At 43.8% G+C, this 144,179-nt stretch overlaps 1 protein-coding gene across 1 annotated transcript; it reads left to right on the top strand.

Annotated features, from left to right (window-relative positions):
• The first annotated feature begins 32,014 nt into the window (after nucleotides 1-32,014).
• On the top strand, nucleotides 32,015-140,740 carry LOC126263281 (forkhead box protein G1-like). The gene is made up of 2 exons (XM_049960367.1): nucleotides 32,015-32,375; nucleotides 140,340-140,740. The coding sequence occupies exons 1-2, from the start codon at nucleotides 32,015-32,017 to the stop codon at nucleotides 140,738-140,740; spliced, it is 762 nt and encodes a 253-aa protein (XP_049816324.1).
• The last annotated feature ends 3,439 nt before the right edge of the window (nucleotides 140,741-144,179 follow it).

The following is a 144,179-nucleotide window of genomic DNA, read 5'->3' as shown; positions in this document are numbered from 1 at the left end:
CAGAGATGGCAGCACCGTACGGCAGATGGAATTTTACCGCCAGCGGCGAGCTTGAGAACTGTTTTAAATACTTAAAATAGTGATGTTTTCCTTACTTGAACAGCGTGCAATCATTCGTTTTCTGAATTTGCGTGGTGTGAAACGAATTGAAATTCATCGACAGTTGAAGGAGACATGTGGTGATGGAGTTATGGATGTGTCGAAAGTGCGTTCGTGGGTGCGACAGTTTAATGAAGGCAGAACATCGTGCGACAACAAACCGAAACAACCTCGGGCTCGCACAAGCCGGTCTGACGACATGATCGAGAAAGTGGAGAGAATGACTGTTGAACAGATCTCCTCCAGAGTTGGCATTTCTGTGGGTTCTGTGCACACAATCCTGCATGACGACCTGAAAATGCGAAAAGTGTCATTCAGGTGGGTGCCACGAATGCTGACGGACGACCACATGGCTGCCCGTGTGGCATGTTGCCAAGCAATGTTGACGCGCAACGGCAGCATGAAGGGGACTTTCTTTTCGTCGGTTGTGACAATGGATGAGACGTGGATGCCATTTTTCGATCCAGAAACAAAGCGCCAGTCATCTCAATGGAAGCACACAGATTCACCGCCACCAAAAAAATTTCGGGTAACCGCCAGTGCTGAAAAAATGATGGTGTCCATGTTCTGGGACAGCGAGGGCGTAATCCTTATCCATTGCGTTCCAAAGGGCACTAAGGTAACAGGTGCATCCTACGAAAATGTTTTGAAGAACAAATTCCTTCCTGCACTGCAACAAAAACGTCCGGGAAGGGCTGCACGTGTGCTGTTTCACCAAGATAACGCACCCACACATCGAGCTAACGTTACGCAACAGTTTCTTCGTGATAACAACTTTGAAGTGATTCCTCATGCTCCCTACTCACCTGACCTGGCTCCTAGTGACTTTTGGCTTTTTCCAACAATGAAAGACACTCTCCGTGGCCGCACATTCACCAGCCGTGCTGCTATTGCCTCAGCGATTTTCCAGTGGTCAAAACAGACTCCTAAAAAAGCCTTCGCCGCTGCCATGGAATCATGGCGTCAGCGTTGTGAAAAATGTGTACGTCTGCAGGGCGATTACGTCGAGAAGTAACGCCAGTTTCATCGATTTCGGGTGAGTAGTTGATTAGAAAAAAAATCGGAGGCCTTAGAACTTGAATGCACCTCGTACTTCAAAACACTGGGGCCGGATGGGGTTTGCGGCACGGCTCATGGCCGAAGCGCATAGAACAGCCAAAGCCGCAACAGTGTGTGGAGAATAGTGAAGTAGCATTTTGAAACTGAAAGCATTTGCGTGCTATAGAGAAACTCACACGATGCACGTTTAGCCAGGCCTAGTGCCGTTCTGCCTGCGTCTTCAACCTGAGAGAATGACGGGTTTTTGAGTGCTGGCTGCCTGCCCGCTCATTAACTCGTCTAACTCCGGCACGAGGTGTGCCACACTTGTGGCGTGGCGGATACTGAACTTGGGAAACTTCACTGATGTGGGGAGCTGGTGTGCTGCCAGCCTCCGCACGCTGAGAGACGGCCGACGGATTGCAAGCTGTCTACAATCCGACTGGGATAGGCGCGCCCTTGCTGCCCCTAGCCACCTAGCTGTCACGTGCCATCCATCGTCCTCGGCCACGCCTGGTTGGTGACTGGATGCACAGGGGTGCGTAGTTGGCATAACTCCGGACGACACGAGCGGGTCACGCTCGGTCTTCGCTGGTTGCCCACACGACACCGCGGAAGCTCCCTTCCGAGACCCAGGGCAATGGACGTCATAGGCGCCTTCGGGGCGCGACCGCTTTCCGCGATTGGCTGCGTTCGTACGCACCTTGATGGACACGAAGACGGCCGACGCCCTGTACAAGGAAATATAAACATCTGCCAACGCTAACACAATTTCACTGTACACTCTGGCGTGAATCCGCCTTCTGTGTCGCCATTTCTTCGCTGGTTGCCCACACGACACCGCGGAAGCTCCCTTCCGAGACCCAGGGCAATGGACGTCATAGGCGCCTTCGGGGCGCGACCGCTTTCCGCGATTGGCTGCGTTCGTACGCACCTTGATGGACACGAAGACGGCCGACGCCCTGTACAAGGAAATATAAACATCTGCCAACGCTAACACAATTTCACTGTACACTCTAGCGTGAATCCGCCTTCTGTGTCGCCATTTCTCTTCCCATCCTCACGCCTAGCGGCCTGAAATAAGCCGGGTCGTGCAGTATTAAGAACCATGTTCCTCCTTTTTGTGACGGTTCGGTCCCGGCGCCAGCGACCGTCTCTTCGAAATGCCGCCGAGTGGCGCCTCAGGCGCGGCCGCAGTGACAGATGGCGCTCCGGGATCGGTCGCGCGCGTGCTGCTGGCAGTGTGCGGGCAGAGCCTTCCGCAGGTGGACGACGTAAGCATCGCGCTGGGACGAAGTGGGTTGATGAATAGTGGCTGAAGTCTCTGCCATGGTGTGAGAAGCAGCCCGCTGGGACTTTTACCACGTATCAGAACACTCTTGTCTAAACAGACCCTGATTTACAAGGTGCAACGAATTGATATTGTGGTGAACGGCATATTCCGACTGCGAGAATAGAACTTTCCGTGCTACGAACGCATCTCCGTGTCTTACTGAACCAAATATTTTGTTTTAGACACTTCTTGTGAAGGAAATGGAGAGATCGGACGTGTGAGAGGAGGAGAGAGATTGTATTATTGTGAGACGCCATTATGGTATATATTAAATATTCAAATAGTTTTCTGCACAAAATAAACTACAATCACCAACATCAAGTATTCAAGATGTGTATATCTCCATACCGAAATCAGTTTATTGTATCACGGTACAGATATTCCGAGACGTAGATAGCTTGGAAGTGAAGTCTGGAACGATAGTGCGAACCTGCATTTTCGACGGTCAGAATTCATCGAGAGATTATCTCCGAATTAATAATCCTTGACTTGCTTAATTGTTGGACGTACCATACCGTCTCATCAAACAACATGGCATACACTTCTGCCGAACGATCTGCACAGCGTGTAAAGGTTTCAGAGATTTCTGGTAGAGCAGATAACGACGAGGAATTTCCGCGAGATCGCCAGTGCGGAATACATCTCTTGCTCTCCTGTGGTATTTAAAACGATATATTTATGTTTTCCAGGTCTTCAGGAGAGTAAAGATAAAAGAAAATAAGGAACTAAGCTAAACCAACTAAAACCAAGAACTAAATCAATAATTAAAATAAAAGCACACATAAAGAATATTTATTAATAATAAGAAACAAATAAAAATACTTTTAATTAACTAAATAATAATTATATATTAAAAACTGTACCACAACTAAACATATCTAGTTTTATTTCATTACAATGTATACGGTAATTTTGTTTTACAATATTTCGCTACTACAATATTTCCTGCCTCTTAGCAAGCCACTAGAAGGGACCAGTACCCGTCCCCAACCACGTGGAAGTAGGCCTGTTTTATTACGTAGCACTAACTACATAACACATAATTCTTAGCAGCCAATAACAAAAACATTAACAATTGTATATTAGTCTACAGGTGCTCACTTGAACTAACCCCCCACTAAGAGTACTCCCAAACACTGACTCTAGTTAGGTTAAATATGAAGATTAAGAAGAGGCAAACGATCAGCTAAAATCCGTTCCTATAGACTGCACCCTGTCCATAGATTTCACTAGGTGGTTAAGTCTCCCACGATTTACATCCCTGACTCTGTGATCTTCCTAGTGAATCCGGTGATTATGTCCATTCCGAGGAGGAGCGGCCTGGCCAAAGACCAGCTAGAACTGCAGCATAAAGCCATTCGCCGAACTGTGGACTGTGAGCCAAGTTGAACAGCGACGTAAAAGAAGGTGATATTGGTTGAGAAGGCCGTTTGCAGCTGTTTAGTTAATGTGGATTCGAGTGGCCGTTATAGCTTGTAAAGGCGCATTCAGTGCTCAAACGATTGAGTAACTTGGTTGTAATGAAGTACGTCATCGGTGCGCATCGTAGATCTTGTATTGAATATACGTGGTTTTGGATGGGCGTGCTTGCCTTGACAAGAATCATATTTATTACATTATTGCTATTCAGTTGAGTACTGTGTATCCAGTTAGTCATTTGACTATCGCCGAAGAAAGTGGCGTTCACGTCTTGGAAGGAGGACTGTACATGGGTAATGTTAACGTCTGAGCTATCAGTTCAATGTAGCATTGGATTTATCTGTCGTGTAAGGATTACATGTGGTCATTTTAATATTATTTGTACTGAAACTCAGTGCTTAATATTAAATCCTTTCTTGCTAATTTCTAGTGAGATTTGTGCGATTTCTGTATTCCCTGTTAGTTAACGGGACTTGTTTATGTAAAGATTATCTGTGGGCGTTTTAAAGTTGCTTACTCTAAATGCAGGAAGGTGAACCCAGTACATAATTTAAAAGTTTTTTGGTTGATTCCAAGTACGCTTATGTTATGCTTATTCATTAGTTGCTGCCTTAATAGTAGTTCTTTCTTCAAGGTGAAAGGGGAATTTAAATTGAAATTTTCCCTGTTTATTCATCTTAAAACTTGTATTAAATAAAATATTGCGTGATTAAATGTTGGCCGGCCGAAGTGGCCGTGCGGTTAAAGGCGCTGCAGTCTGGAACCGCAAGACCGCAACGGTCGCAGGTTCGAATCCTGCCTCGGGCATGGATGTTTGTGATGTCCTTAGGTTAGTTAGATTTAACTAGTTCTAAGTTCTAGGGGACTAATGACCTCAGCAGTTGAGTCCCATAGTGCTCAGAGCCATTTGAACCATTTTTTTGATTAAATGTTCTTAATCGATTCTCTTGTAAGGCTAACTGAGGGTTCACCTCTTGAACGAATTTTCTGTTTCAATATTTGTGTTTAATAAAAGCATGAAACTTGTTCGTGGGTATGTCATTACGTACGCCTGTAAACTCCAGCACCACCACTCCACTGCTACGTCACATTTCTGTAATGTCCAGGGGATCATCACGAAGCACTGTTTTTGAATAAAACTGTCATTTCTCTTCAACGCATTCGTATTTCTTTGAGTTACTCTCTGTACTATACTGTAGTTGTTCTTTCTATGTATGGTTCAAGTTTTATCGAGCTATATTATGTGGCAGGGACGCATCATGTTAAAGTTACATTTGTCTTTAGGTTTTACACATCGTTGTAGTACCTGTGACAATGGGCTCAGTCACTTAAGTGATGACCCTTGTCGATTGACCCTGACCGTTCATCAGAAATGCATCACATCTCAACTCTCGCATGTGGCTTCTTGCAGCTATAGTAACCTCAAATAGCGACGTCAGTAGTGAGGTAAGCTAGGGCGCCACGATGTAGGCTATAGACGTGTAGCCCTGTAAGGTCGTTCCAGTAACACAGCTTGACTATCGCTCAGTAGTAGTCTCAGACTTGCATCTAAGCCCTCGGGAAGGCCGTTTGTTGTCTGGTATCAGTTGTGAGATCTGAATGGAGCTTTGTTAAGAAGTGCCTGCTCCTCAGCCATCGGTTTGTTGTAGTCGACGCACTTTCCTTCTCAGTCCGGAACCGCGCGACTGCTACGGTCGCAGGTTCGAATCCTGCCTCGGGCATGGATGTGTGTGATGTCCTTAGGTTAGTTAGGTTTAAGTAGTTCTAAGTTCTAGGGGACTGATGACCTCAGATGTTAAGTCCCATAGTGCTCAGAGCCATTTGAACCATTTTGAACTTTCCTTCTGTTCGTGTGTTCGTTCTCATCTTGCTATCTCTCATCTTCCTCTTACGTACAAAACGTAAGAAACCAAACAAAATAAGCAATATACCAAGTATCTGAGCAATCTAGTCATATTAATATTTACACTAAAATCGAATGTACTAAACGAAACAAATAAATAACACCAAAATCTGAACCTTTTCTCAGTGGCAGTCAAACCAGTATTATGTTCAAATTTGAAACGTATCTGCTGCTATTAAAATGTGCAAATGGAGGATAGATTAAAGCAGTTATTTCAATTTCGTGAGAGTGTCCTTCCATTAAGATTCGACTATAGGATCACTAACTGTTTGCGTCTGATAATCATTTAAAAGGAAAGCGCAACGGATAACTATCTTTTACATTTAACATTTTAACCAAGGAGACAGAGTAGAACTTCTAATTTATTAATGAGGTTCTCAGTTCTTTCTTCCACGAACAAAAAAAATGGCTCTGAGCACTATGGGACTTAACATCTGAGGTCATCAGTCCCCCAGAACTTAGAACTAATTAAACCTAACTAACCTAAGAACACCACCCACATCCATGTCCGAGGCAGGTTTCGAACCTGCGACCGTAGCAGCAGCGCGGTTCCGAACTGAAGCGCCTAGAACCGCTCGGCCACTCCGACTGGCGCACCAACACACCGAAATAAACATCGCATCGTTAGTACGAAAATTCCCAAAAAACACAATGACTTCTCAGCAGCTAGAGACGTGAGACAGAACGTAGGCTGATAATCACGTAGTCGCACATGGCACAACACATACAAAGAAAGGCCCCGGTTATAGCTACGAAGAAATGTACAGAAATACAGTAAAGCGTACAAACGATACACGAATGCGCCGGCCGAGGTGGCCGAGCGGTGCTAGGCGCTACAGTCTGGAACCGCGTGACCGCTACGGTCGCAGGTTCAAATCCTGCCTCGGGCATGGATGTGTATGATGTCGTTAGGTTAGTTAGGTTTAATTAGTTCTAAGTTCTTGGAGACTGATGACCTCAGAAGTTAAGGCCCATAGTGCTCAGAGCCATTTGAACCATTTTATACACGAATGCTGAAGGTGTGAGCAGTTGTTGGAAAACTAATAAAAGTCGAATTAAACGCGATCGAGTTCCACAAACAATTAAATTACTCTGAAGTGCTCAATTCTTGAATCACAAAATAACTCGGCTAAGCAAATACATATTCGACACTACACATTGAAATAAATCTACTGATTAACTGTAAAGATGCAAAACACTTTACTCTTATCATACGTGGTTGAGAAACCCAAATTCCCACAATGAGAAGCATCGGTTTACAATAGAAAAATTAAGTAGAAATTGCGAATGCATTTCATACAGTACTCACGCACTGAAAATGCACGCATTTACTGTAGGTTAACACAGAAAGGGCTTAGACTGCACAAAGCCACCGACTTTCAGTTTCCAAAAAACTCATTTATGATCTAAAATTCAATCTGGCGCCTCTTGTAATTTCGTTTAGTGAATATATCCTATACACTGAGAATGAATCCACTAACTACCGGTCTGTGATGCCAGAGCCTTTTTTTTCTGCCCTACAAATCGAGCCTAGCTCACTTACACACTGTATTCTTAATGAAAAACTCAAGAATGATATTAAACCTTCACATGAAATTAATCCCACGGTTAGAGCTAACTGCCAAAGGAACCGAAATAAAAATGACTGAAATTAACACACTAAATAATTAAAATACCTACATCTGTGGGCCGCCCACATATCAATCCGTACTCACCAGGCTCGAACAGAACAGTAACCTTTCCAGCCTCCAATCTGCAGTCTGCCGCTTCCGCTAATCCTGCGGTGGGAGGGATTGGAGGAGGGCCACACCAGAGATCCAGACGCTGTCTTACCTACCAACCTAACTCTTTTGTGTGCCTTTGCACTAGCTCTTATGACCCAGCTAAACCTCTCTGCCAGTCTACTTCCCCTAAAGCTGTCGGAAAAACTGGAGGAGTAGACGAAACTATATTAGCAGATAACTACTGGCTACTATCACGAAAACTCACATTCACTCGTTCCAATCACACACCACAGGTTAAATGGGGGAACAACACGTGGGGGTGATTCTGGTGCCCACCTGTTGATAACATAAAAAAGAAAAGAAAACATATATTCATACAAACGGCATACGTCCTTCTGAGAGACTAGTGGTTCACTAGCAACAGATGGGCATAAAAATCTCTCTCTCTCTCTCTCTCTCTGCGTCCATATCACGGACAGAAAAGCTGTCACACAGTTGATTGTCACGATTTGTTTCCTTTGTATACAAAGATCGATTAAAAGGTAGTAACACCTTAACTCTATGGGACTGGCACTACATTCTCACCCTTTCCAAATATACTGACAACTCATTACTTCAACAACACACATAAAACAGTCCAACTAACTGCGGGGCATTGCCCACAGCTATCTGAGATAATTAAACATACTCAGACTAATTAGTTGTGGACCACAAATATCTATATATCTACGCAGCAACAGTTCAGTTGCTTTGTTGGCTCTTTCACCACACATTGTCAAACATCATATTCAGAATCATAATAAGTGATAAGTAATACACTTGTATGTAACAAAGCGTAGTAATACAAATAATCTAATCACTCCTTAACCTGTCGGGAAGAAAACAGTCGTTGAGTACAGGTCATACATAAAGAAGTCTCACCACTTACTCAGGACTCATTGTCCTAATCAGCAACTGTCAGGCAGTAGCGGAGAAAGACTTTAAGTCGTAGTATGTACCTACAAAATCAGTCATTAGCAACAAAGTAATCTGTACCGCAACACCTCACACAGCTGACACGTGTATCCTCTATGGCTTGATATACATAAAAATCATACAGCTCCACTAAATAGAAAATAAATTATTAGTTAAGCATAATCATACAAAATTTTAACATTATCATTTAAATACATCCACTTCTCAGTCAGTTGGAAACGTGAAGGATCACAATACGACATATGAGGCTGCTAGTTCGGCCACTCTTCACGATAATCCACTACATTACTGTGAAGAAAACTACCAACAAAGTAATCAACATAAGGCAAAATCTCTGTTATCAGCTTTCACTTTAAAATACTAACTGAATATTCAAAATTTCGGTATTCCGTCTCATATTCAACCAGGAAGCAAACTTAGTCCAACCAATGTAACACAACACAATGCTCATCAAAACTTTACACAGCTTCGCTCGTTTTTTCCTCTCTCCATGTCGTTGTCCCTTATCAATGGTAATTCACAGTGATCACTTACCTAACTCAGGGTGGAGGAAACCTTTATACCATTTCTGAGTGCTCCAGCTTCAGTCATTCTCTGATCTTCAAACAAATCCCTAATCACCAATATCTTCCGTTGACATCGCTTCATTTTAGCTAATGCACCTACTTTAAACCTTCAAAGGAATCTTTAATCACAGTAAGGTTCCTGAAATACTGTACGCAAAACATTGACTACTATTGTGCCGTGATGGAAGCGGCACCGTTCCGCTGTGTAGCAGCAACAACTCGCAAACACTATGCCTCTTGGGGCTGAACTTAGACGGTAAGTCCGCAGCTCGTGGTCGTGCGGTAGCGTTTTCGCTTCACACGCCCGGGTCCCCGGGTTCGATTCCCGGCGGGGTCAGGGATTTTCTCTGCCTCATGATGACTGGGTGTTGTGTGCTGTCCTAAGGTTTAGGTTTAAAAAGTTCTAAGTTCTAGGGGACTGGTGACTATAGATGTTAAGTCCCATAGTGCTCAGAGCCATTTGAACCATTTTTTTGATCTTAGACGGTAAACATTCGATACATGACTAGCCTGGTGAATGCTGACGGAGGGAGCAGTGCCCACACCTATGGGTCACATTTGGAAGTCTTGGCGAGTGTGGCGGGGCGACTTCTGCACGGTCGCCACAATAGGAGTCCGGGTACAACTGCCAAGCTACTCATGAACAACTTTAAGAAAAAGTTTTCTATACACGGCTACTGAGCGCATCTCTGCGCTCGTGTCAGGGCAAGTAAGCTATTCCCTCATTTTTGTGTTGGAAATTAACAGTGACTTTACTACATAGTTTCTATTTTTGGCCGTTTTCCGCCGTGGTATAACCGGTTAAATTGCCGTAATTGGCGATAACGCCACCTGTGCTGTTTTTTTATTTATTATTATTTTCTATTTTTGTTGTAGCACCTAGTGACCTTGGTGTGTTTTTTTTTTAACTGTGCCAACTGGAGGCACAGCTTGTGCTGATTGCATGAAAAGTATTTTTAAATGGGAGCATTTTAGGTTAGGCTTCACCGTGACTGTTACTGACATTAAATGAAATATCAAGGTTACTGTTACCAATCACTGTTTATTTATCTCCACGGCGCATTTCAAAGGTTTAAACTTCCAACATCAGGTGGATTTACATTTGTTTGTATGACGTGTGTGTGTGTGACGATTTTTGGAGGAACTTGTGGCACCGTCTAGTGGAGAAACAAAACACTATTTCAGAACATGGTTTTGTGTTTCTTTTGACAAAAATTAGATATGCGTTTAGTTTTAGCCAGAAGAAACCGAAAATCAGGTTCTGAAATAGTGTTTTGTTTCTCCACTAGACAGTGCAACAAGTTCCTTCAAAAATCATTACACAACACACACACACTCACACACACACACACACACACACACACGCACACACACACACACACATACGTCATACTAACAAACGTAAATTCACCTGATGACGGAGGTTTAAATCTTTGAAACGGTCGTGGAAATAAATAGTGACTGGTAACAGTCAACTTGTTGTTTCTTTTAATGAAAATTATTACTAAGTATTGTCAACTATTTTGTTTTAATAGAAGTTCTTAACCATAACACACTTTTTCAACCGTCCCATTTACTTTCCTGTCGCTCTATTACAATTATCTTTCCATCAATACTGGTTTACCTAACATAGAAAAAATTGTAAGTATCGTCGCTGTAGTTTCGCAATAACACCAAAAATTACAAGAATCCGATTATGGTCAATATCAAAACCGGTCTTTTTATCTTTACTAGGCTATCAATTTTTTCTTATATTCCTAACAAGTAAATTTGTTGTCTGCTCTCTTTCGAGAGTAGGTCACAATATGTCGTCTAATGCCATGGTGTTTTTCTATCAGCAACTGGCAAGACTCAGTAACCTCGTACAAAGCCATTAATCAACACGGTGTTCCCTAGCATTCAACGATCACTTGCTAACCATAATAAATTTCAGAATGTCCGCAGCTCGTGGTCTTGCGGTAGCGTTCTCGCTTCCGGCGCACGGGGTCCCGGTTTCGATTCCCGGCGGGGTCAGGGATTTTCTCTGCCTCGTGATGACTGGGTGTTCTGTGTTCTTCATCATCACTTCGTCACCACTGACTCGCAAGTCCCCGAAGTGGCGTCAACTAAAAAGAACTTGCTATACGGCGGCCGAACTTCCCCGCAGAGCGCCTCCCGGCCAACAATGCCCTACGATCATTTCATTTCAATTCCAGAATAAGTTTAAACATTGGTTAAAATTTATTTCACAACTTCGCTCGATACAACACAACAAGGAACTAACTCTATAGCCATCTCCACGTGCAGGGAGCCTAAAAACCACATCTCTGCTTGGAGCGTACACTCATAATGACCTAACCTAAAAACTTGATGGGAAACCACAAACCATATCGCGCGTTCTGTCACAAATATTTCTCCCACGATGCTCATCAATACGGACAACCAACTACGACGTTTTACGTGTGGCTTCACCTGTTCCTCTCTTTAATTTTTTTATTTCTTTAGCCATCAGTCTTCTGACTGGCTCAATGGGGCCCGCCACAGATTCCTGTCATGCGCCGCTAACCTCTCCATCTCGAAGTACGTACCTTACGTTCCTGTTGGATGCATTTCAATTTTTTTCTTTCTCTACAGATTTTACCCTTTACAGCTCCTTCCAATACCATTGTTACCTTATTAGTCTATTTAATTTTTCACATTCTTCTGTAACACTCCAAGTCTTCTGCTTAGGTTTCCCCGCAGTCCAGACTCACGGCTGTGCTCCAAAAGTACATTCTCAAAAATTTGTTCCTCAGATCGAGGTCTACGTTTGATATCAGTAGACTTCTCTTGGTTAGGAATGCACTCTTTGCCTTCTCTAGCTGTTTTTTATGTTCTCCTTGTTTCTACCGTCCTGAGTATTTTGCTTCCAAGGTAACTGAATTCCATAACTTTGTCTACTTCGTGATCGTCGATTTAGTTCTACCTGCACTAACAGTGTCTTCAAGTATCTTTAACTTTTACTGTCATTTGAGGTTAAAAGGCCCAGGTGCATGTTGCATTTATTGAGTTATGTAAGCTCTATTCTCTTACGGTACTTGTAAGTCGAAAGGACTCTGGTGTCTGCCCTCTATTCCTCTGAAGCGTTTAGACCCTTGTGTTATTTGCCGCTTATAATTTAGGTAAATTCACCGTATTTTTCTGTGTGTATGTTTCAGAATCTGTACTGAACCGTTTAGGGTGTAGGGCTGAGTTCAATCCAGCTGCCATACGTTGGTACCCGTAATTTTCGATTTTTTCTTGCTTGCTCTTGTGAATAATTATACTTGTTGATTTAAAAAAGTTCATTATCTTATTTTAAAGTCAGTAAAGAAACACCTGTTATATTGTATATTCTGTTACCTTAACAGTTTCTTGTATGGTTAAAGCGTGTTTGCATTGTGGTCTTTGTAACACCGGTTTTTAAGGGGAAAAAAAAGGAAGGAAAATAAACTGTGTACCAGTAAGTGCCTCAGAGGTGATTTTCTAATTCAACGAACACTGATTTTCAAAATTCTTGTATTATTATAGAAATTGCACTTTTAAATTTGTTCTCTGTTAAATAAATGTATCTAAAGCGGATTTTCTTCGTGCTCAGCACCTACCACTCCCATATCCTAGCTCCCTAGCATTTAATCTGCCTCCTCGAAAATTATGCGCATCAAAGAGCTCGCTGTAGAAGACGTGTTTCACAGAATCCAAGGAGAAGAAGCGTTCGTAGCTCTTAAGGTATGTATTTTAGAACGTATGCTTACTAAACATGGTTTTTCTTCGTCTGGTCCATGTATCACCTATGTAAATTTGTCGGTGAAGTTCTTGTTCGTCCTCTATATCAGTCAGTCTACCTTTCTTATTCTCGTAATTCTCGTTCCATTAAGCAGCATCCCAAGCCAAGATCAGTGTAGCTTTCTTCTGCAAGACACATATTAACCACCCATTGTGGAAACAATGATTTGATTATTTTAAGTTTCATCTTTTAGAGTGGCGCCAAGACGTTTTCCCATTCAAATTCTGCTTTTTAATACACGACATAATAATTTACAAACTAATTTGATCAGCGACGTCTCACATATCTGTTTCGACATAGCCACATATACTTGTTGCAAGACTCACGAAGAAAAGATATTTTTATATAATTTTATGTATTTGAGCCGTGCCTGCTCGGTTGGATATGTCCGAACTCCTATGGGAATGAATAGTTTGTGAGTATAGGTTAATGGACAAGGAACGCACCATTGCTGCATGCTCAGGTTTGAAATTTGGGCCGGTTACGAACCGTGTCCGGATGGCCGAAGCAGTTAAAGCAACCGCTCACGAGAAGCAGTAAATCCGGTTCGAGGCCTGGTGCAGCACAAGTTTTCCACTTCCGCCACTGCATTACCACAATCTCTGCCCTTTGCGACTAGAAGTCGCGTATTCCCACCCATCCCTTCTCTTTATTCCTCATTTTCTATTTCACACAAAAAATTCATAGCATTTGGCTAGCTAGAAGAAGTGTTCTACAAAGTAGAGTGATGTAAGTTGTAAATTGTTTGAAATTTCGAGAAAAATGGTGAAAATAGGTGTAAAAAGTAGTGAAAAGCGGATAATATACAATACCCGTCAGAACCAACAGGGAACACTAAGAATGGAAAATCAAGAGAAGAAAAAGAATCTATACAAGGGAAAGGAATGATGGGAATAAAAGAATCTATACAAGGGAAAGGAATGATGGGAATAAAAGACAGGTTCAAGAGTGAGATCAGAATACAAGGTGAAAGAATAGCAGTGATAATACTCGCTGATGGGAATGGTACCCTAAGGAAAGTGAAGAGGAGAAAAAGGACCTGCTAAATGGAATAAACAGTCTCATGATCACCAAATATGGGTGGAAAGTAAACCGAAGAACGATGGAAGTAATGAGGAGTAGCACAATTGAGATTAGCGATAAACTTAACATCTAAATTGGTGACCAAGGACTAGACGAAGTTAAGGAATTCCAGTACCACGAAAATAAAATGACACATGAGGGACGAATCATGGGGTACATGAAAAGTAGACTAGAAAAAAAAGAGGACATTCGTCCCAAAAAGAAGTCTACTAGTATCAAACATAAGCCTTGACGAAAAAATTTCCAAAATTGTATCGAAGTGAATTGAGAAGTGAGGGAAAACCGTAACAGAAGAAAATCGAAGCGTTTGAATTGTGTTGCTGTAGCAGGAAGTCGAAAATGAAATAGGCTGATAAGATAGGAAATGTGGTTCCCTGGAGGATCAGCGAGGAAAGTAATGTTCCGAACACACTAGCACGGAGAAGCGTCAGGATGACAGAACATGAGTTAAGACGACAGGGAATAATTTCCATGGTACAAAGGTAGCTGTAACGGTAAAGAGACAGAGACTGGAATATTGCCAACAGATAATTGAGGGTGATGCGTGTAAATTCTACTTTGAGATAAAGAGGGTGGCACAAGAGATGAAATCGTGGAGGGCAGCATCAAACCAATCAGATGAATGATGACTAAAAAATGTATGAAAATCTGAAGAAAATTGGTAATATGTGTTCCTGCAGAATAATCATAGCAGTTCCGCTTGTGAGAACAAATATGGTTCAGACTAATTTGAAATCCAGTAGGGGTGGCGACGAGCGTTCTTTTGACGCTCTATATTCAACGTCATCGTCATCATGGTTACTGTAACAGTGGAGAATAATGTGAAGTACCTACCACCACATACCTTAAGGTAGCTCACGGACTATAGATGTAAAGGTAGCACTCAATGGAAACTTCCCTGTGCAGATTCGGTTGTTACATTTACATGTGTTCTCCGTAAACAACCAGAAAGTTTGTGACATGGGGTACTTGGCATAGTACCACAAACCAGGGCTGCTGCCCTTCTACTTTCGTATGGACTGCGGGACAAATGATTGTCTAAGCACCACTGTGGGCGCTGCGGCTATTATAATCTTATCTTCGCGGACCTTAGTGACACGTAGGGGATTTTAGTATATGCTTAACTTAAGTCTGATTCGTGATGAAAAGAGTAAGCTACGGGTCCCACTCAATATTGCAATATTCCAGGAAGGGTTGCGCGTGTATGCTGTAAACAATTTCCAATTTATACTGATTCCATTTCCTTCTTATCCTACCAGTGAACCTCTCTACCACCTTTCTCGCATATTCCTACAAGTAGGTATTTGCATTAGCTAACCTATTCCAAATGTTCTTTTTTGTTTTGTGAACTGTACAACTTTATGTTTCAGAACATTTAAAGTAAGTTGCTAACCTTTGCACCACTTTGAAAAATGCCGCGAAAGTATTCAGATCTTGATAATAATTAAGATAGTCCTTCATTTCTCCTAACTTTTTTATTCTTTTTTACATGTGTTAATATGTATAGGAAAACGTCCTTCCATATACTACAAATTTGATGTTTCTTCAGTACGTTTGCAAAGTTTCGAACATTTTAGACATATGGCAGAGACGTAATGAGCCACCAAATTGGCGTCTATCCAAGACAATAGTTACAAGTAGCGTGTTGTAATTCAGTTCTTGGTTGCGGAAAACAAACCATGGTGAACATATATTAATTTATGTGTGCAGTATATGCTAATGATGAAGTTGATAGTACTCTTGAACGATCGGTAAAGAGATTTAAAGAGTGAGGAAGTGCAGAAACTGACCTCCATGATCGACAATGTTCGGGTCGCCCTGCCACAGACACTAATCCAGATATAGTGAACCGCCATCGATGCTATTATTCATGCAGACAGCCGCCTCACACCTCGGCTATTGGCTCCACAGCTATCAGTGAGCACTGCAAATGCATGTGCAATGACTGAGACTTGTATAATTACAGATGTAATCCAGATGGGCTCCACGAATGCTCACAACAGATCGCAACAATCAAAGAGAAATCATTCCATTTGAACGTATAGAGCAGTTTGAGGCCAACGGAGAGGCCTTTCTCTCACGGACCGTTAGAGGTGGCGAAATCTGGGTCCATCAGTCTGAGATATAAAGAAAAACACATTCACTGGAGTGGCACCACCCGCAGTCACCAAAGAAGAAGCTCAAGGCAGCTTTCTCTCCTCTGGGAAAGTTACCATGATAGGAATAGTTTCCTTTTTATTTTATCTTATGGACTCAAAAAACCATGAATTCAGGGTCCTACATGAAATGTTCTTTTTTTAATGTATTATTAGTCACCTAACAGTCCAGCTGTCTTCAGATCATAATAATTTCTTGATTTAGTGTTGGTGACATTGACAACATCCATCCATTACGTAGTTAAAAACAGCTTTTCGTCGTTCGTGGCCAGTGTATTTGAACAATTGTCATACAACAAAGGCCTTCGTGTCCCCATTTCGCTACAGTACCGGCCACACATGTGTATATCACACATCTACCGAATGTTGCGTTTCACGAGCTTTATAATTAATGGGCTTCAGATACCATACCATTCAGACATACCACGCTACAGCAACATATGTATGTCTCTGTTATGAGATGATATAATACTGATTGCGTCAGTTACCATGATTTAATGGCATAGCGCCTTTGTTTTATGACCATCTTTCGATTACATTGGCCACGAACGAGAAAAGCTGTTTTTAACTGTGGGGGGCATGTATGTTGTCATTTTAAGAAAAATGTTAACGACGTTTGGAGCCGTAATGGCACCAACAGTATTTTATGATCTGAAGATGGCTAAATTGTTAGCCGAAACTAGTAATTCATCGAAATAGATATCGTGTGCGATATTGACTTCATGGGTTTTCAGTCCTTAACATAAATAAAAAATTTACAACAGATCGTGTGTCTCCTGGTTGACAAATTTAACAAACTTGATTTTGGAATAGAGACAGTGTCTTTCTCATGTGTGTTGCCGAAAGGGTCAACCATTAATTTGGAGGCATGTATGAAGACCCAGAACAAATACAAGAACCGTTTCGACGTGTTCGGTCCGACAAGAATCTAAAAGAAATCGTGCTTCTACATGAATAGGCAAGTGTCTCAGACTCCGGAACACACTGCCGAACTATGCTGGACATCATTGCGTCACCTACTCTACAGTCCAGGCCTGATGCCCTCGCCCCTCCATCTGTTTGGGCCATTTCAGCATTCCCTACGTGGGACACACTTTGAAAATGGGCTGAGCGTTATCAATGCAGTGAAAACATGGCTACCGGCACAGGTCGAGTGCTTTTACCAAAACGGAATACGTACTATTACATGACGCAAAGGTAAGACCATAGTACGTGATGGAGACTATGTAGAAAAAGGAATGTTAATTGATGTTACCAAGTCCTAACTCTTAAGGATAAATATGTTTTGAGAAGGAAAACCGTGGGAGCATTGTTTATTGAACGACCCTTGTTAATAACAGCTTCATATGCGAAAATATTTTTTGCGAGGTCATTACTACATAATACTAACAACAAATGTACCAACACACTTTCCTGGCAGACATCTGTTGTTCATATACGAAATAATATAAACTGCAACAATTTGATTTGATCCATTATAAATGGTTTCTGAAAGCCTGCGACTGTAGATACAATAGGTTTGTTTATAAATAAATAAATCTTCTGCTACCAGTCACGATTTTTCTTTATTTTACTATTCGCACGACGCGTTTTGAGAAATAATTCCCATTTTCGATTATTTATTTATAAACAAACCTATTAAACTGCAACAGTCACTTGTTGCTAATATTTTGTTAGCATGACAAGTTTCGATAGCGTGTTGCCATCATCATGTGCAGTTATACTTATTGTAAAGTACCTGATGATGGCAGCACGTTGCCGAAACGCGTCGCCCTAATAACATATTAGTGAAGTAACTGTTGCAGTATACCAGGTGTACCGGTATGAAATGAGCGTTAAGATACAAATATGTCGATAGGAAACATTTGTTGCGAACAAGCCTTAATTTTTTTTTGTTTGGTTGGCATGACATCTGTCAAAGATATTTAGTACACATCAAGTCATGGAACAAACAACATCATATGTTTCCATGATGTTAAAAATGTCGAATTTTGTACCAGAAAGTGATGATTTGCGGAAAGCTTTAATTTTTTTGTTTTCATTTGAAAAAGAAAGTGCTGCAGAGTCGCATCGAATGCTTGTCGAGGCATATGGTGATCATGCTCTATCAGACGCAACATGCAAAAGATGGTTTCAACGGTTCAGAAACAATGATTTTGATGTAAGAAATGAAGAACGTGTAAGACCACCAAAAATGTTCGAAGACGCCGAATTGCAAGCAATACTGGATGAACATGATACTTTGAGTCAGAAGCAAATGGCAGCAATGCTAAATGTTGCACAACAAACAATTTCTGACCGTTTGAAAGCTATGGGAAAGATCCAAAAGTGTGTAAAATGGGTGCCACATTAATTGAATGAAAGACAGATGGAAAACCGAATAACCATTTGTCAAATTTTGCTTCAAAGACATTAAGGAAAATCAATTTTGCATCGAACTGCTACTGGCGATGAAAAAATGGTTTATTTTAAGAATCGTAAACGGGAAAAATCATGGGTTAATCCGGGACAACCATCAACATCGACTGCAAAACCAGATCGATTCGGCAAGAAGACAATGCTCTATGTTTGGTGGGATCAGAAAGGTGTGGTGTATCATGAGCTTCTAAAACCCGGTGAAACTGTGAATACTAATCGCTACAGACAACAAATGATCAATTTGAACTATGCATTGATCGAAATAAGACCAGAATGGGCCAGAAGACATGGCAAAGTAATTTTTTACACGACAATGCACCTGCACACGAAGCAAAAATGGTTCAGGATTCAATCAAAACACTTGGCTGGGAGCTTCTACCACACCCACCGTATTCAGCAGACTTGGCCCCTTCCAACTACCATTTCTTTTCATCAATGGGACACGCGTTGGCTGAGGAACACATCGATTCCTACGAAGAAGTCGAAAATTGGGTGTCTGATTGGTTTGCTTCAAAAGACGAACATTTCTATTGGAGTGTGTCCACAAATTACCAGAAAGGTGGTCAAAATGTATAGAAAGCAATGGTCAGTACTTTGAATAAAATGTTTTTACTTTTCAATTAAAAATTAGTGTTTCATTTTCACAAAAAAATGCTCATTTCATACCGGTACCCTGGTATATTATTTCGTGAAATAGTATACAACACAATCGCAGCCCTCAAACAACATATATATACAGGGTGTTACAAAAAGGTACGGTCAAACTTTCAGGAAACATTCGTCACACACAAATAAAGAAAAGATGTTATGTGGACATGTGTCCGGAAACGCTTAATTTCCATGTTAGAGCTCATTTTAGTTTCGCCAGTATGTACTGTACTGTACTTCCTCGATTCACCGCCAGTTGGCCCAATTGAAGGAAGGTAATGTTGACTTCGGTGCTTGTGTTGACATGCGACTCATTGCTCTACAGTACTAGCATCAAGCACATCAGTGCGTAGCATCAACAGGTTAGTGTTCATAACGAACGTGGTTTTGCAGTCAGTGCAATGTTTACACATGCGGAGTTGGCAGATGCCCATTTGATGTATGGATTAGCACGGGGCAATAGCCGTGGCGCGGTACGTTTGTATCGAGACAGATTTCCAGAACGAAGGTGTCCCGACAGGAAGACGTTCGAAGCAATTGATCGGCGTCTTAGGGAGCACGGAACATTCCTGCCTATGACTCGCGACTGGGGAAGACCTAGAACGACGAGGACACCTGAAATGGACGAGGCAATTCTTCGTGCAGATGACGATAACCCTAATGTCAGCGTCAGAGAAGTTGCTGCTGTTCAAAGTAACGTTGACCACGTCAATGTATGGAGAGTGCTACGGGAGAACCAGTTGTTTCCGTACCATGTACAGCGTGTGCAGGTACTATCAGCAGCTGATTGGCCTCCACGGGAACACTTCTGCGAATGGTTCATCCAACAATGTGTCAATCCTCATTTCAGTGAAAATGTTCTCTTTACGGATGAGGCTTCATTCCAACGTGATCAAAATGTAAATTTTCACAATCAACATGTGTGTGCTGACGAGAATCCGCACGCAATTGTGCAATCACGTCATCGACACAGATTTTCTCTGAACGTTTGGGCAGGCATTGTTGGTGATGTCTTGATTGGCCCTATGTTCTTCCACCTACGTTCAATGGAGCACGTTATCATGATTTCATACGGGATACTCTACCTGTGGTGCTAGAACATGTGCCTTTACAAGTACGACACAACATGTGGTTCATGCATGATGGAGCTCCTGCACATTTCAGTCGAAGTGTTCGTACGCTTCTCAACAACAGATTCGGTGACCGATGGATTGGTACAGGCGGACCAATTCCATGGCCTCCACGCTCTCTTGACCTCAACCCTCTTGACTTTCATTTATGGGGGCATTTGAAAGCTCTTGTCTACGCAACCCCGGTACCAAATGTAGAGACTCTTCGTGCTCGTATTGTGGACGGCTGTGATACAATACATTGTTCTCCAGGGCTGCATCAGCGCATCAGGGATTCCATGCGACGGAGGGTGGATGCATGTATCCTAGCTAACGGAGGACATTTTGAACATTTCCTGTAACAAAGTGTTTGAAGTCACGCTGGTACGTTCTGTTGTGTGTTTCCATTCCATGATTAATGTGATTTGGAGAGAAGTAATAAAATGAGCTCTAACATGGAAAGTAAGCGTTTCCGGACACATTTCCACATAACATCTTTTCTTTATTTGTGTGTGAGGAATGTTTCCTGAAAGTTTGGCAGTACCTTTTTGTAACATCCTGTATAGAATGGATACATTTGCGTGTATTGCTCTTTTCCCCTCAAACATAGTTTCGGTCAACAGGAGAGCGGATCAGTGTTATGGTTACGTCTGTGAATGGCAGGTTGCACCGCTGGGGGTAGACGCGGCGTCTCGCGGCTGCCCGCCACTGGGGCGGGCGGTGGGGCGTTGCCATGGCGACGCTGGCGCCGCTGGCGGGCGCTCCATCAGTCTCGAGCGCTGGGCTGGCGTGCCGCGGAGACTCCATACCCGGAGTGAATTCGCCGGCGGCTGCTGCCAGCACGGAGGCCGTTAACTGCCGCGCTGTTTTTACTGCGCCCAGACCTTGCTCTGCCGACAAATGAAATGGACGCAATCGTATAGCATGCGTGGCACACCAGCGCATTTCCGCTAAACTACTCACCAACTCTGTTTTCCCAAGCCGGCGGTCGAATATAACTTTTCCTTTCTAATGGCGCATAAACGGGATGGAACAGTTGCAGTAAACTAACACTTCTCATGATTCTCTCCTCCTTACAGCAAAGTAAAATTTGCGGCATCTCTCTTTTAACGTGCGTAAAAAAGAATACGTCAGTATCTCATTACACCTTTGATGATAAACTAACTGTAGTCTGTCCAATTGATTAATATGAAAGGGTAGCCGGCCGAAGTGGCCGTGCGGTTCTAGGCGCTACAGTCTGGAACCGAGCGACCACTACGGTCGCAGGTTCGAATCCTGCCTCGGGCATGGATGTGTGTGATGGTTAAAAAAAAATTGTTCAAATGGCTCTGAGCACTATGGGACTTAACATCTGCGGTCATCAGTCTCCTAGAACTTAGAACTACTTAAACCTAACTAACCTAAGGACATCACACACATCCATGCCCGAAACAGGATTCGAACCTGCGACCGTAGCGGTCGCGCGGCTCCAGACTGTAGCGCCTAGAACCGCTCGGCCACCCAGGCCGGCTGTGTGTGATGTCCTTAGGTTAGTTAGGTTTAATTAGTTCTACGTTTTAGGCGACTGATGACCTCAGAAGTTAAGTCGCATAGTGCTCAGAGCCACTAAAGTGTATGGGAAAGTGGAAGAACAAAGTGTGCGTAAACAAAAATTACTTTTTGACGAACCTAAACCAACTGTATATAAGTCTGCTGTAGTTTCTCTGCTACTAAATTAATTTACATTTAAGAAACAGGGCAACCAGGTTTAACCGTAAACACCACAAAATAATGTTTCAAATGGCTGTGAGCACTATGGAGCTTAACATCTGTCCCTAGAACTTAAAACTACTTAAACCTAACTAACCTAAGGACCTCACAAACATCCATGCCCGAGGCTGGACTCGAACCTGCGACTGTAGCGGTCGCGCGGTTCCAGACTGAAGCGCCTAGAACCTCTCGGCCACAACGGCCGGCGTAAGCACCACAAATACGCGACTACACATACGATTCCTCACCCCACAGGGTAACTATCCGTAGTGGTTGGGCAACTGTGCGCTTGAGAAGGGAAGCTTAAACTTACATGAGTCAAATTAATCCCCAGTTAAATTATTTGGCAGTTTCTTTTAGGAAATTACATTAGTGAAATGTATTTAAAGAGTAACATGGAATCGGTAATCACATTCATTTTCAAATTTCAGCAAGTTTTAGAACGTTAATTTCTTAGATAAACTTGTATCACAAATATAGTTTTCGGGTGTTTCTCTAGTTCATGCGGCATGGTTACAAGTAGAGCACGAAAAACCGCTGTACCTTAGTCCCTGTCTTAGCCTACTTCTCCAGTCCGCCACCGGTAGCTGAGTGGTAAGCGCGACAGAATGTCAATCCTAAGGGCTCGGGCTCGATTCCCGCCTGGGTCGGAGATTTTCTCCGGACAGGAACTGGATGTTGCGTTGTCCAAATCATCATCATCACTTCATCTTCATCGACGCCCAAGTCGCCGTAGTGGCGTCAAATCGAAAGATTTGCATCCTGCGAACGGCCTACCCGACGGAGGCCCTAGTCACACGGCATTTACCTACTTCTCCACAAATGCAACATAACTCACTAGGTTCTTCACTATGCGTACGATTAATGATTTCAGTGCATCAGTAAACTGGTTAACGTAATTATCGCCAACATCACAAATGCTCGAAACACTGCCTGTCAAAAACCGTTAAGCATCCAGAAGACAAGGTCGGATACAGTGTCACTTCGTACACGTCCACAATCACAGGTGGGTATGTAAATTTTTAGTATTGCAGTTCTCTTTGACAAGTAAATAGAATCACAGTACATCAATGTCGTTCGTGTTTGGTGTTATTAACAAGTCTGGTAGGATGTGCAAGGGACTTGAGTAACGTCAGATGTTATCACCGTGAAAGACACCAAGTGCCGGAATCGCGTGAGACAGCGTTATCAGCCCCTGAAAGAGTTCTAAAGGAGCCTCGTTGTGGGTCTCCGGTCGATCATGCAACATCCAGATACGTGGGGCATTCGAAAGTGATAGTGACCCGATGTTGTACAGCATTAAGAACGTGTCTGCAGACATAATCTCGTCGAGGTTTCTTCGACCACGTCTGACCATCACAAGGAACGATCGCCTTATTAGGCACAAAGTACACTGTAACCCCTTCACATTTGCGTCTACCATCCGGAAACAAATAATGGACTCACTGCAACATAATGAGTCATCCCGCACTATTTCTCAGGCACCAGCAGCCGGACCACTGAATTACCGTCCCATGAGTAAGCTGCAGTCAACACCCCGGTTGCCTTTGTAATGGTACCGTGCTAGTAAGTGTGGACTGGTTATGAATGACGTCGAATTGTGTTCAGCAGTCAATCACGGTTCTGGATCATTTCGGATGATGCTCGTCAGCGAGTATGGTGGCTTCCTGGAGAGAGCTCCCACTCTTCTAATGATTTGGAGAGGCGTTCCTCTTGGCGCCATGTTGCGGAGAGCCATCTGGTATGACTGGTAGTGACTGAGGGAGCTCAGACTGCACAGCGGTACATCACGGACATCCTGCGTCCCCTCTCGTACGACAGTATCGTGGTGTCACTTTTCAACAGGACAATGCTCGTCCGCACTTGCCACGAGACTCTATTAACTGTCTGGACGATTTTGAGGTACTTTCTTGGCCAGCACGATTCCCATGTCCCACTAGTTGCGACACGGTCGCAAACAGAACAGTGATCCATAAAATGTAAATTTCTCTATTTTCGGCCATGATTACTAAATTGTTAGGTCCTCAGAGTACCGGCTTCGGTCAGCAATGGCCATCTTCTGCTTTAAAACATGTCTTAATACACTGAAGCGCCAAAGAAACTCGTACATCTGCCTAATATCATGTAGGGCCCCAGCGAACACGCAGAAGCGCCGCAGCATGACGTGGTATGGACTCGAATAATGGCTGAAGTAGTGCTGGAGGGAAGTGACACAATGAATCCTGCAGGGCTGTCCATAAGCCCGTAAGAGTACAAAGGCGTGGAAATCTCTTGAGAATAGCAAGTTGCAAGGCATCCGAGATATGTTCAATAACGTTCATGTCTGGGGAGTTTGGTGACCAGCAGAAGTGTTTAAACTCGGAAGAGTGTTCCTGGCGCCAATCTGTAGCAAGTTTCGACGTTTGCGCTGTCTCATTGTCCTGCTGGAATTGCGCAAATCCGTCCGAATGAAATAGACATGAATGGATGCAGGTGATCAGACTGGATGCTTACGTATGTGTCACCTGTCAGAGTATCACGGGTTCCATATCACTCCAACTGCACACGCCCCTCACCATTATAGAGCTTCCACCAGCTTGAACAGTCCGATGCTGACATGCAGGGTCCATGGATTCATGAAGTTGTCTCCATACCCGTAGAAGTACATCCGCTCGATACAATTTGAAACGAGTCTCATCGTACCAGGCAACATGTTTCCAGTCATCAACAGTCCAATGTCAGAGTTGACGAGCCCAGGCGAGGCGTAAAGCTTTGTGTCGTGCAGTCATCAAGGGTAGACGAGTGGGCCTTCGGCTCCGAAATCCCATATCGAAGATGTTTCGTTGAATGGTTCGCATGCTGACACTTGTTGATGGCCCAGCATTGAAATCTGGAGCAGTTTCCGGAAAGGTTGCACTTCTGTCTCTCTGGTCCCGTTCTTTCAGGATCTTTTTCCGGCCGCAGCGATGTCGGAAATTTAATGTTTTACCGGATACCTGATATTCACGGTACACTCGTGAATTGGTCGTACGGGAGAATCCCCATTCCATCGCTACCTCGGAAATACTGTGTCCCATTGCTCGGGTTCCGACTATAATATCACGTCCAAACAAACGTTAATCCTGATAATCTGTCATTGTAGCTGCAGTAACCGATCTAACAACTGCGCCAGACACTTGTTGTCTTAAATGGGAGTTGCAGATCGCAGCGTTTTATTCTGCCTGTTTACATATCTCGGTATCTGAATACGCATACCTATACCAGTTTCTTTGATCCTTCAGTGTACAATGAAACCATAGCGGCATCTTCATAGACGGAAGGAAAGAAATCTGTCTGGCCCCGTATCTGTCCACTGTAGAACATTTGTGGGAACGTCTAGGATGTAAACTCCGTCCAGTTGCCAATATCCAGGATACAAGGGCAAGTAACAACACTTGTGTACCTGTTTACCCCAGGAAAGGATACAACGGTTTTGTAACGCCCTTCCAAACCGAATCAGTAGAAGCAGCCTGGCCAGTGGGGGTGCTGTGTCACGCCGATAGGTAGGCTCATTCTGCCAAGTTCTTTGTAAATTTGACTCAATACTGCAGTCACTGATATAACATCACATACCTTCTCAATCCGCGAAGTTTGATTTCGTTTACTTCTCTCCTTCTGGTTGATTTACTTTTCTTAATCAGGCAATGTATATAACGCAAGCCACTGCCCTGTGGACGACGCAGGATACCGCGTACAACTATTAGAGTTTTTCCTTTCTACTACATTCGCATGCTGAGTGAAGAAAAGATTACCGACTATGAGTATATACCTCTGGTGCCACGCCTATGATTCTTACGATGGTGATAGCAAACACATCGCGCAGTTTTTCCACTCCTCTGTCGTATGTTACATCACTGCTCTCCAAAAAAACGGTGTCATAGCATTATTTGTGAATTACGACAAATCCACTACGTTTTTTACCATTGCGTGACTAGAGGAATAGTTCACCTGTAGCTTAAGTGCAGTCATTTGATGGGTTATGTTGTACAATCACTTGAAAATGACTACGCAGACGTAACTGCACAGTGACAGATCCAAAATAACCACTTGAATACAGTTAACAGTGGAGTAGTAATGAATCAAAATAAATAGTAATGTTTAAGCTACTCAGTAAGAGCCGTGCGTCACCTAGTTGTTATAAAATATAATTTCACTCAGATTTGTACTCTTTATGGAGTATGTAGTATTCCGCAGTTCCTAGTAATATCATTGACCGAGGGGTAGTTTAGATGCCTCATATGTGAAACGCCACTTAATGACAGGCATCCACTGCTATTAGTACATCTTAGACTGTCCTCGCAGCATCATGTAAATACGTCGTATCAGTTGAGTATCATCTAACGTCGCCAACTGCCTTCCCTATTTGAATACACCGCTTCCCTGGCGTGGCCAGTAATTGTATGGGTAAATGGGTAACTACTCCCGTTCGCCAGGCGCTGTCGACAACTTCCGCTCTGCCCTTGTGAAAAGTGACAGTTTACCCAGACCAACAGAAAGTGTGGTGCCCTCCACAGAAGGACCCAAAACATTTATTAATATGAAGATGGCATCTATTCTTTCGGACATGTCCGAAAGAAATATTTCGTTAAATTTCGTTTCGACAACAAATGACACAAAATAAAAAGTTGTCCATTTAATTAAATACAAAGGGTTTTCAGCTACGAAAAACTTAAAAATTGTAGGGAACGAGAACACTTAGTAAATGCAACAAATCCACTGAAAAGTCTGTCAAAACTAACAAGGGGGCTATACGAACTTTCCCTCGCAGATTTGATTCGTAGTGACAGGGTCAGCATGACACGACTAAGACTTCAACATATAATGATCAGCCAGAAAATTATGACCACCGGCCTACTATCGACATAAATCCGTCCAACAGATAGCAGCGTCACCTGGGAAGGAATGACTGCTAGTCAGACGCACGCACGGCTCATTCAGTATCAGTGAGCGAGTCATCTGTGTGTAGAATGCGGAAGGTGCGCGATGTATCTGAGTTTGACCCGGAGCAGAATGTGATGGCGCTGAGGCTCGACACGATCATTTCGGAAACTGGACGACTTGTATGGTGTTCTAGGAGTGCTGTGGTGGGTGTCTTTAACACATGGTGAAACCGAGGTGAAACCATGTACAGATGTCTTGGGGTTGGGTGGCCACCCATCATTATACACTCCTGGAAATTGAAATAAGAACACCGTGAATTCATTGTCCCAGGAAGGGGAAACTTTATTGAGACATTCCTGGGGTCAGATACATCACATGATCACACTGACAGAACCACAGGTACATAGACACAGGCAACAGAGCATGCACAATGTCGGCACTAGTACAGTGTATATCCACCTTTCGCAGCAATGCAGGCTGCTATTCTCCCATGAAGACGATCGTAGAGATGCTGGATGTAGTCCTGTGGAACGGCTTGCCATGCCATTTCCACCTGGCGCCTCAGTTGGAGCAGCGTTCGTGCTGGACGTGCAGACCGCATGAGACGACGCTTCATCCAGTCCCAAACATGCTCAATGGGGGACAGATCCGGAGATCTTGCTGGCCAGGGTAGTTGACTTACACCTTCTAGAGCACGTTGGGTGGCACGGGATACATGCGGACGTGCATTGTCCTGTTGGAACAGCAAGTTCCCTTGCCGGTCTAGGAATGGTAGAACGATGGGTTCGATGACGGTTTGGATGTACCGTGCACTATTCAGTGTCCCCTCGACGATCACCAGTGGTGTACGGCCAGTGTAGGAGATCGCTCCCCACACCATGATGCCGGGTGTTGGCCCTGTGTGCCTCGGTCGTATGCAGTCCTGATTGTGGCGCTCACCTGCACGGCGCCAAACACGCATACGACCATCATTGGCACCAAGGCAGAAGCGACTCTCATCGCTGAAGACGACACGTCTCCATTCGTCCCTCCATTCACGCCTGTCGCGACACCACTGGAGGCGGGCTGCACGATGTTGGGGCGTGAGCGGAAGACGGCCTAACGGTGTGCGGGACCGTAGCCCAGCTTCATGGAGACGGTTGCGAATGGTCCTCGCCGATACCCCAGGAGCAACAGTGTCCCTAATTTGCTGGGAAGTGGCGGTGCGGTCCCCTACGGCACTGCGTAGGATCCTACGGTCTTGGCGTTCATCCGTGCGTCGCTGCGGTCCGGTCCCAGGTCGACGGGCACGTGCACCTTCCGCCGACCACTGGCGACAACATCGATGTACTGTGGAGACCTCACGCCCCACGTGTTGAGCAATTCGGCGGTACGTCCACCCGGCCTCCCGCATGCCCACTATACGCCCTCGCTCAAAGTCCGTCAACTGCACATACGGTTCACGTCCAAGCTCTCGCGGCATGCTACCAGTGTTAAAGACTGCGATGGAGCTCCGTATGCCACGGCAAACTGGCTGACACTGACGGCGGCGGTGCACAAATGCTGCGCAGCTAGCGCCATTCGACGGCCAACACCGCGGTTCCTGGTGTGTCCGCTGTGCCGTGCGTGTGTTCATTGCTTGTACAGCCCTCTCGCAGTGTCCGGAGCAAGTATGGTGGGTCTGACACACCGGTGTCAATGCGTTCTTTTTTCCATTTCCAGGAGTGTAGATGTCGGACGTCGCAGGCTGGATAGACTGGTAAAACAGGACAAGCGGCAAAATGTGCCGGAACTAACGTCAGACTTTAACGCTGGGCAGAGTGCAAGTGTGTCTGAACACACAGTGAACTGAACACTGCTAATGAAGGGCCTCCGCAGCCGATGACCCACGAATGTAGCAATCGGCAACTACGACTGAAACGAGCACGTGACCATCGGCACTGGACGCTGGCGCATTGTCAGACCGTTCTTCATTATGTCAGACTTGAACCTGATCGAACAAATCTGGCATGAGATGGAACTTGGTGTCAGAGCTCATCGCCCCCTTCCCCGGAATTTACGGGAATTACGTGACGTGTTTGCAGATGTGGTGCCAATTCCCTCCAGCGACCTATGAAGGCCTCATTACATCCATGCCACGACGTTTCGCCGCTGTTATCGGCTACCTGCTATTAGAAAGGTGGTCATAATGTTCTGGCTGATCAGTGCATGTAAGTAGGAAGACTCAACTCTCCTGCGCTTTTTGAGAAAATCGAGTTTGAAAATTTTAGGCGTGCTTACGTACGAATTCTGCATCCGAGCGACTAAGCGCTTAGTTTTGCAGGTGAGAGACCGCTGGATCGAATCCCGCTATCTGCACTGCTGTATTTTGTATCTGCAACAGTATTCGGCGATATACTTTGATAACCGTTGTACGCCGAGACGTTTTGTGACTACCGAGAATCGGTTTTGAATGTAAACTACGTTTGTTTTGTCATAGGTATATTGGGAAAACCGTGCACATTGAAAAATTCTGCGTTCATTGCGTTTTCCGTACACCGCAATAATTATGTTTTTCGTGATTTTACGACCATTGTCAACCTGATTCGTGCAGTGCTTTATATTATTTATATTACACTGTCATCAATGGAGAAGCACTAATATAAATAAATTTTGAAAATTCTCGCGTATCCTTTTTTGTTTCCAAGACCCTTAAGGGAAAAAACTCCCTTTTCCGAGATAAAGATGAGGAGAGTAATTAAATATTGATGATTTACACAGTCATAATAAATCTGTTTCTTAAAATTATGTCGAAACAGAAAAAAAGTATCGGTGATGTGTTCGATCTAAAGACCTGTAGCTTATATAAAAAAAAATGGCTCTGAGCACTATGCGACTTAACTTCTGAGGTCATCAGTCGCCTAGAACTTAGAACTAATTAAACCTAACTAACCTAAGGACATCACACACATCCACGCCCGAGGCAGGATTCGAACCTGCGACCGTAGCGGTCGCTCGGCTCCAGACTGTAGCGCCCAGAACCGCACGGCCACTCGGGCCGGCTGTAGCTTATAAAACTTAGCACTTACTAGCTCGGCTGATGACTCCTTGAATATCGGCGACCCTAGAGAGTTGATCAGCACGCCTAAAATTTTCATACCCGATTTTCTCGAAAACGGTTGAGAGTTGCGTCTTCCTGGTTACATACGTTGAAGTCTTAGTCGTGCTCTACCCATCCTGTCAGTATGGGTCAACTCGGTGAGGGGAAGTTCATGCGGTCCTCTTGTAAAACTGTCTGTCCTTTTCCGGAAGTTTACTGCAGTATGCGGTCATTACCAGATGGTACTGACCGTGGACATCGAAAAAGTTCAAAGAGGGTCAGGGATCAATAAGCGAGCAGGGATGACAGTGATTACAACAACAGCATTTTTTGTTGCGGCGAGATATTTGTACAAAATTACAAACACCAACTTTCTTCACCGAATGCCGAAATATTTTCTTGTCTCTCACCTACACAGGGAGAAATGATCATGGTGATAAACCAAATCAGAGCTAGCAGAGAGAGATTTATGTGTTCAATTTTCCAACTTGCTATTTGAGAGTGGAACGGACGACAAATAGTCCCGAAAATAGTTCTATCTGGCCTGTGCCAATCACTTACCTGTAAATCGCAGAGTATTCATGTAGACATGGAGAGCTATTTGTAACTGAAATCGAATAGTGTCAGCAGTGAGTGGAAAGGAGAGAGAACTATTGAAAGTAACGCTTAGGTTGTTAGAACCACACACTGTTACAAGTTGCCCTGGAGAACACTGACGAAACATAGACGCGAAATGTGCACTGAACACAAATATGAAGTTTGAACAGCACTAAAGCCGTAAGTAATGACTCTTCTGCTTAAGCAAGTGACAGTTTGGCGATTCTTGCGTACTTTCAGAGAGAAACAGGCAAGTCGACACTGAAGAAGGAGAGGAGAACAGGTAAAATGTTATGTTCCATTTTTTTCCGTCTCCAATTACCTAGCTAGCCATCGACAGGACGTTCATCGTTAATACTCCTTCCTTTCATTCATTCCTGCAAGTAGTCTGACATATTGAATGCTAAATTAATCTTTTGCGGCAGATTACATAAGAAATCGTCGTGTATGAAGAAATTTACAGCCACAAAGAAGTACGGCCTCCATTTGGGAAAAGATACCGAGGGGAAACAGCGACTCGTTCAGACCTATGTTGAGACACACACTGACGCTGGTGTTGTCGGCAGTGAATGGAAAGGAGAGAGCGACCGACTCAGCTGTTAGGAGCGTACCCTGCGGAAAGTTACTCTAAAAGACGCTCTCAAAATACAAATATCAAGTTTAAACAGCACTAAAAGCCGAAAGTAACTTCTTCCTCAGCTTAAGCTAGTGTCCGTTTGTGGACGCTCACGTAGTTTCTAAGACAGGGAGACAAAAGTAGTCACCAGTGAAGGACACAAAGAATTTTGTCGTGCAGATGTGGAAATGGGGGCGGGGAGGGTGGAGGGTGAAGGTTGGGGATGGGAGCGAACGCGTCGACGCCGGGCGCCGAGACGCCGCGTCGGGATTGGCGGGCTGCGAGTAGCGGCGCGCAGGCGCCGCCGTGACGTCACACACCACGTGACGCAATCTCGCTGCTAATCAAGACTGATGGTCAATAATGGCGGAAGAGGGCTGGGTGGCCATGGCGGGGTGGGGAGGGAGGGGAGGGGTAGAGTGAGAGTGAGGGAGGGGGGAGAGCGGAAAGAGAAGAGAGAGAGGGAGAGGGAGAGGGAGAGGGGGGAAGGTAGCGGAGAGAGGAGAGGAGAGGAGAGGAGAGAGCGTCGCGCGGCGTCGCGTAGCGTCGTGGCGGAGCGTAGCGGAGCGCGTGCGAGCCGGCAGCGCGCCGGCAGGAGCAGCCGTCCTCCGGCCGGTCTCTTTTTATTGTCCGCGCGCCCGAATCACGGATGCACTTACGGAAATTGGAGCGCGGGCCGGCGCGCGCCACGAGCGGCCGCCCCCAGTAGCGCCGTCCGCAGCCGTGCCGGTGCGGCCGCGATGCGCAGCCGGTGAGCGCCCGCCGCCTCCGCCGCCTCCGCCGTCGCCTCCGCCAGCCGCCGCCACGTTGTCCCCGGCGGGCATCCTGCTCGACCTCTCCATGTCGGCGGCGGTGGGCCTGCAGCAGCAGCAGCAGCAGCCGCCGCAGCCGCCGCCTCCGCAGCCGCCGCCGCCGCTGCACCACCATCACCACCACCACCTGCACCACCACCACCAGCACCCGCACCAGCACCACCACCCGCCGGTCGTGCCCGTGGCCGTGCCCGTGGCGCGCGCGCCGGGCGTGCCGCCCCCGACGCCGCCTCCGCCGCCGCCGCCCCCGGGCCTGGCGCTGCCGACGCTGCCCCCGGGCCCGCCTCCGGCGCTGCACCCACCGCCTCCCGATATGGCGCCCGTCGCCGTGCCGCCACCCGGACCGGACGTCCTGCTCGCGCTTCTGGCCCGAAACAAGGCGCTAGAAGGTACCGTGCTGCCCTGCTCGCCCGTCGAAGCTCTCTCTTCCTGCCTTCTTGTTCAGCTCTTCGAACCGACTCTACTCTACCCCATAGGGATGGTCGCTCAATGGTGACAACAGCAACAGCGTAAAGGACAACTAATTTTATTAGTAATTTCCAACGACCTCTGATATATACCACTTTACTGGTACGCATGAATCTTGAAATGGAGACATCGTCACTGGAGTGTAGCGATCGCAGTGCCTTGCATCCTCAGGATTTCCTTTCATATGAAGTTCTGAAATATTTTCGGGTATTCAGCTGGGCTACGGCGTCCACGCGCCAAGATATTTCGGCAAGCTGACATGTTACCATCTTCAGTTGATTATGATCCTCTCTTCCGCTAGGTGTAGTCCTATGCACCCCCCTCCCTTCCCCCTCCTCTTCTTCCCCTCCCCCCTCCCCCTTCATTCACTCGATAGTGCTTCCGTGACACCTCCACGCGTCTCCAGCAGAAAACAGTATTAGGACCGTCTGAAGATGACAAGTCTCCTCACCGAAATATCCCTTCCAGTTCGACGACGCCACCTGGTCAAATACCTAAGAGCAATTCGTGACTGAAATTCTGTTAATAACATAATTTTTTTCTGTCTCGATCTCAATGTCTCTTTATTAACATATGTCGGCTTTCAGTGCCTCGAGCACCGTCATCGGATATAAAATGCTTTGCTAGAAATAACATGTCAGTGCTATCACTGCTGATTTGTAGCATTTAAAGCAGTCTCTCAGACAATAAAAAATTATCTTTTACGTTATAACCGGTTTAGATCTGTACGGTCATCATTATCTATGTGCTGCCTTGTTAAACTAACAACAAAAAAACTTAAAAATCTTGCAACAATGATAGCTAGCGTCAGAAGTTGTAAAACTATTTGGTAAAGACAAGTGCCCCGTAGCGTAGGATTACCGTGAGCATACTCTATGCTGATGACCCTACACTATGGCCCACTACCCTTTATCATATAGTCTTATGATGTTTTACAACTTTTGACTGTAGCTATCATGTGTACTGGTTTTTCAAATTTCTTTATTACTAGTTTAGCACAGGTAAAGAGCTTAGACATCGAAACCAGTTATAAAGGAAAAGGTTACTTTTTGTTATATGAAAGACTATTTTACATGCTACAAATCAGCAGCAGTCATAGTCTGTTGCTTAAGACAATCTCTTTACATTGACCTTCTACGCCTAGCCAAGCATTTTATGTCCGATTATGGTGCTTAAGGCGTTGAAACCGAACATCTTTTAATAGACTTTGCGATCGAGACAGAAAAAATTATATTACTTAAGGTTAAATCTTTATTCATTGGGTGTGTGAAACTTTATTTGTGCTTGGTGTGGATGTTTCTCGTGTAGGTATCCGTCGGTTTAGGAGAAGCTTGATTGTGACAGTTACGAACAGCAACTGAAGCTACAAACTGTTGTAACTTGTCACTTTTCACTACGCCTGTCGGATAATTAAACCCGTTTCGTGAGACGGATTTATGTCAGTTAAAGTGTATTGAGAGTACACTAAAAGACTCAACCCATCTGCTGATTGCGCTGTAGTCCTCTGAAAACTGTTACGGAAATTTTTAATGACTGAGACTGTTCATATTAACTCGTGGCTTCAACTAATAATTAGCCGTCTTTTTCAACTGACATTTTTACTACCCGAACTTGTGTTTCGTGCCTATAATAGAAGTCCATAGTGAGTTTTTCCTCCTCGGATGCGTCTTTGGAAAATTCCAGCTTCATGCAACTAGATATTCTCCATGAGCTCAGCGCCCATGAACAGAGGCAACAGTTAAATCATTCAGAAATTACGGGCCTAACATCCGTGGGTGAAAAAAAAACATATATTAGATGCAGAGGTCTACTTAAAGTAAAAAAAAAGAAAGGAAACGTCAGGGAAAGATGAGCATATGCAGGAAGAACCCAAACTTCACTGACAAATTTCAGGGTATTTCCTGAATATTTTGATATAAATATCCACGGTCTCTTGTAACTGGCAACGTAGTAATAATATAAAAACGATTTATTTTGTTTGTTACCCTGTTACCTTTTTCTTGTGAAAATACCTTACAGCTCACCGTAGCGTCTTCCATTGCGTTCAGTGAACCCACAAACAAGGTAAATGTCGGCCAATTCTTCGCAAATAAACCTATCCATTTTCCTGCATATCACTGATAGCGTACAACTAACACTGCCGAAAAAAAAGATACAGAACCGGATAGCTCTACATGCAAGTTTGTGGACGAATAATGAAATGAGCAGTGAGGTTGAAAATAATAAATATCTTGAGTATGTGGAAAAAGTTTGTTTCCGGACAAAACACACAGCGCTTTCCGCCGCCAAGACAAGAAACTAAATGAAATTTAATTGCTCTTTAACGAGATAGTGGGTAACGTGGGCCCTTTGCAGCAAACTACTTTTAAAATATACCTGAACAGCTTCCGAAATATTGTCGGTGCAACTTAGATGTGATTGATTTTTTCCTCCTATTGGCTGACAATGGTTATCTGTGCTTGATACGGAAGTTTATTAGATACTTATCCACCTTTCTCAGCTGAAACTGTTTGTTTTTGTTACTTAAACTTGTATGCCCACACTAAATTAGGACTCTTTAGTGAGTCGTTTCTTCCTCGGTTGCTTCTATGGAAGATCAAAGCTCCACTTGATATTCTACACGAACGTTGCGTCCGTGAATGAAAACAGCCACTGAGTTGTTCAAGAAAGGGCAAGAGATTCGTCATGAGATCAGGTGTAAAATTTCTGAGTATTCACACAACAAATACCATGAGGAATGAGAAAGACACGTAATCATTAAAAAGTAACCACAGCAGGGAGAAGTGAACATATAGAAGGCCGGGAGCAGTCTCGGCCGTTGTCACAATAAATAAAACCTGGGTTATGCAGCTACTCATTCCTCGTTTTGACCAGTCAGTTTCTCTGTCCTACTGATGGTATCATCCTTGCAACACATTCATCTTCAAATAGCATTCAGCCATTTGAACAACACTCATTGATGGAGAAGATCCCAGCAGTAGTGCGGTTGTGAAGAAAAAAAAATGGAATAAATGAGATGACCTAAGAGCTCAGAGGTTTCGCCTAAATGACATGCCTAAATTAAATACAGTTCATAGGGCAGACTTTTTATTACCTGCCACTTTGTTTGATTCATGTGTCACTATATTACTAATTTGGGTCATATGCTAACTATTATGCTCGGATGCCAATGTCTTTAACTAGGAGCCTTTGGAGGATTAATTCTGTGATTGGAGTACGGTACTACATGTGGGCTGCTACAACAGTAAAATGTAATCCCACATATAAAGAACCGGTCATTGCTTTATTTGTTTCATTTGTGCTATTGAAACAACTACTATGTCATAGTATTTTACATTCAGTGAGTGGCTAACATCTGTTGTTGGTCGCTAAAAATGTCCCGACAACCTTCGGGCACTTTTCTAAAATATTTATTGTGGCACATGTATGAAGCTAGTCAAATGTTTCACGTCTCAGGCTCCACGATCAACTCTACGCACTCTCTTTCTTGAATTGTTTACAGTTCATTCGCCACTAACTTGAACATCTATGTAGGAGCATTTGATTTTGATAAAGCAGTTACATAACACGCTTAGACATACATAGACTCTGGCCGTGAGAATCGGGCCACTGTAATTCTAATATTGAAGTGAAACATAAGTGACGAGAATACGGCAAAAATGACGAAAGATACAGCATTACGTTATTGTACGACAGATAACTACACACCCTGAACACTGATAAAAGCTATCCTGATAGCTCACGGTACCGACTATCAACGGAAACGGAAAACTCTGTGTACATAAAGAAAGCCCTTAAAGAGCGTGATATTATGTTGCTGTCACTTCGTATTCGTATTCCCAGATTTCTCGTTCTGTTTCCTTTATCGCACGTATTTAACAGTTAGTGACTGTTAACAAAGATCACGGCTGTAGAATGTCTCTAGTGTATTATGACAATAAAAGAACCCACGGCTATCATCATAGACATGCGAGAAATAAGCTTTCGCAACTTCCTACAAAATCAAGGACGTAAGCAAGAAACTCTTTTTAGATTACGGCGAATATTTGTTAAAACTGTTTGCTATTTACAGCTTGTCATCCAGATACTTAAAACACGTCATGTGCTCCATATAAAAAGGGAATTTATGATTATTAATATATTTAGATGAAACTTTAAGTATATTATTAAATAAGAAAAGGATAATTGAAATATTTAGAAAAGAATAGTAACCGAGAGACAGAGCATGTGAGAAGAACGAAAATTACTTGCTAAGAAAAGAAATCTGCCTACTGCAATGGTCAAATACCATGCATATAATTCTATTGCAACAAGAAAAACATTTACATTTTTCAAAGCAGAATTTATTCACTACCATTCAGGAAGCAACACGTATACATCCTATGATCGCACTGACATAAACATACTAACGGTAAAGTCAATCTCGAAAGTACTCAAGTTGCAGCTAGACACGCGAAAAATAGGAAAAAAACTTACTTTCTTTAACAGTTAATGATGCTGTAAGTTGGAGAATTCGTAAAACTAAGATTGAAATTGATTTCTATATTAAATTATTACTCCGCACTATTGTTATACAGCAACCAGCTTCATAATACGTATCTCTCTCGTACACAAGCGCTTCTGCTTCCTAAGTAACGGGGAAGCAGATTATGACACGTCAATCAGACTTTAGCTATTCAACGTTTGTCAGTTTTATATATACCATATGGAAGCAGACGCTCAGCTGATAACAATAAAACAGAAACAATGTAGTTTCTCCGCACCGCGCAGCTTTGGCGCCATACACATTTCACAGTGAGAAGCTTTAACTCAATTACGTCATCCTATGCTAAAATATATGATGAAACCATTTCATTAAAAACATTTTTTCGCATTAACAGCTGTAATGAACATATTGCCAAAAGTAACCGATAATGTGCTCCTACTAGAACTAGCTGCAGGATTAAATTCACTATATCAGATCAAATCAGTCCTTTCTGATTTTTTTTATTGTTAGAAATAATTTCAGTCTTTTTATGAAAGACGATTTCTATACCGACACTGCCCTTCTGACAACCGCACAGAGTAATGCACAAAATAATAACAAAATGATTTCTGTACGAAAACGTTAACCAATCGTGTGGTGAAAGGAAAACAGCATTCCAAATAACTACACTCAAGTGTAGTAAAAAATGCTGCAGTAATATTTTCGTTGTCAGTTGAATGAATTAAATGATATTCTTTGTGGCTGGCACCAAGCCATATTTTTTGACGAGCAGTCGAATATAATCAAATATGTTACATCAATATTTTCTGTCAGTTAACACAAATCAAATGATTTTCGTTTGTGTTCGAAATCACACTAAATTTCTTGAGGAGCAGTCGAGTATTGTCCAAAATATTACAATTAGTATTTTCAGGGTCAGATGAAATGAATGAAATAATATTCGTTTTTGTTTTATACCACAGCATTTTTGTTGACGATTTATGTATGTCAAAATGTATGGTCGTAATAACTGAAAGCAAAGGTCGTACCCAATATTTCAACGTTTCTATTAAATTTATGCTTTAACCCGCCATAGATAAAGAAACAACCATGGACATACCGCGAAAAATTACATACGAAGGTTATAAGGCAAATACCGCCACCAGTAGTTTACCCTGCAGATTACTGGTTCCACAGTTGTAATCTCCGATGCCTTTCACTGTATTGCGATCACAACATTAGGATGAAAAATTTCGGTATTTAAGCATGAAACGCTCTTATGATGTCACAAAGTGCCTATGCCATCCCAATCTACTTCGCATGACTGATCCAGACTTATGAAAACAAAACGTCCGAAGCGCTCTGTTAAAATTCTTAGAAAATATATCAGGCTTCGAAAGACTTTAGAAATTCATACTTACCGTTATAACTGGCGCATATTTCTTGACAATCGTAGCAGATCCCCTTCTCAACTTAACAACGTATCTTGAGGTAGGTTCATTTTTGTTTCAAAAACCATAACAACTTCAAGCAGGAGTACAAGTTGTGAAAGCTTTCACTGGATTTCGCACATTGAGCAGAGCGGGAGACAGTAAGTATATCTTTAAGATATTGACTGTTAACACGCTAATCATTTAATTCGTAACACAGATGTCTTTGTTGCAAATATAAAACCTATTAGGGATAGAAAGCTTGTCGTCAGGCTTAAGAAAAGAGACTAGTCCTTTGCTGACAAAATACGAGTATTAGTAAGTTTTTTTTGCAATTCAGTTCATATTTTGCTTAGGTAAGATAGTAAACTCAAGGAATATTATAAATGAAGAGGTTCAACAGTGTACGGTATTGATGTCGTTTGATTTTTCAGATCAATTACATAAAAAATTTGTAAATTTCCATTCGTTGGGACGGGGCCTCTCATAGAGGAAAAATATCAATAAATACGTATTTGTAACTTCGCTCTTAACTAATATTAATCGACAATACGCCAAACCAAACATCACAATGAAAATAAATTGTATAACTTTTCCTTTTTAAATATACGGTGCAAGACTCGGTTTGTATATTTTATTTTTAATAAAACTGTCTGATTTACATTTTTACTCGCTGTAGAGAACTGCTGTTCGGTTAACGTATTATATTAAGAGCGTTAAATTAAAAATTAAGGTACGCAGTGACCAATATTAATTATTTCATGCGCACAACTGAAGCCAAAGCTGTTATATCACCGACTATATATCGTTGTGCATACAGCTTAGACACCGTTTATACTAAATGATAAGAGGTTTAAAAAGCTGTGTTAACCTAGATACAGACATCTTGCAGTAAGAAATCAAACTTGAACAAGAAGATGTATGACAAGCAAATATGTAAGCAACTGATTATAATGTAGGTTAATAATAACAACAATGAGCTGCAATTGCGTTGGGAATTTGCTTAAACAGCGATACTGCTGTGTTGTAAACAGTGATAGCTTAGATGTGCTGTTTATGAAAGAAATTTAGGGAAACAAAGTCGTTACGAACATCGACTGGAACTGTCTTTACAGTTTCCTGAAGCTTACTGTCTACGTCGTATTTTATAATTTTATGATTTGCGTTTTGGAACTGGAGAATTCTCTACCTCGCTGACACACTGCAGTACCTACGCTCCTAGAAACACACGTTTCGGTGGTTAGCATCTCGTCTCCTTCCTATTGTGTATCTCGGATTCTCTTTCATCTAACTAAACGCATACGATATTTTTGACTGGGAAACTCCACAAGGGAGCTTCAGCTGCCTAATTGGAAAAGTTCTCTCTACGTTGAAAACTTTCCTTAGTAAAACACGAGTGTTCTGTCGTAAGTGCATGTTTTGAAAGTGGTTGACTGTGTTGAATTCGTGTAACGTTTCTGTGACATGTTTGTTTTATTGATGACAACGACAGAGAAGAGAGAGTCACGTGCACAGCCTAATCGTCTCGAATACGGACGAAATTGCATGGGCATGTATCATCAGTCTATATGCGCCAGCGTTACACTTCGTTATCAGTCCGTAAATAACGTTTCTAGCCAACGCTTCTTGACCATTGTGACATCTGTTACGCTGAATCTCTCTCTTTCAGGCCAAACTTTTGGCACAGAAGTTACGGTTGTACGATTTATGTAGTTACGAACGTTCGAATGAAGCGATGATTACTGGAGCACTTCTCAGGAACTGAGCAATATTGGAATTTACGTAGTAACTAGCTATAGAACAGTAATTATAAACTTCCACGCAATTCTATTATTTCTTCATTCGCTTCGATTGTGATACGTTTTATGAAAATAACACAACGGAATAAAGATCTTGATATTATTCATATGCGGTGTGGTAAATTACGAATACAACCTAATAGGCGCAGAGAAAATGTTACGTATTAAAATATTTATATTTTTGATCACAATTTCACGTTTTTCTTCGATGTGTGGTAAATTTACATATATCATGACTTTCTCAAGATTAAAATATCTATATAGCACAAACATAGAAAGCGACATTAGGGGAATATATTCGACGCTATAAAATCTTAATCTGCTGAAAGTGTTTCACAATTCGTTGAGTGATAAAAATGCAGTACTCGTGTATTCCTCAATTCTAAGCGATGATTAAATGTTTATAGGTTAGTTGCTGGTTTCTCGCAGATAAAAATAGACAAATCTATAATTAATTACACACCTTAATGCGTAGATGGCGTTTAAAATGGTTGCTAAGTCGAACAGATTTGATCAGCTGTTGTTCAGTAGACCACAATAATGATACTGGAATGTTATTATTAATTAAGTGTTTATAACGAACTCTGAAAAACTAGTAAATTCTCGTCTTAATGTACTTAACACTCTACCTATTTTCCATTCTTTTAACTTGATGCACCAGTTAGAAAGTAAATAGAAACCTAATTGATAAAAGAAATGGCATTACAGTTATTTTTGACGTTGTTATATATAATACAAAGTGAATTTAAAATCTCTTCATTTTCATTAACAACTTTCCGTAATTCCAGCTAGTGCAGGAACCTTCCATCAGTATTTCTTTCTCTTGACATTTGTTATGTAAAGGACGGCGAAGAGAAGAAGAGCCCTACTACAACGATATTTAATAAATTCGGTACAATTACCTAGAACGTTTCAACATACTTCATGGCTTCGATGAAGACGGCTTACGGTTGTACTGTGGTACGCCTCTTGGACATCACTGACACATTTATTGCTCACGGTTAACGATCATTTGATTTAGAAAGTGGCGTATCAATACATTCTTTCTGCATACACACTCCATCGGTGAAGCTTCCGACCAGCTGATCGTGTCGATGCACAAACAATTCATAGCTACAGCGCTCAGTCCTTTCTCATTGTGGAGAGCAGCGGTGTCCACAGCCAAAACAATTTTACTGAATGGCAATAATCTGCCACAGCGGCTGTCGTTAAATGGAGAGAGTACAATTTTATTTTCTATTCTTCACTACAGCACAGTTTCCACTGCTTCGTTATTTTTAAGTTCATCTTTAACGCGCTAGTACAAGTCAATAAAAGTTTTGACTGTGATTCAAATATTTCCGTTTGAAGTGTTCTACTATAGACCTGAAAACTGCTACACAGTCAAATCTGTGCAGTGGCAAGCAATACGAAATAAAAGAATGCTATGATCCAAGTAACGATCGCCAGTACAGCAGACTGTGGTTTTCTGTAATGGCTTCCGCTAAGTTACAGAAGCAATTTCAGCCTATTCCGCTGTCTCATGCCTTCTGAAATGCTTTGATTCCTTAATGGAAGGAGTTATCATTAATAGGTGCAGCTCTAAATCTACGCCGTCCTGGAGTGTCGAGTGGGGAAAACAGAAGCCCTCTTTGTGCGCAGTGAAATCCGTCTCCACAATTACCACTATTTACGTGACCACGTGAGACTAACAGATCTTCGATAATCGGTACTAACATGTCGTGAAATTAGTAAACACTTCGATCAATGATGGATGTTTGACACACAAGGCGTGACCAGGGTTACATCTCTCCACGACTTCTCACGGACAAACAGTTGACACAACCAGTAAGCAGCGAATACTTTTCTTCACAGAAGAGCCTCCGTGGTCTAACTGAGGTCATGAATGGGTCCCGTTTGCAATCAATACTCACTCCGATCGTCGAGGAAACGGAGGCGATTGCTGCGTTCAGTGTAACCCGTCGCCGTGTTAGCACTATTGACGTGCCGACACGGAGAACTGGATACGACTGTAACCATTGACCGATGTCTGAGACAGATGGCGTCGTCAGGATTAGGTCTTCCATGGTCATCCACACACCCACAGTTGAGACCACCACACAGCAGCGAACATGTTATTCGTAGAGGAGCCTCTATGATTTGGTCGAAGTCATGATTAGGTTAAGTTTTCAATCCATCCCCACCTGGAGCGTTGAGCGAGACAAATCACAGCATTTGATACGTCCAGTATAACTCGTCACGATTATCAGTATTGACTTGATAACACGCGAGCGAACACTTCTTCAAGAAGCGGTACTAGTACGTCGCGGAACTGGTTGAAACTTTCGACCACTGACTGAGATCTGAGACGGAATATGTGAGATGAATTAAGCCTCCCATGACTATCAGTGGACAGACTACTAATATAACACCACTGCGGCGCAAACGTTCATAGTGGAAGGGCCTCTTTGGGTTGACTGGTCGTGATCAGGTCCATTTTACAGTACATTCCCCGTTGGAACGTTCTGCAAACGGACGCACTTCAGTATGGGGTGCAGCGTGTCATATGGATTAGCATTCGTGCGGTGATCACACCGGAAAGGACACTTCAATAATATGTACTGCGATGTTGCGGTACTAGCTAGAATTGGAAACTGGAGCACTGACCGATGCCGGGAGGCCTGTCTTGTGCTAGATCCAGCCATAACTATCTGCAAACACTAATAGTTGACACAACACTGCCAGGCTGATGATATTCATAGAAGAACTTCCGTGGTATGATTAGGTCCAGTTCTGAATCCATCCCTAGTTGGAGCGGTGGGGAAACGGACGCAGTTACTGCATTCGGTGCAAACTGTCGCCTGGATTAGCATAAGTGACGTGATAACATCGGAACGGACACTTCAGTAATCCGTACTGCACCAGCTGGAATTTGGGAGTTGGAGCAGTGGCCGATGCAGGAATGCGTTTCTTGGACTAGATCCACCCACGACTACCTGCTGACACTGACGGTTGATACAACAGAGAGGTGCAGACGATCTTCGTAGACGAGGCCGTGGTTATGTACAATTCTCAATCCATTCCCACTTGTGTTGGGCAAACTGTCGCACTTACTGTATCCGGTGGAAGCTGTCATCTGGATTAGCACTAGTGACGTAAAACCACCGGATCGAACACTTCCGTAATCGGCACTGCGACGTTGCGGTAGTTAGAACACGGGGCACTGATCTACATCGGAAGGTGTATCTTGAACTAGATTCTCCCACAAGTATTTCCAGACTTCTGATAGGTGATACAGCACCACAGCACCACATCGGAACTTGTGTGGTGTGACTGCGGTCATGGTTAGGTACGGTTTTCAGTCCGTTCCCAACTGAAGGGTTGAGCGGGGCAAACGGGAGCACTTGCTGTATCGTGTGTAACTTGTTGTCGCCATTCGCACTACTGACCTGATACGAGGACGAATGCTTGTTCAGCAATCGGTACTAATGCACTCCGGAACTGGTTGGCACTTCGAGCACTGAACGATGTCTAACACTGGAGGCGTGACGAGGCTCAGGTCCTTACACGACCACCCGCGGACCGCGAGGTTCACGATAGCCCCTTCCGCTTCGGCAACCAGCAGTACGGAGCGCGCCGTCCGCGGCGGCAGCGCGGCGTCTTCTGGACGTGCCCGGCGGCGCGGCCGGCGTCTTTATATAGCGGTACCGAGCAACCGCTGCCACAATCCCGCAGAGTGGCAAACCACAGCCGCCTAATACACTTAGCACGCAGCCGTAGGTTACAGGCTGCTCCGTGTGCCTCCTGGCCATCACTTCTAATAAGCGCGCTGTCGTGGCCGCCGCAGCCGCCGCACACCCATCCAGCCAAAAATTACTGCTCGCTACTCCTGCGCTCCGCCGCCTCTTTTCCGAAGCCGGCAGGCAGCTCCTCTGCTTCCTGTTGTTTTAATCCAATTCCGCGCCGCTGACCGCCGCTCTCGACCACCTGCGCCGTGTATTGTTTCTCACGTGCGGCGCCGCGCGCGCCACCTCTTAGCAGATTGGGCGTCTGCAAGAGGATGCAGTCTGGTGGCCAGCTTCTGCAGCTGTTCTCCGACGTGGCTGCTGTTCGACAAGCGTTGGACTTAAAATTCCGAAGTGGAGGAGGAGGAGATTAGTGTTTAACGTCCCGTCGACAACGAGGTCATTAGAGACGGAGCGCATGCTCGGGCGAGGGAAGGATGGGGAAGGAAATCGGCCGTGCCCTTTCAAAGTAACCATCCCGGCATTTGCCTGAAGCGATTTAGGGAAATCACGGAAGACCTAAATCAGGATGGCCGGAGACGGGATTGAACCGTCGTCCTCCAGAATGCGAGTCCAGTGTGCTAACCACTGCGCCACCGCGCTCGGTATTAAAATTCCGAAGTCTGTGGCTTCTAAGTCCTAATTGAGATTACTGCCACTAATAAGACTTCACAAGTAATCGCTTCGGTCTACATATATGCATCATAGATATTTGAAACTCGAAAAGGTCTCTGGAAGCATACAGTTTCATTTGATTAAAAAAAAACATTTATGCCTTGGTTTGAGGCATGATCTCTCCGTTTCACTCGATGCCGAGGTGCTATTCCAGTACAACTGGAATGCTATTCAAGTTTAAGGGGAGTGTCAAGTGGGCTGAAGCGTGAATGGGAATTTGGATTGAACAGAGAAGCGTGCTGTGGCAGTGTGTCCAGTTGTCCGAAGCCACTGTAAGAGGGTGGTGCAGTAGTTAGTGCATCTGTCTAGTGACTAGGAGACTTGGGTTCAAATCCCTGTCTTTGTACAAATTTCAGTTCTCACTTGAGTCTGCATATATGCATCATAGATATTTGAGACTTGGGAAGGTCTCTGGAAGCATATAGTTTCATTTGATTGAAAAGGATCTATGCCTGGGTTTCAGGCAGGATTCTTCATTTTTTTCGATGCCGAGATGCTTTTTCTAGTACATTTGGAGAGCCTCTGCAATGCTATTCGAGTTTAAGGAGAACATCGAGTGGAATGAGGCGTGAATGAGAATTCTGATTGAGGAAGAGGTGTGCTATGGTAGTCTGTGAGTTGTACAAAGCCACTGTGCCAGGATGGCACGTAAGTGTACCGAATGGTCAGTGTATGAAACTGCAACAGAATGAACTGAACTGGGGCCGGCCGGAGTGGCCGAGCGGTTTTAGGCGCTACAGTCTGGAAACGCGCGACCGTGTCTCGGGCATGGATGTGTGTGATGTCCTTAGGTTAGTTAGGTTTAAGTAGTTCTACGTTCTAGGGGACTGATGACCTCAGAAGTTAAGTCCCATAGTGCTCAGAGCCATTTGAACCATTTTTGAACTGAACTGGCGGTAGAGATCAATATACTAAACTCACAGTCAGTGGCTTCGTGTTTCAAATCGAAATACAGCCATCCGAGTTTAGGATTTCTGTTGTTTACCTAAATTTAATAAGGGAAATTCTTAAAAGATTTCTTGGCAAAAGTCTCGGTAGACTTCTTTCCTCATCCTTGTCATATTCAAACCTATGGCCTTCTTTGAAGTAGGAACTATACCGGAATTTACCTGGCGTAGTTTAGGGAAACCACGGAAAACTTAAATCAAGATGACCAGATGAAAAATGGAGCCTCCTTCCCCTCCCCCCCCCCCCCCCACATTACGATATCAGTCTGCTTAAAAGTAGTGTTACCTCATTTGGTTCATCCTTAGTTTGCAATATTGTTAACAAAGAAGCTGTTTAACAATGTCAGAGGCTAGTGCTTCATTGTTCATTCATTTCTCGCTAAAAGTTATTACACAATCTATACAAACACTGTTTAGTAATCACACAGATATAGACAAAAATTACGTTTACAGTGTATGTCTTAAAATGAAGATATTATAGAGAGAAAGTGCTGGGTAGCAGAAGAACGTGAAGGGTAGTGTATACGTGAGAAATTGTGCAGAAATAATTAAAGTGGCGCAAGAAGAAGAAGATCGAAATTACAAGGGACTAAAAAATTGCATTGTATGTCACTTATTAGTGCGTTATATATGATGACATAGGAAAAGGTTAAGAAGAAGTGTAATTTGGCAACAAACCGATCGAAGTTTTCATTTACAAACTGAACAGTAAATCAGAAACTAAAACTTAAAGAACATTTACCGTCTCGTCTCGTTCATCCTCTAAAGAGGAGTTGAATCTTAATGAATGACACTACATTCTTCGACTGATGAACGTAGCAACCGTATCTGTGTAACGTCTTAGTGTCGTTGTTAATTGTAATTCTTCATGTCAGGTATGGCACATATTGCTTAACTATACTCTCTGGTTTCCCGTCACTACTTCTTGCTGCTCACCCCTCCCCCTCTTCCCCCACTCCAGCGCTCTCGCTCCTACGAACGCTTTACTACACAAACTGGCATACTTACGATTCCCAGGGTTACGGATGGGTCGGGTCGGTGTAGATAAATTGTACGTGTACGCAAGTTTGTGAACGATGCTATTCGAGCGTGAGATTGAATCACAATACCTTTCTACGAATGGATGATTTACGTGAGTTTTGCCTTTAGTTCCCGGAGAAAGATCACAGCTGTTCGATATGGAATTATTTATATGTTTCTCGGGATCTGGCAGCAGGATAGAATATAGCGACCATTCATCACTAATTACTTGTAACTTTGCGACACTCTTCTGCATCAAGACAAACAGCTTACTCGTGATTCGCTAAAAACCTCACCGTCATTCATCAACATGCTGAGGTGAAGATGTATACATGCATGTGCTGCGATAATGATGCTTTTATTCTTTACTTGCACAAGGTCTATACACAAACATAGAAGCGGTCGCTACTTCGAAACCAGGAAATATAATTAAATGGATGCTCGAGAAAAAGTTCTCATAAAACCCCAATGTAAAGGAGTGAAGAATATAATACAACACACACACACACATATACAGACACACACACACACACACACACACACACACACACACATGCACACCTTGTGAAATTTAATATGTCACAGATACATTGGTCACGAAACAAGAATGTCCCACGATTACTCAATTTACCGTTCACACGTGGTACTTTCGCAAAGCAGTCGGCATTATCTATGATTCAACAGTTTCATTCTAACGGGCCTGACGAAGTCTGTCACACTAGTACTTTCACTGATTCTTGTGAGTTAGTAAGTAATCCACAATTCAGATTGTCTTTACCGTCACAGTTTATGTTTTGAGACTGTAATGTAGCCAATTTATCAAAATTATTCGGTAATGATTGTACCTTCTCAAGGTAGAATACGATAATTTAGCCATTTCTGCGTTATATCGTAAATGAAGGACAACAACTAGTGTCTTTTGAGCAATCTGAATGAATGATTCTTTTTCCACTGACCTACTGACGTGCTTCCAGTGTATTCAAAAAATCTGTCGTGAACTGCCTGACACTCCCAGTATGTTAACGGCTGTAACCGTTAGCTACCTGTAGGAACACGTTTTGAAACTCGTTTGATCTTAAGACATCAGACACTTAGAATGCTTAAAGTTGTGTCTTCATTGAGAAATGGTAGAGATCGGTTATGTATCCAAAAATGACGTGATAGAAAGTGAAACGATGCCATGTCCATAAATTATTTATTGCGCTTTGTGGATTTCAGGGAGGAGATGTCTGAAAGCGGCCTTTTGTACAGTAGAGTAATGATTTCAGAGAAATGACTGTCAATTTTCCCAGCTATGTATTGATTATTTAATATATTGTTAAGTAAAAATGGAATAATTGGATGGAACTTATCCAAGAGGCAATGCGAAGCACAGTGCGAGTGTTGTAGTTTAGTCCTAAACATGAATGTCGGGAGTATCGATTGAAATACACAAATGATTGTAGCCAGTTGCATATGTTGAAGTATACATCCAAAATCACCTGGATTTATTTACACATACCACTGCTCAGAAACTTGTGGGCCTTTCTGCCAGGGACATGATACTACTTTAGCACACGGCTCAATGTTTTTGTCAATGCTTTCATTCTATATCTAAATGTGATATAAATATCTTTCTGTGGCTTCAGGTCTCTTGTCAATCCACATTTGCATTAGATACACTTTCTACTAACATAAATAAGCAAGGAAGACATATTAAAGCTTAATGAGTGCAGAGCACATAACATAAAGGCATTGCTACCGCGCGCGCACGCGGGTGCGTGAGTGAGTGTGTAAGTGTGTGTGTGTGTGTGTGTTTTAGATAAAAAGAGAGAATATTTTGCATCCTCTACCCCTCAAAAGTTAATCAGTATTTCTTTCTTCCTCCCATCCCTCATTCGTGACTCATTCTCTCTAGCCGTCTCTCTCCCCTCATTCGTGAATCATGCTGTCCATCAGTGTCTCTCTCTCTCTCTTTCTCTTCTCTCTCTCTCTCTCTCTCTCTCTCTCAACACACACACACACACACACACACACACACACACACACACACAATTGTATCAACATAACAAAAGTAATAAGAATATTTACGAAAGGCACATTTATTCTGATTACCTCGCCAGTCAAAGTATACTCACAAGATTTATCCGGCTTAGGTTGCTCAGAAGAGTCCTAGATTCAAGTCTCCAACGACTTCTTAATTTACATGTACTAATCTCATGATTATACCGAAACACCTTGAGGGAAGATGGATAGAAATGACTGGTTACAGTTCCTTGCGTACTTCAATTACGAACAAATCATATTGCACAGACTCATTGAAACTGTTTAGCATGTTCTCCCACTGTGCATATAGCACCAGATTTTCGACCTTCAGCATCAAAAGTACGGAAGTTTAACACTTTAACCTATAACCCAACAGCTTCGTGAGACTGGAGCGGTTTATCGTGGAGAATGAAGTACTAACTAAGAAATAAATTCCTTCTGTGAAACTGCTACGAGCAAAGGGGCACTCGTAATATCTAGGATGTGTACAAATATAACGAAATCATTAAGAATCACGTCTGCCAATTATTTTACAATGGAAATTTCCACATGCGAAAAACTTAACACGCCTCTGTAACAAATGAGTGATTGTCACTGTGCGACAGGTATGAGTTTGAGTTCCTCAGGAAAGCGACGTTAAGGGGACACAGACGGATAAAAGATCAACATAATTGCATAGCGAGATCTAAAAAAGTGCAGTATAGTTTAGAATTTGGCTAATTTCCAGAGAGCAAATGAAGGATTGGATTTTAGGGTTTAACACCAAGTTGGCGGCGTTGTCATAAAGACGAACAAAATTCTAAGTGATTTAGGAAGGGGAAAGAAATCGACGTGTTCTTTTCAAAGTCAGCGTTCCGGAATTTGTCTTAAGCGATCTGGCTCGGTTAATGTCAACCTCTATCACACGGATACAAAAAGGTTCTGTTGCGCAATATACAGCTGATACAAATAATCTCAGGGGAACTGCGGGACGCGATCAGTAACGTAGCAACTACAGGATTTCATCGTGTAACAATGTCCTTTAAAAAGATCAACCAAAAGATTCCCAGCAAAGGGTGTCCTGATCTTTCCACATTTCATAAGCGCAGATCTATAGGTTCTTTTAAAGTTACGGGAAGGAACGGAAGAGACTTATTTGATAAGGATCAAAAATCTCCCATATCATTTAGTAGTCAGCCAGCCAGGTGGAGAATAATCAAAAATTTTCAACAAAACCTTGTCGAGCAACATTCTTTCACGTTACCTACAGTCTTAAAGGTTAGTAAAACAGGACAGAAGAAACAGATTATAATTTAGACTGGGTAGTATGGTGTTATTTCCGTTACTTTTAAATTGTTTCTTCCCTTACCTTTCGAATGGTTATTTGGGGATTTGATTCAGCTTTAATTGACTATAGGAACTGACAGTTTTGTAGACGTATAACGTCAGTCGTTACACTCAGCAACAAAAAGTATGTAGCACTAACATTTGGGAAACTGTATTATTCTACGTGGAGATGTTCCAAATAGTCTGCCATATGCCTAACCGTTGCTATTCAAAGAGTAACACCAAGTAGAATACACAAATATTGTAAGACAGTTAAATGCTCTTCTTCAAAGTAACTTACACATCGATGAGATTCCTTGGCGTTCAGATCATCTTCCTCTCATTCTGGTTTCGGTTTCTCTGTTGCCACTAAAGAACTTCAGAAGCAATCTGCTATAATACCGTAGTTACCGCCCAGAGCTACTGCTTTATCTGCAAAGAAATAAAACTAATCTGTACTTAAATCTTCAGTCCCTTCTTTGTATTACAACCATGGAAATAACTGCTCTGAAACAGTAAAGTTAAATACAGTATGTTTATCCTACAATGTACGTAAAACTGTTTTCAATAACAGTTTTCCGTTCGCACTGTCAAATAGTCGGTTATGAACCGTTTGTATACAGAAACCAATACCGTTTACATACAGGAACTAACACATTTCATGATTAAAACAACGTCGCCAACAAACGCAATCTATTTAATTACCTACAGATATTTATTAGAGTTGATAACATCACGTTTCCCTTTCCAAAAGTGTAATACTATATTTTAGTAATACCGTTTATATGATAATGATGAGAAATAGGCAGTGTACTGCTTATCCTTAGATTCATAAACCATTATTTGTTCCTTTTCCCATGAAACTGATTTTATAGTTAGCTAATGAAGGGGTAGATGGCTACTTCATTCACGCACGGAGATCAAAAGAATAAATCATTTGCCCCAAAATCTGATATAACATTAAAATAAAAGAAACGAAACACACGTACTTCCCACAAATTCTTAAAGACACTATTGGAGGAATTTTGAAAGGAGGGCGAAAATAGACGATCTGTAACAAATTCGGGTTGAGACTTCGTTTATTTCTTGGAAAAATATCAGCGTCGCTTATAGATTCCAGCACAAGTACATTACTATGCTTATAACTGATGTCAGTGAGAGTGGCTTGGGAACAGTAAGCGTAATATTATATTTGGTAAAAAGGAGAGTGAACATGGAGAAACTACCCCATAGTTGAATTTTGTGTTGGTTTTGGTCATTAGTTTGATAGTATATGATTTAAGCACCCATGTTAAACACGCCCGCATTTAAATTTTGATCGGAAAATTTGAGAATATAACATAAATCCGCTGCAATAAGGTAGAAAGGTATTTTTAGTTCAAATTCAAATGGTTCAAATGGCTCTAAGCACTATGGGACTTAACATCTGAGGTCATCAGTCTCCTAGAACTTAGAACTACTTAAACCTAACTAACCTAAGGACATCACACACTTCCATGCCCGAGGCAGGATTCGAACCTGCGACCGTAGCGATCGCGCGGTTCCAGACTGAAGTGCCTAGAACCGCTCGGCCACTCCGGCCGGCCATTTTTAGTTCCTCTTGAATTGTTGTAACTGCACATATGTGGCAGTAAATTGTAGCTTTCTTTTCTTCCACAGTGATGAAATACAACGTTTGAAAAGTGATCTGCAATTATACTGAATATATGAAGCCGTAGAGTGTAATAAACGGCAACTCGCCTCCTTTTTACTTCGTGAACGGTTCAATAAATTGAAACATTGTCTTCTGCCCCACTCGACGTTGCTTCCATCACAATATCCTATTCTGGCTGCCTTGTCCTTCAATTTTAGTGCATTTCTCGGATATGTTTGTGAAACGTTTCAACAGCAGTATTAACAAACGTTGTCATATTAATCGTGTTTTCAAGTGTTTACGACTGTTGTTAAAAAGTACATCGCTCCAGTTTTTTTAGATTAGTTAAATATCTTAGATTATGCAGTAGTTAATCGTAATACCGGCACAACAAAATTGTGTGTGCCTCTTCCAGATAACATTTCCCGTAAACGTCGATTCGGTGTCTTCAACCGTTCACCAAATAAAAGGCGTGCTACTTTTAGCTGCTTCATACTATGTAAGGAATTCACTAAGGAATAAACATTTTATTGATTTCACCTGTTAATATGGCAAACGTTGTACAGGAGTATTCAGCTGCCGCTATCTGTGGGTTTTATGCAACCCTCAATGGCTTCGGAAACCATCAGCGAGATTTTCAAATTCTCTGGCACGCTCCGCCAAGAGTGTTAGGCCTACAGAAAAATGAACAAGACCATTTTGTAGGAAATATAATGTAGTTACATTTTGTACTGGGATACGTTTTTGCTCGAGGCCACAGTTTTCGAGTAATTCAAGAAAAATGCGTTTGAAGGTCACTTTTGTTCGTTTTTCTGGAATAATTCGAACACTATGGCCTCTAGCGAAAACGTATCCCCGTACAAAACTTAACTACAATGAATTTCCTACAGAACGGCCCTGTTCATTTTTTTGGTACGACTGGCAATTTGAGCATAGCGAATGAGAGAATACGAAAATAAATGTTCCTTTCTTTGTCTCTCGGCATCTTTTTTTCCAGTTGCAGATATACAAGTTTATAGGTTAAGTACCATCGTTTGCAACTATAATGAAAGTCGTGTTAAGACTAGACGGATATCGCTATATTCTGAAGCATCTTCAGTGGTCAAGTTTTTTGATTGTTTACTTCTTTTTTGTTGATCTTACACGTGTGTGTTTTGGGTATCCAGCACACAGCACTTTCACTAGACTAAATGTTTAGGTTTCTGTGTTGAGAAGTACTACTGTCCTCTCGCCATTCAGAAAGGTAAATATTTATTTAAGTGAATGTGCTGTGTGCTGAATACCCAAAAATATACATGGAAGAACAACAAGAAGGAATTAAACAACAAAAATGCCTGATTACTGAAGGCGATTTCGAATAAAGCGAAAAACATCTGGTCTTAATATGACTTCGATTACAATTGTAAAAACCTATAAAACTTAAATAAGAAAATATTGCTCGTGGTATCTGAAGGCACTGCAGGTTGCATAAAAACCATAGATAGAGGCAGCTCAATCGCCCCATATGTTCCGGAAATAATATCTGTAAACGATAAAAAAGAAAGAAAAAAGAAACAGCCATTCAGTTCCATTATTATGAAGTAGTGTGTTGCAAAATTTTCAAAATAGAGAATCGAAGCGAGTATGTTGTCAAACGTTTCTCGACTGGAAATGAGGTCGAGCATGTAGTTCAAGATAGAATGGGCAATGTTAAAAGTCTGAAATTGTTGTCGCCTGCAGTCGTTTAGTAATTTGATTGGCACAGTGCAGAATGTATTCGTAGAATGTTGTAAGGAAGAGAAACGGAATAGGGGTCGTCACAGACTATATAGTCCCGATGCTGCTGCTTGCTTATAATTCCAACTATCTGTAAACAAAGGAGGACGCGGGCCGTAAGTAATGACGCAGGGTGAGGCGATGGCAGGTGACTGGGGGAAACGCCCGAACAGCCGGGCGCGCCCTTGGGCCGCGAGTCGGATCGATAGCGCACCCTCCTAGCGCGACCGCCACTGTCGATTACGCACCAGTCGAGGCGATGCGATGCTAGTCGATGGTGTTGATGACACGTTCCGAATATGAGCGCTGCGTCGCAGAGATCTGGCATCCTTTGTTCTACATCTTACTTCTTTGTGAAATCGAGGATGACCGTATAATACCACAGTTCGTGTAACTTGCATTTAGCCCTGTTATATGATGTTCGGCGGAAGGAAGGAGGAAGGAAACTTGAAGAAATAGGAGGGTTGGCACATCTAATTCTTGTTACATTAAATACAGTAAATTCAAAGTTGAGTCCCGTGCATCAAATGTAAGACGCATTCACTCTACCATTACACTGACTTTAGACAGACTGATGGAATTATTCTTTAACATCCATACTGTTCTCCCTACTTAGCTTATAGACTTATCACGTTCACAACTTAAATTTATTGTTTACAAGGGAGAAAATACATTCATCACGAACCCTAAAGGTTTTATTTAGCTTTGTGTTCTTTGAATAGAAACCATGATCTGTTTTTAGGCGATATATGATTACGATTATACGATGGTGTACTTGTTGTGGCCTTCAGTCCGATGACTGGACTGATACAGCTCTTAATGGTAGTGTATCCTGTGGAAACCTGCTCATTTCTGCCTAACTACAGCAACCTATACTCATTTAACCTTCTATAGGTAATCCTTGGTCTCCCTCCAAAGCTTTTAAACCCCCCCCCCCTCCCATCACCACCACCACCTCTCAGCACCCTTCTTCCATTACCAAGTGACGTATTTCTGATGCCACAAGACGTTTCCAATTAACAGATCCCATGTTTTAGTCTACATGGGCTATCAATTTCTTTTCCTCCCAATGCGATTTAGCACTACCCGATTAGTCATCCGATCTGCTCATCTAACCTCCAGCATTCTCCTTCAGAACCTCATTTCAGCGGGTTCCATTCTCTTTTTGTCTGAACTGCTTGTCATCACGTTACGGTTCAGGACAAGACCAAACTCAAAATCAATATCTTCAGAAAAGTTTTCATAACTCTTACGTTAATATTCGATGTTAACAAGTTTATCTTCTTCGTAAGTGCATTTCTTGCTATTCCCACAGTTCATATTGTAACATCCCTGCTTCGGCCATCGTCAATTGTTTTTCTGCCCAAATAACGAAACTAATCTACTATCTTTACTGTCTCATTTCCTACTCTAATTCCCTCAGAATCATCTGATTTAATTCGACTACCTTCAGTTACCCTTGTTTATTTTTACTGATATTCGTCTTATAACCGCTTTTCAAGTCACTATCCATTCCGTCCCCAACTGGTCTTTCAATTAACTTACTGGCTCAAATACAATTACAATATCACAGATAAGCCTCAAAGAATATTTTTCTTCTCCTTGAAGTTTAATTCCCTTTCCAAATTTTTCCTTGGTTTGTTTCACAGTTGCTCTTTGTACACACTGAATAACAGGGAAAATATTTTAGCCCTGCAACTCCACAGACACACCATCGATGTGGTTGAAACTGCGGTATTTACATCTACATACATACTCCTCAAGTCACGATATGGTGCCTGGCGGAGCGTACCCTGCACCACTACTACTCATTTCCTTTCCTGTTCCACTCGCAAATGGGGCGAGGGAAAAACGACTATGTATATGCTTCCGTATTAGCGCTTAATTCTCTTATCTTCGTGGTTCTTTTGTGAAATGTATGTTGGTGGCAGTAGAATCGTTCTGCAGTCAGCTTCAACTGCCGGTTCTCAAAATTTTTTCAGTAATGCTTCTAAAAAATAACGTCGCCTTTACTCCAGATACTGCCATTTGCGTTCCCGAAACTCCTCCGTAGCACTTCCGTTTGTTCGAACTTACCTGTAGCAAATCTAGCAGCCCGTGCCTCAATTGCTTCAACACCTTCTTTTAATCCTACCTTGCAGCGATCCCAAACACTCGTGCTCCCAATAAACCAAAACGACCATTCGACTTGTTTGTATCGTAAAAGTACGCAATCCATCTCACAGTAGTTAGGTCGTAGTTTCGCAGGAGGATTAAACGATTGGAAATTCTAATTTTCTAACTCATTTTCCCCATGTTACATGCATTTGTTCACGACTAAATAATTTGTCAGTTGTCTATAATGAGGCAGCACCAAAATTTTCATCAGATTTTTGGATAGACATGCTCCTGCATGCAGACCACTAGTACAAATCTGCACATTTTCCCACTAACTCTCAGTATTCAGAAGGACTGTGGAAAATATGCAGACACCAGCACTATCTTTAAAAATTTCCTATTAGCAGTTATTATTATCACACAGCCTAAATCGAACTGGCAAATGTGAATGTAAGACACTTTCGAGCTGAAGGTCTTCTTAGTTGTTTATTTGCGTTATTTTTGATGTATATAGTATTTAAAGAGAAAACGTCTTCGCGTAACATTCAGACTCCTGTGATAGAGCTACAGAAACATACAAAATCAACTCGGAAGTTGCGCTGTCATTTGGCCATCAAAAGCATATTTGGAAATTTATGCTCGCGTTAATGATCCACGTTTAGTTTGAAGGCAAGTCATACGTCTGCATAATTAGTGAACATGATTTTGACTCTTACTGAAAGGTACTGTATGTGACGAAGCAACGAAATAAAGACTTCTACCAATCACATGTAGCTAGGTAATCTTGCCAAAATCAGGTAGTATGACGATAACTACCTATTTTTGTAGTGTAATAAAAATACGCAGCTTGCTGAGATTTCCACGTTAAACTCTTTAATGGAAGACATTCAATGTACCGATCTATTTGGAATTCTTAATCATTTCAGTGTCAGTATTGTTTTGATTCATGGTCACTAGTCGTTTAGCGAACCTCTACAGTACTTTATCCATAGCATTTAGACATAACTAAATAACGTGACTATAGCTAAGCGCAAGAACAAGTTTCAATTTTATCTATGGCAAAATTGCAAATTACACAAATTATAATCTTCTCTCGTATGTATTGGAAAACTAGCAACATTGTACCAAGCGCTCTGAATATGATTTTTCCTTCTTTTGCGAGATACCAGTGCTTTATGCATGTAACTTATTACGTTATTTAATGCGCCCTGTTCTGTCAGTAAAGTTTCGTGGCTACGTTTATAACTAATGAAACTATTACGTTCTTCGACAAGTAGCTCCTGAATTTATAACACATGTTTTCTGTGTCGAACTATCACCTTTAACAGGGTGACTGACACTCTGCGCCATGTTTGACTGAAGAGAATGTATAAGTCCTGGTGACAAAACCAGATTACTACCCAGGTAGCTGAAAACCATTCATTTATTTTATATTCTTTTTCAGTAGTAAATATTTAAACATCTATTGTTGTTGGTGCTTTCGGTAAGTAAGGACATCTCTTTGGAGTACTCCACCAGTCTTTGAAAAAACTTAGTTTTCTCAATGATACGAACAGGAGTCATAGAATATACTTCGTAATTAATATTGATTCGCAATGTTGGAGAATTGTAAACGAAATCTGACAATATGAAATTGGCTGGTTTTCGTTGTTCAACATCTATGTTGTTGTATTTGTGCCGGTTACAGATACAATGAAGATTTCACCACATTGTACTTACTCACATGGCTCATTTACATAAGTAATCCAGAGCACTTAACATTCAGACATGTTTCAGGAATCGAAGGTTACAATTTATTCCGGCGTCATCAAAAGACACCTACGATTGTACTATTAATTCGGCCACTGGCGCATTGCTGCAGTAGCCTGACATTGCGTTATGGTAACAAAACCGTTTTTAAAAAGTTTCCAAATATTTTTCATATTTTCTCTTCCCCTCTGTTGCTATAGCTTTAAAATTAATCGAATTATATTACACCTGATCACTGCATCTCCTGAATAATCTGTTGAAATGGAGGTTTTTCACTGTTCAAAGTCAATACGTATGTAGATTAATCGCACACGGAGAACCTTCAGGCAAATATTTTAGATGTTATATAACTGTTGCGTCGCACAGCGTAGTTTTATACAGGAAGTTACTCAACGTCTGATGAAAATTTAATTCAGCACTGATAAGTGGAAGATGATGCACGGTCAACAACGAGTCTTATGCTGCAATGGACACATTTGCTTGATATTTACTACAACCTGCATATTATTAATAATTTCATAGACATATATATTTACGTCTACTTATTGTGTAACCTAATACACCATAAATTGTTGTTATATTCATATAATTTTCGATCTATGCCTTCTTTTCTGAGAAATCGTCACTACCTTACACCAGAGTGTGATTTTGGAACTGTCCGTAAAGTAACAGATGCCAAATTATTTCAATGACTGATACAGTTTTATCTTTTTATATCCCTGTAATACCTTTCCATGACACATTATTGTTCGATCAATACGTCCGTGACAGCACATCCAGCATTTGCTTAGCAGCCCGTTAGATGAAAATCCGACAGGTGCACTACTTACCTGCACTCAACATGGTATCTTTGTGATATCGAAAAGCACTCTCTTCCCTCCAGTCTGGACGCTGTAAGGCAGTGAAGCTGGAGCTGAGTGAACTAAATGCAAAATTTCGTCAAGCTGTATACTATCGCATATTTGATCCTACGTGTAGACTGCGCGTTGATTTCATACATTTTCAGTGGCATTATAGGAAAACAGCGATATTTATTTTAGCTTATTTCAGTACACACAGTCGTCACGACGGGAAAAGGAATTATTTCGGGTCTGGATTTGATAATTAGGGACGTACCTATGTACAAACCCAACATGTACTTCAGTTATTAAAAAGACTAATCACATTTTGATTAGGTCACGAAAAGTTATTAGAAGTTTTGAATAAAGGAGGCATAGTGATTTTAATAATGTGAAAAGCAAATAGCACGTTCGTTACATGTGTCCAACAGAAGATCTTACACAATGCACTCCACAACCATTAAAGAAGCACATAAAAGTACAACACATAACTAAGACGTGAGGTTTATTCGTGTAGAGCTAGTCAAGAAATTATAGCTTCTCACTACCCTCCTGACGTGCATATTCTGCTTATGGAGCTGGGCCTGGCGGTCTAGGAAGGAAAAAGTGCCACCAAACCACAGAAATTTCTGAGTCTCCCTTTTCCCTACGGTTCAGCTCTCAATGAGGTGAATTTTCAGGATGAACGATAAGTAGTTCGCATTCCACGATAAACTGTAGGGGCTATTTCCTCGGAAGGATTACTGGGACAAGTTAGGGACACGAAAGTTCCCGAAGATGCGTCCGATTGAAAGATTTACACTAGGCTGTTGGCCACACGACATCATTGTTGTAACTTTTTCGTTAAGAGTTTCACAAGGATCATGTGGAAAAAAAATCAGTACTCAATCGTTTTCAACCCATGTGTGTTGACTAAGACAAACGTGTCCGTTTACGTCAACGACTGCAACTCTCAATATTAGTTCAGTCAACAGCACGGTTATGTGATACAGTAGCATGTTACCCTTTTACTTAGAGCAAATACATTGGTCAGCGTCGATGTTAAGTTCAAATGGTTCAAATGGCTCTGAGCACTTTGGGACTTAACATCTGAGGTCATCAATCCCCTAGAACTTAGAAATACTTAAACCTAACTAACCTAAGGACATCACACACATCCATGCCCGAGGCAGGATTCGAACCTGCGACCGTAGCGGTCGAGCGGTTCTAGACTCAAGCGTGTATAGCCGCTCGGCCACAGCGGCCGGCTCGATGTTAAGTGATAGCTTACAACACTAGCACTTACGTACTTACATACATGATCCTACGAACTGTTAATAATCTACAGAAATTAATCTGTAACGATAATAACGAAAGAATAGAGAAGAAATTCGTCACTTGCTATTTGTATACTGTTTAAGACCTTGACAATTACAATTTGAATTTTAATTCATTTCTGTCGGAGGTATCACCTAATTATAAATCAATCAGTTTTTAGGATGGAGTAAAATAGGTGCCATCAGCTACCTCAATCATGATGCTGGCATCTCAGTTCCTCGAACACGAGCTCCTTCGCTTCCCTCTGCGCTCGTTAACGTTTTGTGAATGTTTGCCTCGGGTCGTTACAGTCAGATAAATATAAACGTGTCGTCTTTGTTGAGATTCAACTCTTTACTGTGTCCGCCTCGGTAGCTAGGCGGTCAGCGCTGCAGATTGCTGAACGAAGAGAGGTCCGGGTCCGATTCTCGGACGTATTGGAGAATTTTCCCGCTCGGTAAGTGGGTATTGTGCTGTCCATCTGTTCGTAAACCAACCTAAGGACATCACACACATCCATGCCGGAGGCAGGATTCAAACCTACGACCGCAGCAGCAGCGTGGTTCGGGACTGAAGCGCCTAGAATCGAAAGCCAATAAAAAACTATTCTTCACTGAACTGACAAAGAAGAAAAGTTTGAACTGCAATATCATTTGAGACGGTGTGCTAGCTCAACTGAAAACGTCTGAGAAAGTAAATGGCGGTAGCTTATAATTTAAGCATCTCGACATTCACCTTAAACAGGACAGGACGGGGTAGCTCTACGATTAGGTCTATCCACGTAAACAAAAGTTTTGCATCACGCCGATTGTGTTGCTAGTGTCACCGTTTCTGTACAGATCGGAAGATCACCGCTGACACACGGTCACCAGGAGCTATACCTACGGGCAGGACACCGCACTCGAACGGAATGTGGCATTTCAGTTGAAAGTAAAGCACCAGTAAAGACGCAACAGAGACGTCCGTGGGACAGTAGAGCGAAGTTCCATCATGTCACGAAGGAAATTACTGACCAGTGAACTGGTCCGCATCACCATGTTACGCAAAAAGACTTGTCAGCAAGGGAAGTTCCTTGACATGTGCACCGGACTCAAACTGATGTTGTGTCCACATGGAATCAGTTCCAATTGACAGGTAGTGATCACGAGTTACACCGCGCAAGCCTTCCACGTTCGATAGGTGCACAGGATGCTCGATATTTACGCATTATGGGTCAAATGGCTCTGAGCACTATGGGACTCAACTGCTGTGGTCATAAGTCCCCTAGAACTTAGAACTACTTAAACCTAACTAACCTAAGGACAGCACACAACACCCAGCCATCACGAGGCAGAGAAAATCCCTGACCCCGCCGGGAATCGAACCCGGGAACCCGGGCGTGGGAAGCGAGAACGCTACCGCACGACCGCGAGATGCGGACTACGCATTATGATTCAAAGGAACCGTGGTCTGAGTGCTCCAAAACTGAATTCTGCGTTCGAGGATGCCGCGGAACGTCATTTGTCGCATGAAACTGTTAGGAGACGATTATATGACGCTAATCTCCGACGAGCGAAGTGACCATGACTGTACGATCAGGTCAAGTCATTAACGATGATTCCGGAAACCGTTTATTAATATCATTCATTGAATAAATTTACAATACCACGGACGAAACTCAAATTTGTTTGTACCCTGATAACCACAGGCAACGTATATTGAGACAACGTGGAAGTATCGAACGCCTCCAAGTGTCCCACATGTGCAATAGGGAGGTGGTGATTTGATATTCCGGAATGGCATTATACTGGGCCGCTGTACACCTCTCGTGGTACTTGATGGCACTCTCACTAGTCTACGATACAGGGACGCGGTTCTTCAACAAAAAGTAAGATTTTATCGCCATAATTTTGCTCACAATTTCATCTTGACGTGTGGTAACTCGCGTGCTCATCATGTTACCCTCTTAAGCACGTTTCTTCAGGGTGCTAGGATCACGAGGATGGAGTGTCCTGCTTTTTCCCCGGACATCATCCCGACCGAACATGTTTGGGGTGATTGAAACGATTGTTTATCGATGTCGGCAACAATCACGTATTCTGCGGGGCTTGTACAGAATCGTCGTTGAAGAGAGGAATAATATGGACCAGAGCTGGCTTGACGATGTCATCGTTGATATGCCACGACGGATTCAAGATCGATGGTATGCCACGACGGATTCAAGCTTCCCTCCCAGCGTGGGGACGTTCCACTAGGTGTTGATGTTGCTCAGGACTGCTGTGACATATCCCCTATGGGAATCAGGTGGTTCTATCGGCGCGCAAAACTTTTTTTGTTTTGTTTTTAGTTTTGGTGACTGGGACACATTGTAAATGAATATGTACGCTTCCTTCAGAGCGGATTTTTGTTTTCTGTGCTGCGACTTTGTAAACAAAGAGGTGATGCAAAACTTTTCTTAATATGTGCGCTTTAAGCCGTCTCTCCCGAATGTCGATTACTCAACTACTTTATTAGAGTATCAGAAAGTCAATAATAAATAAATCGAATGAACAACTTTTGGAATTCGTCAGCAACAAGCGCTCTCTCCCTCTGTTTGTCTTTCACTATCTTTACTAGTATTTACACCGTCATATAGCGTCCATTGTTTTTATAATCTAGCAAATTTATTGTATTTTAATTCTTTTTGTCGGATGCCCTTTCCGGTACTGCTGTCGTCAGCTAACTTGACGATAGGTAGTCGTACGTGACAACTCTCTGCGAATCGTGTATACTTTGTTGTATTTGTTTCCGTGTTTCAGCTATTTGTGTTTCGTATTTTCTGAGATGGAACTGGAGGACCAGCCCAGCATTTGTCTGAGCGAGCGTGGAAAACTGCCTGAAAAGCACACACAAGCTGACCGGTGTAGCAGACCAGCGGCAGTTAATCTGTCACATGTGGATTCGATTCGGTTTTGGCTCACTTCACTGCCCCGAAGGCTATCGCACTGCGCGTCGAACTGTACTAGCAGGTCAAGTCATTACCAACTTGATGATTACGGAAAGCATTTACTAATATCTTTTATCGAACATAATTATCCTTCGGAGCTTAAACGTAACATTATCAACGGGGAGTTGTGCTACTCTACTAGTAACATCAAATGGAACTGAAGCAGGCAGCCGGCCGCGGTGGCCGAGCGGTTCTAGACGCTTCAATCCTGAACCGAGCGACTGCAACTGCTGCAGATTCGAATCCTGCCTGGATGTGTGTGATGTCGTTAGGTTAGTTAGATTTAAGTAGTTCTAAGTTCTAGGGGACTGATAACCTCAGATGTTAAGTCCCATAGTGCTCAGAGCCATTTGAACCATTTTGAAGGCGGCAAAGTGTGCAATAGACTATTCAGGTAAATGATGGAGTGAATAGATGTGTGGCATGGTCTCCTTGAAGATAACAGCGATCCAAAGTTACGCAATACGGTAAAACCAAAACAGTCTATGATAGAAACTATTTGTTTTATGCAATAATTATTTAATTTTGATTTTTTGATAATGATTGACAAAAACAAATACTTGTGATCATAGTCTGTTTTGGTTTTTACATTACGCAGTAGAGTATTTAACACATTCTTAAAATGAAGGCAAAGATTCATTTCAAGAGAAAACATCGATAGTACAGTAGTGAGGAGGGCCAAGATGCTGAAAGATTCGTCGAAGTCTCGTTCTAAGGCATTGTTTCCCATAAATCATTCCTTTAGTAATTTTTTAACACGGATACCCACGAGGCTATGATTTGGCGTGCCCCAGAAGAATAATTTCTGAATAAACAGAGAGGCCATGGCAGTCCAAAGGAAGGGTAACGATTCAAGGAAATCAAAAAACTGGAACCGCAAGCTTAAAATAAGATTTGCAGATGGGAATCGATTGAAAATAAACATTATAGTTGGCAATACTGAACAGAACATGCTCCGAATTACTGATATTTAAGCAAGAAATGTCCTCACTATTGGAAATTAAATTTTTAACCGTACGTCAAATTAACTAGGATTCTTTTGTGGGGATCTGTGATCACAGATAATTCCTATCGTGGCTATTAAACATTAATTGGGATTTTTGTCTAGCCAATGAGTAGCTACGACCGTAGGACTCCCTATCCCTTCCAACTCGAAATCCACAAATGTGATGCCATGTGTAACGAATAAATCTCACAAAGAACAGATTGTTACCAGGATAGAAGAGCAGTAGTGTCTAGCGCCCATCCACGCTGCAGTAATGGGAGCTCAAACTGTATCGACACTTAAGTGGACACGTTCCTGTTGGAAAATCTTCCCGGCTTAATGTCAAGCTTATTGATGAAGGCGAGACAAAATGGAGAGAGTGAAATACGTTGCCATCTTCGACAATATTAAGGGGGCCACCTAGAACTAAGCCCCCACCATACAGATGGCTCATTATCAACAGTGTGACATAGGCTCTTGCACCATAAAAACCTGGATTTCGTTTGGACACTGACGCATCCTCTGGTAATCAGAATTTTACGCTTCCTTATATTTGCAACTAGTTGATCAAATACTGTAGATAAAAATTTATTTCACCAGTATTTCTAACAGCTACATCAGAACATGTTACCTGCAGATCTACCACGACCGCACCAGAACTCAGTTATTACCTAGACTGTTCTGCGATTTTGTTAAATCTGATACAGGAAATAACAGTGTGTGTGTGGCAAGGTACAGCAAGAGTGAGAGTCAACAGCTGAAATATGTGGCATACGTTGATATTGTTGCGCTAGTTCGTAGTAGAGCTATATTTTTATTTCCAGGGTCCGATCGGTCTCGAATTAAAACCACAGTGCAGATATCGATCTTGTCACGTCATAGTTTTCAGTGCTGAGCGCACAGTGAGCACATCAAGATGCAGAGAACAACAAAGCCCGCCACCAAGAGTAGTTTGCGTGCTGTCATTAGATTTCTTCGTGCTGAAGGGTTCCGCCTGATTTCATGCAGCCCACATAACGTAACTGCCTGGTATGACAGCAAAAAGTAGCAGTGGTGCAGCAACTTTGAACCATGACATACAGACTTCCATGATTCAGTCGGTCACGGATGGAAATGAGTATCAACAGATGACCTTGTTCAGTGAGTGGAGAAAGTCTTCTACAGAGGGGAATTCAGAACAAGCGAAGAGGAATGTTGCTATTAGACACAGTTTTTCTTCATGAAAATGCTCTGCCACATACTGCAGCTGCAGCAAAGACGCCGTTGCAGTACTTTCGTGGGAAGTGTTTAAACACCCACCACACAGACCTGAATTGGCTCCCTCTAATCTTCATCCCTTTGCTCCACTGAACCTTACCCTACGAGGACAGCATTTTGTCAAAGACAACGAGCTGCAGACCAGTGTAGAGAGTTGGCGGAATGCACAGACGGCTGCCTCCTATGACTAGGGTTTTGGAAAGTTGGTACTACGGCACGACAGATGTCTAAAATCGGTGCGAAGTCTTCGTATAGAAGTAGCTGAAGGGTGTAGCTAAATGTTACAAATAAAACCTTTTTCTGATTTTCACTGTGCTTCCCATTCAGCAACCGATCGGGCTTTTTTTAAAAAAATAGAAATAAATAAATAAATACAAAATAAAAAATGTAGTCTTCGTATTAATGGCATAATACTAAATCATTATTTGAAGGAAAAAGAATAGGATGGAAGCTTAATTTTATCTTCTGCATTTTTGGGTAGAAGGTAACATAAGTTTACAAGAAAAAACTTCAGCCACGCCCTTAAAAGAACACACGGTTCGCTTTGGAGCAGTGGTTATGGAGTTCCAGTGCACGTGACTCTCCACCACTGACGTTAATCATGTTAGGGAACTAGTGTGTATGTGCTATACGGTTGTGTGGAATCACCGCAGTAAGACAGGACGTGACGGGGACGTGACAGAATGGCGGAAAGAAGCTACAGTGTTTGGAGTGCCCATGGCAACGCCCCGAATGAAGCCTGTTTTCTTGATGCGTCATCGCGAACTGACCAATGTGTGCAGAGGGGGTGGTGTACAAGGTGTGGGTATGAAATAGCGAGACTGATACTGTTACAGAGCAAGCACGCGTGCGCCAGAGTTGAACGACCATTAGCTGTGAAGCGTGAACCTTCTCAGTCGATGCAGCATTTCTGGTGCCTTTAAAAAAATCAGTGTGACCGTGGCCTTAGTTTGTGTAAGAGTTGCTTTCTTTTGCCTCAAAACTAATAAGTATAATAACAGGGCAAGGAAATGTTGTGAAGCTCCACATTTGTTATTGACAGAAGTGTATGGCGAAGACTGTTTATCAAGTGCGCGAGTTTTTGGGTGGTTTCTAAGATGGCTGAGGAGACGATGAAGGTTACTCACGCCCGTGACGCACTTTAACATCACTCAGGGATTGACAACGAATACGTAAGAAATTTCTACATAACCTGTTTAACATGAGAGGAGGGTCTGCGAAACTGGTGCCGAAGATTCTCACGATCGAACAAAAAGAAACTTGTGAAAATGTTTGTACTGAAACTTTGAATACCGCTTGAAACGATCCTAATTTCTTGGAAAGGATGGTAACATGTGGCGATTCTCGGTCTTTCACTTATGATCCAGGAACTAAGCGCCAACCCATGTACTGGAGGGGCCCAATTTCGCCAAGACCGAAAAAACTCAAGAACCTTCGGGTTCTTGCCCAACTCCGTCGGAAAATAAGAAAAAGAACGATCCAAACTGTGGAAGAACATGTCAGGGTTAAGCGTCAAGACAACGCACCGGCACAAGGTGAAGTGCAGTACCCTTGTGTTAGACCATCCACCTTACTCGAATGAACCAGCACCATGTTACTTTAATCTATTCTCCACCGTCAAATCTTCATTAAAACGAACCAGATTTCAGTCCGCTGAAACAGTGAAAGAAGTTCATCATCAAGGAGTTGACTGAGTAAGACATCCAACACTGTTGGATGGGATAGAGGATGGGAGTATATTTAGGGTAACAATCACTAAATGTGAGTGTTTCTGAAACACTATGTTTTACAGAAATACTCCCGTTACTTTCTAGCCACAGAATATGTTATTCGCAGTCATGTAACACAGCGTAAGGAAGTCAAAACCGACAGAGACCGAACATCAGTGTCGGGCATTACCAATGCCAATCTGTCCCAAACTCGACAGGAATTGCTACTGTCAATGAATGCAGGTCCAACGCAGCCGTTTTCCGAGCAAATATTGCTTAGGTAACTACATACAGTCGGGTATTCGCAAAAAAGCATTGCCTACTGTGGGACAAAGCTGCATGACTTCCGGGGTCGAACGATATAGATACTGGAGATTAGTTGACTGGTAGTTCGTAATGTGGCCCATCTAATCGCAGTTTCGCCTCTTTACAAATCATGCAACGCGTCGATTGCATCGTCTGCACATTCAGATGCAGTGTGTACGGTTACTGCGTTTTTTTTTTTTGGGGGGGGGGGGGGAGACGTTTTTGATACTACGATCTAGGCTCGCTCATTCACGTTAGAGTGAAGGCCAAACGTTATGTTATTCCACTAGTCTTAATGACCAAATGTGCTCTTTCATCAGCTAGAAGCGTAAAGAAAATACCGAAACGCCAGAAACTCATTACATACGCTTCAGGAAAAGCTTTTACATTCAAAACAGCTTCCAGTCGTCTCGTAATGGATAAACACGCTGAAGCGCCAAATAGGCATGCATATTCAAATATATGTAAACAGGCAGAATACGGCGCTGCGTTTGCCAACGCCTATATAAGACAATAAGTGTCTGGCGGAGTTGCTAGATCGGATACTGTTGCTAGAATGGCAGGTTATCAAGATTGAAGTGAGTTTGAACGTAGTGTTATAGTCGGCACACCAGCGATCGGACACAGCATCTCCAACGTAGCGATGAAGTGGGATTTTCCGGTACGACCATTTCACGAGTGTACCGTGAAGATCAGGCATCCGGTAAAACACCAAATCTCCGGCATCGCTGTGGCTGGAAAAAGATCCTGCAAGAACGGGACCAGCGAGACAGAAGTGTAACCGTTCCAGAAACTGCTCCAGATTACAATGCTGGGCCATCAACAAGTGTCAGCATTGGAACCATTCAACGAAACATCGTTGATATGGGATTTCGGAGCCGAAAGCCCACTCGTGTACCCTTGGTGATGGACTACATAAAGCTTTACGCCTCGCCTTTGCCCGTCAACACCGACATCGGACTGTTGATGACTGGGAACATGTTACCTGTTCGGACGAGTCTCGTTTCAAATTGTATAGAGCGGATGGACGTCTACGAGTATGCAGGCAACCTCACGAATCCAAGGACCCTGCATGTCAGCATGGGATTGATCAAGCTTGTGGAGGCTCTGTAATGGTGTAAAACGTGAGCAGTTGGAGTGATATGGGACCTCTGATACTTCTAGATATTACTCTGGCAGGTGACACGCACGTAAGCATCTTGTCTGACCACCTGCATCCATTGATGTCCACTGCGCACTCCAACGAATTTTGGGAATTCCAGCAGGACAATACGAGACCCCATACGCTCATAATTGCTACAGAGTGGCTCCTGGAACACTCTTCTGAGTTTAAAAACTTCTGATGGCCACCAAACTCCCCAGACATGAACATTATTGAGCATGTCTGGGATGCCTTGCAACGTGCTGTTCAGAAGAGACCTCCACCCAGTCGTATTCTTACGGTTTTGGATTCATGGTGCAGTTCGCTCCATGCCATGTCGTTTGTGGCACATCTGGATGCTCGCGGGGACCCTACACAACACTAGGCAGATGCACCTCTTTCTTTGGCTCTTCAGTGTGAAAGTCGAGAGTATATTTTCAAGAGAATGTTATACCATTTCCCCTGACAGGTGGGTGGCGACCACGTGCCATTTTCACGAAAGTAGATCACAATGGCTATATATTGTTGAGATATGGTGACTGCAGTGGCTCTGAGGAGATCCGACAATTCGAGCTGTGTGAACAGTAACAATGTCGTCATAGAACACAGGATCACCACTGGTAACAAATATTGTACCAGTCATGGGGGATTCGGGCTGTGTGAACAGTAAAAGGCCGGCCGGAGTGGCCGTGCGGTTCTGGGCGCTACAGTCTGGAGCCGAGCGACCGCTGCGGTCGCAGGTTCGAATCCTGCCTCGGGCATGGATGTATGTGATGTCCTTAGGTTAGTTAGGTTTAATTAGTTCTAAGTTCTAGGCGACTGATGACCTCAGAAGTTAAGTCGCATAGTGCTCAGAACCATTTGAACCATTTTTTGAACAGTAAAAATGTCGTCTTAGAACACAGGATCACCATTGGGAACAAATATTGTACCATGGATCAGCCAAATGGACCTGACCTTCCTAAATGGTCACATCAATTTTGGTGGTAATGCGACCTTGCAGAGTAACCATGGAGCCAATGGAGTAACACTACGTGGCTTTCCAATTCATGATAGAATCCCTACCTTGTTTCATATTTGGGCCGTAAACTAGGCCAGTAATTGTTAACTGTGTGAAACAAAACCCCATTGCTCCATAGTACAGATTTTATGCCTTCAACGCCACGTTTTCCTGTTGCAGGCATTTGCAACGCTGATGAGTGGTTTTGGAATTCCAACCTTCCCTGCAATTCTCTGCTTATGGAGGCTACCTTCGTGTTGTTTTGTTGCTGATAGGGTTCGCGAATGCGACATTCAGTTATGCAGTGACTTTCGCAGCTGTCGTCCTTATCCTTCGTCACAATCCTCTTCAAAGACCGTCTGTCACAATCACTTCCTTTTGTGTCGTCGTTGCCTCGGTAGAGTTTATTACCAGGGGAAGCAGGAGAGAGACTGTTGTTTGGTGGCCAGTAACCTCTTTCTATAACACTACAGGACACATGTATTAACAGGGTTCATTATTTACTGTAATAGAAAGCTACTTATCTTTAAGCAAATCCATGTGTTGTGGTGCAAGCTCTTCCGTAATAATCCACGTTAGCCTCACTGCTGGTGGAGTACAAGTCCCATTATAAACACTATACTCTCATAGCTGGTGACGCGAACTGAGAGACAGTCATTGTAATAGTGACTGAGCTAGTAACGGAGCTGACTGCGACTGCAACTGGCTCTGTCTGCGACTGGACTGACTGTCTGTGACTGCCTGAGCCCTCCAGTCTGCGGCGGCGATCTTAATACTGGCGGTCGAGAGGGCGTTGCCAGCGCATTGCTTGCGAGTCTGTCTCTGGCCTCTCTCCTGTTAGGCGCCTATTATCGATCTTCTGGCAACCTTTGCCGACCTGTGTACTGGCGACAGTTTGCGCCACCACACTTCCATCCGCTTTGTGGCTTAGCAGGTGATGTTTCTCCGCTTCTCCTGTAGGTGGTATAAATATTCCATATGGTGCCTCACGAAACGCTAAATACTTCGGCCACCTTGGCTACGGAAGGACCCACCATACAAACGCCACCAATTTCCCCATGTTCGAATTCACTTAGTTCCCACACCATGCACTCATAACTATACAGAACACCGTTCTTACCATGACTGAGACCTGAAACGTTTTGAGGACACTGCAACGGTGCCGTTCGTTGTCAAATACAGCAGCACAACCTACAGGTTTAACTGTCATATGCATTTATGTTCAAGCTAGAATTTCTCGCCGTGTTTCCATATTTTTGTCCAACCCCTGCACATTATCCTGGTCACAGTGTTGTACGCATAGAATGCTGATATAACGAACGCTCAGGCACCTTATCACATCTCGCGTCCCCGTCTAAATCACACGACCTTATTTCAATAGAGTACGTTCAGTAACGTTTGTAACAAGGGGCGAAACGTATCACTCAACGTCCCCATAGTTTGCTAGCTCTACGAGATGTAATCATCAATTAGGGTCTTCAATTGGCTATGACATACTGTGGTGTGGGGGGTAAATAATCAAAATGGTCGTTACTTTTGTTATTAAGCTTGTGAAAAGACACTTAAACTGTATGTGCGCTCTTTACTTTTACCTCTGCCGTTTACAAGACCTCGAAAACAATTTCTGTGGCCATCCAGTAAGCGATGGAGAACATTCTGAACATAAATTCCAGTCTGCAATGTTCCTACTTGCTGTTTACTCAGCACGATCAGGAACTGTGACTATAAATAACAGTTTTGAGTTTTAACTGATTGAAATATTCTGTAGAAGTTCACATGCACAAAATATGATAGTATCCCTAACAAAATTAATAATATCCGTTTCCAAAACAACACTATTAATAGCTCAGAGGCGACCTCTTCGGAAAGCTCCAAGTAAAATGGTCTATCGCCTCGACTTCTAATCACCAAAAATTAATTAGTCGCCTTAAAAGTGGAAAATAATCTCGCCACTGGGCACGCAGTAAGTCAACATTACTGGTCGCACAGAAATAGTTACTTTTGTGAAATCTAAGCGATCCAGAACGGTGTACAGAACTCCGAGTTCGCTTCCTACTTTTACCGAAAACGTCTTCAAGCCTGTTCAGTTCTGACATCATCCGAAGCTCAACGCAGAAGGGCGTTAGACTAACGCGGACTGTTTGATTTCTCGGTACGAAGGGTCTCTTCTCAATACCTCTTTGGCATATATATATATATATATATATATATATATATATATATATATATATATATATCCATGCCCGAGGCAGTATTCGAACCTCCAGACTGTAGCGCCTGGAACCGCTCGGCCACTCCAGCTGGCAGTACATTAGGAGTTTGTTTTTATAAAACAGATGTGGTTATGGTCATTATAGACCGAAATCGGTTATATGTTTACAAAAAGTTTGTGACCATAGACGTAAATTAAAGGAAACGTATTGTATATACGGATCACTGTTTTATTCGGGACAATGTAGCAGCTTGTAAAATTAACTACATTTATATAAAAATTAAGAATATTGTAAATTGTAGAAAGACAGAAATTTTAATTAATACATGTTCTTGAAAGTCAGCTCTGACGTCATCCGAGGCACAACGCACACGAGCGTTAGACTGACGCGGACACTTTGATTTCACGGTACGAAGTGTCTCTTCTCAATCATATATATATATATATATATATATATATATATATATATATATATATATATATATATATATATATATATATATCCATGTGTCTCTTCTCAATCATATATATATATATATATATATATCCATGTATATATATATATATATATATATATATATATATATGATTGAGAAGAGACACTTCGTACCGTGAAATCAAAGTGTCCGCGTCAGTCTAACGCTCGTGTGCGTTGTGCCTCGGATGACGTCAGAGCTGACTTTCAAGAACATGTATTAATTAAAATTTCTGTCTTTCTACAATTTACAATATTCTTAATTTTTATATAAATGTAGTTAATTTTACAAGCTGCTACATTGTCCCGAATAAAACAGTGATCCGTATATACAATACGTTTCCTTTAATTTACGTCTATGGTCACAAACTTTTTGTAAACATATAACCGATTTCGGTCTATAATGACCATAACCACATCTGTTTTATAAAAACAAACTCCTAATGTACTGCCAGCTGGAGTGGCCGAGCGGTTCGAGGCGCTACAGTCTGGAGGTTCGAATACTGCCTCGGGCATGGATGTGTGTGATGTCCTTAGGTTAGTTAGGTTTAAGTAGTTCTTAGTTCTAGGGGACTGATGACCTCAGAAGTTAATTCCCAAAGTGCTCAGAGCCATTTGAACCATTTTGAATCCTAATGTACTGCAGCCATAGTGGCGTCGTCAAATGTTTAATGCTGGTGCTGATTTTGCATTTAACATTTAACGATGCCACTAAGGCTGCAGTACATTAGGACTTTGTTTTTATAAAACGGATATAATTATGATCACTATAGACCGAAACCGGTAATCTGTTAACAAGAAGTTTGTGACCATAGACGTAAATTAAAGGAATCTTATTGGATAGTTCATTTTGCCTTGGTTACTGAAAAAGTTTTTGGCTCGACTGCATTTAAACTTCGCTTCGCTGGCTAGAATTTTGTGAACGGAACCGACAGTAGAAAATGACCTCTGAACTGCCTCTACAAGATTTTTTGTAGTTATTATTATTTACAATAAAGTCTTGAAACCTGGTACAGCTGTATTATTTCCTGATTGTAATTGAGTGCTGTAGTAGAACTTTCTATTACAAATACAAATGATACTTAATCTATTATGAATAAGAGCTTTCTCGTTTCAAATTTGTGTTTTAATAAATGACTCCAAAACTGATAGAAGTAGTTTATCGGTGTCACAGATATAAGGTTTTTATTTTTAACTGATGTTACATAAGAATTTTGATTTTTTTGAGTCTAGTATTTAGCGGCTTCAATTTTTCGCAAAACCTCCGATTTAAACCAAAATTTTGTTCTGAACAGGTTGAGACTTGTACTTTTGATTGCGACAGACATTTGCAAGTTCTGAACAGTTTTTAACTTTGTATTTTAGTGAAACATGGACTGTGGGAAAACCGTAACAGAAGAGAATCGAAGCATTTGAGATGTGGTGCTATAGACGAATGTTGAAAATTAGGTGGACTGATAAGGTAAGGAATGAGGAGGTTCTACGCAGAATCGGAGAGGAAAGGAATATGTGGAAAACACTGATAAGGAGAAGGGACAGGATGATAGGACATCTGCTAAGACATGAGGGAATGACTTCCATGGTACTAGAGGGAGCTGTAGAGGGCAAAAACTGTAGAGGAAGACAGAGATTGGAATACGTCAAGCAAATAATTGAGGACGTAGGTTGCAAGTGCTACTCTGAGATGAAGAGGTTAGCACAGGAAAGGAATTCGTGGCGGGCCGCATCAAACCAGTAAGTAGACTGATGACCAAAAAAAAAAAAAAAAAAAAAAAAAAAAAAAAAAAAAAAAAAAACTCTTTTTATTCAGCGCCACTTACTTTTTTCTGAAAATCGTAATTTTTTGCCTAATATATTCATTCGATCATTATGAGGCCTTACAATGATAACATTAATAAACTGAAGCATACCCTGACGAAGTTTAGAAAAGTTATTTTAATTTTAATTCCACTCTTAGATCATGGTGCAATCCTTTGTATGTTGATCACAGGCACGTTATGATGACATAGAGCTGGTAGTAGTGAACTGAGATAAATACCGGGACACTCGCTCACCTCTGTACCTCTTGCAATGATATAGCGCTTTTTTTGCCTCAGTACCTAAAGAAATTTGTGGTCCTTCCCGCCGAACTGAGGTCGTTAACAAGGTTACAGGCGGTTTCACACGGTATTAGCGTGCTGTTTTCCGGAAATGACTAACTTTTTGGTCTTAAAATGTGTGTGTGAATTCCTAAGGGATCAAACTGCTGACGTCATCGGTTCCTAGACTTACACACTACATAAACTAACTTATGCGAAGAACAACACACACACCCATGCCCGAGGAAGGACTCGAACCTCCGGCGGGAGGGCCCGGGCAATCCGTGAGATGGTGCCTCAAGCCGCGCGGCCACTCTGCGTGGCTTTTTGTATCGTATGCTTGTATTCATACGGGTGCAAACTGAGGTACTGTTATGTATACTATCTCTTGGATAGCATGTCAGCCAGTAGTATGTAAACACAATTCGCCTGGGTTTCTCTTTTGAGTACGCCGGGTTCTTTTGTTCGGTTTACGTATGCAGCGCACATTGCTGACTAATTACATCTCAAACCACTATCGACGACGCCATCCGTCCAGCGTCGAACGCCCGGCGGTCGATAGTCGATTCTCGCACGCGGCGCGAGTGCATGTGCTGAAGTACAACAAATTTCTCCGCCAGTGATGTCTCGACGAGAAATGAGTGTCCGTGAGATACTTGACTCAGTGGTACTAGCTTTCAACCCCAACATATCTCGCGTGTGTCATTAACATCGATGCGACGGAGGTGAGAAGGTCAGACCGTTGTTTCTAAGCACCATTATGGTCTGCTGCAGAGTTCTCTCGCGAACTCGCAGTCGCCAACTAGTCTGTCTGTGACGCAGGAACAATGGCAAAATCGGGTGACAGATGGGAACTGTTGCTTAATTAACTAAAAACGAAGTGTAAATGGCGCAAGGAAAATAGGAAAAAAATAACACAATAAAAAAAACACTAGGTCTTTCTCCCCTCGCTGTTTCTCTCTTTGTTTTTTTTAATAAAAATCTATGCTGGAATTGCACAATGGAGGCGCTTTCGCGAATTACGAATATAGGATGTGACAAATCATTACGCAGATGATAGAACACGCTGATACCAAATTGATACCGGAGCGAGCGTAAAACATGTGTTGATTAAATGGAAGTCTAATTGAAATGGACGCCCGCCGTATTGCTAGCAACAGATAAACGGACGCGGCGCGCACGACTGTGCACACACCGTAAACGAATCATACCCTGTCATCTGCTCAAATATTTATTTCAGCGAAACTTTCCAATTGAGTAGGTGCACCGGGATATGGGCGCGGCGTGAAAAACGATCGCCACGCCCCGCCGATGCGCGCCCAAATGTGGAATTGCACTTTCAGCTCGCGCTGTCGCTAAAACGCGGCGCCGGTCCACTTCCGCGCATTAAAGCCCCGTGACAGGCGCACAGGCGGGCCTTTTGTGCGAGCCAGCCACTGCAGTTCCTCGGCGCGCTCTCGTTATTGTGACGCACACCAAACGTTACTGTCCCATTCTTCTTCGATGATGTTACAACAAAGGCGCCAACGAACCACTGTGTACGCCACGAACATACTTTAAGCTCAATGGAGGCACAGCCGCACAGCATCGTAGAGGCGATTTCAGCTTTTTTTTCGGTTCCAAATTTGTCTATTTAGTTTTAAAAGTTGGTGTGGTACCAACACGTGTCAGTTACGTAACAATACGCACTCAAGAAATCGTAAGCACAATGCTACATCCGAATAATACACTTACCTTTCATCTGCTTCTCGGTATAGGAGGTTTCAGAATAATGGAAACCGTTTCCCCTCGAACACAGCAGTCGTAACACTGAGCTTTCACGAACTGAAATTGTCTTTTATTATCGGTGAAGGTGCTAGTATTCAGTACGCACTGTTTAGTACTAGTCCGTACAGCTACTCGTGAGTTCGTGAAGTAGTAGGCAACCAAGGTGCGACTGGATCCCTTCTGACAATTTTATATTGACTTAAGTCCTGGTGACAGTTGGCTGTTAATATTTTCAAAGTTAGATTGTCAGTTATTAAGACCACTCTGAAGGAACGTCTTAAAATATTACTCGTGAACACTTACTACAAGATAACTCACTCGGCTGAACCAAAAGATCCAGCTAAAATACACCAATAATGACCCGGTCTTTCAAACAATGAAACGAACAGTTTAGTACAACAGGTTGTTCAGATTATAACTAATGACTGAGAAATGCAGCCTGCTGCTTGTAGTCGATGCTGATCCCGGTGACGTACTCCGGTATCTTCGCCCTGCGCAGGCCCTCCTTGCGCTGCTGTTCGCTTCGGCCGCTCGGACCTCGTGACCACCTCTTGTCGCGACGCTACCGCCAATCCCCAAACTTCGTTCCTCTATCTCGGGCCAGCGAACCCCGTATATACAGGGTGAGTCACCTAACATTACCGCTGGATATATTTCGTAAACCACATCAAATACTGACGAATCGATTCCACAGACCGAACGTGAGGAGAGGGGCTAGTGTAATTGGTTAATACAAACCGTAAAAGAATGCACGGAAGTATGTTTTTTAACACAAACCTACGTTTTTTTTAAATGGAACCCCGTTAGTTTTGTTAGCACATCTGAACATATAAACAAATACGTAATCAGTGCCGTTTGTTGCATTGTAAAATGTTAATTACATCCGGTGATATTGTAACCTAAAGTTGACGCTTGAGTACCACTCCTCTGCTGTTCGATCGTGTGTATCGCAGAGCACCGAATTACGTAGGGATCCAAAGGGAACGGTGATGGACCTTAGGTACAGAAGAGACTGGAACAGCACATTACGTCCACATGCTAACACCTTTTTATTGGTCTTTTTCACTGACGCACATGTACATTACGATGAGGGGTGAGGTACACGTACACACGTGGTTTCCGTTTTCAATTACGGAGTGGAATAGAGTGTGTCCCGACATGTCAGGCCAATAGATGTTCAATGTGGTGGCCATCATTTGCTGCACACAATTGCAATCTCTGGCGTAATGAATGTCGTACACGCCGCAGTACATCTGGTGTAAGTCGCCGCAGGCTGCCACAATATGTTGTTTTATATCCTCTGGGGTCGTAGGCACATCACGGTGCACATTCTCCATTAACGTACCCCACAGAAAGAAGTCCAGAGGTGTAAGATCAGGAGAACGGGCTGGCCAATTTATGCGTCCTCCACGTCCTATGAAACGCCCGTCGAACATCCTGTCAAGGGTCAGCCTAGTGTTAATTGCGGAATGTGCAGGTGCACCATCATGCTGATACCACATACGTCGACGCGTTTCCAGTGGGACATTTTCGAGCAACGTTGGCAGATCATTCTGTAGAAACGCGATGTATGTTGCAGCTGTTTGGGCCCGTGCAATGAAGTGAGGACCATTGGGTGGTCGCCAATGATTCCGCACCATACATTTACAGTCCACGGTCGCTGTCGCTCTACCTGTCTGAGCAAGTGAGGATTGTCTAAGGACCAGTAATGCATGTTCCGTAGACTCACTGCCCCGTGGTTTGTGAAACCCGCTTCATCGGTAAACAGGTAGAACTGCAACGCATTCTCTGTTAATGCCCATTGACAGAATTGCACTTGATGATTAAAGTCATCACCATGTAATTGCTGCTATAGCGACACATGAAACGGGTGAAAGTGGTGACGATGCAGTATGCGCATGACACTACATTGACTCAGTCCACCGGCTCTCGCAATGTCCCGTGTACTCATGTGTGGGTTCATGGCAACAGCAGCTAACACACCAACTGCACCTGCTTCTCCTGTGACGGGCCTGTTACGGACCCGTTTGCGTGCTAGGACCATACCTGTTGCATACAGTTGGCGGTAAATGTTTTGCAATGTGCGGCACGTTGGATGCTCTCTGTCCGGGTACCGTTCTGCATACACCCTGCAAGCTTCAGCTGCATTTCGTCGACACTCGCCATAGATGAGTACCACCTCCGCCTTTTCAGAGTTGGAATACACCATGGTCACAGTTCCTACAACACTACACTATCACAGACGTCTGGTAACAGGGTGTACTACAGTTGGTCTGCGTGCGGAGACGAATGCAGAATAACAATAGCAGCAAGCGCTACATGCGGACACTGCGACAGCTAGACCAAACCACAACAGTGCACTACAGCCACACTCGTAAACACGGTCGTCATCGTAAACATGTCCCTGCAGATGCTGCTCTCCGACCGTGGCCCGTGTTTGTTACAACACGCAACTGAACGTCGGAGGTTTCAAGCGTCAACTTTAGGTTACAATATCTCCGGATGTAATTAACATTTTACAATGCAACAAACGGCACTGATAACTTATTTGTTTATATGTTCAGATATGCTAACAAAACTAACGTGGTTCCATTAAAAAAACGTAGGTTTGTGTTAAAAAACATACTTCCGTGCATTTTTGTATGGTTTGTATTAAACAGTTACACTAGCCCGTCTCCTCACATTCGGTCTGTGGAATCGGTTCGTCAGTATTTGATGTGGTTTACGAAATATATCCAGCGGTAACGTTAGGTGACTCACCCTGTATACAGGCAAGCGAAGATCTTCTAAGGGCACAACTCACAGATACCAACTCTTCCTCATAGATATTGGCAATGGGGCCGCAAGAGTGATAGTCTATACTACACCTGAGCCAGTGATGTCAGACAGAGCAGCCTACTAATTCAATGGCGCTCGGCTCAAATATAAAGCAGAATCGTACACAGTTTCAGTTGAGAAAGATCAGTATTAAATGAACTGGACGTCGACGAGAGATATACCAGTAAGTGCAAAAACGCTTCCAGTAAGCGAACATTTGTCCCATAAACGGATAAAACTCTTAGTAAAGTATACAATATGTTAGCACGTTTAGGGGAACTAGTACAATTTGTGAATTATTCACAAAGCATAAGGCACAAAGGCCTCAGACGCACATAAGCGCGAAGTAAAATCCAGCTCACGAACGCAACTACTGGTAAACACGCCGTAACAAGTACGTCAACTGAAGCTCAGAGTACACAAACCCTACAGCACAGTGTAAGATGTTCGCCAAACAAGTCCATATGCTTCTGCCACACCGCTCTGTCTGTGTATGCGCTGGTAACAAAGAACAGGGTAAAACCAATACCATCTTACAGCTCGAGCGCCATGTATCCCAGCCCAGTGAATTAGGCAATCCAGACTTTCGCTGAGATTATGACCCGACACCGGCAGGTGCTTCCAGCTATCCGGTCCCACATTCTGCAAGCAGAAAGTTGCTTAGCGACCAGCAGAGAGGTGTTACATTGCGTTTCCGATTAGGTATCGAAAAAGGGCACGGTTCACATTTCATACTGGTTCTAAAAATATGTAGGCAGGCTTTCACGGGATATTTGATGTGCATCTTCAAGTATCACCTACTTTAGGCTTTTCACCATTCCCTTATGCTCTTTCCTAGGCCGAATAAACCCGAAACCATTCATGTTAACCTTCTATACACAGGATGGTCCATTGATCGTGACCGGGCCAAATATCTCACGAAATACGCATCAAACGAAAAAACTACAAACAACGAAACCAGATGGCGCTATGGTTGGCCCGCTAGATGGCGCTGCCATAGGTCAAACGGATATCAACTGCGTTTTTTTTAAAATAGCAACCCCATTTTTATTACATATTCGTGTAGTACGTAAAGAAATATGAATGTTTTAGTTGGACCACTTTTTACGCTTTGTGATAGATGCCGCTGTAATTGTCACAAACGTGTAAATACATGGCATCACGTAACATACCGCCAATGCGGACGGTATTTGCTTCGTGATACATTATCCGTGTTAAAATGGACCGTTTACCAATTTCGGAAATGGTCGATATCGTGTTGATGTATGGTTATTGTGATCAAAATGCCCAACGGGAGTATGCTATGGATGCTGCTCGGTATCCAAGACGACATCATCCAAGTGTGCGGACCATTCGCCGGATAGTTACGTTATTTAAGGAAACAGGAAGTGTTCAGCCACATGTGAAACGTCAACCATGACTTGCAACAAATGACGATGCCCTAGTAATAGTTTTAGCTGTTGTCGCGGCTAACCTGCAAATCAGTAGCAGACAAATTGCGCGAGAATCGGGAATCTCAAAAACGTCGGTGTTGAGAATACTACATCAACATCGATTGCAAAAATGGTTCAAATGGCTCTGAGCACTATGGGACTTAACATCTGTGGTCATCAGTCCCCTACAACTTAGAACTACTTAAACCTAACTAACCTAAGGACATCACACACATCCATGCCCGAGGCAGGATTCGAACCTGCGGCCGTAGCGGTCGTGCGGCTCCGGACTGAGCGCCTAGAACCGCTAGACCTCCGCGGCCGGCTACATCGATTGCATCCGTACCATATTTCTATGCACCAGGAATTGCATGGCGACAACTTTGAACGTCGTGCACAGTTCTGCCAGTGGGCATAAGAGAAATTACGGGACGATGACAGATTTTTTGCACGCGTTCTATTTAGCGACGAAGCGTTATTCACCAACAGCGGTAACGTAAACCGGCATAATAAGCACAATTGAGCAACGGAAAATCCACGATGGCTGCGACAAGTGGAACATCAACGACCTTGGCGGGTTAATGTATGGTGCGGCGTTATTGGAGGAAGGATAATTGTCCCCCATTTCATCGATGGCAATCTAAATGGTACAATGTATCCTGATTTCCTACGTAATGTTCTACAGATGTTACTACAAGATGTTTCACTGCATGACAGAATGGCGATGTACTTCCAACATGATGGATGTCCGGCACATAGCTCGCGTGCGGTTGAAGCGGTATTGAATAGCATATTCATGAGAGGTGGATTGGTCGTCGAAGCACCATACCATGGCCCGCACGTTCACCGGATCTGTCGTCCCCGGATTTCTTTCTGTGAGGAAAGTTGAAGGATATTTGCTATCGTTATCCACCGACAACGCCTGACAACATACGTCAGCGCATTGTCAATGCATGTGCGAACATTACGGAAGGCGAACTACTCGTGCTGTTGAGAGGAATGTCGTTACACGTATTTCCAAATGCATTGAGGTTGACGGACATCATTTTGAGCATTTATTGCATTAATGTGGTATTTACAGGTAATCACGCTGTAACAGCATGCGTTCTCAGAAATGATAAGTTCACAAAGGTACATGTATCACATTGGAACAACCGAAATAAAATGTTCAAACGTACCTACGTTCTGTATTTTAATTTAAAATACCTACCTGTTACCAACTGTTCGTCTAAAATTGTGAGCCATATGTTTGTGACTATTACAGCGCCATCTGTCACATAGCGAAAAAAGTGGTCTAAATAAAATATTCATATTTATTTACGTACTACACGAATATGTAATAAAAAATGGGGGTTCCTATTTTAAAAAACGCAGTTGATATCCGTTTGACCTATGGCAGCGCCATCTAGCGCGCTAACCATAGCTCCATCTGGTTTCCCCCTTCAAGCTAGACAAGTTTCGTTCTTTGTAGTTTTTTCGTTTGGCGCTTATTTACTGAGATATTTGGCCCGGTAACGATCAATGGACCAACCTGTATACGTTTAGCATTCCCTGTTAGGCCTGTTCGGTAGCGGTTCCAAACTTTTGAGCAATATTCTTTGAGGGACGTAGATTGATTGCACTTACGCAGTATACTATCAATGAACCGAACTCTGCCACCTGCTTCATCTAAGACTGAGCCTATGTGACAATCCATTTAATGTACCCACAAATTGTTACACCGTGGTATTTATATTAGTTGGCTGATTCCAGCCATGAGTGATTGGTGTTGTAGTCATTTTTCTATCCAGTGAAGTGAATAATTTTACATTTATGATCTTGTAAGAGCAAATTCCCAATCTTTACCCTAATTTAAAACCTTAGCATGATCGTCCTCAGTATTTGTGGTGTTCTACTCAGATAGCGATGAACCTATGGTCTCTAGGGGTAGGGACTGAACAGTCTAATTAATGCAGAATATGGACCGAAGGTAATCTGAAGGAATTCAAAAATAATGAGAAGTAGCAGAAATGAGAATAGCGAAATACTTAACATCAAAACTGGCAATCAAGAAATAGACAAAGTTAAGGAATTCTGACGTCTAGGAAGCAAAATAATCCGTGACCGATGGAGCAAGGAGGACAAAAAAATACAAGCAAAGAGGACATTCGTCGCCAAGAGAAGCATATTAGTACCAAACATAAGCCTTAATTTGAGGAAGAAACTTTTGGGAATTACCTTTTGGAACACAGCATTGTTTGGTAGTGAAACATGGAATGTTGGAAAACCGCTACAGAAGACAATCGAAGGATCTGAGTTATGATAGTACAGAAGAGTGTGGGAGATCAGGTGGACTGATAAGGTAAGGAATGAGGAGGTACTGCACAGAATCGGTGAGTTTAGTAATATACAGAAAACAGTGACAAGAAGAAAGGACAGGATGATAGGACATCTGTTAAGACACCAGGGAATAACTTTCATGGTAGCAGAGGGAAATGTAGAGGGTGAAAACTGTAGAGGAACACAGAGATTGGGATACGCCCAGCAAGTAGCTGAGGACATTGGTTGCAATTACTACTCTGAGATGAAAAGGTTGACTTAGGAGAGGAATTAGCGGCAGTCTGCATCGAGGCAGTGAGAAGACTGATGACTCAGAAGAAGATCAGATAATACTTCATTATAGATAGACGTATAATCTGAAAAAAAAGCATGAGATTTCTATTACATTTGTCTGCTGGGCAGCAAGTTTCCCAACACACTTCCCTGGGGAAGACCTGAAGATTCTTAGACACCTACCAATCACTCTCCACTGAAGGTAACCTGCTGTGTCCATTCTACCTCAGTCTTATCACAGGCATGATCTTGCTTTCTTTAATAATCGTTGATGTATCACTGAGTCAAATCCTTTTTTAAAATCCAGAAATTCTGCATCTATCAGACTGCCTTTGTCCATGGCATCCATGGAATCTGTGAAAAATGGGATATATGGTAGCAGCTTTTTGTCCACATTCATTTGTCCAGCAGTGAACGGCTGGATATTGTAATTTCAGCTTCATGGTAGAAGGTAAAAAATAAATGTTTACTTACTGTGCATATAAAAGATAACAGGGAGAATAGTGCTTATATTTTTAGGTGATTTTGGGTTAGACAGGGTGTGAGGTACAGAGGGATGCAACCTCAGGGATCAGTGATGGTTGTAAGATGGTTGGGCATCAAGTCGAACTGAACTTCGATTACAGATACGAGTACGTCATTCTACAGAGGGGTCCAAAAAATGTATCCACTGTTTAAAAGTCCGTAACTGGCAAACTAATTGGCGGAGTTGTCTCATCTTTGGTAGAGTAATAGTTTGTAGTTCCGGCAATCGCCACACAAGCGTTGTATTGCGTTGTTTTGTTTTGTCAGATGACAGTCGCCAGATAGTCAGTGTTTTGTTTTTACTTGCACTTAGTTACTCGAGTAAACATGGCTGGCGCAAGGCTTACATTCAATGAAAGGAAGTCAGTTTTGAAGTGGTATTTTAAGTACGAAAACATTAATGAGGTTCAACGGCAATGGCGAAATGAGTATCAAACAGAGCCACCGACACGTTTAACGATTCGTCGCATTCGAGACAAATTTGAAGCCGAAGGCTGTGTTGAAGATGTACACAAACAACGATCTGGACGCTGGACGACCTGTAACAGTAACAAGTCCAGCTAACCCTCGTCGTGTGTTACAACAGTACACTCGCTCGCCACAGAAGTCTGTGAGATAGTGTGCCCGTGAAACTGGAGTGAGTCGCTCAACTGTTAGGCGAATTTTGAAGACAGCAAAGTGGAGGTGCTACGTCCCACGATTGCTACACGCAATGAACGAGGACGACCCATATCGTAGAATGGAGTACTGCGAATGGTTTACTCACATGGTGCCCAACGATGAAGAGTTTGCAGAGATGATTGTGTGTTCTGATGAGGCACAGATCAAACTCAATGGTACAGTAAATCGCCACAATTGCATCTACTGGGCCGCCGAAAATCCGAAGGTCCATGTAGACGAAGCCGCGAATTTGCTGGGAGTAAATGTGTGGTGTGGGTTGTCTTACCGGGGCTTGATTGGACCATTCTTCTTTGGCGGCACAGTTACCGGTGAGGTGTACCTTCAGAAGCTTCAGACATTCATTTTACCTGCCATCCGAGACTTGTATGGAGACGGAAAAGTTTACTTTCAACGAGGTGGTGCCCCAGCCCACTACCAAAATCGTGTTACGGCGTACCTCGACGAAAATCTACCAGGAAGATGGATAGGCCTTAAAGATGCTGTGGAGTATCCACCACGTTCCCCAGACCTAACTCCTCTGGATTTTTACCTGTGGGGAACACTAAAGGACGTCGTTTATCGACAAAAGCCACTTACATTGGATGAACTTCGAGAATCCATCGTACATTCATGTGCCAATATCCAACTGAACACGTTGCTGTCAGTAGTTCGTGCTGCAGTTCGGCGGCATCGTTTGTGTGTGGATGTTAATGGCGACCATTTCGAACACCTGCAGTGATATCTTTAAGTTGGACTTTAAGCTACACTTTCACCAAAAATTGGACAACTCCGTCAATTACTTTGCAAGTTTGGACTTTTAAACAGTGGATTCGTTTTTTTTTTGTCTCCTCTGTATGTTGCTTCCACTTTACGCTACACTTCATTAAGTGTAATAGCTGGCAAGCGGTGTCGTGCCAGGCACTCGAAAACCTGTACAGGCGTTTTCAGCAGATGACAGATCTGTAGGAACTCCGGGTCAGGGAAACAGCTGAACGCCCACCGAATAGAGATAGGTCAGTAAAGTACCGGTAACACATTGTTTTGCGATATATAGTCGGAAGATAATGTCAGATGTAGCTATATGGTTCCTGAGACCGTTTCAAGTCTCCAAAATCTATAATGTATATATGTAGACTGAGGCCACCAATGAAAATTTGTACCAAGGCATGTATTCGAACGCAGGTCTCCTGCTCATTAGACAGATGCGCTAACCACTACGCCACCCTAGGACAGTGCTTTACATTACTGCACAGACGACCCTATCACGCCACCCTCGTCAATCCAAATTCTTGTTCGCGCCTCAGCCCACTTGTATTCACCTTAAACTCGAACAGCATTGGAAACACAACACATACCATGCCCAGTAAGTTGTCGGGAACTCTTCGGTATTCAAAACAGGCTACAGTCGTCTCTAATTGGATAATTACAGGTCCTGTATCGTTTTGAAGGCAATGTTATATTTTGTTTCTGCAAAGCAGTGTATGTTCAGGTAACGATGGTGGAGGTAAATAGCGAACACGTATACTTCTCTCCAAAGTAATCCACAAAGACTCAATTATATTGAGGTCTGATGAGTGTGGTGGCCAGTGGAGATCCGAGAAGTCATCGTCGTTATCACAAAATCCGTCCTGGATTGTGCGAGCTGTGTCAGCAGCGATCCTCTCGTCCTGGAACGCAGCATCACCACTGGGAACAAATATTGTGCCACGGAAAGGTCCTTACCAGCCAAAATGGTCACATCACCATTGGAATTAATGTGTCATTGCAGAATAACCATGAAGCCCATGGTATACCACGACATGTCTCCCCAAATTATCACCGAACCTCAGCCATGTTTCAATCTTGATACATAAACTCGGCCAGAATTTGGAAAAAAGTGTGAAACAGGTCTTATCCGACCAAATGAGTTTCTGTCATTGCTCGAAATTCCAGCTTTTATGGATTCTGCACCACGTTTTCCTGTTACGGGCATTGGCATTACTAACGAGTGGCTTTGGAGTTACAGCTAGCCCTGGGTTTCCCTGCTTAAGGAATTCCCCTAGCGTTGTTTTGGTGCTGGTAGGCTTCGTGAGTGCGACATCAGTTCTGCATTTACTTTTGCAACTGCCATCCTCTTCTTTTTCGTCAAAATCCATTACAATGACACGACTACCCAGCACAGAGTTCGTCCGTGTTGCGAGATAGTAGACGATGTTTTTCCGCTTTCTCACTGTGCGTTATAAACCTTCGTTACGGTGCCTCTTGAAACACGAAACACTTCTGCTCCCTTGTTTACGGAAGCACCCACCTTGTGAGCAAAAACTATTTGCCCACGTTCTAATTCATTTAGCTCTGTCACACTGCACTTAAAATTACACAGAACATCATTCTAATGACGACTGACTCTTGCAACGTAGTGAGGACATTTAACAGGTGCTGTTCGCGGTCAAATACAAAAGCGTAGCGCGCAGGCTTAGCTAGCATCTGAGTTTATGTTTAACCATGGATTTCTCGCGCAGTTTCCATATTTTTGTCTAAACTCTGTAGCTGCCGTTTCTCTGACCTGCGCTGGAAATCTAATCATTCGCCATCTTTGCACTGGTTGTAATACGTCTTCACAGAGTTGCAATTTAATGCCTACTAGTTCAGATTATACTTGTTCCATGTAGATATATACAATCTGATCAAAAGTATCTGGACACCTATTAGGGGACATTAATATTGAGTATGTCTGCCCCTGCCCTTTATGACAGCCTGACCTCTACTGAGGACACTTTCGGGGGGGGGGGCTGCCTGAATGCCCGTGCAGGGCTCTTCCTGAAGAGTCGAAACCAGAGAAGGTAGTGATGTTCGACGCTGGCTTGCGAAGTCGACGTTCTGCCTCATCCCTAATGTGTTCCATTGGCTTCAGGTCGGGTCTTTCAACAGGCCAATGGATTTCAGGAGTGTTAATCTCCACAAAAGCTAACTCACAGATGCCGATTTATGTCAGGGAGCATTGCCATGCTAATACAATCATCGACTGTCAACTATTGCTCTATTGTACGCAGCACACAATGTTGTAAATATGTTAATATTATTGTGTACGTAGCGTTTTCTGAAGTGAAACTAAGTGTAAAAGAACGGACCCTCAGAATTACAGACCAATATCCCTGACTTCGGTTTGCTGCAGAATCCTTGAGCATATTCTCAATTCGAATATAATAAACTTTCTGGACACTGAGAAGCTTATGTCCACGAATCGGCATGGTTTTAGAAAGCATCGCTCGTGCGAAACTCAGCTTGCCCTTTTCTCACGTGATTTACTGCGAACTATGGATGAAGGGAACAGTGAGAGTCCATATTTCTAGATTTCCGCAAAGCATTCGGCAACATGCCCCATTGCTGGCTGTTAACGAAGGCACGAGCATATGGAATAAGTTCACAGATATGTGAGTGGCTCAAACAATTCTTAAGCAGTAGAACACAGTATGATGTCCTCGATGGTAAGTGGTTATCAAAGGCAAGGGTATCGAGGAGGAGGAGATTAGTGTTTAACGTCCCGTCGACAACGAGGTCATTAGAGACGGAGCGCAAGCTCGGGTGAGCTAAGGATGGGGAAGGAAATCGGCCGTGCCCTTTCAAAGGAACCATCCCGGCATTTGCCTGAAGCGATTTAGGGAAATCACGGAAAACCTAAATCAGGATGGCCGGAGACGGGATTGAACCGTCGTCCTCCCGAATGCGAGTCCAGTGTGCTAACCACTGCGCCACCTCGCTCGGTAAGGGTATCGACAGGAATGCTCCGGAGAAGTGTGATACGACTGCTGTTGTATCCTATATACATAACTGATTTGGCAGACAGGCTGGGCAGCGATATGCGATTATTTGCTGATGATGCTGTGGGGTACGGTAAAGTATTGAAGTTCAGTGAGCGAAGGAAGATGCAAGACGACTTAGACAAGATTTACAGTTGGTGTGGTGAATGACAGCTAACTCTAAATGTAGAAAAATGTAAGTTAATGAAGACAAGTAGGAAGAACAAACCTGTAATGTTCGGATGCTTTATTACTAGTGTCCTACTTGACACAGTCAGTCGTTTAAATATCAGGGCATAGCGTTGCAGAGAGATATGAAATCGAACGAGCATGTGATAATTGTGGTGAAAAAGACAGATGGTTGACTTCGGATTATTGGGAGAATTTTAGGGAAGAATGGTTCACCTGTAAAGGAGACTGCTTATAGGACGTTGGTGCGACCTTTTCTTGAGTACTGCTCGAGTTTTTGGGATCCGTACCATGTCGGATTGAAGGAGGACATCGAAGCGGGCTGCTGGATTGTTACCGGTAAATTTGAACACCTTGTAAGTGTTACGGAGATGCTTCGGGAACTCAAATAGGAATCCCTGGAGGGAAGGCGAAGTTCTTTTCGAGAAACTCTACTCAGAAAATTTAGAGAAGCGGCCTTTGAATCCAAACGATTCTACTGCCGCCAACATACATTGCGCTTAAGGACCACGAAAATAAAATACGAGAAATTACGGCTCATACGGAGGCACATAGGCAGTCGTTTTTCTCTTGCTCTGTTTACGAGTGGAACAGGAAAGCAAATAACCAGTAGTGGAATGGTACAGGGTACCCTACGCCACGCACCGTGCAGTAGCTTGCGGAGCACCCATGTAGATGTAGATGTAGAACGCACCTTAACCACCAGAAACACGCCCATATTGTAACACCACGTCCTCTGTACTTCACTGTTGGCATTACACATGAATGAACATAACGTTCTCGGCATTCGCCAAACCCAAAGCCATCCATCGCATTGCCATAGGATGTACCCTGATTCAGCACTTCAAATCACCTTTTACACCACCTCAAGCGTCTCTTAACAATGACTACATAGATGTGTGGCTCATGATGAGCTGCTCCACCACTGTATTCCATTATTTTTAACTCCCTACGCACAGTCATCGCGATAGCTGGACTGCTAGTCGCACTTTGGAACTCACGAGCAATTTCATCTGCTGATTTCATGCGATTTTTTACAACCACCTTCCGCAGTGTTCCACTGTCCATGTTCGTCAGTACATGAGGTCCGCTCGCGATTGCTTTAGATGTGGTTCTTCCTTCCGGTTTCCACTCCACAATCACATCACCAAAAGTCGACCTGTGCACCTTTGGAAGGGCAGAAATGTCTCTGATGGACATGTTACTGTGGTAACATCCGATAACTTGTTCCCGTTCGGAGTGGCTAACCTCTCCTGACCTACCCATTGTGCTGTTACTGCTTCCTACCCATCTCCTTATACTGACGGGTGTGTCTCTCGTGACATGTCATCCTTAGTTCCGCATTATACAGGGGTACTTTTGATGAAATAGTATAATGATAATCACTCGCCATGTACGTGGTTAGCAAGGCACTGGGAAATTTCAGAAATTCTTGTTGCTGAATATGTCAGATTTTTGGGGATTCTGTAAACGGAGGAATTATGGCGGTAACAGTGACGTTCAATAAGTACTTTGTCGTGAGAAGAGAATTCGAAGCAAGATATCACTAGCAGTGAGTTAGTCAGTCCGCACGTGCACGGCAGGCGGCGGATATGGCGTTCCTGCTTGTGACCGCCTGCCCACGCCATCTCGCACCCCAGTAGCGGGCGTCAGGATTGCAAATGGCGGCGCCTTCCGTGCTAGTCGTATTCCTGACTCTGCCTGGCCATCTGCATTTACGTACATAAACGCAAGTCATTGTACGGTGCATGGCGGAGCATAACTTGTACCAGTGCCATAGATTCCCTTTCCTACTCCAAAGCATATCGAGCGAGGGAAAAACGACCGTCTGTATGCTTCCATAAGAGTCCTTATTTCCCTTACCTTTGTAGTCCTTACGCGAGATCTACGTTGGTGGCAGTAGAATTATGCCATAGCCTGTCGCAAATGCTGGTTCTCTAAATATTCTCAACAACGAAAAATTCTCTTGAGCTTCCAGCCGCGTCAAGTGCTTTAAAGTCAACGAGCTATCGACCGGGTACTTCTCGGCCATTGTCAAGTGGTGACTGTGTTTTGATTTCTGGTACCATTCTTATATAGACACGCTGCCTTCTGCGACGTCACTGGAGCTCGCTCCAGCACCATATAAGGTAATGTTTACGTTTTGCACCCTCCGCACCCACTTCAACCTTTTGATGGCCGGGTGCCAAGCAGTACGTAGCTGCAGGCCGCCGTCTTTATTAAAGGTTTTGCTACACACTTTTAACTCTATCGCTTCTTTTAGGACGCTGTCCTAGAAACTATTAGTCCATGTAATAACAGATGTCTCGTTGAATGTGATGTCCATTTTCTAGAGCATGTTCAGCTACGGCAGATGTCACAGGGTACCGAAAACGAAAACATCTCTCATATTCTACTCAGCACTGTTGAATAGTACGCGCAGTCTGTCCAATACAAAATTGTCCACACACACACACACACACACACACACACAAGGGTATTTTACATACCCCTGGCGTTCAGAGGTCTACATCATCAGGCCTCATGAGTTGTCGAACTTTTGCTGAACACCTGAAGATAGAATAGCTTTTACGCTGAAGTCTTGTCTAGAGAGGAATTTAGATGCGCCGTGGTTTATTATAGGATGGCAACCTGCACAAATTTTAGCACTTGGTACATTAATGATAAGTAAATCCGTACAGTTCACAAATCAATAGATTTCAGTATATTTCTGTTTAGTTGAAATTTAACAAGTCGTTTACACAATTGTTAAAATGATATGATTACGAGCTTCTGGAGCTGATTTAAGACTGTTAAATGTGTTAATCAGTGATAATGGATTTGTTTTTGATGAATTGGATCAGGCAATAAATTTGACTGTGGAATTTGAAAGCAGAAAGAATCCAAGGATTGGTACACCCTCGGCAGAAATGTCATAGCAAAGCAAGTAAGCAAAGCTCCGCGTTGTGGCACTAATGAACCAGTTAGGGTAAACCGACCGCCCTGTCATTCTTTGCCAATGGCGCCATCAGTTGCCGTAGGAAAGGGCGTAGCGTCAGCACACCGCTCTTCCAGCCTTCCGCCGACTCTTCAGACCGTGGAGCCGCTGCTAATTGGTCGAGTACCTCCTCAGCTGGCATCACGTGCCTGGGTGTACCCCTTTCGGTAGTCTCACTAAGGAAAAATCCCTTGCAGTACAGGAACCCTGGTCCTTGCTTGGCAGTCAGACACGCTGGCCATTACATTACATGGGCATTAAACTACTACGACTGGTACATTACAATTAGTTTTAATTTGTTATTTTTTTTTATAATTCATATCCAAAAATGAAGTGTACAAATGTAATGAGCTCATACATTTCTGTCACAGACTTACAACTAAAATAATAACATATTCATTTTATTTGTAATAACTTCAGAGTCACTTTAGTAAGTGTTAGTAAATCATAAGTATGAGATACACAAACCACTGCTACGTGGAGTTTCACTGGAATCCATTTATCATCTCATTACAAGGCGGGGAATGATGTGTTAGTACTGCATGAGGCAACACATGGATTTCTGCACTGTCCATGGTTGACAGGAATGTCTGTGGTACTGAGCAAGATGGTCATGGGGTTAAAACACTGGACTCTCATTCAGGAAAATTGATTCAAATCCAGCTTTCCTGAAAGAATTTAAGACAAATGCTGGTTGGTTCCTTTGGAAAGGGTAGAAATTATTTCCATCCACATATTCCTGCATCTGATTTTCTGTTTCATCTCTAATAGACACATCATCGACAGAACGTTCAACAAAATTCTTCATCAGAGTTTGGTGGGTATTGTGTACATATGGTTGCATTTCAAGAAGGACATTGTACTGCAAAGATGCAGACACTGTATAGATACAGACATTGCAGCCATCAATGACGTCATGTGGTTGCGGCTTGGGCACACTGGAACATGTGTCTAACAGCAGTGACTGTAGTACGTCATCACGTAATGCCGCGTCTAGCAGGATAAGTTGATCTGTCTCACATCTGGTTTAAATACAAAGGTCTCCCCTGGCACTCTGCTGAAATGTTGTCATGGGGTTTACTTTTTCTCCCACTGGCCAGCTCTAGTTTTCAGTAACGCCAAACGAGTTATTTGTGGCAACTTTCGTTGGTCTTATACAAAGCTCTTTTTCCCCTCAATTAGAACACATTCTTGCCAAAACCTATACCCCTAAAAGTATTCCAAAGTAATATTTAGTTGGCCGTTATCAGTATCAGAACCTGCACACTCGCAAATTCGTTGCCTCATAGTTGCATGGTTATATGGTCTAGAGAAAGAACTCTGGCTTCACCATGTTACTTCACTCGCTGACATATATCCTGCAACTGTAGCAGTGCTCTTACCTTCCCCTCCATCATTTTTGTCAGACGAAATGTGCCGTTCTGCAGTCTTCAGGGGCTCCTCTTGCTCACACAAACTACGAACACCGTTATTTCACTCACAACACACATTTACCATTGCAGCGTGTAAGTTCCCCCTCCATTTTCGAAAACCATAGTTCATTCAACTTGAGGGGGATCGAATCGTTCGAAGGTAGACAACATACAAACAAATCACGCCGGGCAGTGGATAAAATGTGTGCCTGATGCCCACGGCGTGCCTGCAATTACAAGTCATAAATCAGAATGTGTTTATTCAGGAGCAGCCGCAGTTTTTTTATATTACTTCAGTTCGGAAACAGTCAGAAAAGGATCAATGTCGTCAATGAATTAATCCGCTTGTCGGCGTCAACGCAATCAGCGGATATTAACACGAATTGTGTAAGTTGTCATCTGCTCCCCTAAACTGACCCTTGAGCAACTCCAAAATTTCTCTAATAAAGTAATCCATCGATATAACTGCTTAGATATTTCCCACATTGTTTTCCACGTGCTCTTTTCCTCGCTAATCTATTCCTAGACGTTAACTCAGTCGACCTCAGATTCCAACTCCAAAACCAGTATAGGCATTGTATGCTGTGTACTGCCAAGTGTTCGAGATGATAGTGCGCCACCCACAGTCAACAAGTGACGCGTAACGACAAGACCACTGCCTCTTAATGCAGTCAGATATTAGTTAGTATCCTCCCCCCCCCCCCCCCCTTCACTAGCATCATCAACTTTAGTGCCTAAATAAACTTTAAAATTAAATAAGGATTTTCTTTGAACACTTCCGTTTTTAAAATGTCGAAAGGTAAATTGCTTTTAGTTTTTGTATGCGTTTTATTAATCCACGAACGAATGAGTCAGTGAGACAATTGGTAATGCTTGTTTCTAGCAACTATTCTTACAAAATGTTAAAGCAATCCTCAGTACATCGCACGTGCTGCCTACAGCGCCTTCTCAGAATAGAAAGCTTGTCTACAGTGATGGTAGACGATTGTTACAAAACATGCTTCATCTGCAATTCTTTCCCAAGCGACAATTCCTTCCTACATCCGGTGCACAGCCAATTAAAATTAATCAAGTTAAAATACGTGAACTGCACATAGTGTTTGTAAATCACTAGACTGCTGGATTCCTTACTTCTGAACTGGCGGAAATTTGAAGACTTCAGGCTGCCAATGTTTAGTGTCTGACCAATGACACTAACAATAACAACAACAACAATAATAATAATAACAGTAAAAACTACAGCAATGTTGTGGCCGTTAAAATAGCTACTATTGTGTTGCGCTCTCAGTTAATTCGTTTCCCTATTGTGGAGAGAACAATGAAGCAAGTTCTGGTCCACTACAGAAATCACCTACAACTCAGGGAAGGAATTTCCACCAGGTATTTAAGCGTACGTGACGTAAATGTCCCGATTTTGGTGCCATAGGTGAGTGGTACACAGTATGTGTGCAAGGGGTGGACTGTGCTGGGAACGTGTTGTCCATATATTCGTTGGGGGTTTAACGTCCTGTCGATCATTTTTTTCACAGGCTGTAACCTTCACCGCATTGTCACTCATTAATACTAATATTTGAAAATAATGAAATTATTGGTAATTTATGTAATGCTTATTAGTCTTACTAAATAGTCGTAATAGTAATGACCTTTTCAAAACAATTTAGTTTCATAATCGAAACACAGTCGAACCTACTTGTTTGTACTCTTCAGAAAATTTAACTTCACCTTCAGGGAGTAATTAGCCACAGTTTGGGAAACACTGTAATACACTGACAAAAAATCTCAGCACCAAAAAAAAAAATTAAAGAAGAGCAATGAAATTTCGGGAATACACTTGGCTAGGTAACATACTTAAGTGATTAACATTGCAAGATCACAGGTTAACGTAGCAACGAGATAGGCCACTGAAAATATGAAATGCTGGTATATTAATAACCGGTGTAACGATGAGAATGTTGAATGCAAGCATGCAAACGTGCATGCACTGTGTGTACAAGTGCTGGACTTCAATTTGTGGGATGGAGTTCCAAGCCTGTTGCACTTGCCCAGTCAATATGGGCACGGTTAATGCTCGTTGTGGATGACGCTGTAGTTTTCCTCCTACGATGTCCCATATGTGGTCGCCTAGAGTCAGATCTGGTGATCTAGCACTTAAAGGCAACGTGTCGACACTGTATAGGGCGTGCTGGGTTACGACAGCGTTATGTGGGCGAACGTTATCCTGTTGGAAAATACCCCCTGGAATGTTCTTCATGAATGGCAGCATAACAGGTCGAATCACCAGACTGGCGTACGATTTTGCAGACAGGGTGCGTGGGATAACCAGCAGAGTGCTACTTCTGCCATACGAAATCGCATCCGAGACCATTAAGTCCGGCTGTAGGCTCAGAGTGTCTAGCAAGCAGACAGATTAGTTTCAGGTTCCTCACATGGCCTCCTTCTAACCAACAAACGACCATCAATGACACCAAGGAAGAACCATCTTTCACCAGGAGACACAACAGACCACCACACTGCCCTCCAATGAGCTCTCGCTTGGCGCCACTGAAGCCGCAAATGGCGGTGGTTTGGGGTCAGTGGAATAACTGTTACAGGGAGCCTGGCTTGGAGCTGTCCTTGATGCAGCCGATTTGTTTGTGTGACTGTGGTACCAACTGTTGCTCAAATTACTGCTGCAGACGCATTACGATGCGACAGAGCTACACGAGTATGAACACGATGGTCTTCCCTCTCGGTAATGCAATGTGGCTGTCCGGAGCACTGTTCCTTGTGACTGTACATTCTCGTGACCACCTCTGCCAGCATTCATGTGCAGTGACTACATTCCTGCCAGATATTTCCGCAGTATCAAAATGGTTCAAATGGCTCTGACAAGGGAACCTCCCCATCGCACCCCCCTCAGATTCAGTTATAAGTTGGCAAAGTGGATAGGCCTTGAAAAACTGTACACAGATCAATCGAGAAAACAGGAAGAAGTTATGTGGAACTATGAAAAAAATAAGCAAAATATACAAACTGAGTAGCCTTTGAGCAGCATATGTAACATCAAGGAAAACATGAGCTCAAGGGCAGCGTGGTCCCGTGGTTAGCGTGAGCAGCTGCGAAGCAAGAGGTCCGTGGTTCAAGTCTCCTCTCGGATGAAAATTTTACTTTTTTTATTTTCAGACAATTATTATCTGTCCGTCCGTTCGCTATATTTGCTGGATTCATATTGCCCACGCAATACATCTCACGTATTTAATGCACTCTCGTCCAAAGTAGCGAACAGTCAACTGCCAGCCAGGGAGCCTCGTTAGGAGGAATACTATCTCTTCCGTGCGTTGTAGTCGACTGACGTCGTGTGTTTCGAAGTTTGTTTAGGTGTAGCGTCCCCATACTACGGCGCAGTTACCTCGCATCGGACTGACAGATAATAATTGTCTGAAAATAAAAAATTAAAATTTTCACTCGAGGGAGACTTGAACCAAAGACCTCTCAGTACGCAGCTGCTCACGCTAACGACGGGACCACGGGACCACGGCACTCGTGAGATCACCCTCTCCTTGATGTTGCCTATATTGTGCATGAACTACTCAGTTCGTATATTTTGTTTATTTTTTTCATAGTTCCACACAACTTCTTCCTGTTTTCTCGATTGATCTGTGTTCAGTTTTTCAAGGCCTATCAACTGTGCCAACTTATAACTACATCTGAGGGGGGTGCAATGGGGAGGTTCCCTTGTGAGCACTATGGGACTTAACTTCTGAGGTCATCAGTGCCCTAGACTTAGAACTACTTAAACCTAACTAACCTAACTACATCACATACATCCACGCCCGAGGCAAGATTCGAACCTGCCACCGTAGCAGCAGCGTGGTTCCGGACTGAAGTGCCTAGAACCACTCGATCACAGCCGCCGGCTTCCGCAGTATCACAGAAGGGGAGAACCCAGCTTCTCATAGGTGCCTTTGTCACCTGAAAGACATTCTTGACTAACGTAGCTCACCGCTTCCATTGTCAAAGGTAAATAACACTCACGGCTGTCACAGCATGTATTTAAGGCAAACCTGATTTAGATCGTCATAGTGACGCTACTAACACCACTGTTATGTGAGTGACACAAAATTTGAATAGGCATCATCTTTCAGATGTAGAGACACAACTACCAACTTCCGTTTATGTCGCACAACTCCTTCTTGGTGTTGATATGTTTTTTCCGCCAGTGTAGAAAATATAGCTTTCTAGTTTAATGCTTAATAAGCCAAAGAGCATAAGTGTTAACGACATTGTGCTCTCAGAAGGGTACGAGTGGTTCAAAAACTTAGCCAGTCATAAATACCGCCCTCTTTGCTGAAGGTCTGGTGTTGTCAATGGTCTGAGTCGGACCGAATGTTTGTAACATCCTTTTTTTAAATTCTTTTGTAATATATTAGTTTAGTGTCGAAAGTAGTGAAGTTGAGTCACAAAAATGTCTGTCGAACATAAGAAAAATGTTTTTTTTTAAGGGGGGGGGGGCGGATGGCCTTCAGCCAATGCTGCAGAAGCAGACCGTGGCGAAACGGAACACTGCTGCAGTCAAGCTGCAACAGGGACTTTGTGAGTGGTGCACTCACGGGAGCGATTCTAGGTGGTCTGATGTTTGTGCTTGAAGAAGGCAGATATGCCTGTTGTAATGTGGGCTATTCAGTGTGGGTGACTGATTCTGGTCTGTGAACAGCTCCCGCCATACTTTAACTTTTGAAGGAAGTTTATGTTTCCAGAGGACTGTTTATGCTCCAGTGTAGAACTCTAACTTTCTCCGTTTCGTTATGGGATTTCGTTATGGAATTGCTCTCTGCATTTCGTCTGTTTTGTAAAGCGTAAAGCTGAAGTCTGAATTAGTTAAGCTGACCAATATTTCGTGTATTGTGATCACCAAACAGTCTTAGGTTCCGCAGGTCTTTGATGACTGTTATTTCGGGGATTTTTCCAGCATTCTCGCAATACTCTTAATACGATTTTACTGCATTTAGTAATATTATTTCTGTACTATACTTGGTTACCATAGCATCGACTTCTGTTTATTTGAGTTTTACATTCTTGAATAAATCTGATGTTTTTCATTGCAAGGTATACGTATCAAAGGCTGGAACATTTCTAATTTTTAATTTATGAGTTCAGCTTGTCTGCTTGAAACTGTGACTTCTCGAATTGTAACTTTACGCTGGTTAAAATTTCATCGTGATGAAGACATCATTAGAGATGTCGAAACCTAGGTCAGTGTATTAAAGAATTTCGCGGGGAACGAATATTTTTCTTAAATTATGGCCAATTTTGACTTGATGTACTGCAATATATGTTAATGACATAAACGCAAACATTTGAAAATGGCAGAAAAGAGCGAAACGTAGATCGTAATTAAAGAAACAATAATACAGTCCCATGGCGGTGTGACCATTAAAAAAAAAATTAAAAATTATTTGCAACCAGCTGGCTGTGTTATTTCTGCGTTGATTCCTGAATAAGCATTATTCAACACAATTTTTTGTCATCTAAAGCAATTACAGATGTTAGCATCTTTATTTACTATGTCTGTTCGTTTCATTACTTTGGAATTCCAGCCAATGCATAGTCAGTTTGACTGCAGGATCACAGCTACGAATTATTATTTACAGAATGTTAGCTGTTGGGCATGAAAGCACACGTACATGGCTCGATCCCTCCGACATCGAGTTATTCTTTTTAAACAGAGCCGTGCATAGCCTAGTTACCTAAGGTACAAACAACATCGGCGGCCGGTGTGGCAGAGCGGTTCTAGGCGCTTCAGTCTGCAGCAGCGCGACCGCTACGGTCGCAGGTTCGAATCCTACTTCGGGCATGGATGTGTGTGATGTCCTTGGATTAGTTAGGTTTAAGTAATTCTAAGTTCTAGGGAGCTGATGACCTCAGATGTTAAGTCCCATAGCGCTCAGAGCCATTTGAACAAGCAACATGAGCTAAAATCGCAGTTGGATGTTCTCTTATGCAGTGCTGGGTAGAGAGCAACTACTTAGCAGAATATCCGTTAGATAATGTCGCAGTTCTCAATATGACCGTTGAAAACTGAAAGGGAAATGCTCTTCTTTCAAACTGCTGTTCAAGAAATTACTTTGACATAAAAGCATTGAACACTTCAAGTTAAGTAGGGAGATGGGAATTCTCTGGGCTCTATTGCAAACACACTGTTTTCAGGCACAACTATGGATACTTACGCCAATATTTATGATAGCAGCAAGGCATGTACCTATCAAGATTTCACATTCAAGTTTAGTGCCTGCTTTGGTTTTCAGAGTAAAAGCTTTTAAGAAATAGTTCCTAGATTCACAGTCGACTTTTCAAACACGAATATCAATAAAAAGTCACTTTCAATTAAATGTCCACACTTCTACTGCACACAGCCCCATTCTTTCTCTCAGATGAAATACCGCCGTTATCTCCTTCGTACACAGAGCTACGTTACCGTGAACATGTGCCAGAATGTTTATCCCAACATTTTCGACGAACAGGATGTTCTAGATCTACATGATGAGTGTGTTGCGGACACTGTCATTTACCAGCCATGCTCGCAGGTCTTCAAGGATACATTCCTGATCTGACGAACGCTCAGTTACCGTCATGCACCTGGACTGAGCCACTAAATCATCCGGTGTTAACTACATTGTTTGTAACATCTTAGCAAGCAACAGTCTGTATCATACAAATTGAAGGAGGATGGGGTAGAAAGGGAAGGACTATTGATTTCAACTGCATCCGGAGTTTATGTGGAATCAATGGCGACAAGCGAAGATGTGTGCCAAACCGGAATCCGAACCGGGGATCTCCTGCTTATCTCTCAGTGGCGTTAGCCATTGCGGCACTGCACTGTAATGTGCGGACTTGTCACGCCTAACGGCCAATTCACATTCCCACCTTGCGCCACCTATATGCAGTCCCCTCCCATGTCCTCCACGCTCGCTACTTCGAGATTCCCACAGGGAGTCGAACGTAATTGTGCGTCGGCATTGAAGGTGAGGGATTCATTGCTAATCGAGGCGAATCAGTTATTTGAATGTGTGATGTCTGTTCGTCCGAAAGAAGAAACCACGCAGAATCCGCAGCTTTGATATACACTCCTGGAAATTGAAATAAGAACACCGTGAATTCATTGTCCCAGGAAGGGGAAACTTTATTGACACATTCCTGGGGTCAGATACATCACATGATCACACTGACAGAACCACAGGCACATAGACACAGGCAACAGAGCATGCACAATGTCGGCACTAGTACAGTGTATATCCACCTTTCGCAGCAATGCAGGCTGCTATTCTCCCATGGAGACGATCGTAGAGACGCTGGATGTAGTCCTGTGGAACGGCTTGCCATGCCATTTCCACCTGGCGCCTCAGTTGGACCAGCGTTCGTGCTGGACGTGCAGACCGCGTGAGACGACGCTTCATCCAGTCCCAAACATGCTCAATGGGGGACAGATCCGGAGATCTTGCTGGCCAGGGTAGTTGACTTACACCTTCTAGAGCACGTTGGGTGGCACGGGATACATGCGGACGTGCATTGTCCTGTTGGAACAGCAAGTTTCCTTGCCGGTCTAGGAATGGTAGAACGATGGGTTCGATGACGGTTTGGATGTACCGCGCACTATTCAGTGTCCCCTCGACGATCACCAGTGGTGTACGGCCAGTGTAGGAGATCGCTCCCCACACCATGATGCCGGGTGTTGGCCCTGTGTGCCTCGGTCGTATGCAGTCCTGATTGTGGCGCTCACCTGCACGGCGCCAAACACGCATACGACCATCATTGGCACCAAGGCAGAAGCGACTCTCATCGCTGAAGACGACACGTCTCCATTCGTCCTTCCATTCACGCCTGTCGCGACACCACTGGAGGCGGGCTGCACGATGTTGGGGCGTGAGCGGAAGACGGCCTAACGGTGTGCGGGACCGTAGCCCAGCTTCATGGAGACGGTTGCGAATGGTCCTCGCCGGTACCCCAGGAGCAACAGTGTCCCTAATTTGCTGGGAAGTGGCGGTGCGGTCCCCTACGGCACTGCCTAGGATCCTACGGTCTTGGCGTGCATCCGTGCGTCGCTGCGGTCCGGTCCCAGGTCGACGGGCACGTGCACCTTCCGCCGACCACTGGCGACAACATCGATGTACTGTGGAGACCTCACGCCCCACGTGTTGAGCAATTCGGCGGTACGTCCACCCGGCCTCCCGCATGCCCACTATACGCCCTCGCTCAAAGTCCGTCAACTGCACATACGGTTCACGTCCACGCTGTCGCGGCATGCTACCAGTGTTAAAGACTGCGATGGAGCTCCGTATGCCAAGGCAAACTGGCTGACACTGACGGCGGCGGTGCACAAATGCTGCGCAGCTAGCGCCATTCGACGGCCAACACCGCGGTTCCTGGTGTGTCCGCTGTGCCGTGCGTGTGATCATTGCTTGTACAGCCCTCTCGCAGTGTCCGGAGCAAGTATGGTGGGTCTGACACACCGGTGTCAGTGTGTTCTTTTTTCCATTTCCAGGAGTGTATATAATGTAAATTGACTGTGTAAGAGGGAAAAGGGAAAGGAAAGGGAAAGAACTATTGATGTCAGGTGCATCGGGCATTTTGCGGAATCAGCTGCGACGAGTGAAAATGTGTGCCGGACCGGGATTCGAACCCAGGATCTCCTGTTTTCCAGGTTAAGGCAGCTGCCTAGTAAGCCGTAAGCCAGAGAGGGCTCTCCGGCTTACTAGACAGCTGCCTTAACCTAGAAAGCAGGAGATCCCGGGTTGGAATCCCGATACGGCACACATTTATCAGTCACCGCCGCTGATTCAGCAAAATTCGCGATTTAGTTGACATCAATACTTCCTTTCATTTCCTCTCAATTCTCCCCCCACCACCTTCCGTTTACAAAATTCGGATTCCGCTTGGTATCTGTTCTTTCGGAGACACGTCCGAAAGAACAGACACCACGCATTAATATCAAATAGTTTGATATGTCTATGTGATGCTATCGTCAGTGAGTGGCTTTAGCTGGATACGGCATACTTGAAGAAACTTGTGAACTTTCTTCCTCAACAAAATGGTGTCATCGTCAAGGCAAGGTAAGGTATTAAACAGTCTTAACTTGATGCCACATGGGGGAGGGGTCAAATGTTTTGTCCAGTGCGCTCTCGTAGCACGAAATCCACTTTGAAGCGACTTTAACGGCCACCGCACAACGTGACGATTTTGCGATGTCTTGGCAGCCCCTGGGAAGTCCTTGCAAGTCCCCTGGCGCTGGGAGGAGGCCTCCGTTTTCACCCGCCGCGGCGCTGCCGTCGCCGTCGCCTTCGCCGCCCCGGTGACTCGCCCGTTTGTTTAGATTAACCCGTCTCTCACGCCGGCACTGGACGCTGTTTTGTCTCCGCGGGCTGCGCAGTTCTCGACCTCGGCGTATTTACGATCCGTAGCTCACCCCCCCCCCCCCCCACCCACCCTCCTTCTGAACGAGGACACCGAAGACGACGACGAGGACGAAGATGAGGGGAGGGTTAGGGCTCCAATTAACTGGCTGCCTCCCAAGCTCTGCGCCAACGACGCAACCTCCACGGCACCCCTCCACCACTCCACTGCCTGTCTCCCTCGCCGCCGCTCTGGGCTAAAGTCGACGTCGCAGCGTTCTTGCTGGATACAGTTACAGATTAGTATGTCCGCAAACGCGATTACGTGGCGCTCTGCTTGGCTAGTACAGCGCAGTACAACGCGGAGATAATATTGACTTTGGCAACCGGTGCAGAGAATGGAGAGAGGTCGCCAGTCTTTCTCGCAGTTAAGACGTCAGAATTCTGCAAGTCTGGAACCTCCCGCGCACACCAGTCCCTTCTTGCTCGTTTGAGAAAGTGGTGCCTGGAAGGTTTACGACTAGAAAACACTGTCGGCTGTTTCGTGTTTCTCACCGAGTATGATGCAAACAGTCGAAGGAAGAAGTGTGGTAGTTTCTTTTAGTCTGCTAAAGAGTGAGGAGCAGTGTGACCCTGCCACTTGCTGTTGAAACAGCATAAAGTGAGATGCGCTGTCTAAGAATTTGAGGAATCTCTTACAGACCTACAGGAGACGGAAACAACGGACATCGGTGATATACCTGAAGAAGCAATCAAGAACGCTGGCGACAAAATGAAAATTGTGCTACTGGAATTGATTAAGAGAGATACTGACTTCCAAAAAGCAATATGAGTTCCATACCGTACGCGGCAGCTACCGAGCCTAAAGCCTAATATATCATACATCAAAAATCCTCATAAAAGTATTTTTGAGGAAAGCTGAAAAGATGGAAGATACGCTGAGTGAAGATCGGACTGGACTCAGACTGAAATTTGGAACAAGAGAGGCGATTCTGGCAATGGGGCGTTTTATCGAAAAGCAGTTATAGAAAAGAAAACTTATGTTGCCTTCACAGACCCGGAAAAGGTATCAGATAATGTTACCTGACAAGAGATGTTGAGAATGCAGGTCTTCTATTCAAAGGGATGCGGGATATTCTCAGGTGCTATAAGTGTGAAGTGACTGTGACTAGAAGGTTTCAGCAGGAACAAGAAACAAAGATTAGAAAATGCCTGAGACAAGGATGTGCTCCCTCTCCTCTTATACTCAATGCTTGCATCCACGAAGATGTAGATTAAGTTCGTGAAACACCTTGGGTAGATCTGAAAATTACTGGACAGGAGGGAGACATGCTGCGTTATGCAGATGATGCTGCTGTGGTCACGGAGACGAAAGAAGACCTATAGAAGATCCTCAGCACAATGGGAAGGAATTTCTATAGGCAATATTGTATGAGAATATACATGAGATTAAAGTGGTGGTAAGCAGTACGAAATAAGGGTATGAACCTCTTAGATTGAGAATTGGAAGAGCGGAATTAGAAGTGTTACAGAACTTAACCCATGTGGAAAGCATGGTGCCACAAGGGATGTCGTAGAAGCCGGAAAGATATCGTGAGCACAATACAGCAGGTCAAAATTGTATGTCTGGAAATAAGAAAGCTAATCGTGAAATCATTTACTGGGAGTGAGGCTCTGTACGGGTATGGAACTTGGACAACAGCAAAACAAGAGAGAGCACGGTTAGGAACGGTGTAAGATTTGGTACTACGAAAGAGTGCATAAGATCTGCTGGAGAGACAGATTTACCAATGAAAGGGTTGCTGAGGAGAGTACAGGAAACTATATTTCTCTGCGTCCAGAACCAGACAAGAATATACACTCTTTGAGACACATAGCCGGCCGGAGTGGCCGAGCGGTTCTAGGTGCTACAGTCTGAAAGCGCGCGACCGCTGCGGTCGCAGGTTCGAATCCTTCCTCGGGCATGGGTGTGTGTGATTTCCTTAGGTTAGTTAGGTTTAAGTAGTTCTAAGTTCTAGGGGACTGATGACCACAGCAGTTAATTCCCATAGTGCTCAGAGCCATTTGAACCATTTTTTGAGACACAATAACAGTACTGGAACAGTAACAGATGGAGGTACTGAGGGAATGATGAATCAATATGCCATACATGCAGTAGATTATGAGCAATATAAGGTATGGTACGTATACGTAAATGAAAAGGAAGGCAGAAAGATGAAGGGAAACGTGTATAGATGCTGACAAACTCGAAGATTGTACACTCCAGAAGAAGGTAAAGCTTCCCGAAAATGCGTAGTTCTCTACACTCAGCAATTTATAGGACGTTTCATGTCGACGCCTCTAACAATAAGTACACTCCTGGAAATTGAAATAAAAACACCGTGAATTCATTGTCCCAGGAAGGGGAAACTTTATTGACACATTCTTGGGGTCAGATACATCACATGATCACACTGACAGAACCACAGGCACATAGACACAGGCAACAGAGCATGCACAATGTCGGCACTAGTACAGTGTATATCCACCTTTCGCAGCAATGCAGGCTGCTATTCTCCCATGGAGACGATCGTAGAGATGCTGGATGTAGTCCTGTGGAACGGCTTGCCATGCCATTTCCACCTGGCGCCTCAGTTGGACCAGCGTTCGTGCTGGACGTGCAGACCGCGTGAGACGACGCTTCATCCAGTCCCAAACATGCTCAATGGGGGACAGATCCGGAGATCTTGCTGGCCAGGGTAGTTGACTTACACCTTCTAGAGCACGTTGGGTGGCACGGGATACATGCGGACGTGCATTGTCCTGTTGGAACAGCAAGTTCCCTTGCCGGTCTAGGAATGGTAGAACGATGGGTTCGATGACGGTTTGGATGTACCGTGCACTATTCAGTGTCCCCTCGACGATCACCAGTGGTGTACGGCCAGTGTAGGAGATCGCTCCCCACACCATGATGCCGGGTGTTGGCCCTGTGTGCCTCGGTCGTATGCAGTCCTGATTGTGGCGCTCACCTGCACGGCGCCAAACACGCATACGACCATCATTGGCACCAAGGCAGAAGCGACTCTCATCGCTGAAGACGACACGTCTCCATTCGTCCCTCCATTCACGCCTGTCGCGACACCACTGGAGGCGGGCTGCACGATGTTGGGGCGTGAGCGGAAGACGGCCTAACGGTGTGCGGGACCGTAGCCCAGCTTCATGGAGACGGTTGCGAATGGTCCTCGCCGATACCCCAGGAGCAACAGTGTCCCTAATTTGCTGGGAAGTGGCGGTGCGGTCCCCTACGGCACTGCCTAGGATCCTACGGTCTTGGCGTGCATCCGTGCGTCGCTGCGGTCCGGTCCCAGGTCGACGGGCACGTGCACCTTCCGCCGACCACTGGCGACAACATCGATGTACTGTGGAGACCTCACGCCCCACGTGTTGAGCAATTCGGCGGTACGTCCACCCGGCCTCCCGCATGCCCACTATACGCCCTCGCTCAAAGTCCGTCAACTGCACATACGGTTCACGTCCACGCTGTCGCGGCATGCTACCAGTGTTAAAGACTGCGATGGAGCTCCGTATGCCAAGGCAAACTGGCTGACACTGACGGCGGCGGTGCACAAATGCTGCGCAGCTAGCGCCATTCGACGGCCAACACCGCGGTTCCTGGTGTGTCCGCTGTGCCGTGCGTGTGATCATTGCTTGTACAGCCCTCTCGCAGTGTCCGGAGCAAGTATGGTGGGTCTGACACACCGGTGTCAATGTGTTCTTTTTTCCGTTTCCAGGAGTGTATTGTACATGGTCGTATGACGTATATTTCTGACGTAACTAATTCAACAACTGTTCGAATAAAGTTTTATACCACCCTCATGACTTGCACAGTTTGTAATTTTTTTTTACTAAGAAACATGCTTCTCAGTACTCTCCTCATCACAGGTGGCACACCTGCAGAGCAACGCCACCTGGACATTCAAACACTGTCGTGGTACACAATACATCCGTCAAATCTGCTTCGTAGTGGTCTTTTGTGATCAACAACACCAGCTATTGATGATCATCACAAACAACATATTGTTCACAGGTACCCAAGCGAAATGTGCAAACGTCTCGATACGATCAATTTGGCCTCTAGGCGTCACGTTACGAGCAACATACAAATCGCGCAGCGTCTCGGTGCATGAAATGTGTTGGTAAGTGAATACCCAGAATTAAACTTGGAGCTCTTCAACGACGATTACAAATTTCGTCTGACACCTGATGACTATCGTAGAAGATTGTGAGGAGCAGAGGTGCAAACGCAATTGCCAATTGTGCAGTCCAAAGTTTCCAGGCTAGTTTCACGTATGGAGGTCAGACACCTCTCACCGCTGTCGAGGGTAATTTGTGGGCCATTCAGTATCACGACAGGATCCTCCTAGCTATTGTCCAACACCGCAGTCAACATTTGTGTGATGGGTTCACCATTCAAGCCGATAGGGCACAAACTTACCGCGTCAACATTATGAACACATTATTCAAGCAATCGACAGAACTGAATTGTTTGCTGATGCAAGCATGTTTGGAATAAGCTTAATTTTGCAATGCGTCGTCTCAGAGGCTAAATGACCTCAGGAGCTTGCGGTCGGAGATTGAGAGAGTCACGAGCAGCAGCATCTTTAGCGCCTACTGGACAGCATGGAAACGAGGGTATCATCAGATTGCAATGCATTTAGTGGCAGAAGACAGCATTGAGCGTTATCCAGCATTACATGCAGATTTCAGGTATTGACACGACGAGTAATTTCAAAAATACTCCCTGGACGATAACCAGTTTGGACAAGAAGAGAATAGAAGCTTTTGAAATGTGGTGCTACAGAAGAATGCTGAAGATAAGGTGGGTAGATCACGTAACTAATGAGGAGGTATTGAATAGAATTGGGGAGAAGAGAAGTTTGTGGTACAACTTGACTAGAAGAAGGGATCGGTTGGTAGGACATGTTTTGAGGCATCAAGGGATCACAAATTTAGCATTGGAGGACAGCGTGGAGGGTAAAAATCGTAGAGGGAGACCAAGAGATCAATACACTAAGCAGATTCAGAAGGATGTAGGTTGCAGTAGGTGCTGGGAGATGAAGAAGCTTGCAAAGGATAGAGTAGCATGGAGAGCTGCATCAAACCAGTCTCAGGACTGAAGACCACAACAACAACAACAACAACAACAACAACATGTTGGTTGTTGTTTTGTTTTGTTTTAGTCTCGAAAGTAATAATATTTCATTCCCTACTCCTCTCGAAACTAAGGCAATACACTTTCACATGTATGTAGATGATGCAAAACGCTTTTTGCACAATTCGAATATCGATACTCAGATTTGTCATTGCAGTCCACAACATTTTGAAAGGAACTTTGTGATGTCTGCTGGTACAATACTAAGGGAAAAATACCTTAATTACTCAGCATTAAAGCTGTCAATAGCTTAGAAACTTGTTCAATATTTTGCAACATATATCTTTGATGAATTTCCAATTATTTGTAAAATGACAACCAGGTAGCAAAGCAAATTTTAAATCAAACTGGAAACATTCCTTCTGAACGATTCCTTCGATTACGCAGACAATTATTTTTATTATAGAGTAAGCAGTTTACTAGAGCGAGGTAGTTTTTTTGTTGATAAATTGAAATATATTACAAAATATTAATATCTTTATTAATACACTCCTGGAAATTGAAATAAGAACACCGTGAATTCATTGTCCCAGGAAGGGGAAACTTTATTGAGACATTCCTGGGGTCAGATACATCACATGATCACACTGACAGAACCACAGGCACATAGACACAGGAAACAGAGCATGCACAATGTCGGCACTAGTACAGTGTATATCCACCTTTCGCAGCAATGCAGGCTGCTATTCTCCCATGGAGACGATCGTAGAGATGCTGGATGTAGTCCTGTGGAACGGCTTGCCATGCCATTTCCACCTGGCGCCTCAGTTGGACCAGCGTTCGTGCTGGACGTGCAGACCGCGTGAGACGACGTTTCATCCAGTCCCAAACATGCTCAATGGGGGACAGATCCGGAGATCTTGCTGGCCAGGGTAGTTGACTTACACCTTCTAGAGCACGTTGGGTGGCACGGGATACATGCGGACGTGCATTGTCCTGTTGGAACAGCAAGTTCCCTTGCCGGTCTAGGAATGGTAGAACGATGGGTTCGATGACGGTTTGGATGTACCGTGCACTATTCAGTGTCCCCTCGACGATCACCAGTGGTGTACGGCCAGTGTAGGAGATCGCTCCCCACACCATGATGCCGGGTGTTGGCCCTGTGTACCTCGGTCGTATGCAGTCCTGATTGTGGCGCTCACCTGCACGGCGCCAAACACGCATACGACCATCATTGGCACCAAGGCAGAAGCGACTCTCATCGCTGAAGACGACACGTCTCCATTCGTCCCTCCATTCACGCCTGTCGCGACACCACTGGGGGCGGGCTGCACGATGTTGGGGCGTGAGCGGAAGACGGCCTAACGGTGTGCGGGACCGTAGCCCAGCTTCATGGAGACGGTTGCGAATGGTCCTCGCCGATACCCCAGGAGCAACAGTGTCCCTAATTTGCTGGGAAGTGGCGGTGCGGTCCCCTACGGCACTGCGTAGGATCCTACGGTCTTGGCGTGCATCCGTGCGTCGCTGCGGTCCGGTCCCAGGTCGACGGGCACGTGCACCTTCCGCCGACCACTGGCGACAACATCGATGTACTGTGGAGACCTCACGCCCAACGTGTTGAGCAATTCGGCGGTACGTCCACCCGGCCTCCCGCATGCCCACTATACGCCCTCGCTCAAAGTCCGTCAACTGCACATACGGTTCACGTCCACGCTGTCGCGGCATGCTACCAGTGTTAAAGACTGCGATGGAGCTCCGTATGCCACGGCAAACTGGCTGACACTGACGGCGGCGGTGCACAAATGCTGCGCAGCTAGCGCCATTCGACGGCCAACACCGCGGTTCCTGGTGTGTCCGCTGTGCCGTGCGTGTGATCATTGCTAGTACAGCCCTCTCGCAGTGTCCGGAGCAAGTATGGTGGGTCTGACACACCGGTGTCAATGTGTTCTTTTTTCCATTTCCAGGAGTGTATTACATTCAAATTACTGTGCCATTTAGTAATTTATAAATAGCCAGCACGTAATCATTGTATGTAAACAATTCATGGTTGCGAAAGATGAAAACAGAGTTAATCTATACAGTTTTGATTTAGATCGAACCAATGATTTATGTACTAAGAAATCGAAATAAGTTTTAATTGAGTAATAGCGTAGGAATTAGAATTCATTTTATAATGTTCTTGATACTGGTAATGTTTGTATTTCACGAATCTCTATGGCAAGAATCTTATCAGTGTGTGCTATTTATTATTAACACCCGGAAATCCTTGACATAATAGTACAGTGATATGACATTTATCACATCTTCCAGAAAACTGTTCAAATTTTAATGTGCTAGCTGTCTTAGATTTAACAGTCACGTCGTTTTCGACCTTTACTAGCTAATATTTTCACGAAAACCTTTTAAAACTGTAATATCACTATATTCAATTTCTAAAGGGTTCTCCAACAGCATTAACAATATAAACCTTTTACCTAAGAGAAAAAACACATTGTCTTTAACATTTCGGTATGTACAGAAAAATACGCCTCTGTTGGATTACCATCACTTGAAAACTTCTTTCGACGTCTTGTTCGGTAAATGGTATATGAAGAGCAGGTCATTGCGATGTCCGATTATTTTTAACTTTTCCATATATGATTCTGCACGATTTTGAAATGGTGAGGTCTGTCGGAGCTGGTCCTAGCTCGGCGAGGAACTGGCTGTACTGCTGCTGCGCTGGCCTTATAAAGCCGGAGTAGGCTTCCCTGTATCTGTGAGGCGACCTCTGCGGAAAAAGGTTCTCATTAGTCTCTAGCAAGTTCTGTTTGTTTTGAAGAATTGTTTTCCTCTTGGTTGCGCCTGCAAGTGATTATGTATGTTATATGGTACACAGGGGTGTCTTGAGTATAGGCTGCTTGGCAGGGGCCACCTGTGGCAGACGTAACAGGTAGCAATGCTCCTTGTTGAAGGACTTGGACGTTAACATACGATGCATAATACCCTGCTCTCAACATGGGATGTTATGGATCTGAGTCGACCTTCTCGTACAAGGTGTGCCAAACTACCGGTTTCCCTAAGGCGCTGATGTAACCCGGTGAATGAACATCCGTCCGGCTGCCTGAGGTGAGAAAAAGCTTCTTCATACAATCGAGCAGCCTCAAGTGCTCTGTCATTCGCTTTGCCATACATGAAGTGCGTGTGTCCATAGTGCCGCGCGGGATAGCTGTGCGGTCTATGGCGTCTTGTCACGGTTCAAGCGGCTGCCCCCGAAGGAGGTTCGAGTCCTCCTTCAGTCATGGTTGTGTGTGTTGTCCTTAGGATAAGTTAGTTTAAGTTAGATTAAGTAGTGGTTAAGCCTAGGGACCGATGACCTCAGCAGTTTGGTCCCAAAGTCCTTACCACAAAATAAAAAATAAAGATCTGTCCATTGTGCCTTCACGTTCGTAACTGGTTGTGAGGCCGGTAAGGCACAGTGCACGGAGGGGGAAAGGGAAGTAGTTGCGCATGCGTAAGCAAACATGGTCGATCCCAAACGTTGAGATACCAACGTAAATACCTCAGTATCGAGGGCCGTTTACATTTGGTTCCCAACTCGAATTAATGCGATACTTCGGCAATGGTTGATTTGCTGACCCATGTTTATTGGAGCTTTTAAACTACTTTTGGCCTGTACCTTCCATGTGTGAATTATTGACCATCACTTCTGAAATACCCTGTATATCTGATGGCCTCCGTTAAAGCTGTAAATGAATACCAAGGGGGCCGACCTGGGTGGCCAAGCGGTTCTAGGCGCTACAGTCTGGAACCGCGCGACCACCACGGTCGCTGGTTCGAATCCTGCCTCGGGCATGGACGTGCGTGATGTCCTTAGGTTACTTAGTTTTAAGTAGTCCTAAGTTCTAGCGGGCTGATGACCTCAAAAGTTAAGTCCCACGGTGCTCATGACCATTTGAACCAGTACCAAGGGGATTTACTTAGAGGCATTCGTTTTATTAGTGTGGATGACCGCCTGGCGCAAGTCTTTCTTGTTGACGGCACGTGGGCTGTGTGTGTGTGTGTGTGTGTGTGTGTGTGTGTGTGTGTGTGTGTGTGTGTGTGCATAAGCGCGCGCTAGGTGTCGTAACACATGTATAGTTGACTGTGCTGAACGTATGTTACAATAGTGTCATATATGTGCTGTTGGTGATGATTAAAGAAGCGAGAGAGTGAAAGCCAGTATCACCACGCAGTCCCTCTCCTCTCGAATTACACCAAGGAAGGTGCAGAGCTTGACGACATATGCACCGTAGGGATCACCAACAGTTTCACCGAATCTTACTCCAAGAGACTCTGTGGACAAGTTAGCCTTCTCTCAGCCCATGACATTTACTCAAGACCTCTCATAATGAAATTCGACGCCACCGCTCTATACCTCCCTGTTGGCTAAAGATTTTCTTTCAGCGCAAAGACTCGAACCGACTCCCTTTTAATCAAGCGACAACGCACATTCGTGCATTAACGACATCGGTAACGGTAACGAGTTATTTATAGCAGAAAGACACGTACATAGACTACTTCCAAAAATAACGACAATGCCAACCGAGGCAGTTGGGAACATGTAACAGCTTTTCAGTGCCGTTTACCTGTGTGTTGGGCCATACGGTTTTGTTTGTCGTAGATCCTACTTCAGATAATGCGGTGTACACTCAAGTAATTCTACATTTTACGAAAAAAAGTTGAAGTATCTGGTGCTTAGGTCGAGCTAAGGAACGTGAATCCTTCAAGCGTTACGTTACTACCACAGCGGTATGGACGGTACGTTGTCATGCAACAGAACATCTGAAAACAGCATCTTAATAATCCAACAGACACTGCATTCACACTGTTGTTTCCAACTACGTGGTACCGATTAACAAAATATCCCTCTGCCCTGAAAGACTATGTCCATAAACTCTAAAAATATATATATAAAAATAACTTTCTTCCAAAGTCAGAGAAAGTAAATACCACCTCAAATCGATCTGGACGTCACAGCGTCTTACAAAAAGACGTGACGCTGTGGTTCTACTGCCTTGTTGGCAGCCCTGAGCACTCACATCGCGTAATGAATATTTTAATTTAGGGCCTTGTTGCTCTCGTAGCCCATGTTGTCTGCGCTACATGAACGAATTCTGCGTAATTTATGACCAGCTTGGATCAATATATCCCTCGAGAGGGTCTGTTTGTTTTCTCAAGACGTGTTGTCTGTCGACTCGGATGGCGTGTAACACTTTCACAGCAAAGCCTATGGCTTTGCCTTTTCTGCAATTAATTTGATTGCCACTAATGAATGAACGTCAACTTTCAGATGATGTTAGATGAAATGTTGACGTAAAAAGGTAACAGCAGCAGTCAATAAAAGTGAAGTGTGTTATTTGTGCCACAATGTACCATAAGGGAGTAAAGTTTTCACTTCAAAATCATTTTTTGCAGAAACACTGCATTTACTTCAGAATATAACTCTGCTAGGAAGAGAAACAACGAACGACGTCAGAAATGGCATCGGAATGTTATGATACTTGTGTTAATCGTAGGAGCCAAGTGTATTCGTATGCGTAAACCAATCTGTTAAATCAGAACTACGTGGATCGTGTCTAAAGCATACAGGAATCTTATTCCAACTTTCTGTTTTCTGAAAGAAATAAGAAACGGTTTTAGCACTTTGACTCTCAACAGCATGAAAACAAATATAAGTTTGGGTTTTGTGGTAACCTTCTATGAGACCAAAAATATAAGTTTAGAATTCTTCACAAAATTAACCTTTATTGTCGTAGTAAGCAAAATTGACAGAAGGTAAACAAGGAGGTGGCTTCATTTTGGAACGATTAGGACAAACCGTTTTCAACCACCCCACATTTCAGGTGATAAATTTGAAAGCAAATTTGCATTTTTTCTAGACACTGTCCCACATCTCGAAACTTCCATGAACTCATAAGGCCTTAAAAAATTATAGTTCTAAATAACAAGCAAAAATAAAGTTTAATAAGTTTTGCATGAAAACTACGAACTTCCCCAGTTACTTAATTTCGAAACCACTCATAAAAGCAATAGTAAAAACTCAAATTAAAGTTACAGTAATGTTAGATATTCTTTCTTTCCTGAGAATGACCTCCTCAATATGGTCACTGCAAAAAAGAAACGGATGTCACAATCTCCTCACCGAATGTCGCTTTGAAATCTACGAGGCTTGGAACTTAAATAGTGGCAACTATTTATTCACAACCGATGCAAAATGGTTACATGTCTGCACCTGCTACTGTCCTTCAAAGTAGTCACCAGCGTTGGGTAGAACCCGTTGCCAGCGATGTGGAAGGCGTAGTATATCGTTAGCAGAGCCTGTTCTGTTGATGACGCGAATGGAGCGGTCTACTGCCTGTCGAATCTCTGGAACAGTTCTAAACCGAAAGCCACGAAGTGGTTCCTTCATCTTCGGAATAAAATCAAAGACACAAGGACTTAAGTCCGGGAAGTATGGTGTATGAAACAGTACTTCACAGTCCCATCGAGCCGGAGTGCTCAGCAGACTCGACTGCGCTCATAGAGCGAGAGGCCGGCCGCGGTGACCGAGCGGTTCTAGGCCCTTCAGTCCGGAACCACGTGACTGCTATGGTCGCAGGTTCCAATCCTGCATCGGGCATGGATGTGTGTGATGTTCTTAGGTTAGTTCGGTTTAAGTAGTTCTAAGTTTTAGGGGACTGATGACCTCAGATGTTAAGTCCCATAGTGCTCAGAGCCATAGAGCGTGAGCGCACTCCAGGACAGCAAATGTTGGTCAGACATGTGTCGTCACATGTCCTCTCATTCTTTCCTTTCTTCTTGCCACTGTTTTCCATATGTCCCTGACTTCGCAGATTTTGCAGAGAACGTCCTCATTCCATATCTACCAGCCCACACTATAACAGGAAGAATACACAGTTACAGTTCTCGGTGCTTAGGGCATATACCGGGTGAGCAGTTGACTACACAGAGCTGCCGTCTCCGGCAGGAACCACGGCTTTCAGTGGCCACTAGGTCCATTTTATCTTGGATGACAGGTATGGGCGTGGCACTCCATTCTGCTTCAGCTTTATCCCAGTGCCTGCAGAGTGGTGGGGAGTCACTCTCTCTTCATACCATGAGCAGACATCTTGAATGGGTAACAGAATGGAGATCGTTCTGGATAGGACAACAATCGAACTTCCTTTGTATCGAGATATAACAGGATAGCATGTGCCTTGCATTATCTTGTTGAAAGAAAGCATTGTGGTTACCTCTAAGATAAGGCGCGGCCATCGAATTGAGTATGTCAGGAATGTGACGTCTGCTGTCCAAATTATCGTATATATGAAACAGAAATGATCGTGTTGTATACTCTATGGTATTACCTTCCATCATACCATGCGCTGGGCCGATATGACAACGACCAATCCACTCTGGCAACTTTCGTCCTCTTCCAAGCCCTTACACACGGATAAGTCCATCGTGATACTGTACACAGAACTGGTACTTGTCTGAAAGTACAACATCGTACCTCTCCTGTATAACTGTTGTGGAGCGATCACTATCAGCGGCGTACACCTGTCTTAATCTCGGCTGCCGCACCACGGCAAGCCGCACCAAATGATGCCGTGCTGACAGTCCGCGGTGGTCGAGACGTGGTCGTCATCCCGCCTGTGTAGGTACTTGTCTTGCTGCAGAGAAACTGATTTCCTGATTCAACGTATGTAACGTGCTGTACGACCGAGCGCGGCTGAGAGAACAACATGTCTCTACTCTCGGGCACTCTTCACGTGGGACCGTTGAGCAGCAATCGATATAATATTCTCATGACAGTTGTTGGATGCTGAGCAACGCCAGCAGCGATATTTTTGAACGATAAGCAGCCGTCTCTGTGGGCATGATCTTACCTCTTATCCTTTTCAAAAATGGCTCTGAGCACTATGGGACTTAACATCTGAGGTCATCAGTCCCCTAGACTTAGAACTAGTTAAACCTAACTAACCTAAGGACACCACACACCCACGTCAGAGGCGAGCTACCAACCTGCGACCGTAGCAGCAGCGCGGTTCCGGACTGAAGCGCCTAGAGCCGCTCGGCCTCAACGGCCGGCCTTATGCTTCTCACACGTGGCATAAGACGATGAAGCAACCAACATTCAGACGCGATTTCTGAATGACGTACTCGCTGGGTTATGTTTCCTTACATACATAATATACATGGATTGGGCAATGCATGCTTGAACAATTCATAATTTCACAACGGAGGCTGCAGGTTGCGCTGTTGCTTTCGACTGAAAAAATGGACCTGTGAAAAATGTCCTCAGTACGTTGCAAGTGTTAGTCGAGAGAGTGATCTGTGTAGTTGTGGGTGCATTATGTGTCAGCTAAGTGAGTTCGAATCCGAGAAAATTGTTGATGCTTGTGTGGTGGGTGCTTCGGTAAAGGTACGCGAAGTGACTGGTCTTTCAAGAGGCACAGTATTCGAAGATTATACCGCATACAGGGGAAGTGGAGAAACATCATCACCGGCTACATCCAAAGCGGACGAAACCGTGCGCTGAGTTATCGCGACGGACGGTCATTTAAGCAGATATTTACACAAAAGATGCGGAAGAGAAATTAATATTCTCTTTATTATGATAAACAAAACTGTATGAACACATAAAATCACTAGGAAACGACACCAGCGTCAATATAAAGGAGTGCTTCATTTCTAAGGTAATAGCAGCCTGCCGCGCGGAGTGGCTGCGGAGTTAAGAGGCACCAGCAGCGGCAGCGGCAAAACTTACTGCAGAACTGAATGCCGCTCTCGATAACACTGTTAGCACCAAAACAACACGAAGGGAACTTCATAAGAATGAAATTATAGAGACAGCTCGAATTCGAAAACTAATGCTCAGTGAAAAAAATGCCCGTAATCGGAAAACGAGGTGCGGAACACATAATACGTCGACTATCAGGCAATGGAATGAAATCATTTTGCCAGATGAATCTTATTTCATACTGTTTCCAACTTCTGTCCGAGTTTACATCCCAAAAATGAAACATGTCGGAGTTTCGGTGATGATTCTGGGAGCCATATCGTGGCATTCCTTGGGTCCCATGGCTACTCCGCAGGCCGCATTATTGGCAAGAATTATGTGACCATTTTTGCTGATCAGATTCATTATATGGTACAACGTTTATTCATCAATTGTGATGCTGTGTCCTAAGATGACATGGCCACTGTTCATACAGCTTGCATCGTACAGAACTAGTTTTGTGAACACCTCCCCTGGCCACTGCAGTCTTCAGGTGTTAATATTATTCATCCTTTCCGGTCTGCTTTGAGGAGAAGTATGTGTGATTTCTATCCACTGTTATCATCTTTACCTGAACCTGCCGCTATGTCACAGGAAGAATAGTACGGGCCTATACGAGTCCCTTGAAAATTATGCAGGACTTGTATTTAGCCATTCCGAGACGATTGGGAGCTGTTTTGAATGCCAATGGTTTTCCTATATCGTATTAGGGGTGATAATATAGTATGTCTCTGGTGCTTTCATATTTTTGTCCAACCCCTATAGGCAGCATTCTTCCTACGTACTTCGTGTGGTTGCGCCGAAATAGTTAATCATGTGATTATCGAACCTTATTGTACAGAGTGACGTACCTGGATACCATCTTCATGATGCTGTAATTAAATTTTCAACGATTTGTCACATAACGCACTAGTAGTAGTAGTATGGTATTCTGCCTTACGGCAGGTCTTGTCATGGGTTAAGCCTCTTCCACTTTTGTCTGTCCATAGCCAGTCTTTTCATTTCTGAATATTTGTCTCCTTTTATATTGTCCAGCATTTGATATCTTCTTTTTCCTCTTCCCCTTTTTCCCTCCACCATTCCTTCTGTTCCTTTCTTCAACAAACAGTCCCTCCTCAAACAATGTCCAGTCCAGTTCCGTTTTCTCTTTCTGATAACTTTCAGCATGTTTCTTTCTTCTCCAACTCTTCTTAATACTTCTTCATTCCTTACTCGGTCTTCCCATTTCACTTTTTCCATTCTTCTCCATATCCACATCTCTAGTGCCTCCAGTCTTCTTTCATCTTCCTTCCTCAATGTCCAGGTCTCCGCACCATATAGTGCAACGCTCCAGATGTAACATTTGGCAAGTCTTTTCCTCAGATCTTTGTTTAGCGGTCCACAAATCAATTTCTGTTTCCTCTTGAAACCTTCTTTTGCCATTGCAATTCTTTTCCTAATTTCTGTTGAGCAATACATATCGTCCATTATTACACTTCCCAAATAACTGAAGTTATTCACTTGCTCTATCTCCTGTCCCCCTACTTTCATGCTGCATTTTCTCCCCTTTCCTTTAATTACCATGCTTTTCGTTTTCTTCTTGTTAATCTTCATTCCATATTCTTCTAATTTTATGTTTAGATCATCTAATATTTTTTCCATCTCTCTTGCACTCTCTGCCACCACAACCATGTCATCTGCAAATCTTATACACTCCACTCTCCGACCCCCTATACAAACTCCTCTCCTTCCATCAAAACTTTTACTAATAATTTCCTCCAGATATATATTGACAGTGTTGGTAATAAACAACAACCTTGTCTCACACCTCTCCCAGTTCTATTTCCTCACTCGTCACACCTCCTATTCTTACTCTTGCTCTCTGGTTAAAATATAAATTTCTAATTAGCCGTCTATCCCTCCAGTCAGCTCCATGTTTCCTTAGGATTTCCATTAGTTTGTCCCATCCGACATAGTCAAAAGCCTTTTCAAGGTCAATGAACACAACATACACCTTCCTTTTCTTCTCCATGTACCTCTCCCCTACTACTCTCAGTAGCCCAATGACATCTCTAGTTCCCACTCCTCGCCTGAAAGCAAATTGTTCATCTCCTATTAAGCAATTCAGCTTTCCATATAGCCTTCTGTTGAGCGTCCTCAGAAAAACTTTGGCTGCATGCGTTATGAGGCTCACTGTTATATGTTTCTCACACTTTTTGCTGCAATTTTTCTTTTCTATGGGTATTAAGATACTTTCTGTAAAGTCCTTTGGCCATTTTCGTGTCATGTATATTTGATTACACAATTCAGTCTACTCCCTTTTCCCTTCTTTCTCCAATGACTTTAACAGTTCGTCAGTAATCTCATCAATTCCCTTTGCCTCTCCATTTTTCATTTCCTTCATAGATTCTTCAATCTCACTAGTTAGTATTGCATTTCCTTTGATATCATGTGCAACTTTATCTTCTTCTTCTATCCCAAGGTCTTCTTCACTTGGTCGGCTGTCTGCAGTGTATAGCCATTCTATATATTCTTCCCATCTTCTCATTATTTCTTGGGGTTCACTCACCATTTTACCGTCTGCTGCCTCTACTTCCTTTAGTTCATTGTTGTTTCTCTTTTCCCTGAATGTCAAATCCATTGCTTCTTTGTACATCAAATCATATTTTCCTTCTTTCTCTAATTTCTCTATCTTGTCACACTTTTCTGTTAGCCATTTCTCCTTTGCTTTTTCTGTCTTTCTTCTTAATTCATTATTTAATCTCCTGTAGTTGCGCTTCCCTTCTTCTGTGTTTACAGTTTTCCATTTCCTGCGATCATCCACCTTGGTTATCATATCTGGTGTTACCCATTCTTTCTTTACTTTTTTCCTCTCCTTGACTCCAGTCAGGAATAATTCACGCGACGACAGCAGAAAGTGCACACAAGTTAAGCTTTTCGTGAGTATATCGTACATAATCTACATTCGTTTTCCGCCATTATGCACACAGGACATTGCTCGTCCAGACTGGCGGCGCAGCTCCGCCTAGCTGGGCATAAGCACCAGGCTAGCGAAAGAATTTATTCTGATCATTTTTTGTAACAATCAGAAGTACGACTTTCCCTCGTGTAGCTAGCAAATTCTGTCGTTCAATTTCGCATTTCAAACGAGAATACTCCACTCTTTCAGTTGACGCGTATCGTCAGAAAACTTCCTGGTGCACGAAATCATAGCCACAGACAACGTCCGTCGCAGAGCAAGTGTCGAGCGTCAACCTTGATGTATGCATCACGGAAGCACTTAAGAGTTTGCCACACTCTGGTTCACAGGCAATTGGCTGCTATTGTGTGTGTGCATTCCTAAGGGACCAAACTGCTGAGATCATCGGCACCTAGACTTACACACTACTTAAACTAACTTATGCTAAGGACAACACACACTCATGCCCAAGGGAGGACTCGTATCTCCTGCGGGAGGGGCCGCGCAATCCGTGACATGGCGCCCTTAAATGCGCGGCCATCCGCACGGCAGGCTAGTATTACCCTAGAAATGAAGCACTCGTTTATATTGACGCTGGTGTCGTTTCCTAGTGATTTTATGTGTTCATACAGGCTTGTTTATCATAATAAAGAGGATATTTAATTTCTCTTCCGCTTCTTTTGTGTACCGGTAATCGTAATTGCGTTTAGCTTGGAGCGGACGCTTCCTACATTTTGTTCCCTGTTGGAGTGTTTTCATCTTCCGCTCCTGTTTCATCTGCTTTACTGTGGCCAGAGAAAATCATTCCATTCGGTGCTCTGGCAGGGTCTCCATATTTAAGCATTATTTGTGAAAAAATGTGACTACAGCCTACGAAACAGGAACCAGACGCGATACATCGAAATCTTTTATTTAAAAGTGACCATAGCCGATATCAGATTTGAAAAATCGAATTTCCTATGACTACTGTAGCTTCTTTAGCTCCTAATGTTGAGTTACTCTAAGTGTATCACTCAGCTTCAGAACGTAAACGAGATCTCAAGGAAGAACCACTTAGCAGTCATCTGAAGAATATAGATATTTCAGAAACCGAATCCTTTGGTGGGAACTTAAAAAAATACGTACGAACTCGTTCTATAAGCCGATTAAGAAGACAGTGATCCAGGAAGTACGTACTTCGATTCGTTAATTCTAGTTGATGTTACATTACTGGCCATTGAAATTGATACATCAAGAAGAAATGCAGATGATAAACGGGTATTCATTGGTCAAATATACAGGGTGAGTAACCTAACGTTACCGCTGAATATATTTCGTAAACCACATCAAATACTGACGAACCGATTCCACAGACCGAACGTGAGGAGAGGGGCTAGTGTAATTGTTTAATACAAACCATACAAAAATGCACGGAAGTATGTTTTTTAACACAAACCGACGTTTTTTTAAATGGAACCCCGTTAGTTTTGTTAGCACATCTGAACATATAAATAAATACGTAATCAGTGCCGTTTGTTGCATTGTAAAATGTTAATTAAATCCGGAGATATTGTAACCTAAAGTTGACGCTTGAGTACCACTCCTCCGCAGTTCGATCGTGTGTATCGGAGAGCACCTAATTACGTACGGATCCAAAGGGAACGGTGATGGACCTTAGGTACAGAAGAGACTGGAACAGCACATTACGTCCACATGCTAACACATTTTTATTGGTCTTTTTCACTGACGCACATGTACATTACCGCGAGGGGTGAGGTACACATACACACGTGGTTTCCATTTTCAATTACGGATTGGAATAGAGTGTGCTCCGACATGTCAGGCCAATAGATGTTCAATGTGGTGGCCATCATTTGCTGCACACAATTGCAATCTCTGGCGTAATGAATGTCGTACACGCCGCAGTACATCTGGTGTAATGTCGCAGCAGGCTGCCACAATACGTTGTTTCATACCCTCTGGGGATGTAGGCACATCACGGTGCACATTCTCCTTTAACGTACCCCACAGAAAGAAGTCCAGAGGTGTAAGATCAGGAGAAAGTGCTGGCCAATTTATGCGTCCTCCACGTCCTATGAAACGCCCGTCGAACATCCTGTCAAGGGTCAGCCTAGTGTTAATTGCGGAATGTGCAGGTGCACCATCATGCTGATACCACATACGTCGACGCGTTTCCAGTGGGACATTTGCGAGCAACGTTGGCAGATCAATCTATAGAAACGCGATGTATGTTGCAGTGCTCTCCGATACACAGGATCGAACAGCGGAGGAATGGTACTCAAGCGTCAGCTTTAGGTTACAATATCTCCGGATGTAATTAACATTTTACAATGCAACAAACGGCACTGATTACGTATTTGTTTATATGTTCAGATGTGCTAACAAAAACAAACGGGGTTCCATTTAAAAAAACGTAGGTTTGTGTTAAAAAACATACTTCCGTGCATTTTTGTATGGTTTGTATTAATTACACTAGCGTCTCTCCTCACGTTCGGTCTGTGGAATCGGTTCGTCAGTATTTGATGTGGTTTACGAAATATATCCAGCGGTAACGTTAGGTGACTCACCCTGTATTACACTAGAACTGACATGTGATTACATTTTCACGCAATTTGGGTGCATAGATCCTTATAAATCAGTACCCAGAACAACCACCTCTGGCCGTAATAACGGCCTCGATACGCCTGGGCATTGAGTCAAACAGATCTTGGATGGCGTGTACAGGTACAGCTGCCCATGCACCTTCAACACGATACCACAGTTCATCACGAGTAGTGACTGGCGTATTGTGACGAGCCAGTTGCTCGGCCACCATTGACCACACGTTTTCAGTTGGTGAGAGATCTGGAGAATGTGTTGGCCAGGGCAGCAGTCGAACATATTATGTATCCAGGAAGGCCCGTACAGGACCTGCAACATGCAGTCGTGCATTCTCCTGCTGAAATGTAGAGCTTCGCAGGGATAGAATGAAGGGTAGAGCCACGGGTCGTAACACATCTGAAATGTATCGTCTACTGTTCAAAGTGCCGTTAATGCGAACAAGAGGTGACCGAGACGTGTAACCAATGGCACCCCATACCATCACGCCGGGGGATACGCCAGTATGGCGACGACGAATGCCTCCAATGTGCGTTCACCGCGATGTCGTCAGACACGGATGCGACCATCATGATGCTGTAAACAGAATCTGGATTCATCCGAAAAAATGACGTTTTGCTATTCGTGCATCCAGGTTCGTAGCTGAGTACACCATCGCTGACGCTCCTGTCTGTGATGCAGCGTCAGGGGTAACCGCAGCCATGGTCTCCAAGCTGGATGTCCATGCTGCTACAAACGTCGTCGAAATGTTCCTCCAGATGGTTGCTGTCTTTCAAACGTGCCCATCTGTTGACTCAGGGTGAGAGGTGGCATGAGCCCCCTCTCATATTTCTATCTTACGATTTTCCTCTCTAATTGCATGCAGTGAAAAGTCGCTATTACTTCACACGCAGACTTCCCATGCAGCGTCTCTCGTCACCCGGGTGGTCCGGTGACAGGCAGGCTCTTCTGATCTTGAAAGGGTTAAGCCGACGGGTGTGAGGGAGTCGAGTGAATGCTTTCCAGACGCCGACATTGTCAAAAGACATGCCCGCAGGGGCCTGAAGTAGCGGCTGGGCTAGAGGTTCCGTTACTTCGCAGAAACTTAGCGAAACCACTTTCTGGCGGGCTATCAGCGAGGCGTGGGAATGACTTGTGTACCCAGGCAGTTGTGGCGGGAAAATTCCCGCGCTTTCTGCAAAATAGTAACTGTGATTGGCTTGCTCAGGGCATAGCTCCGTGACGTAGCAAAATCAGCGCAGAAATTGGCGCCAAGAATCTCCACTGGTGGAATCGTAGTGCTCCGGCAATAGAGTGGAATTTTCCGCCAGTTTTCGAGTTGCTGATTGGAACGTTTAACCACGGCCACTGTCGTGGGGGCGGGAATGTTCTGTGTTCGGCCTGTATGGGTGCTCTTGAGGAGTCGGCTCTCGCCTTTCGGTCGGAGTAGGTTACAAGACTGAGCTGTCGTTGCGCTGGACAGCCTGCCTTCCGTTGGCTGTCTAATATACTTTTATTTAATTGTGACTATTTGACGAAGTTGCTGAAGTTTCGACTTCAACGTAACTTTCCGAGTACAGTTGGCTATTGAGCGTTCTGCGTACAAGCGGCCTATGTTGTCGGTCTTGAGCAGTTTTGGCTAAAGTTGACTGTATCGGAGTTACAGTCTGACTTCGCTTGTTTCGGGCTATACTCGCGACATTATCATCACCACGACGGGACGTCGAAGCAACCAGCCATCGCCTCCGGTACGCCAGATCGTGTTCTGGCAGTTAAGAAGACAGTTTGGTAATGTATGTCCGCAGCACCGGCAGATAGGGATTTTCCTAGGTGATAATCAGAGCTCAGCAGAGCGCGCCTGTTCGTCTTTTTCTAACTTTGTTCTGTCTTGGGTAGCAGCAATTAATGTTGTGTTGGCTGCGTGTTTTCTCTTAAGACTTGAGTTGCAAAGAATTGGCTCCACATACCACTTCGTCATAAATGTCACAATCTAGTTTAGGGACAACTTCACCTTCACAGCATTTATTTGAGTATCCAATTTGAGCCAATTTGATGTATTGTAAATGTTTCAGGTGTTTTGTTTATTATTTTGAGTTTAGTCATAATAAATCATATTGTTATTTTGGACAGAACTTTCATTCTGTTAATCGGTAGAGCAACCCTTTCATTTCTCACTACGTTACTGAAACTTTCCTTTATTTAATTAATGTCTATCAAACTAAATTATTGCAGGTGCCAAACTCTTTTCTACTCCACTTGCAGGGTCGATTACAGTCGGTTCGCGTTTCTTTTTAATCCATGTGCAATAGAAAAAGTCGGAGTTAGAATAGGGGGGGGGGGCTTAGAGCATCATTTATATATGAAGATTCTCGAAGAATTTAGTGTTAAATACACTGCTAGCCCCGGCACCTCGCAAGGGATCGAGACGTGGCTGCACGCTCCGTTACAGCCATGCGGATAAGATGGCTGTAATCTCGACTGCTAGTGATACGAGCCCGTTGGGATCGAGCACGGCGTTCCGTATTACTCTCTTGAACCCACCGATTTCATATTCTGCTAACAGTCATTGAATCTCGACCAACGCGAACAGCAATGTCGCGATACGATAAACGGCAATCGTGATAGGCTACAATCCGACCTTTATCAAAGTCGGAAACGTGATGGTACGCATTTCTCCTCTTTACACGAGGCATCACAGCAACGTTTCACCAGGCAACGCCGGTGAACTGCTGTTTGTGTATGAGAAATCGGTTGGAAACTTTCCTCACGTCAGCACGTTGTAGGTGTCGCCACCGGCGCCAACCTTGTGTGAATGCTCTGAAAAGGTAATAATTTTCATATCACAGCATCTTCTTCCTGTCGGTTAAATTTCGCGTCTGTAGCATGTTATCTTCGTGGTGTAGCAATTTTAATGGCCAGTAGTATATAACAAGAAACTGTCGTCAGATTATGATTTCGGTTTGTAACGACCATTTTGAGATTTATCAGGAAAAGGGAAAATAAATAAAACTGCCGAACAATCTGAATAAACTATTAAATAATGAAAAGAAACTGAACAACTTTAAAATGCTATTTGTGGTTTGTACAGAGGCAGCGTAACTCCCAGCACCCGAATTACCTACACTATATTCATCCCGTATTTGAGAATGAGGTAATTCAGCGACTTTCAGCAAAGTTTACATTAACTTTCAAATCCCTTACGAAGCTCTCTCTCTCTGACTTGCCCACAAAACAAGAAAAGCAAAAAAGTATATCATTTATTACATTTTACCCGTTTATGCACTAATCCTTCAGCATCCGAGGAAACGTTTTAATTTATTGCTTCTTTACTACTAACACTACTCATGACAGACTTTCAGAAAATATCCACACATACCATTGAGTGTATCTGCAAAATTATATCATTGTGTGACACGCAGCTCAGGAGACGTGACGACATAAACATTGAGACGCGTGAAAAACTAATTCTTGCTTAAAACGGAGCGCGGATTTCCCAGACTACACATATACAGTGTTAGATAATGAGAGCACTTGGCGACTTCCAGCGAACTTTGAACGTAATTTCAAACCGTTTCTATACGTCTTCTCGCTTACATACTCAACGTCAAATATTTGACACATTACCTCATTTGTAGACTAATCAGAACTTTGAAGCGATTTTATTATTTGGAGAATCAGGGGTTTAATGATAGTTGTCCTCATGCTTAAGCCAAAGAGACGTAGTCAAAAGATATAAACAAAATTAGCTCAGACTCGACGAACAGATATAATAATACAGTGGAAACCAAAGATAGAGCAGCAAGTAGCTGTAGGTTTACGATGTAATTCAGGCGTGCTCGCCGGCCGCGGTGGTCTAGCGGTTCTAGGCGCGCAGTCCGGAACCGCACGACTGCTACGGTCGCAGGTTCGAATCCTGCCTCGGGCATGGATGTGTGTGATGTCCTTAGGTTAGTTAGGTTTAAGTAGTTCTAAGTTCTAGGGGACTGATGACCACAGATGTTAAGTCCCATAGTGTTCAGAGCCATTTGAACCATTTGAACCAGGCGTGCTCCTTAGCACAAACTGTGTTTCTGCTGCTGCCCACACTGGAACTCCCTGTTCATTCGATTGTGGAAAATATTTTTCCAGTGATTCTTTCTTCAATTTTCAGTCACAATCAGAGTCGCATCTAAGGTGTTGATTTTTCCTTCTCGCATGATTAATTCTGTCTCATCTTATCCGCCTGACAGGACACTTTGTCCACTGTCACGATATACTTACAGCTCAGAAAAGAACTTTTACGTATGAACTCTGTTGACGTTTCGAAATTTATATTTGTCATACACTGTTCCAGCGTCGATGCCAAGACTGTTGTTTTGCATGAAGCACTAATTCCTCAGTTGAAAGGTGGGATGATTTAAGATAACTTTAAGAATACACTACCTGTCCTTAAGTAAAAAACGTAGTAACGCAAGACTTACAACATTTGTTCGAAAGAATTGAGTGGGAAGAAAATGGAGAAACATTGTAGCATAAATCTAAATGGTCTGAAAGTGACTTTGTGTTGCCATGGGTTAGGAAGTCAGTGACTTGTGTTAGGTGATCATTGTGCAGCACTGTCTTTTCCGCCATTCACTTTATGCCTACACATAAAATCTGAATGTGCACCCAAAGAATTCTGATGCGGCTCCAACGTCAGGAAAAGTAATGTTCACTGCTTTGCGGGATAGTAGTGGTGTGATGCATATACAGTGTGATTCAGCTGATTTGTTCACCTCTCGTATTTCCAGAACCCCTTAGGACATTGTAACTCTTTTTAACCCAGATGAATTCTGAGAAAACCATCGTTAACGACGCATTGTCTCTTTCCATAGCTATTATTTACTGATTTGACAGGATTTGTGATTAGTGTGAAGAATGACAGCTAACTCTAAATATAGATAAATGTAAATTAATGCAGATGAATAGGAAAAAGAATCCTGTAATTTTTGAATACTCCATTAATAGTGTAGCGCTTGACACAGTCACGTCGATTAAATATTTTGGCGTAAAATTGCAGAGCGATATGAAGTGGGACAAGCATGTAATGGCAGTTGTGGGGAAGGCGGATAGTCGAATTCGGTTCATTGGTAGAATTTTGGGAAGATGTGGTTCAACTGTAAAGGAGACCGCTTATAAAACACTAATACGACCTATTCTTGAGTACTGCTCGAGCGTTTGGGATCCCTATCAGGTCGGATTGAGGGAGGACATAGAAGTAATTCAGAGGCGGGCTGCTAGATTTGTTACTGGTAGGTTTGATCATCACGCGAGTGTTACGGAAATGCTTCAGGAACTCGGGGGGAGTCTCTAGAGGAAAGGAGGCGTTATTTTCGTGAATCGCTACTGAGGAAATTTAGAGAACCAGCATTTGAGGCTGACTGCAGTACAATTTTACTGCCGCCAACTTATATTTCGCGGAAAGACCACAAAGATAAGAGAGATTAGGGCTCGTACAGAGGCATATAGGCAGTCATTATTCCCTCGTTCTGTTTGGGAGTGGAACAGGGAGAGAAGATGCTAGTTGTGGTACGAGGTACCCTCCGCCACTCACCGTATGGTGGATTTCAGAGTATGTACGTAGATGTAGATTTGTGGGATACTCTTGGTTTGACGCATATACAATGTGATTCAGGTGATTTGCTCATCTCAAGAATTTCTGGAACCCTTTAAATCATGGTAATTCTTATCAGGAGAAAGAAAACTGGCGTTCTACGGATCGGAGCGTGGAATGTCAGATCCCTTAATCGGTCAGGTAGGTTAGAAAATTTAGAAATGGAAATGGGTAGGTTAAAGTTAGATATAGTAGGAATTAGTGAAGTTCGGTGGCAGGAGGAACAAGACTTTTGGTCATGTGATTACAGGGTTATAAATACAAAATCAAATAGGGGTAATGCAGGAGTAGGTTTAATAATGAATAAAAAAATAGGAGTGCGGGTAAGCTACTACAAACAGCATAGTGAACGCATTATTGTGGCCAAGATAGACACGAAGCACACGCCTACCACAGTAGTACAAGTTTATATGCCAACTAGCTCTGCAGATGACGAAGAAATTGAAGAAATTTGTGATGAAAGACAAGAAATTATTCAGATAGTGAAGGGAGACGAAAAAAAATAGTCATGGGTGACTGGAATTCGGTAGTAGGTAAATGGAGAGAAGGAAACGTAGTAGGTGAATATGGATTGGGGGGAAGAAATGAAAGAGGAAGCCGCCTGGTAGAATTTTGCACAGAGCACAACTTAATCATACTTGGTTCAAGAATCATAAAAGAAGGTTGTATACATGGAAGAAGCCTGGAGATACTGACAGGTTTCAGATAGATCATATAATAGTAAGACAGAGATTTAGGAACCAGGTTTTAAATTGTAAGACATTTCCAGGGGCAGATGTGGACTCTGACCACAATCTATTGGTTATGAACTGTAGATTAAAACTGAAGAAACTGCAAAAAGGAGGGAATTTAAGGAGATGGGATCTGGATAAACTGAAAGAACCACAGGTTGTACAGAGTTTCAGGGAGAGCATAAGGGAACAATTGACAGGAATGGGGGTAAGAAATACAGTAGAAGAAGAATGGGTAGCTTTGAGGGATGAAGTAGTGAAGGCAGCACAGGATTAAGTAGGTAAAAAGACGAGGGCTGCTAGAAATCCTTGGGTTACAGAAGAAATATTGAATTTAATTGATGAAAGGAGAAAATATAAAAATGCAGTAAATGAAACAGGCAAATAGGAATACAAACGTCTCAAAAATGAGATTGACAGGAAGTGCAAAATGGCTAAGCAGGGATGGCTAGAGGACAAATCTAAGTATGTAGAGGCTTATCTCACTGGGTGTCAGATAGATACAGCCTACAGGAACATTAAAGAGACCTTTGGAGAAAAGAGAATCACTTGTATGAATATCAAGAGCCCAGATGGAAACCCAGTTCTAAGCAAAGAAGGGAAAGCAGAAAGGTGGAAGGAGTGTATAGAGGGTATATACAAGGGCGATGTAACTGAGGACAATATTATGGAAATGGAAGAGGATGTAGATGAAGATGAAATGGGAGATAAGATACTGCGTGAAGAGTTTGACAGAGCACTGAAAGACCTGAGTCGAAACAATGCCCCGGGAGTAGACAACATTCCATTAGAACTACTGACGGCCTTGGGAGAGCCACTCCTGACAAAACTCTACCATCTGGTGAGCAAGATATATGAGACAGGCCAAATACCCTCAGACTTCAAGAAGAATATAATAATTCCAATACCAAAGAAAGCAAGTGTTGACAGATGTGAAAAATTACCGAACTATCAGTTTAATAAGTCACGGCTGAAAAATACTAACGCGAATTCTTTACAGACGAATGGAAAAACTTGTAGAAGCTGACCTCGGGGAAGATCAGTTTGGATTCCGTAGAAATATTGGAACACGTGAGGCAATACTGACCCTACGACTTATCTTAGAAGCTAGATTAAGGAAAGACAAACCTACGTTTCTAGCATTTGTAGACTTAGAGAAAGCTTTTGACAATATTGACTGGAATACTCTCTTTGAAATTCTGAAGGCGGCAGGGCTAAAATGCAGGGAGCGAAAGGCTATTTACAATTTGTACAGAAACCAGATGGCAGTTATAGGAGTCGAGGGACACGAAAGGGAAGCAATGGTTGGGAAGGGAGTGAGACAGGGTTGTAGCCTCTCCCCGATGTTGTTCAATCTGTATATTGAGCAAGCAGTGAAGGAAATAAAAGAAAAATTCGGAGTAGGTGTTAAAATTCATGGAGAAGAAATAAAAACTTTGAGGTTTGCTGATGACATTGTAATTCTGTCAGAGACAACAAAGGACTTGGAAGAGCAGTTGAACGGAATGGATAGTGTCTTGAAAGGAGGATATAAGATGAACATCAACAAAAGCAAAACGAGGATAATGGAATGTAGTCGAATTAAGTCGGGTGATGCTGAGGGAATTAGATTAGGAAATGAGACACTTAAAGTAGTAAAGGAGTTTTGCTATTTGGGGAGCAAAATAACTGATGATGGTCGAAGTAGAGAGTATATAAAATGTAGACTGGCAATGGCAAGGAATGCGTTTCTGAAGAAGAGAAATTTGTTAACATCGAGTATAGATTTAAGTGTCAGGAAGTCGTTTCTGAAAATATTTGTATGGAGTGTAGCCATGTATGGAAGTGAAACATGGACGACATATAGTTTAGACAAGAAGAGAATAGAAGCTTTCGAAATGTGGTGCTACAGAAGAATGATGAAGATTAGATGGGTAGATCACATAACTAATGAGGAGGTATTGAATAGGATTGGGGAGAAGAGAAATTTGTGGCACAACTTGACAAGAAGAATGGATCGGTTGGTACGACATGTTCTGAGGCATCAAGGGATCACCAATTTAGTATTGGAGGATAGCGTGGAGGGTAAAACTCGTAGAGGGAGACCAAGAGATTAATACATTAAGCAGATTCAGAAGGATGTAGGGTGCAGTAGGTACTGGGAGATGAAGAAGCTTGCACAGGATAGAGTAGCATGGAGAGCTGCATCAAACCAGTCTCAGGACTGAAGACCACAACAACAACAACAACAATTCTTTTTTCACGCAGATGAATTGTGAGAAAGCTATTGTTAAAAGACGTATACCCTCTTTTCATAGCTACATTACTTTCAGAGATATTAGTAGACTTCGTTTTTTCAAATGGTACTGTAGAAATTTCTGTTACTCTCATCGCAGTTCTAAGTGAGACGAATTCAACGGCGCTTCACTCTTCAGAAAGTTGTTACTACTCTCAGGGTAATTTCAGTGTTTAGAACTTAGTATTTATTTGTTTTAAACAAGAAACCAATTGATGTTTTGTGAGCGTGATTTAGTACCCAGACAAGAAAATACGTCTCCACGGATGAAGGCGGCGCTCCTCCGCATTCTGCACAGCCAGTGAAGTGGCTGCGCAGAAGCATTGCGGAAACGATAGAATTACAAGCCGTCATTTGCCTACAGTCTGACCGTCCAGATCACGTGATCTTAATCCGTCTGATTTCTGACTGTGAGGTTGTCTGAAAGACGTTGTGTTCAGCACTCCAACTACAACGTAGCTGAAGTGAAAGTAAGCATTCCGCAACGTATTCTGAACGTGTCCTCCGAGACACCCTGATCCGTTGTGGAACATGCTGTTACTCGATTTCAGCTTGTGGCTGAGAACGGTGGACAGCATACTAAACAACTGTCACACCAGTCTCACGCCAACTGGAAACCGTTGTCATTTAGTTTTTTATGCAGTTTTTGGATCCAGGATAAGTAAAAGGCGATGTCATTTTGCTTTTTGTGCAGTTTTTAGTCTCAGAACACTTAAAAACCGAATTCTCCCATCCGATTTGGATAACCTTGCCGTGGTGGAAGGGCTTTCTAACTAACAGCGTCAGGACTGCTCACCGCCGAACGTGTACAGTCACGAACATTGAACAGTACGGGTTGTGTGATATGCAATTGAACTCATGGCCGTCGATTGCGATTCATCTCTCATTTTTAGACGGCCCCTAATACGCTAAGACGCTTACAGCACCGCCTATTGGTAAACTTTTCGTGATTCTTTTATTTTTATTTTTAAATGACGTTTCCCCTTGCGTCAATAAAATGCTGTTCAAATTTGTCGTCACAGAGCACTGTTCTCTTACTACAGCGTTTTGAATCTTGGGTATTAATTATACACACCTTGTGGATGTTTTGGCCGTTGTTGCTTGTACTTCACGTATTATCTCCAGAGAAACTACGAGTGCCTCTGCAATAAGTATGGCGAGCATTGCTCGTAAACAGCTTGGAAACAGCTTCGTCAGCATCATGTGTCCCTTTACCAGCCAGTTAACCAGGGGGATTGGAGAGACCACATAGAATTGTTTCGCTCGGTTCTGCTTCGACTTCAGGACGATAGGTTCTTTCTTCAAATAACTCTTTTTGTTGACTAAACTACCTTTACCAGTCATGCGAATCCGAATGTAAGAATTATGCGGAATGTGAACTTCTGATGCGCCGTTACTGGAGACTGTGTGATTGATCCTATCTTCGTTAAAGAAACTTTGACCGATATAATATATGAGCCTTGCGACATTCCTTCTGACTTTCGGAAAAATATCATCCACACCATACCGAAGACTGTGAGAGCTGATGAGCGCAAGTATTATCGCACAGTCAGCTTCACAGCTCACGCATCCAAGCTGCTGACAAGAATAATATACACTCCTGGAAATTGAAATAAGAACACCGTGAATTCATTGTCCCAGGAAGGGGAAACTTTATTGACACATTCCTGGGGTCAGATACATCACATGATCACACTGACAGAACCACAGGCACATAGACACAGGAAACAGAGCATGCACAATGTCGGCACTAGTACAGTGTATATCCACCTTTCGCAGCAATGCAGGCTGCTATTCTCCCATGGAGACGATCGTAGAGATGCTGGATGTAGTCCTGTGGAACGGCTTGCCATGCCATTTCCACCTGGCGCCTCAGTTGGACCAGCGTTCGTGCTGGACGTGCAGACCGCGTGAGGCGACGCTTCATCCAGTCCCAAACATGCTCAATGGGGGACAGATCCGGAGATCTTGCTGGCCAGGGTAGTTGACTTACACCTTCTAGAGCACGTTGGGTGGCACGGGATACATGCGGACGTGCATTGTCCTGTTGGAACAGCAAGTTCCCTTGCCGGTCTAGGAATGGTAGAACGATGGGTTCGATGACGGTTTGGATGTACCGTGCACTATTCAGTGTCCCCTCGACGATCACCAGTGGTGTACGGCCAGTGTAGGAGATCGCTCCCCACACCATGATGCCGGGTGTTGGCCCTGTGTGCCTCGGTCGTATGCAGTCCTGATTGTGGCGCTCACCTGCACGGCGCCAAACACGCATACGACCATCATTGGCACCAAGGCAGAAGCGACTCTCATCGCTGAAGACGACACGTCTCCATTCGTCCCTCCATTCACGCCTGTCGCGACACCACTGGAGGCGGGCTGCACGATGTTGGGGCGTGAGCGGAAGACGGCCTAACGGTGTGCGGGACCGTAGCCCAGCTTCATGGAGACGGTTGCGAATGGTCCTCGCCGATACCCCAGGAGCAACAGTGTCCCTAATTTGCTGGGAAGTGGCGGTGCGGTCCCCTACGGCACTGCGTAGGATCCTACGGTCTTGGCGTGCATCCGTGCGTCGCTGCGGTCCGGTCCCAGGTCGACGGGCACGTGCACCTTCCGCCGACCACTGGCGACAACATCGATGTACTGTGGAGACCTCACGCCCCACGTGTTGAGCAATTCGGCGGTACGTCCACCCGGCCTCCCGCATGCCCACTATACGCCCTCGCTCAAAGTCCGTCAACTGCACACACGGTTCACGTCCACGCTGTCGCGGCATGCTACCAGTGTTAAAGACTGCGATGGAGCTCCGTATGCCACGGCAAACTGGCTGACACTGACGGCGGCGGTGCACAAATGCTGCGCAGCTAGCGCCATTCGACGGCCAACACCGCGGTTCCTGATGTGTCCGCTGTGCCGTGCGTGTGATCATTGCTTGTACAGCCCTCTCGCAGTGTCCGGAGCAAGTATGGTGGGTCTGACACACCGGTGTCAATGTGTTCTTTTTTCCATTTCCAGGAGTGTACATAGGAATGGAAAATAAAATTGAGGATGTGTTAGATGACGATCAGTTTGGCTTTAGGAGACGTAAAGGCACTAGAGAAGCAATTCTGACGTTGCGGTTGACAATGTAAGCAAGGTTATAGAAAAATCAAGACAAGTTCATAGGATTTGTCCTTCTGGAAAAAGCCTTCGACAGTGTAAAATGGTGCAAGATGTTCTAAATAGTGAGAAAAATAGGGGTAAGCTACAGGGTGAGACAGGTAATTTACAATATGTACAAGAGCGAAGAGGGAATAATAAGAGTGGACGACCAAGAACGAAGTTCCCTGATTAAAAAGGGTGTAAGACCGCCCCTACTGTTCAATATGTACAGTGAAGAAGTGTAAGTAGGCTGTTTAGGTTTTAATGTTGGTAACGCCACGTAGCGCTCTGTATGAAAATCACTGACTGTGCTGTGTGCAGTCTGTGGCTGGTTGGCATTGTTGAAATATTCTCTATTGTAGTGTTGGGCAGTTGGATGTGAACAGCGCGTAGCGTTGTGCAGTTGGAGGTGAGCCGCCAGCAGTGGTGGATGTGGGGAGAGAGATGGCGGAGTTTTGAGAGCGGATGATCTGGACGTGTGTCCTTCAGAGACAGTAAATTTGTAAGACTGGATGTCATGAACTGATATATATATTATGACTTTTGAACACTATTAAGGTAAATACATTGTTTGTTCTCTACGAACATCTTTCATTTGCTAACTACGCATATCAGTAGTTAGTGCCTTCAGTAGTTAGAATCTTTTATTGAGCTGGCAGTAGTGGCGCTCGCTGTATGGCAGTAGTTCGAATAACGAAGATTTTTGTGAGGTAAGTGATTCATGAAAGGTATAGGTTATTGTTAGTCAGGTCCATTCTTTTGTAGGGATTATTGAAAGTCGGATTGCGTTGCGCTAAAAATATTGTGTGTCAGTTTAGCGTTGATCAGAATAAGTAAAGAGAGTAATGTCTGAGTACGTTCAGTTTTGCTCAGCTGTTTGAAAATCAAATAATGTAAGGGGTTTATCAGCACAGTAATTCACTAATTTTTCTAAGGGGACGTTTCAGGAGCTATGATGGAAATAAAAGAAAGGTTCAGGAGTGGAATTAAAAATGTGTGTGAATTCCTAAGGGACCAAACTGTATAGGTCATCGGTCCCTAGAGTCACACACTACTTAAACTAACTTATGCTAAGGACAACACAGACACCCATACCCGCGGGAGGGACCGTGCAGTCCGTGACAGGACGCCTCAAACCGCGCGGCCACCCCTCGCAGCAAAATTCAAGGTGAAAGGATATCAATGATTCGATTCGCAGGATGAAATTGCTATCTTGAGTGAAAGTGAAGAAGAGTTACATGATCTGCTGAATGGAATGAACAGGCTAATGAGTGTAGAATATGGACTGCGAGTAAATCGGAGAAAGACTAAATTAATGAGAAGTAGCAAAAATGAGAATTACGAGAAACTTAACATCAGGTTTTATGATCACTAAGCAGATGAAGTTAAGGAGTTCTGCTACCTAAACGGCAAAATAGCCAATGAAGGACGAATCAAAGAGGACATCCAAATCAGACTAGCACTGGCAAAAAGGGCTTTCCTCGCCAAGACATGTCTACTAGTATCAAACATAGGCCTTAATCTGAAGAAGAAATTTCTGAGAATGTACGTTTGGAGCACAGCATTGTATGGCAGTGAAACATGGGCTGAGATATGGTGCTACAGACGAATGCTGAATATTAAGTGGAGTGATAAGGTAAGGAATGAGGGGGCTCTGCGCAGAATCGGAGAGGAAAGGAATATGTGGAAAATACTGACAAGGAGAAGGGACAGGACGATAGGACATCTGTTAAGAGATCGGGGAATGTCTTCCATGGTACTAGAGGGAACTGTAGAGGGCGAAAACTGTAGAGGAAGACAGAGATTGTAATATATCTAGCAAATAACTGAGGACGTAGTGTGGTAGAGTGTAGTTGCTACTCTAAGATGCAGCGGTTAGCACAGCAGAGGAATTCGTAGCGGGCCGCATCAAACCAGTCAGAAGACTGAATTACTTCGTAATGGTAAGAACATTATTAAAGTATGGTTGCCGAGGCAGGGCATCTGTGTTGAAAAGAAGCTACTCGCCCTTGAGGAGGATGCAGTCCGCAATGGTATGGAACACAAACACCAGGTTCCACGCTTAGAAATGCTACAGCGTGTAATTAGATGAAACGACAAACAGCGCCTTTCCTACCAGTATGAGGAACGCCACTATACTGGAATAGTCTCAAAGACTTCATCGCGACAGTGGTACGACTGGCTTGTGCAACAAGAGGTCTCTCGTGACTACGTTCCACAACCGCTTCAGTCACGATTCGTCAGTTTCAATGCACCGAGTCATATTTGTAGAGATCTGGCGTGAGGGAGGACATTAATTGCATCATCGTGGCTGTCCACTATAATCACAAGGTACGACTCGTGTACTGCAGAATCTAGTGTACACAAGATTTTTTGAGACTGCTGTCAGCGAGGATGGAAAATTTAGTTAGGATGGAAAACTCAGTGAGGAGGGGAAACACGATACATCACACGAAAACGGCGAAACCAGATTCCAAACATGGGGCCAAAATTATAAAGTATAAAAAGAAAAGAATACTTTGCAAACTGTGGCAGAAACTGACGGCCGAGAATAGTTGACTTATAATATGAAAGATAGCTTTCTAGGTCTTAAACAATATCTACTTCAAGTATGGAATTACATCATTACCTGTCCAAAACAACAAAAAACTTGCGCTGAAGTATTTGAGCTGTGTAACGACATCGTCAGTTTCTCACTGTTCCAAAATTCGGAAATGCTCCCTGTCAACAACGCGATAATCTGAAAGGGGAATCTGTCAAAAACGTTATTTTTACAATCTGTGCACAAAAAGTTGCCAGCCTCATCGAGCGAAGTCGCTGATGCACGCCTGTGTGGTGGCGCTCGACTCGGATGTAAACCAGTTCGAATGCTGGTGCTGTAAAATTTTCACTGCCAGTACTTAGCCGACAATGGAGTAAAGTTCCTGATCGTTAGGCTTCGTGCCATTGTTCTGAATTAAATTGCAAATCTCCCCGCAATGTCTCAGGAAGAGAGGGTATTCAAAACCATTGATGGTGGTCCGTCCGTTGAGTTTGGCTGCCCTTTTGGTGCTATTCGAAAGGAGAAGGCTACGTGCCGGCACCTGGTTTCACCCTCTCCCTTCCTTTCATCCAACACAGACCCAACACTACAGTGTACAAGTCCATATCACAGTCATCCATACAATGGAGATACACAATTGACACTCCGTAATAGGTCAGAGCATCTACATCTACATCTACATCTACATTTATACTCCGCAAGCCACCCAACGGTGTGTGGCGGAGGGCACTTTACGTGCCACTGTCATTACCTCCCTTTCCTGTTCCAGTCGCGTATGGTTCGCGGGAAGAACGACTGTCTGAAAGCCTCCGTGCGCGCTCTAATCTCTCTAATTTTACATTCGTGATCTCCTCGGGAGGTATAAGTAGGGGGAAGCAATATATTCGATACCTCATCCAGAAACGCACCCTCTCGAAACCTGGCGAGCAAGCTACACCGCGATGCAGAGCGCCTCTCTTGCAGAGTCTGCCACTTGAGTTTATTAAACATCTCCGTAACGCTATCACGGTTACCAAATAACCCTGTGATGAAACGCGCCGCTCTTCTTTGGATCTTCTCTATCTCCTCCGTCGACCCGATCTGGTACGGATCCCACACTGATGAGCAATACTTAAGTCTAGGTCGAACGAGTGTTTTGTAAGCCACCTCCTTTGTTGATGGACTACATTTTCTAAGCACTCTCCCAATGAATTTCAACCTGGTACCCGCCTTACCAACAATTAATTTTATATGATCATTCCACTTCAAATCGTTCCGCACGCATACTCCCAGATATTTTACAGAAGTAACTGCTACCAGTGTTTGTTCCGCTATCATATAACCATACAATAAAGGATCCTTCTTTCTATGTATTCGCAATACATTACATTTGTCTATGTTAAGGGACAGTTGCCACTCCCTGCACCAAGTGCCTATCCGCTGCAGATCTTCCCGCATTTCGCTACAATTTTCTAATGCTGCAACTTCTCTGTATACTACAGCATCATCCGCGAAAAGCCGCATGGAACTTCCGACACTATCTACTAGGTCATTTATATATATTGTGAAAAGCAATGGTCCCATAACACTCCCCTGTGGTACGCCAGAGGTTACTTTAACGCCTGTAGACGTCTCTCCATTGATAACAACATGCTGTGTTCTGTTTGCTAAAAACTCTTCAATCCAGCCACACAGCTGGTCTGATATTCCGTAGGCTCTTACCTTGTTTATCAGGCGACAGTGCGGAACTGTATCGAACGCCTTCCGGAAGTCAAGAAAAATAGCATCTACCTGGGAGCCTGTATCTAATATTTTCTGGGTCTCATGAACAAATAACGCGAGTTGGGTCTCACACGATCGCTGTTTCCGGAATCCATGTTGATTCCTACATAGTAGATTCTGGGTTTCCAAAAACGACATGATACTCGAGCAAAAACATGTTCTAAAATTCTACAACAGATCGACGTCAGAGATATAGGTCTATAGTTTTGCGCATCTGCTCGACGACCCTTCTTGAAGACTGGGACTACCTGTGCTCTTTTCCAATCATTTGGAACACTCCGTTCCTCTAGAGACTTGCGGTACAACGGGAAACCACCTCCACTAAGGCCTTGCCATAAGCGGTGATGCAGTACATTCATTCCCTGAGTATGGTGCCAGTTTGACTGTTTTGATACAAAGCGTTGTGTCCGTGGTAATTATAATTATCACTGTACTTATTGATTCATCGTCATCACCACCACCAGCAGCAGCATCGTCATCAGCATCATCATCAATGGCTTATACTTCCTAACGCAAGACTGAAGTAGCATCATTCAGGCACTTTCTGTGGTGACTCAGGAATCCATTCGAGAGCCCACTGGGAGCCCTCTGGTGGAGCAGGTGGAAATCGCCCCGAAAAAGGGATTCATCTCGCTTATCTACATCCTCGTTTCATAGTTAGGTTGTTGAGCCAGGCGCCGTCGTGGAACTTCCTGCCATCATCGATTAATTTACCCCATCTGCTGCGGTCTCAGGCGAGCTCCTCCCATTTGTCTCAGTCAATACTGAATACGTTCATGTCGATTTGGTGCAGTGTTTAAACCGTGAAGCAGGTCTTTCAGGGGGTCTTTTGGCACGTGCTGCCTCATCGAGGATTGTGAATCGGGGAAGACGGGAGTGGTCCACACGATGGAAATCTCCCACTCACCGCAGGCGACGAGGATCTCTGTTGATCCACTGTGGACGTGGCGCAGCATCAAATATTTAACATGGAAAATCGCCAAACAGCCTTACAGTTTTAAAAGCTATTTTCTTTTACTTACACAACCAATTTCGGGAATTCAATATGTCATCTTCAGGCCCCATATGCACCTCATGTAGAGATAATCAAACCTTTCGATAGCAGCATACTGAGCGATCAGTATCTGTATGTCGTGAATTCGTATTTCAAGTGCTTCCCTCCAAGACTTGACAACAATGTTGTCGTGATTTTGTATTTCAAGCGCTTGAAATACAAATTCACGTCATCCAGAAACGATGGCTCCAACACGCCGATGTCGATACGTTTGAATGTCTATACATGAGGTGCATTTGGCGCCTGACGATAGTATATTGAATTGCCCAAACTAGTTTTGAAAACAAAATAAAATAACTTCTGATACAGTGCAGCTGTTTGGCGATTTTCCATGGTAAATTAAAGTTCCTTGAAAGTGGTGGTGATACTCGGTAGCTTCGCTGCATTCAGGGCCGTCTCATTTGTTACACGGCCCCTCCATGTTACCCTTAGATTGTGTCGTAAGCGCCACAGATGAAAGGTCTTGAGCTTCGGCTCTTGTTTGGCGTTTGGCATCCACGTCTCAGCAGCAGAGGACAGGGTGCTGTACACACATGCTTGATAGACGAGCATTTTTGTGGTCACTGTAAGGTGTTTGTTGCAGAGCTTCCCGAAAGTGTTCACCGCTTTGCCAATTTCCACGTTTATTTCGTCGTCCAGAAAAAGAACTTCTGACACTAGCGAGCTGAGGTAGTAGAATTTGTCAACTATTTTCAACAGAGAACCATGTAACCTTATGGTTGACATATCTGTGTATCCTTCGGTCGCAATCAAAGTATCCTCTACGTCTATGCAGCAGCAAATTTATGGGTAAGCCTTTGTAGGTTGTCTTGCTATGCAGATTAATACAGGGTGGGGCAAATAACCGTTGCCAGCACGATTCGGTACGATTGGACGTGAATGGAAGCATGTAACCATACTCCGTGACGGGCACACCACTTGTACGTCCGCCACGTGGTCCACATCGGTACAGAACGTAGAGCGGGCTGTGTCAGTGTGAGTGGAGCAGTGCAAAATGGACGATGGTACACACAGTGGAACACCGGGTGTTCGTTGTGGAGAGTAACGTTACAACAAAGTCTTGGAAACGGTGTGATCTGTTATAAGAACGTAGGCTTCTGTGGCCGGTGTCATAGTGACTAAAATTCTTCTGGGTATTATGCCGCAACATTGCTAAAAACTAACAACAATAATAAACTAAAACCGACTTTTCGGCCGAATTGCAACGGCCTTCCTCAGGGCACGACTGGTTTTGCAATGGGGATAGGTGCTTCTATTTATTACAGAATATCGATGTCTGACGTCACTGTTGTAAAACTATCCCCATGCAAAACTAGTCGTGCCCTGAGGAAGGCCGTTGCAATTCGGCTGAAACGTCGGTTTTAGTTTATTATTGTTGTTAGTTTTTAACAATGAAGCGGCATAATACCCAGAAGAATTTTAATCACGGTGTGATCTGTTGTTTGCCGGCCGCTGTGGCCGAGCGGTTCTACGCTCTTCTGTGCAGAAACGCGCGACTGCTACGGTCGCAGGTTCGAATCCTGCCTCGCGCCTGGATGTGTGTGATGTCCTTAGGTTAGTTAGGTGTAAGTAGTTCTAACTTCTAGGGGGCTGATGACCTCAGACGTTAAGTCCCATAGTGCTCAGAGCCATTTGAACAATTTTGAGCAGTTGTTTGCTGAGACGTTTAATGATGACAGAGTGCCAGAAAGAGTGCCGTGCAATGCTTAGTCCGAAAATTGTTTTGAACAAGTCAAAAAACATTCTGGAACATGCCTGCACGCCAGAAGATGTGGCTGCAGTTCACCAGAAAATGCTTCAGAAACAAAATCAACCCGACGCCTGTCGCAAGAGACCGACATATAACGTGGATCATGTGGACGTGTACTCCACCTGGACCTGCACATGCACCCCTACCGAGTAATTGTTGTTCATGCATTAAAAGCAGCAGGTGTTCCTCAACGCCTCCACTTTTGTGAGTGGCTGTTCACTGATGTAACCATGCACGACTTGGACATGGATCTGTTCTTTATGCCTGATGAAGCCTGGTTTCACCTGAGTCGCTATGACAAACTCACAGAATCACACGTTCTGGACAGCGGAGAATCTATATAACTTTCACGAAAGACCATTGCATGATCAGAAGGTTGAGGTTTGGCGTGCAGTGTCTGTACACCGCATTATTGGTCCTATCTTCTTTCGTCAGATGCGCGTTACATTGCCAACGTTTTCGAACCGTTTTTGGCAGCATTAACGAAGGATGAAAATACCTACAGTTAATTCCAACAGGGTGGAACAACTGCCTATACAGCCGGCCGAATCTGGAAACACATTTACACAACTTTCGCGCCTGACAGGGTTGTTAGCAGGGGTCAATCTAGTCGCGGCCCTAGCTGGCCACCCAGGTCACCTAATCTGTCAGTGTGCGATTACTTTACGTAAGGACCCCTCAAGACTAAGTTGTATCGCAACAACCTCCACAGTCTTCAAGAACTGCAGCAGAACGTTTCGGATGAGACTGCAGCAACTTCTGTAGTCCATCTTCGATTCGCTTACAGCAGCTTGCTGACCAGAGCCCATAAATGCCTTCAACATCTTGTGTAGTCAGGTTAGTACTGTATTTCATTTATTCTGCTGTGTTTATTTGCACCCTGAACTCTGTTTTCCGGGCTACTTTTATTTCCTCCATCCTGTATTTACGATATTGGATGTCTTGTATGTTGCTTCCTACACAATTGTATAAATTCATCACTTAACACCGGTGTTAAAAACACCGGCCACATATGTTAAGACGTCGATGGTGAAATCTAAATCGGCATAGGTGACTTGGCAAAGTAACGAGCAGATACGATACGCGACAGCCCTACAGGTGAGTTATGCGGAAGCTCATACTCTGAGTACATTGTAGGTGTGTTTCTCAGTAAGAAGCACGTGTCTGAGTCGAGAGGACGTGGACGGCGACTTGGCACGGTGAGTGGGCGGTTGCGGGGAGGGAACAAAGGAGCGGGGCGGCCGGACAGGCAGCGGCCGCACGTGGCTTTATTGGGATTACTGGCCGGTGGCGAGCGGTCAACGGTGCGAACCTGCGCGGCAGGCGGCGGCGGCGGCGGCGGCGGGCAGGAGGTTTTAATTTGCCTAATGGCGGGGCGGCCACTTGACAAATGGGCCCGCAGGGTCCTCCTCAACATCCACTGGGTGTTGCCATCTGGCCCCCACCCCGCGCCCGCCGCCGCTTTTATTGACTCCGGCCAGCCAGTGATGCATGCAAAGACGCGGGCGCCGGCTCTGCCCCTTCCTTCCCTTGTCTGAACCCTTAAAGGGGGAGCGCACGCAGTCCCGAGCACGCAGGTTCAGCCCACATCTCGTTGTGAACGCTACGTGCGACCTCCGCCTTCATCTTCAGACATTTCTGTGCTTGCCGCCGTGGTTTCTTCAGTGTCATCCAAAGCGCCTCGTGTGTTACAGCAGGCAGCTGACGTCAAATACACTGCTGGCCACCGTAAATGCAACACCAAGAAAGACAAGAGGTAGCACAACAAAATTTATTTTGTAGATAACATGTTGACCAAGTATCAAATGATTTCGTTTACAGACGTCTGTGACATGTGGTTCCTGCCAGAATCAGTAGCCAGAGTAGCCGCCATTGTTGGAGATCACCGCTTCCACACGTGTCGGCATTGAGTCAAAGAGACGTTGGATGTGTTCCTGGGGTACAGCAGCCCAAGCAGCTTCCACACGTTGCCAAAGATCATCTGGTGTGGCAGCTGTGGATGTAATCTGGGTCACTCGTTGAGCAACCATGGACCACATGTTTTCTATCGGCGAAAGATCCGGAGAGCGAGCCGGCCAGGGAAGCAATTCAATCTGGTTATTGACGAAGAACCTTTGGACAATGCGTGCCACGTGTGGTCGCGCATTATCCTGTTGAAATATAGCTGTGGCCGAGCCCTGAAGGTAAGGAAGGACAACTGGCTCCAGCACCTCGGATATGTAGCGCCGGCTATTTAAAGTACCGGCAATGCGTACTAGAGGCGTGCGAGAGTAATATCCAATATCGCCCCATACCATAATACCCGGTGCAATACCAGTGTGGCGGTGCATAATGAAGCTGTCCAGCATCCTCTCTCCACGGTGTCTCCACACTCGAATCCGATCATCGTGGTGCTGCAGACAGAAACGTGCCTCGTCAGTAAAGACTACGTCATTCCATTCTGCCGTCCACATCCCCGTCTGTCATCACACCATTGGCGACGGAGACGTCTGTGGTTCTGCGTCAATGGTAGACGAAGCAATGGACGTCTTGCGGACAGACCACTCTGCTGTAAACGGCGTCGAATGGTACGCGCAGACACTGGATGATGCGTTACAGACGCAATGTGCTGCGCTATGGTTCGGGATGTCACTGAGCGATCCGTCACTGCCATGCGCACAATTTGCCTATCAGCACGTGCAGTGGTGCACCGAGGTGAATGCGATCGACCACGTCGGTCCGTCGTGCCCTCCTGCATCCAACGGTCACATATCCGCATTACAGTTGTTCGGTTTTGTCCAACACGACTAGCGATTTCTCTGTATGATAATCCACAATCTCGGTAAGCCACTATCCTTCCTCTGTCGAACTCGGATACTTGATCAAAAGATGTTCGCTGTTGTCTACGAGGCATAACTGATCGTCTTGTGAAACAACCACAAGTTAAACACACGTGCCGAACGTACACTCGTCGAAATCGCCAAGCCTTAAATGGCGCTATGAGGTGGCGCCACAGGCGCGCGTGATGTGCGTCTGCGCTGAAATTCTAATCAGTTGCATATCTCATCGCTGCAAACTCATGGTGTATATTTCACTAGATTCGGATGCTTCCTTCAGGGTGTTGCATTTACGGTGGCCAGCAGTGTAAAAGCACTGGCCGGTGTTTGCGCGCAAGGAAAGTTGCCACGTCTGCTATCGTATTTTTTGTTACGCAGACTCGAATTTAAGCTTTAATTACAAGCAAACCAATAGCTTTATCTCAAAATGAGATACACCATTTCTCTAGTTTTATTCTGCGTTAGGATATAAACCGATGAGCCAAAACATTATGAGTACCTACTTAATACCTTAACCGCGCAGGGTAGCCGTGCGGTCTTAGGCGCCTTGCAACGATTCGCGCGGCACCCCCCTCCTCCCGCCTCCCCCCCCCCCCCCCGGGCGGAGGTTTGAGCCCTCCCTCGGGCATGGGTCTATGTGTTGTCGTTAGCGTAAGTTAGTTTTAGTGTAAGTAGTGTGTAACCCTAGGGACCGATGACCTCAGCAGTTTGAACTCCATGCATTCTCGTGTTAGCAGCTGAAACGAAACAGACAGAGCAGTTGGTACGTATTTAGTGGAGGTAAGATTGTAACCCCCATCCCCTGATGCCAGAAAGTCGCCAGGTTCTTTTAGCGAGCGGCAAAAATATATCTTTCGTAGGCAAGACTGTCCGGGTAGCTCACCAGCCTTCTTTCAGAAATTAGAAATGGTTGGCCAGGAAAAATTAGATCTGTCCATAAATGAGGGACTGTCCCATTTAGATAGATGCTTTCTGTCAAGACATACCGATGCTCAAATTGAGAACGACGCCTTCCTAGTCTAAAATCTTCTTTTTTCAGAGAGGAAAAATTTGGAGTCGCTGATTGGATCCTCTTAGGATATTCAAAGTGAGGTTTGCTCTCTCATTGTGGGAACCCCAGTTCTGTGGCTAGATTGGCTACCAGGCCAACAGAACAGTCAAGAGGAGAGATTCAGTGGGTACAGGATAGTTCGATTGGCTTTTGCAGTGTGGGGGCGGTTTCCGTTTTTTGCTAATTCGGCTCCTGTACTGAGGCTTGGTGGAAAGTAGTTGTGACTCCTTGCTGTTTTCGTCTTCTGGTCCTCCTCTGGTAGAGAACTTCAGGACTTGGTGAGACTTGTGGTCTGTATCTTGTGGTAGGCTATGAGCCAGTGGCAGTTTCCAACTGTACCAACAGTGGAACTGCATCTTAACTCGGACATATCCCGTGTCACGAAATTGAACTCATTCGTCCTGAGGCGGCCGTCTGACGTTTGACAATTGCAGCATGCAATCTCGTGTCTGTGAGTCGAACTTGTTTGGGCTCTGATAGGGAAGTTCCCGGCATTCTGATAATCAGTACGCCATACCGTGTAGCCTGCAAATTTTTGTGGACGCGTCAGAACATTACAACTGCCGTAGTGCACCGCTCCTCGCCCGCAGCATACCGTTTTCTGCTGCCGCCTGAATCAAGGGTAAAACACAGCTGCGCCGGCGTAGGGTTGTTAAATGATATTCACAGCTCCCTGTTGTCAGGTGAACCATAGTTTGTGGTATACTTGGTCATAGATGATTCCATTTGAATAGAGTTGGGTCTAGGCGCTGCAGTCTGGAGCCGAGCGACCGCTACGGTCGCAGGTTCGAATCCTGCCTCGGGCATGGATGTGTGTGCTGTCCTTAGGATAGTTAGGTTTAATTAGTTCTAAGTTCTAGGTGACTGATGACCTCAGAAGTTAAGTCGCATAGTGCTCAGAGCCATTTGAACCATTTTTTAGAGTTGGGTCTCACAGTGGATTCATGTAAACAAAATCAGATTGCGTTGTAAAAGCGATTACTGCAGGGGAGAATTTATATGGCTTCCACTCCAATATTCGCTCTGCGAATTAAATACCATTCCTTTTCTGATTCGTGTTTGTCATTCTTACGTATTGATTTATCAGCTAGTTGTAGTTGCAATAGTATT

Source organism: Schistocerca nitens, chromosome 6 (genome assembly GCF_023898315.1).
Source record: "Schistocerca nitens isolate TAMUIC-IGC-003100 chromosome 6, iqSchNite1.1, whole genome shotgun sequence".
Lineage (NCBI taxonomy): Eukaryota > Metazoa > Arthropoda > Insecta > Orthoptera > Acrididae > Schistocerca > Schistocerca nitens.
The sequence above is the reverse complement of the archived record's forward strand: the minus strand, read 5'-3'. Positions and strand labels throughout refer to the sequence as shown.

Bases quoted from the DNA above. Each gene is read 5' to 3' on its own strand.
- LOC126263281 (XM_049960367.1), top strand. From the start codon at position 32,015: ATGTCGGCGGCGGTGGGCCTGCAGCAGCAGCAGCAGCAGCCGCCGCAG. The intron at 32,376-140,339 runs GTACCGTGCTGC...AGTACATTGTAG, and splicing joins CCGAAACAAGGCGCTAGAAG to GTGTGTTTCTCAGTAAGAAG.